We start from the raw sequence: 121,896 nt of genomic DNA on the forward strand, positions 1-121,896 counted from the left end.
TCGTGTCAGGGCAATTATTTCTGCTCGTTGGGCTGAAGTTCCCGGAGGTAGGGAATTTGCCTCAATCACTACCTTTGATGTAGTTACTGCGTATCCTGCGTAACTAGTCGCATTTTCCACAAAGCTGCTTCCATCCGTGAAAAGTTCCCAATCCGGTCTCCCCAGAGGCTGATCCTTTAAGTCTGTTCTGCTGGCATAGGTATGTTCGATGATCTCCACGCAATCATGACTGAGGTCTCCTTCCTCTGTAGTTGTTCCTAGAAACACTGCTGGGTTCAATAAGTTAGTAGTTCTTAAGATTACATCATCTTGCTCAGTTAGTATAGCTTGATATTTCATCATTCGGCTGGGTGATAGCCAATGGCCCCCCTTCGCTCCAATACCGTAGTCACCATATGTGGCGCGAACACCTCAATTCGTTTCCCTAATGTGAGCTTCCTGGCTTCCTGTATTAAAAGGACTATGGCTGCCACGGCCCTTAAACACGAGGGCCATCCAGCGCTTACCGCATCCAATTGTTTAGAAAAATACCCCACAGGTCTTTTCCAGCTCCCAAGTCGCTGGGTCAGTACTCCTAATGCCAATCGTTGTCTCTCATGCACAAACAGCTGCAAGTCCTTTGATAAGTCCGGCAAGCCCAAGGCAGGCACCTTTATCAGGGCTTCCTTTAATTTCTTGAAGGCCTCTTGTTGTGGCTTTCCCCAGGTAAATGTACAGGCCTTTTGGGTTTCATAGAGGGGCTTTGCTATGAGTCCATAGTCCATTACCCACAGTCTGCACCACCCAGCCATACCTAGGAAAGCCCGTAGTTCATGCAAATTTCACGGCTCGGGGATTTCACAAATAGCTTGTATTCGGTTAACTCCCAACTTTCTTTGTCCTTGAGAAATTTCACATCCCAAATAAATTACTGTTGTGCACGCGATTTGTGCCTTTTGTTGAGAAACCTTGTACCCATTTAGTCCCAATTGATTCAAAATATCAATAGTTACCTGAATACATTCTGACTCTCCTTCGGTAGCTATTAATATATCGTCCACACATTGTAACAGCAGGTATCGATCCTTTGGTACCTGAATCTGTCCTTGGTTAATCCAATCTTCTATTTCTTTAGCTAGTTGACCGCCGAAGAGGGTCGGGCTATTCTTGAATCCTTGAGGCAATCTTGTCCAGGTCAGATGCATCTTTCGTCCGTTCCGTGGATTTTCCCATTCAAAAGCAAAGAGTTTTCTACTATCCTTGTCAATGGGTATGCAGAAGGCATCTTTTAAATCAATTACTGTAAACTACTTATATTTCTCTTTTACAGATGTTAACAATGTATAAGGGTTAGCCACCACTGGGTGAATATCTTTTGTTATTTCGTTTATTGCCTTAAGGTCCTGCACTAGCCTGTATTCCCCATTAGGTTTCTTTACTGGGAAAATTGGGGTGTTATATTCGGATTTGCATTCTTACAGAATGTGGTAGCTAAGAAATTTATCTATAATCTTTACTATTCTTAGCCTAGCTTCTAGCTTCAACGGGTACTGTTTAATCCGTACCGGTCGGGCCCCTTCCTTAAGTTCAATTTTTACTGGCTGGGCTACTTTCGATTTTCCGGGTACGTCTGTTTCCCAAATCGTAGGCATTACTGCATTTTCTACCTCTTTTGGTATATGAGGAACATATATGTTTGGTATATGAGGAACATATTAATCATTAATATTTGTCCCACTTTTGATTCCGGGATTCTCATAATCAATTCTCCATCTTCAAACGTTATGGTAGCGTTTAGTTTCGTTAACAAATCCCGTCCCAAAAGAGGAATAGGGCATTCTGGTACATATAAAAATTCATGCGTAATTTCTTTACCTTCAAACCGTAAATCAAGGGGTTGTAAGAACGGCCGTATTTCCTCCTTCCCGGTGGCACCTACAATAGTAGTTTTCCTTTCCCCTATCTTACCACTCAATCTATTGAGTACTGAATATGTGGCCCCTGTATCAATTAAAAATTTTACTTCCTTATTTCCTATTTGAATTTTTACTAAGGGCTCTTTAGTTTCTGCTACCGGATCTCCTAGTCAGCTATTATATTCCCCCAGAACCATCGCCTTGGCCGCTTCTTGGTTTCGCAACGAATTTCCCCCACCAACGATCAGCTGTCCACGGAGAGGGCACTCATTTTTCCAACGACCCTCCCCCTTACAATGGGCACATTGGTTAAGACCCAGCCGGTTTCCCCCTGAGCTCGGGTAGCCTCTCCCTGTTCCTCTACCTCGACCATTAATATTTCCTCTTCCCCTGCCCCTTAATCCTGCATGTTCTCTCCCTCGAATTACTGCTAATAAGTTCTGTTGTTGCCTTTTTGTCGTTTCCTTTTCTCTGTTATTATACACTTTCCAGGCTATTTCCAACAGCCTATCCAAATTTCTCAAATCTGCACCTTCCAACTTTTGCAATTTCTTCCTAATATCCTCTTGGGCTTGTCCCAGGAAAATGAGTGCTAATTGAGCTTTAGCTTGCTCAGTCTCTACATCTAAATCCGTATATTTCTTAGCAGCTTCTTTCAATCTCTCTAAAAAGGCGGAAGGTGATTCCGCTTTTTCTTGCCTGACATTATACAATTTTGACCAATTTATGGTCCGGGGCATGGCATTCTGTACCCCGACTTGTACCCAATCTTGATATCTCTTCAGCCTCCTTATTCCATCCCCTGTGTTATAATCCCATTGGGGATCCTCAGTGGGGAAGTTTTGATCTAGATTTCCAAGCACTAATCCATTTCATACATCCTCTCGGGCTCTCTCTAGCTGCCCGCAATACCATGTCTTTTTCTGTCGAGTCCATCAAAGTATCCAGGATCACCTGGAGATCATCCCAATCGGGATTTTGGGTTTTAATTATCATTTTCATTACCCTGGCTACTTTATCTGGGTTTTCCCTGTAGGTGCCGGCTGCTTGTTTCCATATCATTAAATCCCCAGCTGAAAAAGGCACCTTAACATATACCGGTCCTTCTGTCCCCACTCCTTGCCTGAGGGGAGCGATTATCTTCCCTCTCTGTTCATTTATAGTTTCTCCTGCCCTTCGCTGTTGCCGAGTCCTATGTGACACAGGGGAGACTAAAGTCGGGGATTCTCCATCACTACTGCTATCTTCATTCTCCCTTTTCCCTCCCTGTCCTGGCTCTTCCGGCGGAGCCGACGGCGAAACTTCCAAATCAATATTTCCATTATTCATTTCCCCATGATACTTATTCTCTATTGCCTGATGCTGTATACAGCGTCCCTCCTTAGTACATGCACAACAACGTTCCTCAGTTGAAACTTCAAGCACCATTATTCCACAAGCATGCTGCCATTCAGGCTTTCGGCGCAAATAAAAGAATAATTCCACATACGGCAGTTCATCATATTTTCCTTCCCGCTTGCAAAATAGCATTAATTGTAAAATTGTGTTATATTGCAATGTTCCATTCTCAGGCCAAGTTTCTTGGTCCTCTAGTTTATACTGTGGCCACCAAATATTACAATAATCAATCAGCTTTCCTTTCCGCATTTCTTGACCAAAACCTCCCTCTTTCCAATGCGCTAGCAAACACCCCAGTGGGGATGTTCGCGGGATAGGTACATCTTTTCCCAAAATTCCTTTAATCTTTTTCATTTTGAACTTATGATACAAACCCAAAAGCTGCCGGAGCAGCAGCAGCACACTCCCCCAGAAGCTGCCGGAGCAGCAGCACACTCCCCCAGAAGCTGCCGGAGCAGCAGCGTGCTTACCACATACCAATAATACCAGGTGCTGACCCTTCAGCACGAACCAATACAATTACCAATACCAAACCACCAATGCCGAACCTGCAGAGCTTTCGCTCTGTCTAACGGACAGCGCCTAGGCTTACCCCGGGAGCTCCCTGCCCAACCGAGTGTGGCTTTCGCCGCGTCTGACCGGCAGGCTTTCCCAACCAAATCGGTACCGAATACCCAAAGTCGAAAGCACCTTTGCTTACCGCTCCAGTGGTACGTCGTGAGCAGCGGAGGTCGGTCACGGTCAACTGCTCCCCAAGAATCCCTCGGTGCCCGCTGGAGCAAAACCGAGACACGATCTGCCTCAGCAGTGCCAACGCCGTCCCATCTGGGTCGCCAAAATGTTAGCGTAGCAACCACATAACCACCAAGTGATTATATGAAGGTGCTTTATTCAGCGCTGGAAGCCGGGGCAGGTGCCCAAATCTGGCTTCAAGTCCCGTTACTTCCCAGCCATTATTTATACTTTCAACATTACGTAAGGCATACATATTCATTACAGGTGGTAACATCAGCCTCGCATTCCATTCTAATTAGCTCCCCTCCCCTTTGCACATGCGTGGCGCTCTCTGGCAGTCGTCCAGGTGGTCGTCCAGATGAAGTAAGGAGTCTTCCTCTCCGCTAAACTTTTCACCTTTCTCACTCGACGCATGCTCCCTCCGCTCCTTGGTTCTGCTTCAACTCATTTCAGCATTTCCAGGCCCTTATCCAAGGTCAGGTTGTACCTGTTCCCTCCCAGGGTTCCCCTTCAAAGATTCATTTGACTGTTCAGTATACTCCCTAAGTTTCCCAGTATACATAGATTAATTGATAATATACTCCCTAAACTTCCCAGTATACATAAATTAATTGATAATATAAGTACATTTGGCAATGCTTAATTATACTTTATGACCCATCACCTAAGAGACATTAATAAAACATCCGTTCAATTATCCCTAACACTAACAGGGTGGGCAACTGAGCTCCACCACAATAACTCTCTCACTCCCCCTCCTCAAAGAATAACAGGGAAAAAATATGATGAAAAGGGCTCAAGGGTTGAGATAAGGACGAGGAGATTACACAGTAAATATAGTGACAGGCAAAACACACTCAGCATAGGAAGACAGAAAGATTTATTGCTTATTACTACACGATGTAGAGAAGCGAGATACGAAGGAAAGCAACCAAGAGCACCTTCCCCCCCCCCCCCAACCACCCTCTTCCACCTTCTCCCCCCCAGCGGTGCAGGTGACCGGTGTTTATGGTCAGTCTATAGCGCTTCTTCGCCGCCACTCCTTCTCGGACGTCCTTGTCCCCTGTGCTGTGGGGTTCCTCCCACAGGATGCAGTCCTTGGTGAACTGATCTGGCATGGCCTTCCCACAGGCAGCAGCTTTTCAAGAACTGCTCCAGACGTAGGTCCATTCCACGGGGTCCATCCCTCAAGGAGCAAACTGCTCCAACCTGGGTCCCCCACGGGCAGCAGTTCCTGCCAGCTTGCCAGCTCACCTGCTCCTGCAGGGTCTCCTCTCCACGGTCTACAGGTCCGGCCCGGAATCTGCTCCGGCAAGGGTCTTCCACAGGCCGCAGCCTCCGTCAGTGCAGGTCCACCTTCTGCACCGTGGTCTCCTCCACCAGCTGCAGCGTGGAACCCTGCTCCACCGTGGTACTCCATGGCCTGCAGGGGGACAGCCTGCTTCACCCTGGTCCTCACCACAGGCCGCAGGGGACTTCTGCTCCGGCACCTGGAGTACCTCTCGCCCTCCTTCTTCACTGACCTTGGCGCCTGCAAGGCTGTTCCTCACTCCTCTTGCTCTCCCAGCTGATGCGTGGCACAGCGTGTTTTCATTTTTTTTTTTTTCCTGTCTTAAATATGCTCTCACAGACGCGCAAACAACATCGCTTATTGGCTCCGCTCAGCAGCGGGGCCCTTACCTAACGTGGGACAGCTTCTAGATTCTTCTCACAGAAGCCACCCCTAGAGCCACCTGCTACCAAAACCTTGCCACATAAACTACATCCCTTCACTTCGGTTAAGGGACGACCAGGCTGACAACATGCTCACCTTCCCTCACTGCTCCGTGACACGGGCATTTCCCTGTCCAACACTGCACGAAGCACCTGCAGAGACGAGAGAAAAAGCACACCCTGAGGCACCTCACAGCCACAGCGTACCTGCTGCAATACCTCCCTGGTCCCAGCTCCTTTACCTCAGCTGCTCGTTAGCTCGATCTGAGATAAAAGAGCCCGGGCGGCGCCGCGCCAAAAAGAGCCCGGGCGGCGCCGCGCCAAAAAGAGCCCGGGCGGCGCCGCGCCAAAAAGAGCCCGGGCGGCGCCGCGCCAAAAAGAGCCCGGGCGGCGCCGCGCCAAAAAGAGCCCGGGCGGCGCCGCGCCAAAAAGAGCCCGGGCGGCGCCGCGCCAAAAAGAGCCCGGGCGGCGCCGCGCCAAAAAGAGCCCGGGCGGCGCCGCGCCAAAAAGAGCCCGGGCGGCGCCGCGCCAAAAAGAGCCCGGGCGGCGCCGCGCCAAAAAGAGCCCGGGCGGCGCCGCGCCAAAAAGAGCCCGGGCGGCGCCGCGCCAAAAAGAGCCCGGGCGGCGCCGCGCCAAAAAGAGCCCGGGCGGCGCCGCGCCAAAAAGAGCCCGGGCGGCGCCGCGCCAAAAAGAGCCCGGGCGGCGCCGCGCCAAAAAGAGCCCGGGCGGCGCCGCGCCAAAAAGAGCCCGGGCGGCGCCGCGCCAAAAAGAGCCCGGGCGGCGCCGCGCCAAAAAGAGCCCGGGCGGCGCCGCGCCAAAAAGAGCCCGGGCGGCGCCGCGCCAAAAAGAGCCCGGGCGGCGCCGCGCCAAAAAGAGCCCGGGCGGCGCCGCGCCAAAAAGAGCCCGGGCGGCGCCGCGCCAAAAAGAGCCCGGGCGGCGCCGCGCCAAAAAGAGCCCGGGCGGCGCCGCGCCAAAAAGAGCCCGGGCGGCGCCGCGCCAAAAAGAGCCCGGGCGGCGCCGCGCCAAAAAGAGCCCGGGCGGCGCCGCGCCAAAAAGAGCCCGGGCGGCGCCGCGCCAAAAAGAGCCCGGGCGGCGCCGCGCCAAAAAGAGCCCGGGCGGCGCCGCGCCAAAAAGAGCCCGGGCGGCGCCGCGCCAAAAAGAGCCCGGGCGGCGCCGCGCCAAAAAGAGCCCGGGCGGCGCCGCGCCAAAAAGAGCCCGGGCGGCGCCGCGCCAAAAAGAGCCCGGGCGGCGCCGCGCCAAAAAGAGCCCGGGCGGCGCCGCGCCAAAAAGAGCCCGGGCGGCGCCGCGCCAAAAAGAGCCCGGGCGGCGCCGCGCCAAAAAGAGCCCGGGCGGCGCCGCGCCAAAAAGAGCCCGGGCGGCGCCGCGCCAAAAAGAGCCCGGGCGGCGCCGCGCCAAAAAGAGCCCGGGCGGCGCCGCGCCAAAAAGAGCCCGGGCGGCGCCGCGCAATTAATTCGTTCTCCATCTCACTGGAAAGAGCTTTTCTCTTATCTGTGACAAAGGAGAAAAATTTTATGATCGTGGGAGTCATTATACAAAGCCACACTCAGTGAATTCACTGTTACAGTTAAGATCGTTTTTAATCAAAAACACCTCAGCCGCAATGTTACCACTGCAAACATAGCGCTGCACAAAAATTCAACTCAAGATAAAGGAACAATCATTAGCTTGAGTAACAATCAAACCACTTGAGTAACAATCATTAGCTACGCCTACACTTAAAGCCAGGACTACACTTATCTACTTAGCATTTCCCCTTATTATGACTACACGACTACCTTGGAATACAGAAAATTGTATTTTTATGTATCTCGGGGAAAGACCGGCCGCGCACCCCGGAGCCCACGTGGCCTCCCGGCACCGCAGAACTACAGCTCCCAGCATGCCTTGGAATGGAGCAGTCCATCGAACCCAGAGGGGAGTCGGCCAAGCGCACACAACCGCCCCTTCCCCCCCGGCGCTCCAAACCCAAAAATTCAGACCATGTGACTAAGTGAACAGTCCAAACGCTTCTTAAACTCCGACAGGCGTGGTGCAGTGACTACTTCCTTGGGGAAGTGCATGCTCCAGTGCACGTAACCCTCTCGGTGAAGAACCTCTTCCTGACCTAACCCTAGACCCAAAAAAAAAAAAAAAAAAAACACACACTACCCCTAACACTATCCCCAACCCTACCCCCAATCCAAAAAAAAATAAAAAACCCTAACCCTAAACCTAACCCAAAAACAAAAAAACCTAACCCTGAACCCTAACCCTATCCCTAACCCTAACCAAAAAAAAAAAAAGACTCTAATCCTAACCCTAACACTAACCCAAAAACAAAAAAAATACCCTAACCCTAACTGTAAACCTAACACTAAAACCTACCCATACCCCTAACCCTACCTCTACCCTAGCGCTAACCCTAAACCCTAACCCAAAACTCCTAACCCCTAACCTAACAGTAACACTAACCCAACCCTAACCCAAAATCTAACCCTAAATCTAAGCCTACACATAACCGTAACCCTAACGCCGAACACTAACCCTAAACCTAACATAACACTAACCTTAATACTTAACCCTAATAGCTAACCCTAAACATAACCATAATCCTAACAGCCTACCAACCCTAACCCTAAACCTAACCATAACGCTAACCCTATTCCTAACCCTAAAAATAACAGTAACACTAACCCTAACCTAAACCCTAACCATAACGTAGCTACCCCTAACCCTAACAGGTAACACTAACCCACACCCTAACCATAACCCTAACCCATACCGTAATGCTAACCCTAACTGAGCTAACCCTAATTAGGGCCCTAGGAAACACATATGGCACCACTTTCTCCCATCAAAAAGTACTCCCAACAGAAGCCTTTGGGTACAACTGAACTCCCTTGGGGAGCCTTTATGCAACCCCACACACAACAGGACTCTGCACCTTCTCTCTTTCCAAACCCTAATTGTATCCATTCCTGTAACACTAACCCTAACCGAAAATCCACAAGACAGTATATATCCTGTCCTGGTTCCAGTTAGGACAGAGTTAAGTAGCTCATAGTAGCTGGTAGGGTGCTATGTTTTGGATTAGGATGAGAAGAGCGCTGATAACATGCTGATGTTTTAATTGTTGCAGAGCAGTGTTTACACCAGGCCAAGGACTTTTTGGCTTCTTGCTCTGTCCTGCCAGCGAGCAGGCTGGGGGTGCAGCAGGAGCTGGGAGGGGACAGACCCAGGACAGCTGACCCAAACTGGCCAAAGGGGTATTCCATACCATCTGACGTCATGCTAAACAATATATAGGGGTGGCTGGCCGGGGTGGGGGGGCCGGCTGCTCGGGAATAGGCTGGGCATCGGTCAGCGGGTGGTGAGCAATTGCATTGTGCATCACTTGTTTTCTTACACATTATTATTGTTAATACTATTACCATTATCACTATTATTATTATTATTGTTGTTATTATTATTTTCCTGTCTTAATAAACTGTCTTTATCTCAACTCACAGGCTTCACTTTCCCGTTTCTCTCCCCCATCCCAGAGAGGGAGGGGGGAGGGTGAGCGAACGGCTGTGTGGTGTTTAGCTGCCAGCCGGGTTAAACCACAACAATCCTCTCCCCTTCTTTCCTTCCCTACCCCAACAGCCAAGCCCCAGAGCCACCATGTCCCCCAGCCCAGCACCACTGCTTTGCTCACCTAATGTCCCAAAGAGATCCATCACACTCCTTGCTCCTGCACTCTGAGCATCTCCAACACCTCAGGAACTGGAACTGCTGACATCTGGTGTACCTCAGGAATGTGGCATGAGATGCACACTACTGTCATGCGGTGCTTGCCAAGACTGCCCAAATAACTCAAACACAGATACCGGAACCCAAAAAAAAAAAAAAAAAAAAAAAAGCAGATCCACAAATGCACAAAAGCCATGCATACACAGCAGCCCTGGCAGGGGTAATCACAGACTTAACCTTTATAGGTGAAAAAGGTAACTCTGCTATGACCCTGCTCAGTCTTTTGGTATTACCACACCTATGAGGTCAAGCCCCTCACGGTGTGTACTGAAGCTCTTTTGAGTCCTCTGGAGAGTTACTCAAGTGGTCTGATATATCTAGAGATTAAAACATAACCTAAAAACAGAAGTATACCCCACCATGTCCCAGAAACAATCTGGCCAGCAACCTCTACCAAATATCCACTTATTAACTGAATTCTAAGCACTTAAAATCTAGAAGGCTACAAGGTCTAAAGACTCAACAGCCAGCAAAACAGCAGGCAAAAGTTCCAGAATTATAATCAACTACTGCTAACCCTGAAAAAGATTACTCCTTATGTGCTTACTGCTGCTGTTTTCAGATATATAGTTGCACATAGATCTTAGATGATACATTGACCCTAAACCCTGCTCCATCATTTCACCATCCAGGTTATATCTTTGGTAATATTTGACAGAACAGGTGAAGACATAAGGTCACATTCACAGTAAGCCCTATAATTGTGCAAAAATCAAACAGGGCCTAGAATTACAAAGCAAACACAAAGTAATGTCATCTTTCTAACCATAGATGCCATAAAAATTACTCACCTGAAGAAGAGCTGTAGGCAATAAATGCACCTACTACTATATAGATTGTTTTACTTTAAATGATCCTACTAGTTGTTACCTCAAAAAGATGTGTTTACCTCTCTCAGTGTGGAAACACATCAGCACACAGACTCTGACCCACACTAAAAAAGAAAAAAAAAAAAACTGCAACTGACTGAGGAAAAAACAAAGCACTTACCCCCCAAAAAAGCAGCTCAGGCAGAATGAACTCTGATGGGATGCCTGTGGCTCATATACCATTGGGCCCCGCCTGGCACCCCGCCCCAATCACCTGGGAAAGGGGAGGGGCAAAGCTCAAGAAGGGATGAAGAGAAAAGGAGGAGCAGCAGCCCTGTTTTTTGGCTGGCTTAGGTCAACAGTGTGCAGAGCACAACAAAGAGAACTGGGCTGTTTCTAGAGGCAACAATTCCCATGCTTTTGCTTCAGCTTTCAGTACTGAAAGGACAATACGACCAAGCAAGTAACTGAAACTATTTCAACTGAAATTAGCTTAAACCTTTCTTTACATAGGTAAAAATAATCTAGGAGTGTAACAGACTACACATGCACACACACTCACTCGCTCACTCTCAACGTAATAACATTACTAAGAGGAGAAATCACAGACGAGTAGGATATCTGAAAAAACATAAGGCTGTGCTGATAGGTCAAAACAGGACACAGGATACTGGTCCTCTGCTGCGCCAACTTAAACCCCATTGCCACAAGGTGGGATGAGAGAGCAATGTGCCATTACAGCATGTGAGCGACACCTGCTCGGGGATAGGCTGGGCATCGGTCAGCGGGTGGTGAGCAATTGCATTGTGCATCGCTTGTTTCGTACACATTATTATTAGTTGTACTATTATCATTATTATTATTATTATTCTCTGCCTAAATAAACTGTCTCTATCTCAACCCACAGGCTTTATTTTCCTGTTTCTCTCCCCCATCCCAGAGAGGGAGGGGGGAGGGTGAGTGGAACAGCTGTGTGGTGCTTAGCTGCTGGCCACAATAAGTGGAAACAGTGGGGAAACGTGGAAAGTCACACGTGAAAACAGCAGAAAAATGCACCCCACGCTCTCGGGGAGGAAATAACTATCCTGAGCAACGTGCTGCTCTCGGCATGGAAGCCAAACGGCAACGTAAAACTACATTTTCCGGCATGCCCCAGTGTTCCAGTTCCAGCTCCTGCAGATTTGGGATTTGACGACGTCCATTTTGCCATTTCATTCCTAAAAACTGGATCTCTTGTGCAGGTCCTTTACCTTTATTTTGTTTTATGGCAAAACCAGCCTTCAGAAGGATTTGGACTATTTTCTTCCCTTTCTCGAAAACTTCCTCTGCAGTGTCACCCCACACAATGATGTCATCGATGTACTGCAGGTGTTCAGGAGCTTCCCCCTGCTCCAGCGCAGACTGGATCAGTCCATGGCAAATGGTAGGGCTGTGTTTCCACCCCTGGGGCAGCCGATTCCAAGTATATTGGACTCCCCTCCAAGTGAAAGCGAACTGCACTCTGCTGCTAGAGGGATGGAGAAAAATGCATTAGCGATATCGATTGTGGCATACCACTTGGCTGCCTTTGATTCCAGTTCATACTGGAGTTCTAGCATGTCCAGCACTGCAGCACTCAGTGGTGGCGTGACTTCGTTCAGGCCACGATAGTCCACTGTTAGTCTCCACTCACCATTAGACTTTCGCACTGGCCATATAGGACTATTAAAAGGTGAATGAGTCTTGCTGATCACTCCTTGGCTCTCCAGTTGACGAATTAGCTTATGGATGGGACTCAGGGAGTCTCGGTTGGTGCGATATTGCCGCCGGTGCACAGTTGTGGTAGCGATCGGCACTTGCTGTTCTTCAACCCTCAGCAACCCCACAACAGAAGGGTCCTCTGAGAGACCGGGCAAGGTAGACAACTGTTTAATGTCCTCTGTCTCTAAGGCAGCTATGCTAAAAGCCCAGCGGAACCCTTTTGGGTCCTTGAAATATCCTCTTCTAAGATAGTCTATGCCAAGGATGCACGGAGCATCCGGGCCAGTCACAATACGGTGCTTTTGCCACGCATTACCAGTTAGACTCACTACAGCCTCCAATACAATTAACTGCTGGGATCCCCCCGTCACACCATAAATACAGATGGGCTCTGGCCCTTTATAGCTTGATGGCATTAGAGTACATTGTGCACCGATGTCTACTAAAGCCTTATACTTCTGTGCGTCTGACGTGCCAGGCCATCGAATCCACACAGTCCAATAAACTCGATTGTCCCTTTCCTCCCCCTGGCTGGAGGCAGGGCCCCTCTAGTCCTGGTCAGAATCTTCATTTCTGTGTTTAAAGGACTGCCTGCTGGAAGTTGGAGCAGCAAACTTTTCAGAGAACCCCTTTTTCCCAATTGTTTTCTTTTGCAACTCACGTACCCGTGCCTCTAGGGTCGCAGGAGATTTTCCATCCCGTTTTCTCATGTCCTCTCCATGGTCACGTAGGTAAAACCACAGGGTGGCGTGGGGTGTGTGCCCACCATATTGTCTTCCTTGCACAGATGAACGTTTACCCCTAATAGCTGAGACACTGGTTTGTACAGGTGGGGAGGAACATAAACTCTCTTTAAGTTGGTGGACCTCTTCAGAAAGTTTCTCCAAAGTATTCTCTTTTAGCTGGTGGACACTGGTTCGTTCAGGTGGAGGGGAAGATAAATTCTCTTTCAGTTGGTAGAACTCTTCAGAGAGTTTCTCCACAGCCGAGACGCAGGCCTGTAGGAAAGAGGAGAGACTTTCTTCGTACTGCCGGAGTTGTTTAGCCACTTCATCCACTGTGGGTTCCTCTTCCTCTTTCCAGGCTATTATTGCCAATGAGCTGGCATATGATGATGGTGCACTCTGTACAAACTTCCGCCACATGGGTCGTGTACACTGGACTTCATCTGGATCTGTGGATATTTGTGCGTCGTCTAGGTTCTTATAAATTACTTCCCGTACGGCTAATTCCCTCAGGTACTGAATTCCCTTCTCCATGGTGGTCCACTTGCCTGGTAGACATACAAGTTCTTCCTTGAAGGGATACCTTTCCTGCACAGCTGACAGGAGACGCCTCCAGAGGCTGTGAGATTGTGCTCCATCTCCAATTGCTTTGTCAATGCCTGCGTCTCTAGCAAGGGATCCCAGCCGCCTGGCTTCCCTGCCCTCTAATTCCACACAATTGGCTCTGGTGTCCCAGCACCGGAGCAGCCAGGTGACAAGCTGCTCACCTATACAGCGACCAAAATCTTTTTGCACATCTCATAGCTCACGCTGGTATAGGGTTCAGGTAGTTACTGTTGATTTTTCGACATCCTCATCCTCATCTTCATCCTCCTGCACATTTGATGGCCCAGCCTCATCTTCTCTATACCTAGACCTAGCAGAAGACTGTCTGCGTTCTAAACGACCTGAGTCTCTATACCATTTTTTCACCTTGTCTACAGGGGCAACTTGCACTGCTACAGCTCGTTTCTCTGACCCAGCCACAGGGTCTGCCACAGGGCTTGGAATACCCTCTGCAGGGGCAACTTGCACTGCTACAGCTCGTTTCTCTGACCCAGCCACAGGGTCTGCCACAGGGCTTGGAATACCCTCTGCAGGGGCAACTTGCACTGCTACAGCTTGCTTCTCTGACCCAGCCACAGGGTCTGCCACAGGGCTTGGAATACCCTCTGCAGGGGCAACTTGCACTGCTACAGCTCGTTTCTCTGACCCAGCCACAGGGTCTGCCACAGGGTTTGGAATACCCTCTGCAGGGGCAACTTGCACTGCTACAGCTTGCTTCTCTGACCCAGCCACAGGGTCTGCCACAGGGCTTGGAATACCCTCTGCAGGGGCAACTTGCACTGCTACAGCTCGCTTCTCTGACCCAGCCACAGGAGTGGGAGCGGCTGCAGGAGCTGGAGCTGCTGCAGGGGCTGGAGTGGCTGCGGGAGCTGGAACTGGAATGGCTGCAGGAGCTGGAACTGGGATGGCTGCAGGAGCTGGAGCGGCTGCAGGAGCTGGAGCTGGAGCGGCTGCAGGAGCTGGAACTGGAATGGCTGCAGGAGCTGGAACTGGGATGGCTGCAGGAGCTGGAGCGGCTGCAGGAGCTGGAACTGGAACGGCTGCAGGAGCTGGAACTGGAACGGCTGCAGGAGCTGGAACTGGAACGGCTGCAGGAGCTGGAACTGGAACGGCTGCAGGAGCTGTCGCTAGGTTGCTAGTAGCATCAATTGCAGCTCGATAGGCACAAGCCAGACCCCAGCACGCTACAGTGATTTGTGTCACTTTGGAACTGCCAGAGTCATGACACCTTTTTTCAAGCATTCTGCCAGCTTTTTAGGATTTTGCAGTTGTTCAGGGATGAATGTCCAAAACACTGGAGGTGACCACTGCTCTAGAAACCTGCCCATATCCTCCCACACTCCCTGCCACTCGCAACTATCCCGCCTCAAGACAGATATCCAGATGAAATTCCTAAGTAGTTGTTTAACCTTAAACAAAACCTGAAGCGCATTCAGGAGACATAACAACAAGAACATGCTGGTCTGAGTATCCCAAGGATATTCAACATCTTGGAGATCTACCGTAACTAGCTCGGGGGATAAGAGGGTGGTGAAGGAGAAAGAGAGAGTGCACAGGTAGGGAAACATGTCTTCCCCTGTCCCCTCCACAGATTGGCTCCCTGATGAAAAAAGGCAATAGGTGTAATTGCTAATAGTTTCCGAGATATGGTTTCCAAAGTATAGAGTCGATGACAGTGCTGAGTACAAGTACCAGGTTAGAGTCATGACCAGAAATCTCATCATTTCACAAGCCATTGTTACACCGCACAGTACCACAACAATCTTAAACCAGGGCCCGGAAAGGATAAACAGTGCAACAGGGAGCACATACAGAAAGTAACGTGCTATAAAACTCAATTTGGAAAACAGGCACAGCAGACTGGAGATTAAGGCAATCAACATCGCGACTAGCAACTATTAAGCAGGTCCAATACTTATACCAATTTCAGTTTAACACACTCCGATCAAATCTGCCGATATCTCAATCCTTTGAGCCCCACGTTGGGCGCCAAAAGGACTGTTGTGGTTTAACCCGGCTGGCAGCTAAACACCACACAGCCGTTCGCTCACCCTCCCCCCTCCCTCTCTGGGATGGGGGAGAGAAACGGGAAAGTGAAGCCTGTGAGTTGAGATAAAGACAGTTTATTAAGACAGGAAAATAATAATAGCAATAATAATAATAATGATAATAGTATTAATAATAATAATGTGTATGAAACAAGTGATGCACAATGCAATTGCTCACCACCTGTTGACCGATGCCCAGCCTATCCCCGAGCAGCCGGCCCCCCCACCCCGGCCAGCCACCCCTATATATTGTTTAGCATGACGTCAGATGGTATGGAATACCCCTTTGGCCGGTTTGGGTCAGCTGTCCTGGGTCTGTCCCCTCCCAGCTCCTGCTGCACCCCCAGCCCGCTCGCCGGCAGGACAGAGCGAGAAGCTGAAAAGTCCTTGGCTTGGTGCAAGCACCGCTCTGCAACAATTAAAACATCAGCATGTTATCAGCGCTCTTCTCATCCTAATCCAAAACATAGCACCCTACCAGCTACTAGGAGGAAAATTAACTCTGTCCTAACTGGAACCAGGACACCCGGGAACCAACACGGCCGACCGGAAGCCTGGAGCGCAAAGACCACAACTCCCGGCATGCTGCGGGGCACGACGCCTGGCCACAGCTACAGCGCATGCGCGGTACATCTCTGCCTGCAGTACCAAATCTTCGCCAGCAGGTGGGAGAAGAGTGCAACGCGCCACGACTCCGCATGCGCTGCGCATGTCCGCCTGCAGTACTCATTTTTCTCCAGCAGGTGGGAGCAGAGAGCGAGTCGCCGCTGTGGTGCCTCTCCGCCTGCAGTACCGCTCTTCGGCCAGGAGGTGGCGGCAGAGTGCGGCAGTTGCACGTGCCAAGAACGGCAGGCACGGCTTCACAAACTGTTTTCTCGTTAACGGAAGCAGTGGGATCCTCACGGAAAGTTAGACATGAAAAGAGCAGAAAGAAATGCACACCACACTGTCGAGGGGAGGAAATAACTGCCCTGAGCAACGTGCCGCTCCTGGTTTGGAAGCCGAGCAGTAACGGAACACTACATTTCCCGACATGCCCCAGAAACCAACATGGCCGACCGGAAGTCCGGAGCACCGGAGCCTAAAGACCACAACTCCCGGCATTCTGCGGGGGGCGAGGCCTGGCCACAGCTATAGCGCATGCGCAAAGCCTCTCCTCCTGCAGTACCGATTCTTCACCAGCAGGTGGGAGCAGAGTGCCACGTGACGCTACTGCGCATGTGCTGCGCATCTCCGTCTGCAATACCGATTTTTGTCCAGCAGGTGGGAGCAGAGAGCGAGTCGCCGCTGTGACGCCTCTCCGCCTGCAGTACCGCTGTTCGGCCAGCAGGTGTCACCCGACACCGCCCCGGCGCCCGTGCCGACTCATCCTTCTCTCATGCGCGGAAGCAGAACTGCAGGCACGGCTTCCAAAACCGTCTGCTCGTAAAGGGAAGCAGCGGGAACCAGGCGGAACACCGCACGAAAACGGCAAGAAAAGTCACCCCGCTTCACTGACGCGGAGGAAGGAACTGCCGTTCCAAACTGCCCACGTGACACTCCGGGATTGGAAGCTGAGTGGCAACGTGAAACTACATTTCCCGGCGTGCCCCAGAAAGCAGCTTGGCCGACCGGAAGCCTGGAGCCCAAAGACCACAACTCCCGGCATGCTGCAGGGCAGGGTGCTCACAGCCACCTGACCGTGTGGACGCCCCAGAGCCAGCCCCGAGCTTTCTGACCTGCTCCCCCGCCCCGCAGTTTCGCCCCCCCGCCAAAGGCTTTGCCTGTCCCAGGAATTGAGGAGCGTGAAGAATGACACTGGGGCGGGGAGAGAATCTAATGAAACCTAGGGGGAAATTTACTGTTTTGTGAGGGAAATTCTGTGATAGCATTAGAGGATAAGAAACTACATTTATGGATTAAAATCTGAGATAACTTGAAGGGGACAAATGGAGCATTTTGTGAGGGAAATTCTGTGGTAACGTTTGGGGATATGAAATAATATGTTGGGGATAAAATCTGAGGTAACTTCAGAGGGCAGAGAATGACACCGTTAGGGGGTGGAATCTAATGAAACCTAGAGGGGAGAATTATCATTTTTGCAGGGAAAACCTGTGGTAACATTAGAGGATATAAAACTGCAAATACATTTATGGGTTAAAATCGGGGGTACCTAGAAGGGGACAAATGGAGCATTTTGTGAGGGAAAATCTGTGGTAACATAAGAGGATATAAAACTACATTTATGGATTAAAATCTCAGGTAAGTTGAAGGGGACAAGTGAAGCATTTTGTGAGGGAAAATCTACAGTAACGTTAGAGGATATGAAATTACAATTATGGGTTAAAATCTGAGGTACCTTGAAGGGGACAAACTAAGCATTTTTGCAGGGAAAAACTGTGGTAACAAGAGGACGAATGGACGCAGCGGGCATCCCCATATCCTTCAGCTGCAGGAGCTGGCTCTTGTCCTGTCTCACGGCATCATCCTTCCTTTTTGCAGCGTCCGATGGTGCAGGAGGAAGAAAGAAGAGTCCTGGTGTGGAGCTGTGAGGCAAGAGGAGCGGAGGACTGATGAGGTGGCAAGAGAAAGGCAGCCAGGGCAAAGGGAACCCCCTGTCACTGGGGCTGCGGTCATGGGAGAGCATGGCTGGTTTGTGCTGGGCGCCCTCCCTGTAAGCAGGGCTGGGTCTTTGCACTCTTTTTGGCCTTTTGGCCCGTTGCTCCTCTGGCTGCCCAGAGAGTGCAGCCCCCCTGTAGGCAGGGCGAGAGGCAGCATCTCCGCACCCACGGGGGAGATGGAGCTCGCCAGACCCCGAGGCCTCCCTGTAAGCAGGGGCGGTCTGTTTCCCTGCTCCTGCGGCCACAGTGGCTTTCTGCCTGCCGTTGGCCCAGCCAGCGTGACCCCCTGTCATCGGGGTGTGTCACGGCTCTTGGCCTTTGCCTCCTGAGAAGCCCCTGTTGGCATGTTGAGGTCTGTGGCCTCCATGGAGCCCTTCGGGGCTGGCCTGAGGCTCTCCCATCCTGCTGGCGGGGAGGGAGAGGCTGCTCCCCAGGCGCTGGCTGCACGGAGCTCTCTTTCTCTTCTGGAATGCTAACTTTACCCCACAAGGAATGGAGGAGGAAAAACAGTGATGGGTGGCAGGACAGATGGAGGAAGGAAAAACAGGGACAGGGAGCAGGACAGAGGTATGAAGAGCAAAACGGGAACAGGGAACAGGACATAGGAAGGAATAGAGAGCAAGGAGAAAGGCCAGAGAATCAAAGAGAAACAGGGACACAGATTGGGACAGAGGAATCAAGAGAACAAGAAATGAGTGGGAAGAAAGACAGGGACAGTGGCCTACAGAAAACCAAACCAGGGACAGTGAGCAGGACAGAGGGAAAGAGAGAGAAAGAACAGGAAGAAGGAAAGAAGAATAGAGAAAGAATGGCACAGGGAGCAGGACATACAGAGAGAGAGAAAAACAAAGAGGACAAGACAGACATGCTTGGCCTGGCAGTATGGAATTTTGATTATCGGGTCACAGAAGAGAGCTCGGTAGTGCTACAGTTTTCCTCCTCATATGTGCTTGTATTTCTTAAAACTGAGGGTTCAGTGTCTTTCAATTATCGTTTACAGTGGTCGTAGTTGAGGGTTTCTTACTCAGGGGTTATAGTTTATTAATTTATTGGGTGGGACTTAGTATTTGTCTGGGTTTATAGTTTATTCATTTACTGATCAGGCATCAGGGTTTACAATCTAACATCATCCACAAACTTTAAATCCCTGACAATAATTTGTTGGCCCCAGGTCTCTGCAAAGCTCCCAGCTGTGACACTCCTTCAACTGTTAGGGTACACCTCAGCATCTGCAAAAGACTGAACAGTTAACAAATGGCCAGGCACAACCCCCACAGAACTATGCCCTAGTCTGTGGTTGCCACAATTAAGGCTGACTCTATGCTACTTTGGTCACCTTCTCTGGCTCTGTTTCATTACCAGGATGTCAAGTAGCCCTGAAGGTCTGACAGTTCACTTAGGTGCCCAGCTAACTCCAGCCCTCTGTTGATGACAGTCCTCAGAAACTGCAGCACAAACTGAGACTGCAATGCTAAGTGTCTCCCCTACTTGGCCTGACAATGCACACACCCAACACAGAAAGGAGGAACAAGCAGTCTCCTCACTTAACCACCCTCTCACTCATCACAGGCAGAAGGAAAGTGAAGCAACCAGCTGTCACAGTGCCTGAGCAGTGTGTTCAGCATACCGTCATCAGAAAAGTGCCTCTCATCCGAGAGCCAGGAAGACAGCCCACCGCAGCTGTCTGTACCCAGCTGTCTGTCACTCCTTCTCCACTAATGCTTCTGCATTAGGTGCAGCCCTAGTCCTTCCTTCAAAGAGAACACTGCCACAGCATGCAAAATTTGTGGTCACCTTCAGACCGCTCATAAAGCTGTGTCCAGCCAAAACAGGATGAGAACGACGGTCTCTTAAAAACAAGAGACACTGGAGGGACTGAGCTACTGAGGCACTGACCCTGGCCTGGACAATGACCGAAGCAGGGCTCCGCGTCCCTCGCTCGAGCAGCCTAGTAAACAACGCCGGCGCCCTCCCTGCGGCCCGCGCGGTGGACCCGCGGGCTCTAGGACCCGGGCTCCGCGGCCTGCGCCATGGCGTGCGGCGGAGGGGACACGGGCTGCCGCGGCGCCGGGCCGCAGCGCAACCCTCGCCGGCGGCCTCCGCCCCCGTGCGCTCGCCTGGTCTGCGTTAGCAGGGCAGATCCGAAACCGAGGGGAGCGCGGGGGCGCCGCGGCGGGAAGCGTCCTGATGCCCTTCTCAGGTGCGCCGGACAGCTTCACCTCCAGCTGCTGCTGGTGCCCGGCGCCTCTGAGAGTTCTCTGGTAACTACCTGGCTCGGGAGCGTCCGAGAACTGCGGGCTCTCGGCCGGCGGGGTGGTGCCGGGAAGCGCCGCCGCTCCGGCAGCGCGGGCGGTGGGCGGGCCCCGGGCGCGGCGGTGCCGGGCCCTACAGCCGGGCTTTCCGAGGGCAGCGGCGCCGGCTGGTGCTGGCACCGCCAGCCTGGGAGGGGCGGGCGAGCCGCACGTTCTCTCCGTTGTTCGGCGGTGGCCTGCCCGGCTTGGTGGCGACTCTGAAACATGGGAAAACAGACAAAACGCCTTCAGAGATCTGTCTAAAATAAACCGAGAAACAGAAGATCTATGAAGAACTCATCCGAATGAGGTCTGTGGGTGAACCTGCCGGCCCTTGATAAGGCAATGTTTTCTTTGGTATGGGTTCTATACGTGTATTCAATGGTATTTATGTCTTTGTGTATGTATAGGTAGGCACACACATATTCTCAGAGACATAAGAATGTCTTGCCTATAGGAAAAGAAATTCTTGTCCTTTTATTTTGCTTTACAGATCATTCAAAACTGTCCCTAGAAATGTATAGATGAATTTTTCATGTGGGAAATTTAGAATGTTTTTAAAAGGAAGTGTTATCTTGTTTTCTTTAAAACTTTTATTTTTTTCTTTATCCACTGCTTTGCTGAAGTATTTAAAACATTTTAATTACTGAGAATAATTTATATATAGAGAGAGAGAGAAACATCCAGCTTTACCAGCTGTCTGCAAAAATAGCTAGAGTTGAGTCAATCTTGAAAAGTTTTCAGTACATTTTAGAAGATAATTACCTTAGTTCGACCTGTGCAAGATACCATTTTTTCCTAGAAGAAAATACAGCATAATGGCCTTTTTTTCCACTACAAGTTACACATTTTGTGCATTAGCCTGCTTAAAAATTTTCATCAGTTGTACTTTTTTTTTTTTTTTTTTTTAACAGCTCATGTTCTGTTTTGGGATTTATCAGATTAACTGGGTTTCGTTTGGATTTTCATCATTTTTTGCACCAGCTGTGTAATTGCAAGACACCCCCCTCCTTTTTTTTTCTAGAACTTTTTGGTCTAGAATACCAAATATTCCATTTCCTGCTGAGATTCTGCCTGCCTGTGTGGTGCCATATACGCTTTAGAGAATGTTATTGTGGTTCTTCTGGTTCTTTACTTCTAAGTATTTTAAGTGCGCCTGCAGTATTAGTATTTTATCTGTTCTCTCTTATTGCTCTCTCCACAAACTGTGATGACTGGCTTTTTCTCAGTGTTCAGTATGATGCTATCTAGCTTCCTTATAAATTCCATTGCTTTCAGGGAAGTTGCCATGCATGCCCAGTATTTTAATATAATAGTGTGAAGGGTGTCTTGAATCAGGAGCAGCAAAACTTTCATGTCTCCTTGGCTAACTTGGAACTGGCTGGTTTCTGCTACTTGTAGGCATACTGAATACTCTCCACAGAAAACTCTCTGTAGGCAACTGAAATTATGTGATAACTTTACAATCCCATAAATGATCAACATACAGCAGGGTACTAGGAAGCAGATGAGTCTGCTCCTCTGGATCCATTGCCATGTATGCATATATATATATATATATATATGCATATATAGATATATAAGTTTGGAGATATAGCTAGTTCAGGAGCTTAACTGAAGTACTTTGACTCTCATGTTATATGGTTGGTTTGCATGCATGCTGGGTGAGCCTTCAGAGACAGGGATTATAGAAGAGTGTAGAATCTCAAACTTGCCCAGGTCAACTTCTGCCACTTCAGGTCTGCACAGGTCCATTGAATAGACAGTGTGAAGGGGCAAGCTTGGAAGTAGTAATAGTGAGTAAAGTTTGGCTGTGCGCTAAGAATGTTTATGGCTGGAAGCCAATGCAAACCTTCTGGTCAAGATCCAAGTGGTCTGATTTCTACCTGTCATTATGACTGCTGTTCCTAGTTGGCTAACTGCATTTGAAGGTTCAAAATGGATGACACAGAAAATGCTGGTTATGTGGACTTAATTATATTTTGAGCCACCTTACTCTAGCCCAGAGTTTTCAAGACCTCATTATTTATTTTGCAAACATTTAAAAATAAATAAATAAAACACCAAAACTTCAGTATTTGCGGCTTAGCCTGCTTTTCAGAACTTTGCTTCTAGATGTCTTCGTACCAATTTGGTTGTGGAAAAGATGAGTGATTTTGATTTCATCTAATAAAAGGAAATGGAACATCAGTTCTCTTCCTGGATCCTTTATATTATGTAAGTATTTTGTTCTGCTTGCTTCAGAAGATGTGAGGTGCATCACCAGCAGAGAGTTACTAAGTGGTGTGGCTATAAAGGGAACGTTCATCCTTTAAAGGTGTCACTAAAAGCGTATTTATGCTCTTTGTGGAAAGCCAAGGAGATAAAATGGACTGATAGAGTTGTTTTGAAATCCTGCTAGTATCATTACTTGTCAGGTTGAGATGTACCAGCTATATTCCTATATAAGAGTCTGCAATCCCTTCCAAAGTATTTTCCGTGTCTGCAAAATGCTGAGGATCTCATCTGTCCTAAAGTTGGTTAAAGAGTAAGATTTGTTTCACAAGGCTATAACAAAAGTAATGAAGACTGTGTTTGTGGTGGTTTTACCTTGCTAGGCAGCTGAACTCCACCACAACTGCGCTCTCACTCCCCCTCCTCTTCTTAGGAGGGGGAAGAAGAAAAGGAAAAAAAAAAACAGCTCATGGGTTGAGATAAGGATAATTTAATTAAAGGAAAAATAATTATTAAGGGGAAATTATTATTAATTAAATAATTTAACTAAAGAGTAAAGGAAAAGGGGGAAAGGGAAAAAAAAAGAAAAAGAAAAGGCTGTGTGGAAGCACAGAGGAAAAAAATAGCTCTCTACTTCCCGCCAATGAGCAATGTTTGACCACTATGTCCTTGAAGCAGGGCCTCAATGTGCCTAGGATTGTTGTTCGGGAGGACAGACATTTTCACGAGAGCCCACCTCTCCCCTCCCCTTCCTTTTTTCACCTTTTATTACTGACTGTGACATCATATGGCATGGAATATACCTTTGGTTGGTTTAGGTCAGCTGCCCTGGTGATGTTCCCGCCCCACCTCTTGCCCACCTGCAGCCTGCTGGCTCTTGGGGGGTTAGAGGGAGTCCTGATTCTGTGCCAGTATTGCTCAGCAGTAGACACCACACTGGTGTGATACCAATTCTGTTCTAGCTACACATGCAGAGCACAGCACTGTATGGGCTGCTGCAGGGAAAGTTAACTCTATCCCAGCCAGAACCAGTACAGTGTTTTAGGAGAAGTATAGCACTATTTGAAATTGCTGACAGTACAGATACCACAAGTCTGGTGAATTAAGCCCTTCATTTATCGTTATATAAATCATACAAAATGGAATGCTGTTATAAAGGCAGAAGCAGATTAAAGGAGATGTAACTCTGGAAATTAAACAGAAAAAGTAGGGGGTCATTTTGATTTATACTTTTCTTCAGGTTTATTACCATGCCATATAAAGTAAATCACTTCTTTTTCCTAATATGCCCATAATTCTATTTCTCAGACTTTCTTCTTTAAATCATACATTGTGGGTCTTCTTTAAATCATACATTGTGGGCTCATTTGTCTGGCCTGTTTTAAAATATTCTCTCTCTGTTTATCACTACATGTGCTTAGAAAATCCATTTCTGTGTGTATAAATATTTCTTTTTGAGGGAGTATAGGGAGAAACTTGGCAAACAGTCAGCAGCAATTACAAATAAAGCAAAAGCAGTTCTTTGTGTCTCTGCCAGCCTGTTACTGCAGAGACATGCTGCATCCTGCAACAGAATAAGAAGCATCTATCGTTGCTATAAGCTGCCAACAGGAATCCCACATCTTATTAGGCAGCATCCAAGTAACCTTTCCTAGTTCCACCTCTGTGTGCTTATTGTTTAAAAAATAGGAAAAGAATTACTGACAGCGTGTTGTAAGGGAGGAAGCCCTTTGTGCAAAGAATATTGTGTTTTTATCATGTTTAAGATTTATTACAGCATTGAAATGATAGCATGCTACAGAAATCTGATGTGCTGTTCTTTCTCATGCAGAGGGTCTGTGTTTGCATTCCACTCTGGCTGGAATTTTGGCATGCTTTTGGACTTCAGTGTGGTGTAACGCAGGCCCAGAACTTACTCAGGCTTTTCATTTCAGAAGACCTTCTTAGGAAGGAGTTGATTGAGGAAAAAGCTCAGTCTGAAAAACTGAAGTGAGAATCTTCAGCCTTGTTGTAGTTTCTAAGGTCTGTGCAAAAGTAGGTGTTGTTTCTTTTCTGTTTGAAAGAGAGGTGGTCGTGTTTTGGTATTACTTTTTCAGGATGACAGTGGGGCACTGCAAAGCAAATACTTACATTTGAATGCATGCATGTGTTCTTTTTTACTCTGTTTTATACCTAGTGCTTAGAAGGGAAGAGGAATAGGGTAAATGACAACTGCGTCAAAGTGAAAATTAAATACATTAAGTAGTAGGTTCTTTCTGTTTCATTACTTCCATAGAAGTAGGTTCTTCTGAAGGAGCAAGAGAAATGAAGCTTCACTTACGGCAAGCTTCTAAAGCAGTCCACGTATTCATAGAGAACGAATATTTTGTGGTTTAGTACAAAATGCTGAGGAGGGGTAATAGTTTTTTGTTGTTGTTTGTTTGTTTGCTTGTTTGTTTTTCTCCAGTAAATATTTTTGCTTCTCTAACATGGAAGATCCCTTGAAGCTGTTTTACTGGGTATGCCTTTTCTTGTCTATTAGGGTGTTTCTCAGTATACAGGCAGTCAGTCTTAAGTTTCCTGTTATATTAGGTGAAAATTACTTTCAGCTGGCATGTGGAATATATTAATTTAGGTTTGCAATAAACTTGTTTGTGGTAAGTGGTTGGATTTGTGTTCTGACATTGAAGTTACGATGTAATGGACTCTATACACATAGTCTGCAAACAAGTGAATTATTCTTTACAATGTTTAACGTTACAAGACTAGTATCAATTATTTCCATTGATGTTCAAAACTGGAAGATCTTTTCAATACATGGGGGGTAATCCTTTAATAACAAAAGCAACTTTTACAGTTAACTAGTATGAAGACTTGTTTGCAGTACTTAACCAGTTATCTTGTAGTTTCTTGCCTGTAGACATAAGTTTTAGATGCACTTTTTTAAAAGAAAGTTGTAGTTGGTAAGGTGCAGATTTCTGTCTCCTGTTAGCTTTGAAGGTTTGTCAAGGTGCTGCTGTCATGTTTATACATTTAATATTGAGTAAAATCACAATAGTATAGATAGTGAGGGGAGATTACTCTCCAAATTATTAAATGTTACTGATTTAAATTTGATAGCATTATGTCTATCTGAAAGAATTATGACATGCTATAATTACATATATGAGGAAAAAAGTGTGCAGGAGAAAGCATGAAGAGATGTTACTCCAAGAGTGCTCCATGCATGGAATTCTTGCTCTGTTTTAGCATTGGGGATCAAAACAAAGAAAATAAAAAGTATGTAAGTATATTTAAATTTTATTCACCGAGCATCATGTTCCAGACTTAGATGCAGCCATCAACTGCCTGCAGTTTGCCCTTTCTACATTGACTTTCAGAGGTTGAAAACTACCTTGGCACTGATACATGCTTCTCTAGTAATAACAGCCAGTTTTGTGTGAGGAGATGGATGAGTGGATGCAATTTTATTTTATTTTTTATTTGGACCTCAGGAGCCACCTGCCAAACTGAGCAGCTGTTGGACATGTAACTTGTAGGTGGTCCTACATGATGATGTGAGGTTCAGAATAAAGGCAAGCTGGGTTCCAATTGCATTTTATCACTTTATTCATGCTTGCAGTTTGCTCGTATTAATCTACCATTAAACTCACAGTCCAACTGTGTTCCATTAATTCCTTGTATAACAAAAGAGTCTCTCTACCTTTTTTTGGAAGGCTTCCTCCCCCTTCCTCCCCCTTTTATTGAGTAGCTGGTAGTGTGGCTCCTTAAACACACCTTATCAGAATTAATAGTGAGGGGTAATGCTGTGACATAGAAGGAAGAGTAAGTTACTGGTGGAGGATGCAGACTTACTTAGACAGCATTGCTGCCAGAAGCTTGTATTATGAAGCTATCCTCAGGTGTCAAAATGTTGTAAACTTTGCTTATAGAAGATCCAAATTAATTTTCTGGTGGCTGACACAGTAAGCAGAGAGACTCAGAACAATATGAATTCTGGAAATTGAATTTCTTAACACTAGGGTAGCTTTTCATTAAAATCAAACCTCAAAGTTTTAGTATGTTACCTGAAGTTGCAATTTCATGGTAATGGTTGTAAAGAAAGCTAAGAATATACACACGATTACATCATGTAATAATTCATTACAGTTTACTACCTGGATGGCTGTGGTATTTCATAATACACAGTAGTGCACTTAAGTTTGTTACAAAACATGCGAGCCATTGAAATTATTGAAGGAGTTGGTGTAAACAGAGTACAGCCATGGAAGTTAAATTACTTGAGATACAAGTTGTTACTCTAGCAAAGAACTGTTTCATCTTTAGTCATAATGGTTGATTTCAATACTGGTTTCAACTCCTACTGAAAAGTTTTAAAATAAGTCTTCACATGGTCAAAGTACTTTATGTCACGTTGTCATGCGTAGATTCGTGATGTGAAGGTGATAAGCATTGACTATGTTTACCTCTTGGAAAGATAGAGAACAATAGCATGTATCTACATTAAAGGAGAAAGCAGGGAGAAGAGCTTCACACGCTTGAAAGTGTTTCCCATTTGGTTTGTGTTAGACTCTTAAAGGCGTGCAGGGCTTGTTGAAGGCTCAATTGCAATGAAGTGGTCTGGTGCCAGCTAGCAAAACCAAAGATTCTGTGCATGTGCTGTCTGAATTTTCAACTTTGTGAATGAAGTAATACTGGATAGAGCTGCCATTCTGTCCCCAGTAAGGTTTTGCCCTGATGGCTGGCTGGTTGTGTTTGAACATGACAGAATAGTCTGTGAGATGACTGCACTTCTGAAGTGTTTGAGCTGTAGCCAGGCAGGCTGAGAAGACCTTTTTATGTGCCTTTACTGATATAACAGTAGCCAGATTAAGCCTGGCTTCTAGGATGCAGCAGAAACCAGAAGCAGACAGTGAGCTGGCTAAAGAGTATTGCTGTGCGGAATGTTTTCCTCGGTGTTTTGCTCCTATTAAATAGCAACCAGCTCTGAGAAAACGACTCTACAGGAGCCTGCTTCTCTACGTCCCGCGTTTACCAAGACAGAGTTCGCACGGAGTGCTGCCGCGAGCCTGGCCCCTGTCTGTGTGTGGAGGGGCCGCAGGAGGCCCCCGTCTGTGGAGGAGCCCGGTGACCCGCGGGGCCCGTTTGTTCCCCTCGTGTAGCCAGCTCCCGGCTGCGGAGGACGGGCCGCTCGCTCTTGGGACTACAGCTCCCGGCGTGCCTCGCGGCGGCGCGGCAGCTGAGCGGCTGGCGCGCCGTGCCTGCGCGCCAGGGCAGCGGGATGTGTGAGGGGAGCTCTCGTCGTCTCTCCCGAGCGGGACGAAACCGCGGAAGCGACGCAGGAGCGGTGAGGCCTCCGCACGCATGGAACTGAGAAGCGCAGAGGCGGTCTCCAGTCGGCTCCTCGGCCTCACTCAGCGGTACCGGGGCCAGGGAGGCGGGGGCTGATCTCGGGTGGGGCGCGGCGTGGGCCTGCGCTGTCGATGGCGGTCGGACGGTACCGTAATTGCACCGGCTGGGACCCTGCGTGTGGGGGCCGGAGGGGCGGTGCCGGGCCGGCCCCCGGGCGGCGGAGCGGTGTGAGTCCCGGAGCGGCGGCCGCCTCCCTCAGGGACCGTCGCCGCTGGCGTGAGCAGGGCCAGATGTGGTGTCCCCGGGGTGGATTTCTCAGCCTGTTCAGCGTCGTGCTCGTGCAGGCAGGTATCACTGGGAAAGTAACTGTGCGATTACTCGTCTGCCTAGCGTGTTTGTACCCGTGCCTACCTGTTCAATGAAAATAGATTAACAGCTACGATATGTCAAAGGGCTAACAAGTAATGATCTAGATGGTATGGAAATAGGAGAGCTGAAGAGGCGTGCAGGCCTTGTAATCAAACAGGTGCAGTGTGCAAGCTCACCCCTTTCTGCCGCTGTTCTCCCCCCACCTCTCCCTGGTGAATTGCTCTCAGGTGTCAAAGTCCTAAACCACAAAACTTTTGACGTGACACTAGGATACTAAAATCACGTGCTTAAGTTTAGATTATCCGATATGTGGAAACTTGCTTTGCCATTTGACTTTCAGGACTGTTGAAGTTTGTAGGAACCTGTGTTCCCAAATAAATGGGTGAGGGAAATGGAATATATCCTGCTAGTGTACAAATGGGTTTAAACTGGTTTGTTTGTTTGTTTTCCATTGGAATAAGGGCTTGTCTGTATTAAAGCACTTTACAATAAAAGTAAATTCTAACTTATTAAACAGATATGAGCCACTGGTAAACTAACATTACTATTTCAGTGCTGGCAATTCATCTTAATGCCATGAAAACTATTTTTTAAATTGTCATAACTGGAACACTAGTGTTTTTGTAGTGTAGGTCAGGTCAGGACTGAGGAAGGATGTGATCCGGTGAAGAAAATTAAAAAGAAAAGCTTTTATGTATAATTCTGATTTCAAAAGGACTGATAGTGTGTGGAAGTTAGGTATATTTTGGGTATTTTGATTCAGGATGCAGAAGGACAAGACTATTAATACTAAAACACTAGTGGAAACTGTCGCTGAGCTGTGCACTTATGTATGTAGTGGTGAGCATGGGGAGTTCTTTTTTATTTATGTTTTGATCCTATTCTCTCTGGAAGTTGTTTGGGAAAAAAATCGGTCTTGTTTGCACAGATTGTTAAAGAACTTATTTGCCATTCATAGAATAAGTATGTTGAGCAAACTGTCACTACAGTAACAGATCTGTTTAACATTTTTAGCAATGGTCTAGATGCAGGAGTTGAATGCATACTTAGCAAGTTTGCTGACAGTACTAAACTGGGAGATGCTGTTGACTCTGGAAAGGCGAGAAGCAGAGGGATCTAGGTAGATCGGAGCAATGGCATGAAATTCAACAAAGGTGAAAGCTAGATGCTGCACCAGGAATGGAGTAATGCTGATCAGAAGTACACAATGGGAGATGAATGGCTGTAGAGCAGCTCAGCAGAAAGAGATCTGGGGGTGCTGGTCGACAGCAGGTTCAACATGAGTCAGCAGTGTGCCCTGGCAGCCAAGAGGGCAAACTGCATTTTGGGATGCATTAAACACAGCATAGCCAGCTGGTCAAAAGAAGTGATGCTCCTACTATATTTAGCATCGGTGCAGCTTCATCTTGAATATTGTGTGCAGTTCTGTGCTCCACAATAAAAAAAGAATATTAAGATACTTGAATGCATCCAGAGGAGGGCAACAAAGCTAGTAAAAGGGCTGGAAGGCTTGTCTTGTGAGGAGAGGCTGCGGATACTTGGTTTGTCTTGTCTGGAGAAAAAAAGACAGAGGCGATCTCATTGCTCTCCTGAGGAAGGGACTCTCCCGGAGGAGGGAACATGCAGAGAGAGGTGCCTGTCTCTGCTCCCTGATAACTGATGGCAGGACGTGGGGCAGCAGCACAAAGCTGTGCTGGGGAGGTTCACACTGGATGTTAGGAAAAAAGTCTTTAGCCTGAGGGTGATCAAAAACTGGAACAGGCTTCCTAGAGAGGTGGTTGATGCCCCATTCCTGTCAGTGTTCGAGGCATTTGGACAATGCCCTCAATAATATGCTTTAACTTTTGGGTAGCCCTGAAGTGGTCAGGCAGTTGGACTTGGTGGTCTTTGTAGGTCCCTTCCAAATGAACTACTCTGTTCTACTGTTTGCAGCTTATATTGTACATGCATTTGAACATGGAATGCATGATTGTGTTTATACGCCTATTTTCAAAAATGTTGTGCTACATTAATTTTAATTTCTACATTTTTTATGGGTGGAAAAAATAATCTCTGTTCATTATTGTGAGTATATGTAAGACTGATGAATTGAAACTATTGATGCTTAATTTCTTACCCTTCTTCAGCAGCAGAAATTCCTCAGTGAAAGAAAAAGCATCAGAGAAATGTCTTTGGTATTGAAAGGTGTCATTTGTGGTGGGACAATGTATTTTCTTAAATTATGTGACAATAGTTTGTGGAGGGGATAGGAGCGTGAACATTTTTGGTGTATAAGCTGTTCTTTGTTTTTTCTAAGCTTGTCTGTGTTTTCCATCCGTATCTCATGGTCTGAGAAAATAGATTTTTTTCTCCCATTAAACACACTTGCTCTTGGGGTTCTCCTCTGCATAATTTGATGAATATGCCCACCACTCTCACTGCATCTGGGAGTCTCTACTATACCCTTAGTAGGGTTAGATCTTAGGTATTCGGGTTAGAATGCCTCACAAGGCATGCATGCATATCAGTTCCTTTTTTTTCACCTGTATTGACATGCATCTCTGTGACCATGGGGTTGCGTTGGAGGTTGGCAGTGGTATTGCAGTAACTCTTACCAAGATCCAATGATGAGTGGTGCAAAGCCTCTGCCGATGTTCTTGCAGAAAGCAACAGTGCTAACTCTTCATTGTTTTATATATACTGCTGCTGGCTGTTTTCTGCTTATCATTGTGTCTATCATGCAGTGACAGAACTCTAACGCAGCACTGCTCCCTGTCATTCTGTGGCAAGCAAAACTGATATAACATGAGATGTACCCAGTACTTTACAGTGCCTCCTAAAGGTAGCTATTTTATTGCTTGTCATTATGGAAATGCTTAAAAAAAAAATCAAATAACTGTACTGGGATTGTCTAGATTGTGTTTTTCTTTGTTTGTTTGTTTTTGAGAATCTGGAGTAAAGAATCACACCAGCCATGAAGAGCTTTTGTATTTGCAAGTGCAGGTAAAATGTAAGTTTATGTATCAGCTGGTCTCCTTCAACATCTACTCTGTCATGGAAATCAGGGAGTCTTCATGGTGAACCGTTCTTTGGGCTAGTTGACCTCCAGAATATTGCTAGAAGCGGTGTTGCATGCAGCTGATCATATGGAGGACAATCACCTATTCCATGTTGGAAAAAAAAAAATTTACATTTGAATTTACTCTGCACCTCACTTTGTTTTGTTGTGACTTTCTAGTTGGGAAATGTTAGTGCAGTATTTGTTGTTGAAGTGTAGTCTGATCTGGTCTCCGTATTTTGGACGTTACTTCCCAGGCTCTTTACCTGGGTTGCCAGGCATATAGGCATATACATTAATATATGCATTACATTTTTATATTCAGTTTTGCTTTCAATTTTGCCCTCCTTTACCTTGACAACCTGTACCCTTGTTACATTAGTGCACTTGTGTTGTATATGTATACCATTTCTTAGTTATATAATGTTTATTTTTTGAATTTCCGATTATCAATGCAGACAAACTCAATAAAGAGGTTAGGATTGGAGGCAGTCTGGGATGCAGAGACCGTGCCCTGGTTGAGCTTGTGATCTTGAGGAATATGGGCCTGGCAAAGAGAAAAGTCAGGACCCTGAACTTCTAAAGAGCAAACTTTAGGCTATTTAAAGACCTAGTGGATTAGATCCCCTGGAACGCTGTCCTGAAGGATAAAGTAGCTGAATAGAGCTGGCAACTCTTTAAGGATGTAAGGAAGAACTCTCTATCGCCCTGTGTAAGAAAGTGAACAAGGAGGGCAGAAAACCAGGATGGCTGTGCAAGGACCTGCTGGTCAAACTGAGGTGCTAGAAGGAAATGCACAGTCAGTGGAAGCAGGGACATGTGGCCTGGGAAGAGTACAGGCATGCTATCCAGATGTACAGGGATGGGATGAAGAAAGCCAAGGTACAGATAGAATCGAGCTTGGCAAGGGATGTAAAAAATAACAAGAGGGGATTCTGTAGGTATGTTGGTCAGAAAAGAAAGGCCAAGGAGAGTGTACCCCCTCTGATGGATGAGAAGTGAGGACTGGTAACAACAGACGTGGAGAAGGCTGAGGTATTCAACAACTTCACTTCAGTCTTCACTGCTAGTCAGACTTCCCATGTCTCTTGTTTCCCTGAACCTCTGGGTGACAGCTGAGGGAGCAAAGACCCTCCCACTGTAAGCGAAGAGCAGGTTCAAGACCACCTGATGAAACTGAACAAGTACAAGTCTATAGGGCCTGATGACATGCATCCCAGGGTCTGGAGTGAACTGGCTGATGAAGTTGACAAGCCTCTTTCCATCATATTTGAAAAGTCCTGGCATTCAGGTGAAGTCCCTGGTGACTGGAGAAACATCCAAACTGGAAACATCACCCCCATTTTTAAAAAGGGTAGGAAGGAGGACTCGAGGAACTACAGACCAGTGAGCCTCACTTCTGTGCCTGGAAAGATCATGGAAAAGATCCTTCTGGAAGCAATGTCAAGGTACATGCAAGACAAAGAGTTGACCTGAGAGAGCCAGCATGGCTTCACCAAGCGTAAATCATGCCTGACCAATCTGGTGGCCTTCTACAATGGAGTGACTGCATCAGCTGACAAGGGAAGACCAACTGATGTCATCTGCCTGGACTTCTGTAAGGCCTTTGACGCGGTCCCACATGACATCCTGATCTTCAGCTTGGAGAGATACAGATTTGAAAGGTGGACCATTCAGTGGATAAGGAATTGGCTTGGAGGTCGCACCCAGAGAGTGGTGGTCAATGGCTCCATGTCCAGGTGGAGTCTGTTGATGAGTGATGTCCCTCAATGGTCCGTTCTAGGACTGGTACTGTTTACTATCTTTATCAACAACATAGACAGAAGGATCGAGTACACCCTCGACAAATTTGCAATGACACCAAGCTGAGTGGTGCAGTTGATACCAAAGAGGGAACGGATGCCATCCAAAGGGACCTGGATGAGCTAAGTCTAAGTGCAAAGTGCTGCACCTGGGTCAGGGCAATCCCAGACACGAGGACAGACTGGAAGAAGAACTCATTGAGAGCAGCCTTGCAGAGAAGGACTCGGGAGTTCTAGTGGACAAAAAGTTTGACATGAGCCAGCAGTGTGTGCTTGCAGGCCAGAAGGCCAACTGCATCCTGGGCTGCATCAACAGCGGAGTGGCCAGCCGGTTACGGGAGGGGATTGTCCCCCTCTACTCTGCCCTTGTGAGACCCCACTTGGCGTACTGCATCTATATCTGGGGCCCGCAGCACGGGAAGGATGTGGACCTGTTACAGTGAGTCCAGAGGAGGGCCAGAAAGCTGATCAGAGGGCTGGAGCACCTCTCCTGTGAAGAAAAGCTGAGAGAGCTGGGGATGTTGAGCCTAAAGAAGAGAAGGCTCTGGGATGACCTTTTTGCAGCTTTTCTGTACTTAAAGGGGACTTATTTAAAAAAAAAAAAAAAAAAAAGAGCAAGTTTTTGCTTTGTCAAATAATGACAGGACAAGGGGGAATGGCTTTAAACTAAAAGAGGGGAGATTTAGATCAGAGGTTAGAAGGAAATTCTTTACTTGGAGGGTGGTGAGGCACTGGAACAGGTTGCCCAGAGAAGTTGTGGATGCCTTATCTCTGGAGGTGCTCAAGACCAGGTTGGACGAGGCCCTGGGCAACTGATCGAGTGGGTGGCATCCGTGACCATTACATGGGGGTTGGAACGGGATGATCTTAAAGGTCCTTTCCAACCCAAGATGTTCTTTGAATGCTCTTTTTATATTTTATTTTTGAAGCTTTTTTTTAGCAATTGATTTTGTTATCTCTGCAGCATTAATATGTAGCATCCTGAAGTAGTCTTACTCATTGGAACTGACTCCTGTTGTGGCTCATTTGTAATTTATGTAAATCTTATTATTACTCTTATTACCCTTTCTTATACACCAATAGCAAGCACTTGAATTATTTTCGTGAGTTTTAAAGTTTTGTTAGATATGTCTTGTTTGTATTGTTCTTCCTTGTTTGAAGACATGGAATCCAAATAAACAGAACTAAGAATTAATGAATCATGTTTAATAAATTCTGAGTACCTATAAGTACAAATCCAAATGGAAAAGCTGTTTAAATCAAGATATTTCAGGGTTCCAGTGTCACAGTATCTCTTACACTCAAGAACCAAGTATGAGGGTGTTGAATTAAAATTCAAGTATTTCTTTTTGTACTGATGTAATGTTACAACTTACGGTACTTATCATTCTCAGAAAATTTAATCCCTTATTGCTGGTTGGTGGGTTACTGCCATTTAATTTTAATGTGAAAAAAAGGCGTTATCTTCATTAGGGCTGACATAGTGGTGAACTGTGAGTTTGGAATATGATGGAGTTACTTAGTTGATAGCCTTCTCAGCTGCTAGATGAGGTAATAAAGGTTTATTTTATATTTGCATCTAAATCTTTATTTAGCTTGTATTTGTAACATCTACCGCTAAGCCTTCCATTACAAATTTGAGAGGCTTGGTGTTTATAGCTAGCAGAGGTATTTGCCGTCTGTTTTGAGCTCATGAAACACATGCTGATGTGCTTAATGGGACATGATGGTATAAAATTATAAGCAATAATGCATGTAGATTTTGAACGTGGTGTTCGAGGCTTCCCTTTGCTTACCTGACAATTTTATTTTTGTCAGTGTTATGGGAGGGGGAAATCTATGAAATACCGTTCCTTCTTTCTGCTTTTGAATTGAAATAATTGTTTAATTTAATTGTGTGTAGTCTAAAGAGAGACTTTCTGGAGAAAAAAAACACACAGCAACATACTAAGCAAAGTTTATTAAGCGTAGACATTTGGAACTCTCTGTTGGTTCCATCATGACTAGATATTTAATCGTAGTTTTTGCTTTCAGTCAAGACACAGACATTTCTTTTCCTTTGGCTGGTAGTACGAACACCAGACTGCAATGGCTAGATTGAGCACATTGTAAGGAGTGTTCATTGCAGTAACGAGCTTATGCACTGCAAACCTCGTTCAGCAGGAATGATATTTGTTAATGGCAGCATATAGTGTTGCAGGAGTTCCAAGGCTAATTGACTGTGTATACTGATGAAGTGTTTCTATTCCAGCTCTGTCTCTGAAGATCTGGGTTGCAGACGTGGAGAGTTTAGCAGAAAGCACTATGGATCTGTGGAGCTTGTAAGTTTACTTTGCCCATCCTTTAATTTAAACACCTTATAACGCAAAGTGCAAATCCTTTTCATTTCCAGGTAAAAATTCGAATTTAGTTTGGAAGATGTGCTTTCTAAGCGGGACTTGAAAATTTTAGAGTAATAAAAAGAGGCTGCCAATTACCTGAATTAGATGTGTGCTAGGAAATCTTTTTACAACCTTATTTATGAATCTTTCATCTTAATGTGACAGAAAATATTATATAAATACCCTGTTTACCCCAGTTGATTCAGGAAGATGGAAATTGAGCATTTTTTCCCCTCTATAAGCTGAAGATTGTGAAATATTAGGGCTATATTTGATGAAGCATTTGTGGTGATCAGAGTTAAAAACTGTATCCGTGCTCATGTGTTGGCGTGTGTATGTCATTTTATGTGTACTTGCCCCTGAGTAGTGGGAAAGGGTGTAAAATTAAAAGAACTAGGCAACATAAGAATATTGAAAAATCTGTTTCCTGAAATCTGCTAGTTTTTCTGAATTTTCTTCAAAGATTAGCTCAGCACTTTTTTTTTTTCTCTCATGTAGAAATTCTTTCTGTGAATTATTTATTCTATGTCAGGAGTTAAAATAGTATCACTGTATACGAAGTCATAATAAAATCTACGTAAGCGTGGAGGGGCACAAAAAGTAAACTTCAGCTCTGTTGCTACAGGAAGAAATCATTAATGTTCTGTTAACTAAGGTTGTACTTTCAAGATCTTGGCTTGTGTATTTATAAATATAAATGCTTTCAGTTGGTGGCTTAGTTTCTGGAATTTTCATTGCAAGAACACCAGGTACCTATCTTCACTTTCCATACATTCCATGTATTAGAGATGGTATTTTAATCAAACAGGCAAGTGAAACACTTTGTGCTAAGAGGCACTTTCATTCCTAGTATTTTGGTTCTTTAGCTGGAAAAGAGAAATATATTGGTAATTATAAATTCACATTAACCTCGTACAAGTAGTCTTGTCTTGTGATTGGTTTTCTTAAAATTCTGCTAGTATTTTATGAAAGCATGGGTGGTAGTTTAACGAGGGATGAGTTAAACCACGCTGCCCTCACACTCCACCTCCTCAGAAGGACAGAGAAAGAAAATATGATGAAGAAAGAAAAGCTCTTGGGTTGAGATAAGGATAGGGAGAGATCACTCGCCAATTACTGTCACAGGCAAAACAGACTCAGTATAAGGGAGATTAATGTAATTTATTACCTATTGATAACATACTGGAGCAGTGAGAACTAAAAGCAAGCACAGGCATCTTCCCCCTCTCCCCCCCCAGCCTCTTCTGTGTCCTCCCATTGAGTGGTTCAGGTGAATAGGGTTTGTGATCAGTCCATAATGCTTCATCTCTGCTGGTCCCTCAGGGTCCTTCCCCTGGTCCAGTGTAGCATCTGTCCTGTGGGATGCAGTTCTTCTGAACTGATCCTACATGGGCTTCCCACAGACTACAGTTCTTCAAGAACTGTTCCCATGTGGGTCTGTACCATCGGGTGCAGTCCTTCAGGGCCGGACTGTTCCGGCATGGGTCCCCCACAGGCGGCAGCTATGGCTCCTGCATGGGCTCCTTCATGGGCTGCAGCATGGAGATCTGCTCCACTGTGATATACCACAGGCTGCAGGGTGACAGCCTGCTCCACTGTGTTCCTTACCACAAGCTTCAGGGGAACTTCTGCCCTGGTGCCTGGAGCACTTCCTCCCCTCCTTCTTCACTGACCTTGGTGTCTTCAGGATTCTTTCTTTCCTGGTGGCTCACTACTCTCTCCCAGCTGCTGTTGCGCAGCAGTTTTTTCCCTTTCTCTAATATGTTTTCCCAGAGGCGCAACCTGCATCACTCATGGCTTGGCTCTGACCAGTGGTGGGTCCCTTTTGGAGCTGGCTGGAACTGGCCCTTTTCTAACACAGGGCAGCAGCTGAACTCCTCACAAAGGCTACCCCCGCAGCCCCCCTGCCCCTGCTACCAAAACCTTGCCATGTAAGCCAAATACTCTCTTTATCTTTTGAAATAAAAATGTAAAAAGGTGTTTGCCCTTTTAAGTTTCTAAATATTTAATTCCTTAGTATTTTCCTCAACGGCATCCCTATTGCTCAATGATTTTTATCTTTTATTTATTATAACACATTTGTTTTGTCTCAGCACCTAAACAGTTTCTCCTATGTCCTTCCTACTGGTCTGCTATGACCAGTTGTCCCTACGGTTTTTCTTGCAGTTCATACTGGGTCTGTTGCAGTTCTTGCCTTGTTAGCTTATTCCTGACATAGTCTCAGACCCCTTCAAAGGAAGGGGCAAAGAGAACAAAACATTCTGATAACTCTTCCACCAAGCAAAGAGAGAAAGTATTATCATGTAATAACATGGATTGCTGGAGGGAAGTGAAAAAGGGTTAACTAATGCATTATTGTTGTTCAGATCCTATTTCCTAAGTTTGGTATAATATGTGACAATCTCTTTTTTACAGTTTTTAGAGGAGCAACATGCAGTGTTATTTACAGCTGATCTTTGAGGGGAAAAAAAACATTCTCCTCTTCTCTGCTGCTTCCTTTTATGGATCGAAAAACTTCTGAAAACTTACATAAATATGTAATAAATGCAATAAAAGACTGCTAGTCACAGTGACACTACCAACAAGTAGAGTTTTAAACATAGCAAAGCTGAGAGGACTAGAATCAACATGTCTGTAAGAGCCATTGTTTGGAAAGGAGTGAACTTCAAGATCAGTTTCTGGAAGGTGGCATGTACCTCTGTATGCATTGTGCATGTTGGTGTAGCCAAAACCTGAGACAGGAGAATTTCTGAATAGCACTGGATATACCAGAAGAAAGTACAGCTTTCCCACTCACGCATTCTTAGAGTTATAATTGGGTCATTCCAAATCTGTAGTCAAGTTGGTAATGGATAACACCTGGGAGAAGGAGAAACCAAGTAAGATTTGTTTGCTGATCATATTGGTGTCTTTGGAACTAGAACATTTATCTTAAGCTCTTTCATAGCTTATATCTAGTGATGCTGATGGAGCCATCCAAAGAGCTGGAAGATTCCGTGTGGAAAATGGCTCCTCTGATGAGGTAAGTGGCTACATATACTCATAGAAAACAAAAAATAGATCAGTTTCAGTTACTCTTCACAACTGAAAGGTGGATTTACAGTCAATTACTAGGGGACTGGTCTTAAAAATGTTAGATAATATGAGAATATAAGAGTCTGAGAGTAGGGAGATGGTGGGCTTTTACCCTCAAGTCTAGGGTTTTATTTCAAGAGTACAAAATCTTGACAATTTACTTTTTAAGGACAGAGATGATATTTATTTTAGTTTTGGTGATATTTTGCTCATTTGATCAGGTTAGAAGAAAAAAAAAGTCTTATTCTCTGAATAACACTTTGCAGACTTTAGTTCACTTTGTTACAATGGTGTCTTGATGATACTATAGTGTTCAAGCTAACCTTTGTGATTTTAAGTTTGTTCATGAGTGTGATGAGTTTATAGCTTTTTTTTTTTCCTCTTATATGTGTTTAGGCAGCTATGCTCATCTTTTAAATGAGAGATGAAGAAGCTGAATGGTGTCTGAAAGAGTCATTCCTTCCAGATTCCTGTGCTATTAATCTCATGGTGTTCCCCCTTAACCACTCCAGTGATATTTAGATTTCTCCTTAAATGGAGGACGGGAGTTATCTTCCTTTGTAAAACATTTTTAGCTATAAATATCAACTTAATACTTGAAGAAATAAAACTTCATAGTCTAGAAATGTGCATGAGGTCTTGGTAAACTTGTATTGAACTAATATTAACCATAAACTGTTACAGATCATCTGTTTGCATCTGCACTGGGTGCAGCATTAAAGCAAACGTTTCTGCATTTACTCCCTGTGAGGTCATGTTCTGTACACTGTTTTTTCAGTTTAGTTTCATGCATTTCAAAAGCTGATTAACTTGTATCACAGAGAGATCCTCTGGGTGACTGATTATGCAACATGGAGAATGGACCTGGAGAATGGCTTTTTCTTTGCATATGCTCTTAGTAGAAAGGGAGTGAGGCATGCTGGAGAACTTATTTTAACTAGTCAATCCAGAAAGAATGCTGAAAAACTTCCACAGCATGATTGGCTTTAATGAGGAGTCCTTGAGGAAGAACTGAGAAAATGAAACTTGTGGGACAGGAATCTGTTCATCTATTGATTTTTAGGTTTTAAAAATCCAGGTCTTCAAACTCCACATTAAAATATCTGCTTGTTAGTGGAATACTAAGTTATTACCTATAATGGTGGTACAAAGGGAAAAGTTATTTTAAAAATATGTAGAGAGAGATACATTTTAATTTCATCTGCACAACAACTGACTTCAGGATAATTCTTTGCTTTTTATAAAAAAAAAAAAAGTATACAACTAAAATTCTTCTGGTGAATTGGCCATGCTTGCTTGACTTTTCCCTCTATTATGTTCTCAATTTTTTTCTTCAGCATTTGATCTGCAGTCTTCCAATTCTGTTTCAGAATACAGACTACACTCCAGGAACATGGCACAGAACGGATGTGCATTTGGAAAATCCAGAATATTATACAAGATGGTATTTCAAATATTTTTTAGGAAAAGGTATTAATGTTTTTGTGAATGTATTTGAAGTTTTGTTCAATGCAAAAGCACTGTAGCTTTGAATTGCAAGTATTTAAATATGGGGAAAAAATGACGTTAATGTAATACTAACACATTTTTGCCCTGTACTCAAAGCAAGTTCTTGTTTGATGTATTTTTAACTTGAAGACAGAATGGTGTTCTGTAAGCAGCGGAACCCATGCTACCAAACAGAAAACAAACAGAAACCCCTCTAGGCCTCGAAGTCTATACCTGTCTCTTGTCTTTTATACGTATCTACATAACTATGTATTTATATATAGATAAGTATATATTTCCACATGTAAACCTGTGTGTGTGTGTTTTCTTTAAAATACGTAACACTTATTTTTCTCTAACAGTTCATCAAAATTACATAGGTACAGATGCAGAGAAGAACCCTTTCTTTCTGTCCGTTGTACTCTCTGACCAAAATAATCAGCGTGTTCCCCAATACCATTCAATTCTTTGGAGAAAAACAGTAAGAAAAAAGTACTTAATTGCTGCTTTTTTTTTTGTTTGCTTGCTTGTTTGCTTTGTGTGCATTCACCACAGACTTTTTTGCTTCTACAGAATTTCAGTATTTAATATATGGAGATTTCATTTTTATATGAGAACATATAATTCTATCCTAGTAGATAAAACTAAGCTAGCTTAGTAGATAACAGTAAACTAAACTTTATGACAGAAATGTATGATGCAAGATATTTCTAATTGTTCTTACATGCAGCTCGGCATTGTTTTTAAAAATGTTGCCTAAATTGTTCTTGATTTATATCCTGTGATGAGTTTAAGCTGTGATATACTACTGATTTACTGATATTTTTATACAATGTTAAGAAAATAGCCAAATGTGATACTGGTTTTACTAGTATCTTCTTAGGATTTTCTTTTCACTTAGCTCTCCATAATGACCTTTATCTAAGCAATTAATTTAATATTGTTTAGTACGCATGCATAGTTCATAGTTTTTTAGAAGAAGAGAAATAGTTAGTTATGTCTACTAGTTTCAACATTCTTCCTAACGCCCAGTATTGTACTGTGAGTTTCCTCCTAAGTTCCTACATGGCAGAGTAGTAAAAGCTAATTAAAAAATATTTTTGCACCATCCTATGCCTTTTCATGTTCGTTTTTTCTTTTTTTTTTAATTCAGTAGTAAATATGACTAAGTAAAACTAGCATGGTCTTGATCTTTGTTTTTTACTTAATTGTTTTTATCAGCATTCCTATTTTAACGTATAGAGAATGTCAATAAGTCCTGTAACGTCTTCTATTTTTTTGTAATTTTTCCCCCTTTATAGGGTACTCAGAAAATATGTCTCCCTTACAGTCCCACAAAAACATTATCAGTGAAATCTATATTGAGGTATGTATTTACAAATAAATTATGGGTTAAGAGACTTGTGTGTATCTTTTCTTCCTGTAATTCAGAGCTTGTGTTGAATGATCTTCATGATTTTAAAAACAGTAAAAACAGGTTTACAAATCTTAATCACTGAGGACAGGAAAAAGTGCTTTTAATGCCTGTCCTGGAGTAGAAAAAGTGACAATTTAGAATGGACAAAGATTCTCAGACCATTTCTTTGGCAGAGGGACTATTTTCAAATTAATTGTAAAACGTGTATAAATTTAATCCTGACATCCATGCAGGGTTTTAATGATTTCTTTACTTAAAATGCAGAAGTTTGGGAAGTCTTGGAGATTAGCATTGTGGAAAAGAAATGATGATTCTGGCAATGTACACTTACAGCCCAGAAAGCCAGCCATATCCTGCTCTGCACCAAAATAAGCGTGGCCAGCAGGTCGAGGGAGGTGATTCTCCCCCATCTACTTTACTCTTGTGAGACCCCACCTGGAGCAGTGCATTCAGCTCTGGGGCCCCCAGCACAAGAAGGACATGGAAGTATTTAGAACGAGTCCAGAGGAGGGCCACAAAGATGATTAAGGGGCTGGAGCACCTCTCCTACAAAGAGAGGCCGAGAGAGTTGGGGTTGTTCAGCCTGGAGAAGAGAAGGCTCCAGGGAGACCTTATAGCAATCTTCCAGTACCAAAGGGGGCCTGCAGGAAAGCTGGAGAGGGGCTCTTTGTCAGTGAGTATAGTGATAGGACAAGGGGTAATGGCTTTAAATTAAAAGAGGGTAGATTTAGATTAGATATTAGGAAGAAATTCTTTACTCAGAGAGTGGTGAGGCACTGGAACAGGCTGCCCAGAAAAGTTGTGGATACCCCATCCCTGGAAGTGTTAAAGGCCAGGTTGGATGGGGATTTGAGCAACCTGGTCTAGTGGAAGGTGTCCCTGCCTAAGGCGTGGGGGTTGGAATTAGATGATATTTAAGGTCCCTTCCAACCAAAACCATTCTTTGTTTCCACAATACATTCTATGTAAGACGGGGCCTGTGAACAATTCCTTTTGTAAGCAGTTCTAACTGCAACTATTAGTGCTTTCATGTTGAAATGTATGCTTGCCTTTCTATTACACAGTATTTCATTTACATTTCAGTGCTATGAGTCTTGAGAAATTTGAGAAGAGCCCAAGGGAAATTTTTCATCCTGAGATACAAAAGGTAAGTGGTCATTTCTTCTTTTGCTTAGTTGTTTTTCTTTATTATTTTCTGGAAAATAAATCATTAAGCATAAATATTACTAGTTTGTTTGTTTCAGCAGAATAACAATGAGGATTAGGGGTTTTAAAAAGTAAACTTTGTTTATCAGTTGAACTGGCCACTTCAAAGCAAAACTTAAATACACAGGGATGTAATCATTTTATTTGTGTTGCCTTTAATGCCAGAGTGCTAAACAAACTGTTTTATTTGCAGGATTTATTGGTTCTTGAAGAGCAAGAGGTAAATGTAAGCTTACCACTCCTAGCTCATAGACTTATTCAAAGAATATAGCTGTATTTGTTATATTTGTACTGACATCTTTGTGACAACTTCCCAGTCGATTGCTTATTGCAATAAAAAATGGAGTATTAGTTTTCAATATATGAAATCAAAAATCATTTTAAACACCAGTGTAAAAAATATATCATACAATTCATAATCAAAGGTAAAATATTAGGTGCTTGTTATTTGTGCATGTAATGGAGTTGGTATGAGATATATATTCACATGTGCAGGATGTATACAAAGTTACACATTTAAAATTCCTTAGAGAAAGCATTAGTTTAGGTCTTTTGCCTGTTTAGCTTATAATCTTTAGTTTTATTTCTTAGGGATCTGTGAATTTTAAATTTGGAGTCCTTTATGCTAAGGATGGGCAGCTTACAGATGATGAAATGTTCAGCAATGGTGAGTTTTTTACCTTTTCCTTAATTTTTTATTAAAAATATAGGATACTGCCCATATACCGAGCATGTGGAAGCCAGACAGTGGATAATGATTATGTTAACAGTAGTTTTGTAAGGTTTTCGTGTTCATATTGGGTGGAAAAACTGTAGCAAAGAATATTCTATTTCTATGAAAGTTTGCTATAGGAAACCTAATGTTACAGCTTGGAAAATGATGAAATTTTCTTTCTAGAAATAGACTATACAAAGTAAGATTTAAAAAAAAAAAAGAAGCAGTTGAAGGAGGTGACTCTTGTTACCTGCAAGAAGTCACTGTTTCTAGTTCTTTCATTCTTAAGGTTTTGTGATCTCATTCTTCTATGCACTTGAACAGTGTTGTGGAGTTAGCAAAAGAGATCGTTGTTTAATGTCGCATGGTGATCCTTTTTCTGCCATTCTGCAAGGCTGGGATGCTCTTTCTGTAAGGGTAGAAACCCTGGATGACATGAGAAGAAACTAATGCAGCTTAAACTCTGGTCTTTGTGTCCTAAAGGCAGGATCTGTTCCTGTATTTTAATCAATCTTTGGTAGGTGTTCTATTACTACATGTGCTTTGTTTTTGTAACATTTCTCCCTTCCATGTATAGAAACTGGAAGTGAGAGCTTTCAAAGATTTTTGCATCTCTTGGGCGACACAATTACTTTGAAAGGCTGGACAGGCTACAGAGGAGGACTGGACACAAAAAGTAAGAACTCAGCTGAGGCAAAGAAGCAGGGGCTACAATATGAATGATATTGCTTACTGCATGTGCATAATATTTGTTGAAGAAATAATACGATTCCAAAAACTTTTTCACATGCATGCTAAATGCTGTGCTTTATGAGGAAACAGTTAAGCAGGTTAGCTTAAATCACTGGTATGTAATGCAGTGGAAGAGAAGATATATAACTTGTATTTTAAGGTGAACGTTTCATTTTATATTGTAAGGGAGTAGAGAATAACCTGAGACATTAGTTGTTTCATAACAGTAAAGCATCATGGTTTGAATGCCCATATGTGGTTTCAGGAGGTTAGGTGAAGGACGTCATAGGTTTTAGCTGTGGGAATATGCAGACTAGGCTGCAAACTCAGATTTAGACATCTACGCAAAAACATGCAGCGTGGACATGTTCTAAAATTGGTCAGAAAAAGGGATGACTAAAGAAGGTTTCGTAGAAAGACCTGAAATATCTTTTAATCTTTAAAAATCTTAAAGGATACATTCCTACTAGGAATCTTGTCTTCCTTTGCAGATGATACAACAGGAACCTGTTCCATCTATACAGTTTACCAAGGGCATGAAATTATGTTCCATGTTTCAACCATGCTGCCATATTCTAGAGAGAACAAGCAGCAGGTACACGGTTCTCCCTTTCCCTTTCCCTTTCCCTTTCCCTTTCCCTTTCCCTTTCCCTTTCCCTTTCCCTTTCCCTTTCCCTTTCCCTTTCCCTTTCCCTTTCCCTTTCCCTTTCCCTTTCCCTTTCCCTTTCCCTTTCCCTTTCCCTTTCCCTTTCCCTTTCCCTTTCCCTTTCCCTTTCCCTTTCCCTTTCCCTTTCCCTTTCCCTTTCCCTTTCCCTTTCCCTTTCCCTTTCCCTTTCCCTTTCCCTTTCCCTTTCCCTTTCCCTTTCCCTTTCCCTTTCCCTTTCCCTTTCCCTTTCCCTTTCCCTTTCCCTTTCCCTTTCCCTTTCCCTTTCCCTTTCCCTTTCCCTTTCCCTTTCCCTTTCCCTTTCCCTTTCCCTTTCCCTTTCCCTTTCCCTTTCCCTTTCCCTTTCCCTTTCCCTTTCCCTTTCCCTTTCCCTTTCCCTTTCCCTTTCCCTTTCCCTTTCCCTTTCCCTTTCCCTTTCCCTTTCCCTTTCCCTTTCCCTTTCCCTTTCCCTTTCCCTTTCCCTTTCCCTTTCCCTTTCCCTTTCCCTTTCCCTTTCCCTTTCCCTTTCCCTTTCCCTTTCCCTTTCCCTTTCCCTTTCCCTTTCCCTTTCCCTTTCCCTTTCCCTTTCCCTTTCCCTTTTTTTTTTAACGAAGTTAATCATAAACTCCAAAACATCTTAAAATAAAATAGGGGATCTTCTTGCGTGTTAATATTTTAGAAATACAAGTCCTAAGACTTTTGTGAAGAATTTCAAATTTAATTAATTTAAAAATTACTAAATAGTCTGGTACTGAGGTGACTTGCAGAACTTCACTGCTGCAGTTGTCACTGCCTTCAAAGAATTTATGAAGGCTGGAAATTAGACTTAATTCTGAATTATCAGAATATGCACATGCATAATGTACAACTCATACTCAGGTAGTACTTAATGTAGCTTGAAAGAATCTCTGCTTGTGAACGTGTTAATGACCAGTTCTGTGCATTTGCTGTAAAGCACTGCTGTTCCCCTCTCATAGGCGGACTAGGTGGATTCTTAGGGTGCTTGTTCAAATACGCTCTCATCCATCGCTTGAACCTTTATGAAGGAAAAAAAAAAACACAACACTTTATAAGCATGTCCATAATGATTTATCTAAAATTACTCACAAATTGTTTTATTAATCTTTTAGAAAACTATTATAATCATATAATTAGATTATATAATGTCTTTTTTTTTATTTCCATGTCAGTTTTCTCATGTTTTTGCCTTGGATGACAAGATCATAGCAGAAATCAGAGGACCTTTATTGTTTTTAAAGAATAATAGGATTGGTGTTTTTCTCCTTTTATTTCAAGTGATGGATTTTCTTTTTTGGAATATTATGTGTTCCATACTCTATTAGTGATTATTAATATTTGGAAATTCTGAGAGCTTTTCTAACTTAAAAAAAAAAAAAAAGGAAAGGAAAGAAAAAAATAGCTGCACTTTTAGCAGCTGCCTTGTATGTGCAACATGACATTGCTAAGTGTACTTAATTGTAGTTAGTAATTTATATTGTCTTCAATCATATTTATGATACTTTTTCTTAAGACTGGCATTTCCTGAGCTGCTTACGGATTAGGAGTTGTTGTTTCAGGGTTCTGTCACAGAACTGTTGAAGCATTGATATCCTTTAAATCCTTGTGTCTGTCTTTTCCTTCCTATTTTTCTTTTTGCTTTTTTTTCTCTCCTTCTTTATTTTTCTTTCAGGTAGAAAGGAAGCGGCATATTGGAAATGACATTGTCACTATCGTATTTCAGGAAGGAGAAGAATCTTCTACAGCATTCAAACCGTCCATGATTCGCTCTCATTTTACACGTATCTTTTTTCTTATATATGTATTTTTTTTTGACTAATATTATTATTTCTAATTCTACCCTAATCCCTCTTACATGCTGTTTAGAGAAGGGAAAACTATTTTATGGTTGGCTTTCTGGGCTACAAGCGCACATTTTGAGCTTGTCATCAACCGACACCCCCAAGTCCTTCTTATCAAGGCTGCCCTCAATCCATTCTCCACCCAGCCCATATTTGTTTTGGGATTGCCCCAGCCCAGATGCAGGACCTTGCACTTGGCCTTGTTCAACTTTACAATGTTCACACGGGCCCACTTCTCAAGCCTGTCCAGGTCCCTCTGGATAGCATCCCTTCCCTCCAGCATGTCGACTGCACCACACAGCGTGGTGTCATCAGCAAACTTGCTGATGGTGCACTCGATTCCACTGCCCATTTTGCTGACAATGATGTTAAACATCTTGAAGATGGTGTGGAATAAATGAGCTGATGAATGGAAAACACTGATCAGAATACTCCAGTGCTGAGGTGTTACTCAGCACCAGAAAAATGGTCCTGGAAAACATTTTGAAAGGTCTGGCGTGTAAAGGGATTTCTCTTTCCCTGAGGTACATGATTCTCCTATTGAGTGGCCTTATTGAGAAATGTACCTAACATCTGCCATTTCAGGATGTGTCCTATATCCATACGGACTTGTTTAGGTCATTGTAAGTAATACGCAGGTGGTCCACAGAGTCATATCACCTTCCTGATGTTTTCAGTTAAGAGCAGCCAGGGATAAAGGTGTCCATAAAAAATACAGGGGCTGGTCTGTGTGAAATGTGTAAATCTCAAAACTTATTTAATATGCTCTGTCACTTCCTACTCACCCTCTTGCATACTATAGCATCCCCTTTTTGTTATCTCTGCAATGGGAAAAGTTAAATATGCAGATATTTCAGTGTGCTGTCCTATATAGCAATGACACAGGTAGATTAGGATTGAGTTAATCAAATAAAGGCAGCCAGTGTTAGTTCAGATGTCCCAACGTACCTGAAATGTCTGTGCAAGTCTGGCTTATATGACTTAGGGCTTACAGAAGATCTTTACTCTTTTGGAGTGCCAGCTAAAGTCTAGAGAGTATGCTCTCAAGCATCTTAAATATATTTTTGTGTATTCCCAGTTTACATCTTTCTCTTTATTTTCTTACAACTCTGATAGCAAAATTATTTCGTGGGATTATTTTTCCTCAGTTGGAGTTTTGGCATAAGAGAAGCTAGGAATCATTTTTTTTTTTTTTTCTGGTCACCTAAAAGAATTTTTAATCTCAAGTTTATAAAATATGAACATGAAAGACAGAACTATATAGCACACTTTATGCTTCATATAACAGCAACAAGTATGTATTTGTGGTAGTAGCTCAATTTTTTAAATTGACCCCTTTTATAATAGTAAAATGTACGGTCTGGAATATTTTGTCTTTACATTTATTATTATGCTTGACTACTATTAAATCTGTTGCAGGAACAGATTAAAATTAAAATACATGTGAGCTTTATTAGTACTGGATTAATTTCCTTAACTGAATGACAGATATTTTTGCCTTAGTGAGATATAATAAGCAGAATGATAGTTACAGGTAGGTTGTGATTGTAACTAATCATTTCATACTTAATTTCTGATCGTTTAGAGGTAATGGGAAAACATTTTGTGTTGTCCACCTGTCTATATGCCTGGAAGCCGAATGAAGTTTTAAAGTTGAAAGACAGTATGGATCTAGATGCAGAGAACTGTAAATTGGTTCTAAGCTATGTGTTTCTAACAATCAGAATAATGAAATTCTGGAACAGTCATAAGCTAAGGGGGCAAAACAAAACTACTTTTTAGATGAAATGTGAAAAATGATGGAAGATATGTCTGCAAGATTCTGATCTGATGAGATCAATGACATAGTGAACTACCTGTATGATGGAAGTTAAATAGACATGATGTTGTGATAGCTGTGTAGCGGATCTTTACTGGTCCGGTTTCGGTTGTAGCTAAGCAAACCAGCTCATTTTTAGGGATCTTCAGAATACTTAAGAGATGTACATTTGGTCGTCACATACTTAAAACCTAGGGAAATTTTGTGGGCAAACAGTATATCTTTCAGTTAGCTGTGGGACCCTCACACATAGAGTCCTGTGCTGTCCAAGTCTGAGTCTGTTAGCTGTCAGCAGAATCTCAAGAGCAAGCGTTCTGGCATTCTAGCATTTTGTAGGCTTTAATGATGTGGTGGTTTTACTCAGGTGGGCAGCTGAGCTCCACCACAGCTGCTCTCTCACTGCTCCTCCTCAAAGGGAAAGGGGGAGAAAATATGATGCAAAGGGCTCAAGGGTTGAGATAAGGACAGGGAGATCGCTCAACAATTATCGTGATGGGCAAAACAGACTCGGTATAGGGAGATAGAGGAGTTTATTGCCTATTACTAGCAAGATGGAGAAATGGGAAACAAAGGAAACAAACTAAAAACACCTTCCCCCCATCCACCCTCTTCCACCACCTCCCCTCAAATGGCACAGGGGAACGGCGGTCAGTCTATATATAGCACTTTGCCTCTGCCACTCCTTCACGGTCACTCTCTTCGCCTGCTCCAACCTGGGATCCCTCCCGTGGGATGCAGTCCTTCCCGAACTGATCCTGTATGGGCTTCCCGCAGGAAGCAGCTCTTCAAGAACTGCTCCAAATATGGGTCCGTACCACAGGGTCCATCCATCAGGAAAAAACTGCTCAGACATGGGTCCCCCACAGGCAGCAGTTCCTGCCAGGTCACCTGCTCCTGTGTTGTCCCCTCTCCATGGGCTGCAGCCCATGTAACATGTAAACATGTTACAAATGAACAAAGTGGCTTTTACCACATAAACCATTCCAGCTATTGTCCTGAGGTTAATGGTGAGATGCCAGAGATATCTGTCAGTCTTGAAAAAGCAGAATTGCAGAGGGATATCATTGTCTGAGCTCATGGGAGGGTTTCAGTTTGGGCTTGAACAGAATAAGCAGTAAAGACAAATAAAAGAGCTGCCCTTTGACTTAAATTGTTGTGTACTGCATTTCTCAGCATAGGTTACAGATTTGGCACTGTTATTTCTCCTTTACAAAGTAGTAGCAATGTCTGTACTAATCCCTCTTCTATTGAAACTGTGCTACATCATTTACTATTTAGACTAGGTCAATAAAAAAAAGAGAGGATTGCATTCACTTTCAGATATGTCTGAGGACAGGACACTGTAAGCTCAGATGCTGAAGTCTCTTATGGCTAAAGAATTTATATTAGGAAATCAAAATATTTGGTTTATCTAGCACTAGACAGGAGATTTTGGGGCATGAAACTAAAATTATGCCTCAAACTGGAATGCATGTGTGCATCTATAACAGTAATTCAGAGCTACAAACTTTGCAAGATGGAAGGGGGAACTCAGTGTGTTAGACTGTGAATGCAGACTCCTAATGATGGTGTGACCGTGCATGACTTCAATAGTTAATTAGCATAATTTTAAACTGTTTGCTTGTAAATCATTATACCCCACATTTGCAAGACCAAGAGGAGGATTGACCATGCTGGGTCTGTTACTTTGTGTGAAGTATCAGGTAGCTTGTAGGGGAAAGAAAGAAGCTGTGTACAGGGTAGACTTAGAAATGGCTTCCGGGAATCAACAGGGTCATTAGGTGGATTGGTTTTGCTTCCTCCTTTCCTGAAAATTCCATAACTATAAGGATTCAGGCAGGTTGAGAAAGAGACCAACAATATGCCTTATACTGATCACCTGGCAGTAGTCCTTTTTTGAACAACCAATCTCATTCTGACAGCTAAGAAATAAAGTGTTGAAGGAAGGCATTCTTTTAGCCTCTTCTTCCATGCACGGTATAGACCACAGATACCAACCATGGTCCATGGTTTCAGAAGCTGCTGCTCAGATCTGATCACGTTATTCTAACGTAATAATTTCCGGCTTGCTTTGGAAAGTTTTTTAATTCTTAATAGGCTGAGCTATCTTTATAGTCATCTATGAATCCATTTTTTTGTTCGTTTGCTGGTTTTTTTTCTGCAACACAAGTTACCTGAACCTTTTTTATTTTAAAGATACTGCATTAATTAAACCATACTGCCTAGCTCCAAAAGTTGATAATTATCAGTGGAAGTTTGGTGTTCCTGATGTTACTCAGAAAGAATCGCATCTTTCATAAGTGTGGTTAATGCACAGGTAAGGTAGAAATCTATAAGGAGAATATGTTTTGTAGGTGAAGAACTGTTCTTTTACAGCTTTTTGGAAAAGGACTAGATTTTGCCAATACCATTAACAGCATTATTCTATGAGTAGAATTGCAAAGTTTTGCTGTAATTGTTATTGTCCCAATGTTTATGTAAAAGATTCAGAATTTTGGGTCAAGCAATTCATTCCAAATGAATGCCCGTTTATGAGTGAGTTTGCTTGCTTGTTTGTTTGTTTGCTTTTTTTTTGTTAGACCTGTGGAAATTCTTACCTTAGACATACTCAGATAATTGTTTCCAGTTCTTTCTCCTGTCTGTAAAAATGGTGGGTTTTGAACATGGCTTTGAACACAGATAAATACTTGTTCTTTCACTAGGCTGAAAATATTTTCAGAAGAAAGTGTTCCTCTCTTTGGGCCTCCACTTCCATCCCCCCCTGTGTTTACAAATCACCAGGAATTCAGGGATTTTTTGTTAGTGAAATGTAAGTCAGTTTTTTCTTTTGCTAGAAACACTTTTTAAATAATTACTTTACTAAATTGAAATTCATGATGCTTAAAACGTAAATACATTTTATTGTGTGTGCTGCTCTTCTGTACAATTTTTTTTTCCAAATCTGTAAAGTAGATGGGATGCCAGGTCCAGTCAGATGAACACAAAAATTATTTTCTATGCAGTTATGCTTCTCAGACTACTAGATCTAAACTGACCTTTACATATGTAGAATGTGCAGCCACATATATTTTCATGTTTTCTTATAGGAACCTGAGATCTCACATAATTTATAGTGCTGCTCGATACTTAGTAATAAAAGGTGTTAGGTTAGCATCTCTGAAAATATAAGTATTTCTGAATGCATGCTGAATAGTTGCCTTTCTGCACCTTTAAGACCTTTTTAATTCTGTAGTGATTCAGTTCCAGGTTTCCTTGACCCTTACTTACGCTTCTAAATGAGCCATAAAGAGATATTTGGGAGCTGATCATAGAATCATAAAATAACCCATGTTAGAAGGGATCTCAAAAGATCATCTGGTCCAAAAGGAAGCTGAGATTATCTAGCAACCTCTCCAATTGCATCTTGAAAACCTCCAATGATGGGAATTTTACCACATCCCCAGAGAGATTGTTCCAGTGATTGATCTCACTATAAAACAAACAAACAAACAAACAACAAAAAAAAAACACACAAAAAAACACTTTCTTATATCAAGACAAAACCTCTTCTGGTACAACTTGTACCCATTGCCCCTTCTCTTCTCCATGTGGATCCTTGTGAAGGCAGAGCTTCCATTCTCTTTGTAGCCACCCTTTAACTATTGGAATACTGTGATGAGGTGACCCCAGAGCCTTCTCCAGGGTGAAAAGACCTCATTCCTTCAGTCTTTCCTCATATGGCAGATTCTCCAGCTTTTTGATCCTCTTCGTCTCACTCCTTTGGACCCTCTTCAGTCTGACCCCATCTCTTTCAAATTGTCGGAACCGGAATTGGACAGTACTTCTCCTGTTTTCAGCTGTGATAGAGCTAAGTTTCTCCATAGTAACTGGTGTGGTGCTGTGTTTTGGATTTAGGATGAAAATAATGTTGATAACATGCACGTTATAGTTGTTGCTCAGCAGTGCTTATACTGGACAAAGACTTTTAGACTTCTCATGCTGCAGGGAGGTTGGGAAAGCACTAGAAGCAGTGAGGGGACACAAACAGGGCAGCTGACCTAAACTAACCAAAGGAGTATTCCATACCACATGATGTCATGCTGAACAATAAAACTAGGGGGGCGTTGGCTATGGGGGGTGCTACTGTTGCTCGGGGACTGGCTGGGCATTGATTGGCTGGTGGTGAGTAGTTGAGTTGTGCATCACTTCTTCTATTTTCTTTGCCCTTTTTCTTCTGTATTAAACTGTCTTTATCTCTACCACACGAGTTTTACTTTTTTTTTCCCCAGTTCTCTCCCTGATCCCAGTGGGGAGGGGGTGTGAGCAAATGGCTGTGTGGTGCTTAGCTGCCTGCCAGGTTAAACTGCAACAGTGCTCCAGGTGTGGCCTGACAACCACTGAGTAGGGTGAGATGATCACATCTCTCTCTCTCTCTCCTAGTAATGCCTCTGTGGATGGAGCCCATGATTTGATTTGTCTTCGTTGCAGCACTAGTGCACTGCTGAATAATATTCATCTTGTCTACCAGGACCTAAAAATCCCTTTCAGCAATGCTGCACCCCCGGCACAGATCCTAGCCTGTGCTGGGCTCTTTTGTAATGCCATCCCAGGTGCACTTGGCTTTGTTAAACTTCATAGAGTTCTTGCTTGCTCACTCTTCTGGCCTCTCTAGGTCTGTCTGTAAGATGACTCTGCCGTCTGATGTGTCCACCTCACCACTCAGTGTAGTATCATCAGAAAACTTAGTGATGGTGCTTTCAACCACACGATCCAGATCATTTATGAAGATGTTGAACAGCATGTTTCCTAGTGTCAGTCCCTGGGGGACCCCACTTGTGGCAGGATGCCAGCTTGAGTAAAAAACATTGATCACCACTTTGTGCCATCTTAACACACGGGTGGATTCCATCCAGGCCCATAGATTTGTATGAGTGCATGCCCTGCATAATGTCTGCAGACCAGCCCTTCCACCACTGTTGGTGTGTCAACACAGGTGTTGTTGGAGCTACTTGATACTGTGATCTGGATTGTGAGCTACACTGGTAAAGAAAGAGGAAAAGAAGGTATTGAGAGCCTCTGCCTGTTCAGCACTATTAGTAACTGGTATCCTTGCCCTGTTCAGCAATGTCTTCTCTGTGCTGCTGCTTGTTGCTCATATATCTGAAGAGTACTTCCTTGTTCTTGACATTTTGGGCCAATTTCATATCTACCTGAGCCTTAGCCTTCCTGTCTGCATCTCTGCATAGGTCTTGGCAAGGTTCTTGTAGTCCTCAGTGTACTCATTGAAGCCTTTTTTCCATAGCTGATATGATTCTTTTTTGCTTCTATGCATACCCAAAAGCTCATTGTTATGCCAGGGTGATCTCTTGTTCTGCCTTCATCCTTTCTCTTTGTAGGGGATGGACTGTTCTTGTGCTTCCAGGAGGTTGTTCTCAAATAAATCCCAGCGCTCACAAGCTCCTTTGCCCTCCTTGCATGTTTCCCATGAAATCCCTCAAAGCTGGGCTCTGAGCATATTGAATTTGGCTCTTCTAAAATCCAGAATCTTTGTCTTATTGCTGGTCTTCGGTGTGCTCAGCAGGCTCTTAAACTTCAGTGTTAGGATTTCTGTATCCAAGTCTATCATTGGTAGTTGTGTTGTCAAGTTCACAGTTTGCGGGCAGTAAACCTAGTGCACCTTTGGCATGTCCAGCACAGGTAGCAGGAAGCAGTCCTTAATGCATTCCAGGGACCTGATGGAGGATCTGTGCACTGCTGTGTTGTGTTCCCAACAAGTGTCCAGGTAATTGAAGTTACCCTTGAAGGTCAGGTTTTGTTGGCCTGAGACATTTTTGAGCAGCTGAAGTAAGGCTTCATTGGCCTCGTTGTCCTGACTGGGAGGTCAATAACAGACATCTAACGTAATCATAAGGATTACAATTACCCACTTACCTGACAGGAACTTTACTAGTAACTTATTTTGCACACATTGCTAAGAAATATTTAAGTTGGTTTAGCACTTAAATTGATTAGTAGTTTGTCTTTAATTTTTATATCAGGAGGTTATTGGGGTGCCTTGTAGAATACTGCTATTAGTCTTTATTTCCTTTTAAGCTTGAGGGATTGTCACTTACTAAAAAACATGCAAAAAGTGGTGAAACTAAATTACTACGGGAAAACTGGTTATATTTATATAGAGGCAAAATAGAGTCAGTGGAAAATAGCAAAGCACATTAAAGTAACATATCTTCTTTTCCATATTTTAGTAATAAATGGTGAAAAAGCCACCTTGGAAACCCCAACATTTTCTCAGAAACGTCAGCGCACTCTAGACATGCTGATCCGCTCTTTATACCAGGACCTGATGCCTGATCTACACAAGGTAAATGTAAGTCAGAAAGTCAAAAGCGATCTCTGTGCCTCTCATGTTCTCTCCTGCTTTCACTAGTACGTTGAATGTTCTGTTGCTTTAAAAGGCTTTAATGCTGATGAGCACTGGATTGTGTACACTAGGCTAGATACTAATAGTGACATAGTTTGTTTTACAGTTATATGAAAATTGACAGACTGTCCTTTCAGGATAGGAGGTGGTGCTTAGGAACATGGTTTAATGGGTAATATTGGTGGTAGGAGGATGGTTGGACCAGATGATCTTGGAGGCCTTTTCTAACCTTTATGATTCTATGTCTGCAGCCTTTGTTGTAATTGTGTAGTATGAAAGTGGTAAAGGATGACAAGTAGGAAAGTAAAGAAGTCAATGATTGGAAAAATAGTGATTACTGTTCTCTGAAAAGCAATACAGTTAGATTCATCATGACAGGAAACTATATTAAAAAAAACAGACAATGTAAATGGTATTGTATTAAATTGACTAAAATTAAAAAAAATATGAAAACTTTTGATTTAATTTTAAAACAAAAACAATTTTTTCTGTTTTAGAACATGCTCAATAGAAGGTCTTTCAGTGATGTGTTGCCAGAGTCCCCGAAATCAACACGGAAAAAAGAAGAAGCTCGGCAAGCAGAATTTGTCCGACTTGGTCAGGTGGGATCAATTTAGCAAGTATGCATCTATGTTTACAAAGACTGTGTCATCACTTTATAGGCATACTGGATTTTGGTGTGCTGTAAATACTAGCAATGAAGATATATAAGATACCTTAAACAGCTTTATTCTCTATCTGAGGGGAACTATGTTTATATGGTATTTCGCTAGAGTGTTTAGCCCTTTTAGAATCAGAACACTTTCAGTTATACGTAGCTGAAGAATTCATGATACTGTGACCATGTGTCTTTTGGCACCACCCCTGTAGCAGTGTGTATCTATATAGTTTGATTTAGTGGTTTGCTAAATGCTTTTGCAAGTGAAAGGCCAGCTTATGTAACTGGTAAAAGGTTCCTCTGATCAGCTGACCTACAGAATGAATTGTGTAGATGTGTCAGAGGCTCTATGTCCAAGTGGAAGCCAGTGACGAGTGGTGTACCTCAGGGATCTGTCTTGGGACGGGTACTGTTTAATATTCATATCAGTGACATAGACAGTGGGATTGAGTGCACCCTTAGCAAATTTGCAGATGACACCAAGCTGACATGAAGCTCATTTATATTTATATATATAAAATGCCTATCACCATATTGATAAACACTCTTTGGGACCACTCTGATGGCAGGGGTAAGAACAAGAGTTGGCCTTTTAGTACCTCAGCACTTCTGTTTCCAACCAGTTTAAAAAAAAAAAGGCTACAAGACTTTGCTGTAGAAGGAAAGGATGCCAGCCAGAGGGACCTGGACAGGCTGGAGAAGTGGGCCCACATGAACCTAATGAGGTTCAACAAGTCCATGTGCAAGGTGCTGCACCTGGGTTGGGGCAATCCCAGACATGAGGACAGACTAGGAGAAGCACTCATTGAGAGCAGTCCTGCAGAGAAGGACTTGGGGGTTCTGGTGGATGAAAAGCTTGACATGAGCCAGGAGTGCATGCTTGCAGGCCAGAAGGCCAACTGAATCCTGGGCTGCATCAACAGAGGAGTTGCCAGCAGGTTAAGGGAGGGGATTGTCCCTCTCTATTCTGTCCTTGTGAGGCCCCACTTGGAGTACTGCATCCAGGTCTGGGGTCCCCAGAACAAGAAGGAAACTTATCTTTTAAGAGCGGGTCCAGAGGGGGGGCTACAAAAGTGCTCAAGGGGCTGGAATACTTCTCCGATGAAGAAAGGCTGAGAGAGCTGGGGCTTTTCAACCTACAGAAGAGAAGGCTCCGGGGTGACCTCATGGCAACCTTGCAGCGCTTAAAGGGGATGTAAAAAAAAGATGGGGAACAACTATGCTCAATCAGATGAAGACAGGATGAGGGAGAATGGCTTTAAACTAAAAGAGGGGAGATTTAGATTAGAGGTTAGGAGGAAATTCTTCACTTGGAGGGTGGTGAGGCACTGGAACAGGTTGCTGAGAGAAGTTCTGGATGCCTCATCATTGGAGGTGTTCAAGACCAGATTGGACGAGGCCCTGAGCAACCTGATCTAGTGAGTGGTGTCCCTGCCTATGGCAGGGTGGTTGGAACTGGATGATTCAGGTGGCCAAGAAGGCCAACGGCATCCTGGCCTGTATAAGAAGCAGTGTGGCCAGCAGGTCGAGGGAAGTGATTGTGCCCCTGTACTCGGCTCTGGTGAGGCCGCACCTCGAGTACTGTGTTCAGTTTTGGGCCCCTCGCTACAGGAAGGACATGGATGTGCTCGAGCGAGTCCAGAGAAGGGCGACCAAGCTTGTGAGGGGTCTGGAGAACAAGTCTTACGAGGAGCGGCTGAGGGAGCTGGGCTTGTTCAGCCTGGAGAAGAGGAGGCTCAGGGGCGACCTCATCGCTCTCTACAGTTACCTGAAAGGAGGCTGTAGAGAGGTGGGGGTTGGTCTATTCTCCCACGTGCCTGGTGACAGGACGAGGGGGAATGGGCTAAAGTTGCGACAGGGGAGTTTTAGGTTGGATGTTAGGAAGTACTTCTTTACGGAAAGGGTTATTAAGCATTGGAACGGGCTGCCCAGGGAGGTGGTGGAGTCACCATCCCTGGAGGTCTTTAAAAGACGTTTAGATGTAGAGCTTAGAGTACTTAGTGTTAGGTCGGAGGTTGGACTCGATGATCTTGAGGTCTCTTCCAACCTAGAGAAATCTGTGAATCTGTGAATCTTTGAGGTCCCTTCCAACCAAAGCCATTCTATGATTTCATTCTGTCGTTCTGTTCATTACTATGTTGAACACTTCATATTTTGAGCTTCCTTTTTTTTTATAAGCTATGGCTTATGGCTAGGCTTTGGCTGCAGCTCCATAGTGATTAGTGCATTCTTTCTTCAGGGTATAGATAATTCCCCTTCTTTCTTAATAACTGTAATAGCAATTCCAAGCTGTAAACTACTTTGTCATCCTAAGCTGTCCTTTCTTTTTAGGCTTTAGGTTATATATTAGTGACAAAAGCTTTAGTATTTAGTTAAAATACCTGTTTGTATTAGGCGCTGAAATTGAAAACCACTGTGAGAGGGGATACACCAGCTACCCTAGCAACCGCCAGCTTTTGTAAAAAGGAGGTGAGTGAACCCATTTGTGTAAGGAGAGTTCAAAAAAAAAAAAAAACTAAATGCAATTGAGTATGGTATTGTATATCAGTTCTATATATTGTTTATTTACTTTCGTGATTAGATACTATAGCAGCAAAGTTGTAATGTATAGTGTTAAAGTGATTCTTCAGCCCGTAGCAAATGAATAAAGGATGAGCCTGAAGGTAGTAGTACTTCTCATGTTAATGCAAGTCTGGATATTTTTATATCTGAGCATATTTCATGAAAAAAAAACATAATGTTTTCCATAAGCAATCATCTTTTGATTATTTTAACATCTTTATCAAGTTTAAAGCAAAATTTAGTTGTGTTTTTTTTTCCTGTAACTACTCTTTTTTTTTACAAGGCATAGGAGTGAAAAATGTAAACCACACTTTTCTATGTGCATCTTATATATAGAAGCTTCAGAAGTGCTCGTAGAATTTCAGACTTCAGCTTAATACTTAATATTGGGGAAGAGGGCGGGGAGGGGACAGAATTTAGGAGGTAAGTACAGAGAACACATGACAAAAGAACAATTTGGGGGAAAGGTAGTTTTAGCAGTACCATGTCTAAATATCACAAACTGAACCATGAAATGATATCAAACTGTATATGCATGGTGGTACTGAATATCAGCTGCTTGGGTTTTAATTCCAGTGTTCCAAGAGTGTATCTTATACTTATTAGTCTCCAAATCCAATTGGTAGGGAGAGTATTTCTCTGCAAGAAAATTAACTAGATTTTGATATTTCAAATTCAAAAAATATACTTTTAAGAAATGTATCCTGCCAAAAGTATTTAAGTGTTCTTACATGTCATTGTCTTATCTCATTCGTGTCTATATGGTCAGTATTTCTTAGTATAATTAATATGTATCCCTTATGTTACATCATAGCCTTGGGAGTCCCAATCTTTCTGCAGTAATTTTCCTCATGAGGTTGTCTGTGCAGATTCCTGGGGCCAGTCCTTGTTGGTTTCTACAGATGCTGGCATCTTGTTAATTGATGGTTAGTAAATGATGCTGTGTTCTTGTGTCAATTATTTATGTATCTGACCATTTTCTTCAAAATAAATGTTCATAAGCTCTGTTTAGGTAATTGGTAAGTCCTCACCTGCAAGGATAGTACCAATCCAAGTGAATCTATTACATTTATGTAATCTAGTTGCAGATTTTTTCTCTGCATGAGAATCCTTATTTGGAGCCAATTTTCATGCAGATTTCTGAATATTTTGTTATTTCAGGTGCTGTTATCTTGACCATCTGAAAAGATTTATGAAGTCAAATCCAAACTCAAGGAGTGTCTGGATTTTTTAGCCCTTGATAATACTAATGAACATGAAGCACAAGGCTTATGTGATGTTGAAAGCCTGTTTCTTCCATAGCAGTGCTTTTACTAGTTTAACCTCTTATCTTCTGTGTGCCACATAAGGCCATTGGGAATAAGGGAATGAAGTTAGTTCTCAGTGAAAATTTTCAAACTTTCCAAAGAAAGGTCCCTCTTAGGCTTCAGTTGCATAATTTCATCCATGGCAATGATAAAACACTCCCATAGGGAAGTACTGGTTATGATGCTGCAGCATACATACGAGCTTTGTGCAGGATGTTTCATTTTCATGAGAAAAAACAAGACTTATTTTATTAGAAAGAAATAGTTCAGAACCATTGACTACCAAATTTTAGCAGAATTGTAAAGAAATATGTGTGTTTTCTTTTTAGATGGTCAGCCATCAGTTCAAGTATTTGATAAAACGCTCCAAATAAAGCAGATGCATGTGTTGGAAGCTCTGGATCTTTTGATTGCCCGAACAGACAAAGGTAGGAGAGGTCCTTGTTATTTGGTTCTCATATGAATATGTTTGTTTAACTTTTTATTTGGCAGACATAAAAAGGGAATAGAAGGGAATGCCTTAGCTCCTCTTCTTTAAGAGTTGTTTTTGTTTTTTAACTGGGAAACATGCTGTAGAATTTTAATTCCCACAGCACTAGATTTACATAATTGCCTTTTGTCACATCACATAGCTATTCTTAAATTGTTGTTGTTAGGTTTTTGAGCTCTGAGTTTATTGGTTCTCCTTTTCAGATCCTTCCACCCCTTTCCCTGTGCTGATTTCCTCTGGGCTGCTCACATGATGCTAACTTACGTTAGCCCTAAGGCTTTAGGGTTTGTAAGTGTCATGAGGCAATCATGTTCTTATCAGTGGCAAGTACATTAGATGCCTCATTTAGAATAAGGGAGAGCATACAACAACTACTGTTGTTTGTTGTTTGTTTGTTTGTTTCTAAAAAGTGTGGAAAAAAATCTCTAGATGCTAAGAATCATGCTTCAGAGCAAACCTGAAACTGGCCATATCATCAAATGGTTTTGGTTGTAAACAACTTTTCAAGACCTTTTAGTCGGACCTCCCTGCTATGGTCAGGTACATCTTTCAGTAGATGAGGTTGCCCAAAGCCTCATCCAGCCTGACCTTGAACACTTCCACATCCTCTCTGGGCAACCTGTTCCAGTGCCTCACCACTCTCATAGCGAAGAATTTCTTCCTTATATCTTATCTAAATCTACTGTCTTTCAATTTGAAACTATTATGCCTTGTGCTGTCACTACGTGCCCTTGTAAAAAGTCTCTGTCTTTCTTATAAGCCCCCTTTAAGTATTGAAAGGCCACAATAATGTCTCCCCAGAGCCTTTTCTTATCCAGGCTAAAAGAACACAGCTTTCTCAGCCTTTCTTGTAGGTGTTCCAGCCCTCTGATCATTTTTGTGACCCTTCTCTGGATCCACTTTATCAGGTCCATGTCCTTCTTGTGCTGGGGGCACCAGAGCTGAACACAGTACTCCAGGTTGTATCTCACAGGGGCAGTGTGGAGTGGGGGAGTATCACTTCCCTCGACCTGCTGGGCTACACTCCACACTTCTTTTTGTGCAGCACAGGATATGATTAACTTTCTGGGCTGAAGGTAGACATTACTGGCTCATGTCAGATTTGTCATCCACCAGTATGTAGTTGGTCTCCAGCTACTGTTAGAACTCAACACTCTTTGGAAATCTCCCTAGCTGAATAATGTGTTTGTTCAGTTGTACAAAAACGTGGAGGAAATTACTTATGCTGTCACTGTTCTACCAAATGCGTTACTGGTTTTTGTTCTGTGATGTGTAACCACATTTTAGTGCTATAGATTATATTTTCTTGAGTGTTCTGGTGTAAAAAAAAAAAAAAAAAAAGGCAACTTAAAACCTGTCAGTCCAAACAACTTTTTTTTTTATCCTCATTTCAAAAGGATTAAATGTCCCTAAAAGATGCACTTTTTCAATTAGGTACTTTTTACTCAGAAGTCTGCGATTGAATTTCACGAAGTGAATATGCACAGTGCAAGAACAGGATCTGTATGTGTAACACAGATAAAAGAATTACAAATATGGTTGTTTTATTGTTTTTTACCACATTATGTCTGTTTGCTCAATATTAGCTGAAGTTACATTTACCTAAACTAAGGGTAAAATGTGGTTCCTTTTGTATCATTGGGAGTTGCCCATTTTGGCTGGACCTGATGAAGTTCATCCTGGAACCCTTGCAGAACCAGCTGAGATTACCCGAGAGGCATTTGCAGTCATCTCTGAAGACACCTGGTGGGTGGGTGACATTTTTGAAGATCTGAAAAGGGTAGTTGTATCTGAGGCTTAGTTTATGAAGCTTCTAGAATAGATAATTGCATTTAATAGTCAAAACGCTGTAATGATTGGTTAAACCTGAAGAGAGAGATGTTACAAGCCATTTTGAGGTAACACGATTAGGCATTACTGGCATCAATTCATGATGCTTCAAGCATATGTTGATAAAGACTTTTTGTGTAAAAAGTTGCGGAGATTTTTGACTGCTGTTGTGGGTGCTTTCTGAATCATTTAGAAGAGAGAAAGTTCTTTTGTTCTTGCTAGCATCCTTGCCTCTTATTTTGCATTTGTATGCCATAGTGAAATTGAAATCTGGAGTGGAAGAAAAGTTATCGTTGCCCGTTATTTTCAGACTATGCCTTAGTCTAGTTTTCAATATGGTCTTCTGGAGACCCTCTTCCTATCCCCATGGTGACTGATTTTGGCTGATAAAGGAAAATTAGAAAAATAATGAGTTAGATGGGTAAAAGCAATCTTATATTGGGTGCACAAATTGGTATTAAAGACTGTATGGGTTTTTAGGATATAATAATATGTTTCAAGGTTAACTTTGTATGTACTTTAAATGCATCCTTCTGATGTACTTCAAGTGCATCGAGGTAAAAGTGATATTTTAAGACTCAAGCAGAAAGACTGATGTTTGTGTTATGAAAATGTTCATATAGAATGTGGTATTACCAGCACTCAGTTGTAACAGCCAGGGTTGAGATCACTTTAAGGCGGCAGCTCATTTAAGAAGAAAATCCTGTTTCTACTGCTTTCTAGTACCCTGTGCATTTCCAGGAGAGAGGAAATGTTAACAGTGAAACTAGAACTGAAGATAATGATATCACTGACATTTTTCAGGTCAGCATACCGAGAGAAGGGGGCATTGTAGGCACCAACAATACATCTGGTATTAATGACAGATGCAGAAATTGCTTTGGTAGCAGTGCTCTCTTTTCTAATGTTGATTAAATTTGTCTTAGTAATGAGAGATGAGTTATAGAAGTGGATCCACTTTGTCCTCCAAACATGTTTGTTTATTTTTTTGCTACAACTTATTTTGTGAAACACCTAGATATGGTGAGGGGGAAGGAGGAAGAGCTCCTTCACTTGGAATAATCAAGTCTGTAGGAGGTGAAGAAAAACTCTCTTAAAAAAACCGACACCAAAAAAAGCTTGGATAATGGTCAGTTTCATGAGCAGCCACAGATAGATGTAACACTGCAGTGGGGTTGTTTGGGACATCTGCAAAACAACTAGTATCCTGAAAGACGAATGCACTGAGGAGTGCAATCTCTAGGATGCATCCTATAGGACATACCTGACAAAGAGACAAAGCTGAATTAATGAGTAGTAACGCGGTTCTTGAACATTTGATTTAGCTTATGTTTTCTGGCCTTCCTTTCAAAAGGGTGAATTTTGCTTGCCATTCTTCCTCCATGAGCTCATTCACAGAAGCACACATTCTTGTGTGTACATTCTTGAAAAGAGAGATTGCATATATTTTATTTTCCTTTTATCGGTGTTAACAGTAAGAATTTGCTGGTTGCTCAGTGTTTCAAGTTGTGGTGGACTTAAGGAAACATTGCATCTTCTTTACTCTTACACCTTCTATGGGAAAAGAAGGTCATAAAGGTTCCACAAGCTGCCCTGATTCATGTTTATCTATTATCAGAATTGAAGGCAGCAACTGTGATCTTGCTTTTGTATTTACGGTAGGATCCACACTGACTATATATTAAAAAAGTGTGCTTATGTTTCCAGCTCTACCAGTTAGACTAGTAAAAGAGTACCCCTTTGTCAGAAAATCTTGCTTTGCTTGCATTTTAAGAAACTTGGCTTTTAGGTAAGAAACTATTCTTAACAATAGCTTATTTCCAACTGTAAATAGTAGTGTATCGTTTATTTATTTATTTATTTATTTTAAATTTAGGAGTTGTGTATTCTACTCATGTCTATCTTTGTGGAAAATACATTTAGCCATGGTGGTGGATGCTATAGTATTTTTGCAGTTGGAATATGCCTTGAACCTAACTTGCCTAATTTTGAAGAACTGATAAGCAAAACCAGTCCGCATCTAAAAGGTTTTCAGACTCTGTTAAAGATCCAGGTATCAGCTGCTAGGCTGGATGGTTGCAGGATTTAAAGTTAACCCTTCTTCTCTTGCCTTTAGTTTGTATCTATCGTATTTTCACTGCCTTCCAGCTGTGTAGGTTTCACTGTTCTGAGGCTCCTATCATTCGTTGCTGCAGCACCATCTGATGGGAAACTCTGCTAGTGAACTGAAAGGGTTGCTTACTGGAATTGTAGAGTCTAGACAGAGTTCACAAGCAGTCTTTCCTTCCTGTCACATTGCTGCATACCCTCAGAGAAGCAAAATTGTTTATCTTTGCTTTCATGGCAATGCTCTGTCTGTTAGGTGCTTCATCTCTTTGGAAGTATTAATTTCAAACCACCACTGTCTTTTTCTAATTTGCTGTTTCCTGGCTTTCTCCATCTTCAGGGAAAGACTCTCGTCTCCTTGTCTTCAGATTGAGTGCTGTCCAAAAAGATATAGAAACAAAGCAGATGATAAGAAGCAAATATGACTGCAGAGAAAATAAATTGGAGAGAACAAAAGGTGGCTTTATTATCTTGTGTTAAAAGCGTCCACTGTGGTATTGTGCCAGTAGTTGCCAGGGTTTATTAGCTCCCTTGAGGCTGTTGTAGGTATTCACCTTTAGTTTTATCTCTGGACAGTTAATTCAAACTTTGTTAAGCTTATATGTGAAAATAACGAAGGGTACAGTCCAGCCCACCATTTGAGAACTTGGTAAAAAATACCATGTTACTTGGCAATCACTGCTGATGAAAAGCTCTGGAGAAAACAGGTATGTTGCTTTCAGGATTGAGGTGTATAAGAAAAATTATGCATGGATGTAAGACTGAAATAAAGGTCACTATGAGGTAGAGGAACAATGGCAAATCTTTTTAAATTAGTAGTGCTTAGAATAGTTTGGGTATTGCAGATTATTTTAGTAGATGTAAACGTTTTCCGATCTTCAGCATCAAGCTTCCTTGGAAAGCTGGAAACTACAGAATAGAAAAAAAAAAAAAAAAAAAACATATTTACTCTTTTACTTGCAAACGGAGTAAGGGGGAAAATAGATTTCAAAAGAGTTATAGCCTTTTGTCTTTTTCTAGAATTTAATATTGTCCTGTTGGGATGTTTGTAATTCTGTGGTGCTCAGGCATCAGATACCCATTGTGCTAACCATCATACAAATACAGAACAAAAAAAAAAACAGTCCTTACCCCAAATACTTACAATCTAAATTGTTTTTTTTTCTTAGGTTGCCATTTGTATGCCATTAATACTCACCATGGCAGTGAACTGAGGATTGTTGTGGCTATTCGGAACAAACTACTACTCATCACAAAGAAATACAATCCATACAACAGTTTAACCAGCAGCTCTCTGCTATCATTACCTGAATCTCCAGTAGACGAGTTCCAGTACATCCGAGTATGTGTAATCTAATCACTAATTACTTTTACAGACTGGGCAGCGCTCAGCTAGTGGGGGAAAAAGGCAAAGAGCATACATTTTATCTTCTGGAACCTCCATACAGATGTAAGTGAGAAGCGATATGATGGAGATCCCTTATTTATATGCCAAAGAAATATTTCAGACTTCTTAAATTGTCATCTTGTTCTGTATCATATTTCTCTGCTTAGAGTACGTTCCTGTAAATTCATGGAGTAATGCAGTATTCACACTAAGAGCCTGAAAAAGAGAGTAATACTATTATTTATCTTATAGGAAATATGCCTTTCTGACCCTCCAGTGGTTATGACACTGGTGGATGGACCTACTGGAGACAGTGACAATATGATATGTGTGGCATATCGGCATCAGTTTGATTTAGTTAATGAAAGTACTGGGGAGTCCTATAGACTGCATCATGTTGAAGCAAACAAAGTAAGTTTCTAGCATTGAAACTGTTTTCTTGCAGAATGGGTCCATGCTGTGCTGTATGTTTCTAGCATTGAAACTATTTTATTGCAGAATTGGTCCATGCTGTGCTGACCTCCTGGGAGCAGCATTTATGGAGATCCTCATGTCTCCTTTACTTTTCACTTCTGTAACTTCTACTTTAGGGTACTCTGAGGCTTTTTTTGCTTTTGGGAAGTGTGATGATAATCACTCCTAGGAGAGATAGTTATAAGGTGTGACACATTAGGAAAGAGCCTGTGTTTCAAGCTCTGGAATATTGCTGTTGATACAAATGCAAAGCCGTTTTTCTCCTTTCTTAGTCAATATTTTGATTTTTGTCTTTTCTTCATGGTCTCAGTGTTTTATTCTTTTGGAGGTTGCAGAAAAATAATTTCAGGTTTTGGCCACCATTATCTCATTCAGATTTGCCTATTTGCATGTACTAAAGCTGAAATATTTGTGTATATCTTTTAGTTCTAAACTCCTGCCCAGCCAAGTAATACATTAACTGTATCTTACTAACTAGGACATAGGGTTGGGATTTAAGTAAACATCCTGATTTTTGGAAAAGAGTTCAAATGTTTCCTGCTGCTGGGAAGATAATGATCTTCAGCATGTTAGAAAATCAGATAATTTTAACAATTTCTTAATACGGATGTGGATGTATAACTTTAAACGTAGTTTAAAAAAAAAAAAAGGAACCTTTTACAGGGTTACTCTTTTGTGTTCTGTTGACTTCTCTGCTCATAACGATATAAGGGACGTCTCTTTTCATTTGATGCTTCTTGTTGATTTTTTTTTGTTGTTTTTTGTTTGTTTTTTTTAAATCATCTGTATTTCTATTCAGATTTGATGATGAAGAGGGTTGGTACTCCTAGCATTGGCAATGCAGCGTTAAGCTTCTCCACAGCGATGGGAATCTATTTTAATCTGGATGAGAAGGAAATACAATTAAAGAATGTGGACAGACGAGAACCGCCCCCCTCTGTTCTCCGCAGTAACCCTTATTTCCTTTGAGAACACAGACAAAGCAGGAAGTTAATTAGAGCTGTGCCAGTGATTTTTGTGTTGCTGAAATTGGTCACCAAATTATTTCCACAGGTCACAAAGCAGAAATGTCTTTCAGTTGCTACAAAGGATGGATCAAAATGTGTTTTGTATAGATATATATAAGCTTCCAGGTCTGTTCAACAGTTCTTGCCCTATATTTGTCTTAAATCAAGAGAACACCTACTTTATTGCACAAAGGAAAGCCAAAGAACTGCTGTTCGTGTAGTCAATCTCCAGCCCTGCCCAAGTAGCAAATAGTGTGGTCTAGGAGACATTTGTCTAATCCAATCTTAAGTATTTCATCAGGGAGGTCTCATTTTCTGAATGTATATACTACTTCTTATTGGTGTCTTGTGTTTTTTTTTTTTTAATTTAACTGTAAAAGACAAATGCAGGATTGAAGTATGAGAATGTAAGTAGCCTATGCTATGCAAAAAACAGTTTATCCAGCAGTGGTTCTCAGTTTCTAAATTCAGCTTATTCAGTAATTCTTGAAGTACATCCACGTCAATCAATGTACCTGTTAGTGGTTTTGATCCAATAATTGGCACTTTCGATCTTACTGCTAGTCATGATTTTCAGTGGAGCTTTTTAGATTTCACTTTTTGGAAAGAATTGCTATTTTTAGCATAGCGTGTTAATTCAATGCTATCCTGAAATAACTCCATTTCCCAAAATTTATATTGTCAAGTAAGTTAGGTATGTTTGTATCACTTTATACTGTAGGTATATATTTATACTGAAGGTACAGAATTGAATATGCATTACTGAAATACAGCATTGAATACAAAAGAAATTGATTTCCATCCTATCAGCATCCTGAAAATGAATCACAAAAGAGAAATAGTATTTTTTTTTTTCTTTTGTCTGTAATTGTGCACCAACTGATTTGATTGCTTCTTAGTCAAAACCTGGTCATAGTAACATCAGTATCCCATCTGCCTGATCATTACCCTTTCCCATTATCATTGCAGGTTAATTTTGTTGCAGCTATTGATGTATATGAAGATGGTGAAGCTGGCCTACTGTTATGTTATAACTGTAAGTAGTTAGGGAAGACTGGAAATGATAATATCTCAGTATGTAATTCTTTCTTCATTGGAGTTTAGATCTGTATTTTAAAATGTCAGTGTTTAATGGAAAGTATTTCAAAATACATTTTTTTCAATTTAAGTGCATATTAGAAGGACTAGAAATGGAAGTACTGTTTTATTGCAGTGTGTGTAATTGGACAGACATTACCACCTTACTCACAAAAGTCCTATTTCTTCAGATCTATCTTACTCTTTACCTGGTCACACACTAGGTGTTTCCAAGACATGTACAATTTAGTATTCCACCCCTTTTCTTCTTTGTGTTTTCCCATTCTGTCATTGTGCTTTCTTTCCTTCTGCACACTTCTTTGTGCTGTCACATTTTTTGGTTGTAATTCTCTTAACCTCTTTTTATAAAACGGCCTTAGATTTAACATGCGTATGCTTTTCTGTGCAGTACATGTAGTTTTGCTTTCAGTCCTCAGGAAAATCAAAGTTATGAGTATGAAACATCCTTTATGAGGTGATGCTGAAGGACAAAGCACAACTTTCTGTTTCAGATGGCGTGTCCTATTTGCCTTTCCAAAGTGAGCGTTGATGGAAACAGGATAAATACATCTACGTATTCTAGCATTGGCTGTTAGATTGGTACCACAGGGAAAAAGTCTCTAAAGTGTATCTTTCTATGCTCTGTGAGGCCTCATTGGTTCTGGTAGTTTAACAGATCCTACCTAGTTCTGGTTCACTCAGCACTGCTTCAGAACTAAAAAGTCTGCAACAGAGTAGCGTGAATTCCCAAACCTGTATTTCTGTGCAGAATCAGTTCTACTCTAATAGGCTCATCACAGAGCCAGAGCTAACAAACTTGGTTGATCCTAAGGTCCTAAAGCCTGTTGCACAGGGTTGCAGCAACTTGAATCCCTATTTGTAGGGCCCTGTCACAGGGAAACCTCCGTTGGTCTTGTGACAGTTTTACAATTATGAAAGTATCATCATGGAACAAGTATGAAAACACATGATTTGACAGTGTTCCAAGTTTGGATTTCAAACAAGACCTTTTTTTACAGTTGTGGATATAAAGTTAGTTTAAGTTTAAGGACACCAATTACAGAAAAAAAAGGATTTTACCTAAAAATAGAGAAGAATAGAGAAGAAGTAGATTCACAAGTTATATGATTAATGAAATCTTGGTATCTGTAGTATCCCATGTGTATTACAATCCTCAAAGAACACAAACTGTGCTAGTATGTGGCTGCTTGAAGGGTAGTTCTTACAGTCAGAGGGGTACAGCTCTGCTTACATAACTTTCAGAAATGTTCTTACCTGTTCCTCTATCCATAGACAAAGTAAGGAGCTGATGATTATTGAAACAGAATAATACTTTGTGAAATCTGACAAGTTATTAAAATGTAGCTCTTATTTTTATCTTGTAAACGTATTCACAAAGGAAGCACATTTCCCTTATGATCTGTTTAGATATAGAGGGACTTCTACATAAGTGTTTGATATTTATCTGTGTATTATCCACACTTCTGTAAAATCTACCTATAATGTTGGTGTTCGTCATTTGCACTCTAAGATATTGGAGGCTTCTTTTTTCCTTTTGTTGTTACAGATGTTTGCCAATATAGAAAGGTGTGTCCTTTTAATGGAGGTTCTCCACTCATCCAGTCATCGGCTTATGACTTTCACTTTAGCTGGAATCAAGTTCCTTACGCTGTTGGTAAGAACATACCTCTTTTTACCCTTTTTTTCATTACTGTTTAGGCTTGCACTTGGCCATTGGTAGAATTGCAGCATGTGTGCTAGGAATATATAAGAACAAATATAAATTTAAAAATAATTTAACATACATAAATCTATATTTAATATATTAAAATTTAATAAATATGGATTAATTAATTCTTATAAATAAGAATTTCTTCATGGAGAGGGTGGTTAACCATTAGAATGGACTGCTCAGAGAAGTGGTGGAATCCCTATCCCTGGAGATATTTGAGGGAGGTGTTGACATAGCACCAAGGGACATGGTTTAGTGATGGAACTTTTGGTAGGTCAGGTTGATTGTATTTCATTTACTTGAAGGTTTTTTCCAAGCTAGATGATTCTGTGATTCTCTAGGCGTGTTGCATTCATGATGCCACTTCAGCTAAGATTCTGCATATGATATCTTTAGTAAGTGGAGCCTTGGGGCCAAGTTTTTCCTCTGATAAACTTTTTTTTTTCCTTTCTCTTTTTTCTGTTTTTCATTCTCCGTTGAGTTTACATTCTGCCAGGCATGGAGAGTGAAGTTTTCTTCAGGCTTGTTGTATCTGAATGTCCATCAGTACAGTAGACAAACCTTGTCATAGGAAAGGGAGATACCAGAGTAGGTCAGATACTCAAGAATTGTTTTCAGGGAGCATCTGAGAAACATTTACATTAATCATTCTTCCTTGCCAAATAATTTTTGTTTCATTGCAGTCTGTGCTTTCCCTTATATCCTTGCCTTCACTACTGATTCCATTGAGATCCGATTAGTGGTGAATGGAAACTTAGTCCACACAGCAGTTGTGCCTGAGCTTCAACTTGTAGCATCAAGGGTAAGACACAAGAAAAGCATGTTTGACTATTTGTGAGGTGTTGGGACCTAATTCACATAAAGAGTTGCTGAAGCCAAACCAAACCAAAACTGACATGTTTTCTGATTTGCATTAACTGTTAATCTGTGTGCTCTTAGCTTGTAGTGAGTACAATGAGAATCAGAATTGATCTAACTGTCCTTTATTGCTTGCAGTAATGCAGAGCTGAAGTATTTGATTATTTATGGGGCAAATGCTCTTCTGAACATCACAGAAGTTCTCCCCATTTACAGTGAGATAGCCTTTCTGTGGCCAGCTCTAGTTGACTTAGCAGCAATACAGCAACAGTGGCAATAGAACATAGTGGACAAACATTTGAGCTCTTATTCAGCAAATGTTTAAGAAAGTTTTGCTATACTAATGATGAGTTCTTTGTGATTTCAGTCAGATATTTATTTTAAAGCTACTGCTGCAGTAAGGGGATCGTCTCATAGCAGTTCTAAGGAAATGAGTTCAAGGAGTTCTCCTCAAACACCGACGGCTTGTGAAATGGCAGAATGTCCTCTTTCTTCTTCAGAAGGTAACATGGTTTCCAGGCAGCTTGAAGCTTCAGTTATTATCTTTAGTAAAATGAAATTGATCAGGTAAAAGATTTTGTTTTCATGGCTGAGAGTCTGGAAGATGGAAACCTTTTTATCCACAGATCTGAAGCACCTGGCTGAGCTTTTGCCCCATAGTATCTCTTCTGAATGCATAGCAGCACTGTTTTGAAGAAATCATTTCTGTAGGTGGGGAAGAATTAAGCTTCACTAGCTTAATGAGTCTTTGGCAATGTGGCCAAGACTATAAGGCAAAAAGAGGTATAAAATTGTGGGAAAACTTTCAGACTTCATGTATGCCAATCCTTTAATTTATGAACAGCTAAGCTATCAATGGCTAATTAAACTAATGCAAACTAAGGGCAAGAAGTATTTCTAGTCTCAAAAGAGTTAATAAATTTAAAGTTAATAAATGGACAGTAAATTTGGTGTAACATGATCTGTGAACAATCGATCTACAAGGGAAAAATAGTGGAGAAACAAGGGAACACCAACTAGATAATGTAAGATATATGTGGATCTAGTTCATTTAGATGTATTTAAATCTGCTGCTGCACTGTTGACAGAAGGGGAAAAGAGAAGGGAATTGGAATTTCAGTTTTTAAGACAGTCAATATGATTTTTCTCAGTAAGCCAAATTGTCTGTCTGCAAAATGTGGTCGTATTTCTTCATCTTCCTAGCCTATTTATATTGAAAGATACAGTACAAGGAAGATCTTTGTTACTTGGGTTAAAAAGCACCCCACATAATGTTTATAACTTTTCTGTATAACTTTTCATTGGAAGTATTTAGAACTGATACTGGTATGAAAGTGTAACGTTCTTTTTTCCTTCTGCATTTCAGGTGAAATTTCAGGCAAAAACCTGTACAAAATTCCTCTCAGTAATCTAGTTGGGCGAAGCATTGAACGACCTCTGAAGTCACCTTTGACTCCCAAAGTCATCACTACTCCAACATCTAGTGGTGTTACCTCTCTTCCTGTTACTCACTCACTATCCTTATCTCGTATGGAAATTAAAGAAATTGCAAGCAGAACACGTAAAGAATTGCTAGGTAAACTTCCCTTGTTCTTCTGTACATATATCAATTACCAAGTACGTAATTTCTATTTTTTGGACAGTCACAGTCAGATTAGTGATAGGCAACCAGTGTTCATAAATAATTAGTACAAAGAAACAAATAAATCAGTGTGAAATGTTATTTGCAAATACTCTAGATAGTGTCTGGTTGAATTATTTCCACGTGGAGGCCAGTGACGATTGGTGTCCCTCGGGGGGGGGGGGGTCTGTCTTGGAACCAGTACTGTTTAATATCTATATCAATGACATAGAGAATGGGATTGAGTGCACCCTTAGCAAAATTGCAGATGACGCCAAGCTGAGTGGTGCAGTTGATACCAAAGAAGGAAGAGATGCCATTCAAAGGGACCTGGACAGGCTGGAGAAGTGGGCCCACATGAACCTAATGAGGTTCAGCAAGTCCAAGTGCAAGGTGCTGCACCTGGGTTGGGGCAATCCCAGACATGAGGACAGACTAGGAGAAGCACTCATTGAGAGCAGTCCTGCAGAGAAGGACTTAGGGGTTCTGGTGGACAAAAGGCTCGACATGAGCCAGCAGTGTGCGCTTGCAGGCCAGAAGGCCAACTGAATCCTGGGCTGCATCAACAGAGGAGTGGCCAGCAGGTTAAGGGAGGGGATTGTCCCCCCTCTACTCTGCCCGTGTGAGGCCCCACTTGGAGTACTGCATCCAGGTCTGGACCCCCAACGCAAGAAAGATTTGTACCTGTTAGTGCGAGTACAGAGGGGGGCTACAGAGATGCTCAGAGGACTGGAGCACCTTTCCAGTGAAGAAAGGCTGAGAGAGCTGGGGCTGTTCAGCCTGGAGGAGAGAAGGTTCCAGGGAGGACCTCACTGTGACCTTTCAATAATTAAAGGGGTCTTGTAAAAAAAGATGGAGAAGGACTCTCTACTCGGGTAGATAACGATAGGATGCGGGGAATGGTCTTAAACTAGAAGATGATAGATTTAGACTAGACATTAGGAGGAAGTGCTTCACTGTAAGGATAGTGAGGCACTGGAACCATGTTGCCAAGAGAAGCCGATGCCCCATCCCTGGAGGTGTTCAAGGCAAGGCTGGATGGGGCCTTGGCCAACCTGATCTAATGGGTGGTGTCCCTGTCTATGGCAGGGGGGTTGGAGTTAGATGATCTTTAAGATCCCTTCCAACACAAGCCATTCTATGATGATTCTATGATAAGGTAACCATATTCTAAGCCAGCTAGGAACTGTTTAGTTAGTAATGAAAACCATCAAGAGAGATCAGAATGTTTTTGTGAATGTCTTATTTCCTTTTGAGAGTATTAAGACTTTTATTCCTTTATTGAGGCCTTTTGGATGAACCTATTCCCAAGATGGAAGGTGCACAGAAGCAAAAAAAGGCTCCTCGAAGACAGTCAGATCCCAAGCAGGGAGCGGTAAGATCAACTAGTAGTGACAGGTAAATATATGGGCTTTAGAAAATAACCTAAGTTAGACTGTAAGTATTTTGGGAACTAATTGTTTCTCAACCTTTCTACTCTAATCTTAGTTCGGTGTAGACTGACTGAGGCCCTTGTATACTAATGTGAATTTCATCCTACTGTGTATGAGAGTATCTGAATACTATCAGTACTGAAATGGTTATACCTCTTGCTAAAGATATGTTATGAGCAAAGCAAGACTAAATGGGACTTCGTGGGGACCTGGTGCAGTTGAGACGGTCATTAGGCCTACTACATCTGCACTGTGCAGACTCACTTGCTGTTTTCTTCATATTCTTGTGTCTCATTATCTCTAAAATAAATTTTGCAGATAAACGCTATTGCATATGTCTGTCTCTGCTTACCAGACCCCCTGCCATTCTGTTTTTTTCATTGGTTTTATAACCTGCATTTGTGATAAGTAGCAGCAGAATTTAGCCAAGATATAGTAGACTGAGATTATTTTTTTTTTCAATCTGCTGCAGTGTAAAACTGTATTTTATTTGTTTCACTATTTGAAAATTATATGGAGGGGAGCATTCATTAACGTTACCTTTGGGCAATAATCTGGTGTATGTAATCTTTGTTTTAATATGAGTTGTTATCAAGGCTCTGGTTCAGTGCTAGCCTGGTGTTGAAGCAGAGTAAAACAGAGAGAAATTCAGTTTTAATGGTGTGTCTCCTCCTTTGGGATAACTTGATTGTATGCAGAAATAGCCACTGACCCTGCTTGCCCTTACCTGTGTATTGTTTCTCAGTAACTTTTGTCTTCATCTTTGCAGATTAATCTCAACCTCTTTTGAAAGCTTTTCTGAGAGTCGTCATCTTTCCACTAGTTCAGATCCTGATACTGTAGCAAACAGAGAGGAGAGCTCACCATCTAGCTATCCATTCCATCTGACTTCTTTATACGATGAGGACATCATTGACTTGAAGTGAAGACCAACAGACTGTTCCTTACTTCACCTTTTCTTACAGATCTGTGAGCTCTGTAGGAATGTCACAAACACTGCTTCTAGTGGTAAAATGTGGCTGGAAGTATTGGTGATTAATCTTTATAGATCCCATGTTGTTCTGGCTTGCTTAGCCTGATTTGGTGATGCTTACATCTTTGACGTATGTATGTTTTCTTATCTCAGTTAATGAAACATTACTTTTTGTGGCATTCTAAAGGTAGGTAATCAATGAGAGCTTCAGGCTGAAAATGAAGTAGAAAGTATTATTTATTCTGAGCTTCTTATATTTGAAGTACCTGAGTGAAAGTGGCATTCAGTTAATTGCCGTTACTAATGTCATGAGCTGTTTTACAAGTGTGTACCGTGTAGAAAGAAGAATTTGATAATGTAAATCACTCATTTTGTTTCTTCATTCTTAAAAAAAAAAATGCTTGTAGACAAGGTCTTTCCAGACAGTACAAGCGCAGTCTGTCCTTGAAATGATGGAGCTGTGTTTTATTCACTGAGGAGTGATGGTTATTCTATAAAGATCAGGTAACACAAACGTGCTGTTTTCTTTTCTCTGACCTGTCCTTACACATTTTTTTTTTTAAGAGAAACTTGAAAACTGTTTTGGCATTAAGAATCTTTGAGTAGGAGGACTTTTTATAAGAAAATACAAGCTTTCAAATCTTCCATAAAATTGAAAGTCAAACATACAGTGTATTTCTCCACTACTGGAATGCTGTTTCTGTAGTGCACCTGCAGATTTCCTCATGAGAGGCAGAAGCCTGTGCCCTGATTTTCTTTCTGACTACACAAAGATTCCTGTGCTGGCATCAGAATTAACTGTTGTCTGCTTTTACACCAACAATAGAATTCATTGCTCCAAGTAAACATATTTTTCTAAATGGACTGGGCTGAAGTTTTACTGCCAAGAAGCTAGTTTTCTATGATGAAATAGTCATATTAGATCTTTTGTTTTGTTAAAGGACGGTATTTAATCATTAAAGCTTGATTTTTTTAACCCTTTCCTCTATGCCAAAAATCAATTTTAGACAATTTTTTGAAGGGGTTTGCTGTTTTTCATGAAAAAGTGATGCTTCCAGGCTTTTTATATATGAAGATTTGGGCTTTATTAGGGTATTTCTTGCTCTTTATGTGGAAATATTTCTGTATCCTTGATTTATTTTGTAATACCATTTATGTGTCATGATTTCCCCTGTCCAAGCATGACATCTGGTGATTTGTGCCTTTTGCTTCAGTCTGTCTGATTATAAAACTTTTTTTTTTTTTGCAAAGTTTCATGGTATATGATGACTTTATTTCTCCGCCTAAGAAAATATGCAAGGCCTTAACTGAAAGGATTACTTCTTATTCTCAGTCAGAGTAGCTGATCAAGAATAGAAGCAATATTTTAAACATTAATTAGTGCAGAAGCAGTATTAACCAGTGGCTACTTGTACTTTAGTATTTTTGCACCTAAATACGTATGGGGTGAACCTTAGTAAACACCTGGAAGTGCCACCTCAGAGTCTTTGCAAGAACTTGTAATTCTTTTTGAGAATGTCTCGGGGGGGGGGGGGGGGAAACCAGTATCCATTTACTCTGTTCTACTTATCTGGTTAGCTATTGTTTAAAAAAAAGTCAGTCTCAAAGTATCATGTAGTCCTTATTCTGCTGCAAGTTGTAACCACTTGTGTGGACTCATTGAATCAATTTTAGGGGAAGCACTGTTTGGGCTTGGATATTTTTAGAAAGCAGAAGCATCACCTTTTTCCATAAACAGGTTTCTCAGTGTAGTATTTTTATTTCTGTTGTGTGGGTGTTTTTGAAGACTGTACCAGTGTGCTGCAAAACTCAGGCTTTAATTAAAATAAAATTTTAACTGGAAAGTTTGCTTTGAACTTTTAGAATATCAGATTTTAAATGTATTGCAGAGGTTCACCTCTGCTATTCTAGCATGATTTAACATGATTAAATGATAGCTTGATAGTAGTTGAATATACATGTGTATACATATGTTGATTAGAAAACTTGTTTGAAGAACCTGAACAAACACACATTTAGGTATCCTGAAAGACATAGAAAGACCTTATAGATGGAGCAGTAGAGAGATCAAGAAGAATGGAGGAAGCTTGACTATAACTGAGCTAGGGTGATAGTCAGGATGCAAAACCACAGCAGTGGCAATAAAGTATTGCTATGAAGTGTGTGTGTGGAGTTCTGCCTGTAATAGCAGCATTGATGACATGTAGCAAATACTAACAAGCAGCAAAAGTACTGTAAGGAATACAGCAAAAGTCTGACTGCTTAAGCTAGACAAAAAAAAGAAAAAAAAAGGATCAGACTAGCTTCATGGTATTTATTTTATCTGGAAGAGGATGTTGGAATAATTTTAGGAGGGAGGAAGCATAGATCCCGTATCAATTGGCTTCTCTCTCCCCTCCAGTCTGAATTTTATGGTATAGTTTAATGTGTCAGATGCAAACTGTTATACAGGTCACATTGGGAACTACCGGACCTAAAATAATATTACTCGTACAGGACAGGCAGGATCTAAACACTGGAAAAAATGACCTGTCTTCATTCCTTAGGTATGCAGTAAGTGCCTTAACAGTACTGTCACTTCTTGAGTATTTACTTCTGTGGTCAACCAGCATGTCATGCAGGCACGTAGGAATAATATTGGATCTAGCAAAAAGAGGTGAAGGAGGGATCAGGCAAAATTATTTTGCTTTATATGACTCTTAGGTATGGTAACTGAGGCTTTAGGTTCACATACGTGTAGTTTACTCTCTACTTACCGTACAAGAGCAGCCTGGAGCGTAGGTAGAAGGCAGGGAACATGGTAGTTATGCTTGAATTTTGTTTGACACAAGCCACCTGAACCAAAGTGTGTGAAGTTCTTTTTCACATTTGTCGTATCTAAAAGACAAAGTATCACACAATAATGTGAAACTGCTGGGAAAACTGGACAAATAGCCAGTATACGAGTAGTCTTGTCAGACTGTGGCATGAATTACATGCATCTTAGTGTGATGAGACGTTGTTCTCTGAACTAGCTTCTAGCCATTGGCTGTCTTAAAGTAGTGTCTTAGATCCATCCTATTCAGGCTCTTGATCTAAACAAAAGCCAACTGGTGGTATTGATGGATAGGTTCTTGTTCATCATTTCTAAAGGCCACATTTTTCATACATCTTTGTAATCTCTTTTCAAACCAGTGTCAGGTGATCAGGAAACATGAAATGGCTTATTGGAAGGCTACTGCGATAGACAGGTATACTGTTCGTTACTACAGCCCCTTGGAATCATGTTATTTCTCTTCCTCTTTGTAACATGCGTCTACTCATTAAAGCTTAGAAAGAAGCCTTGGACACAAATAGCAGCCCTGTCCACCCTAAGCACAACCATTCCCACTTTCACATCTTGTGTTAAAACTGCTATTAGTAGCCTGTGTTCTTAGTGTTGGCTAATCATCATATGCATGAGGAAAAAGAAAATCTCTAAAACTACAGCTATGATGGGTAGATGCTTTTTCTAATAATGAAGAATACTGAATAAAGCTTGCTACCACCTTCAACAGAAGGGTAAAAAAATTCCTTCCACTAAGGAAGAATTGTTACCAGCTTGAACAGTTGCTATCAAGCTAAGCTAAACTGAAGGCCAGTTATGAACTCTTATTACAGATACGTTTCTGTAGGAAATGTTTCCTGCTTCACTTGATGGATGTGTTGGAGGAGGTGGGCTTTTAACCTCTTCTGTACAGTAGGATTGTCATCACTTCAGTATCGTGTGTTAGTCTGACTAAATTATAGGAATGTAATTTACTTGGTTCAAGCAGTGGGACTGAACAGGCAGCTAACTTAGAATGGACATGTACCTCCTCAACACCATGGGACACAACACATGGAATCACAGATTAGGTGAGGTTAGAAGGGATCACTGCAGATCATCCAGTCCAGTAGCTGCCCCCATGCACCTCCATTCAAAACAATGAAAACTGGAGCAGCTTGTTCAGTATGGTGTCATTCGATGTTGATTATGTTCAAGAATAGAGATGCAAAATTTTGAGCAACTCATCATCCTTGCATTGCATTTGTACAGCATGCAGATAAACCATCACAGCTTTGAAGTGTAAGTAGGACTTGAGAGCCCTGAGACATTAGTTAAATCCTTCCCATGTGCATAATATGTCACTCAAGGCTGATGAGCCCTTTCCAAGGTCTGTACCAGTTTGACATTTAGGAACTTTGAAGAGAGATAAACCTACCTGTGTTCCAGACTAACAGTCATTTCTTTCTAACTCTTTCCTCAAGTGGCAATGGAGTACACATAAATTTTAAAAATGTTTGAAACTGAAAGCAATGGAATGTTTCATTCTGAGGAGATAAAGACCCAAGCACAACTTTGGAAGGGCTGGGTGCTCTCATGATGGCAAAAGATGCAGACTCTAGATTGAATGGACATGTGAATAATAACTCCAGTTGATTGGTTTGCCAGGAACAAGTGGGGCCTCTTCTGATTACAGTTGTTTCCTAGACTGGGGAAATGAGGAATTTTCATTTGTTCTGGCCTTTTTTTCTTTTTTTCAGTCCGTGACAGGATGTGAAGTGTCACTCGGAATGAGTAGCAGTTTTGTTGTCTGCATTCATGTATCTGTCCCTATACATGTGCAAGCATTTGTAATTGATTGGTAGATTAAAATTAAAATATTTTTGGAGTACTGCGCCAGTCAACTGCATATATATTTAAACAGTTCTTAGTAGGGCAGGTAATAGGTTAGGTTGCACCCACAGGAAGTGTAGCATTGTTACATATGGCCAAGGCTGCTGTGCCTGCCATTTCCTCTCTGCTGTTCTAGGCGTATTTGGACAAGCGAGTTTCAAGCTCTTGCAGGCTTTCCTGATTTGCATTTATGGCTTGTGCTTGCACAGATGCAGGAGCGTCCCCAGAGCTGTGTCTGAGTCTGCATTTGAGACGTAGTCCTTGGATTTGGATTTATTTTTTTTAATGTGTTTATATATATATGTGTGTGTGTGTGTGTATATATATATATATACACGTGTGTGTGTGATACTGACTGGTGTCATTATTAACAATTATTAACAATTTTGATGTCATGGTTCATTGCCCAGTGCTTGCTAATTCTGTTAAAGCAGTTTTCTCAGATACTTAGGCATAGTCTGAATTTGTGGAGAAATAAATTATACCCAGAGAACTAAATAATACTAATAATACAAGGAAGCTCTTATGCCAATAGACAGTAAACATCTGTACTAGCATGCAGGGTAGAAAGTATGTGCATTATTACAGTTGAGCACAGCCACTTCACCAGGCTGTTTAATGCCTAGCTGCTTCACTTTGTTGTTGCTGACCTGCAACTGACTGACACCCTGTTTGCTACTGAAACCATATTAGCCTATAATTTCAGGAAAAAAAAAAAGTTATTTTTGTGTGTGTACTTATAACTCTACTAGATATATATCCGATTGGATGGAAGGTTTATGCAGACAGTATTATCAACCTGCAGTGTCAATTTTAACAAAGTCTTTGAATGTTGGCAGACTGTTTTTGTCATTTAATGACTGATATTGCTAAATTGCTGAGTTTGTGATCAAAACCTCTTTAATACCACTTGTCTTAAGTATGTATTATCATTGTTTTTATGTCATGTGATAGTGCGTACGGTTTGTGTTTTAGATGTAGCATCCAAATAGAAACATTCCTATCACAGCTGGAACTGTTTTAAGTGCAATTTATTGTTTTTGTGAAGGAGGAAGAGCAGATTTATTCCTTCATATGTAATAAACTTTACATCGATTCTTTCTTTCACAGTTGCAGGACTAATGGCTTCTCTAAATTTGGTTCATCAGTCGAGAAATTAAAAAGAAAAGAGGTAGTAGTATGGCTGCCAACAGTGCTGGATTACTACTTCTAGCTGAGTTCTGTACAAAGTGTTTCAGACATGTCATTCATTCAAGTGCTGTCACAGCTGCTGAGATTGGTGCTTGTATCTTAAGTATTACCCATCTTTGACAAGAGCTATAATTCAGCGTTGGTTTGTGTTTCTGGGCCATTAAGTCTTTCGGGAATCTCCAGTTACAGATCTTTACCCCTTAACTTAAGGCTACAAAAGACAGATTTCCTCCATTTTTCTGGCTATATATAGGTATATTGTCTCAGTCTATAAGATCTATTGATTCCTTTTGAAAAGCAGACTCCAAAAAACATTCTGCTGAGAGTTACAACCCATCTTGTGATTTAAATGCATTTCTAGCCAACCTGACAGCACTAAGACAGGTAATGCCACCTTAACACTACCACCCACTAAAGCCAAACCTTCATCTCTGTTTGGGATCTAGACTTACTTCCTTGGTCAGGTATCCCAGATACTGAAGTAGTAACACACACAAAGGAAAAGTCACAGTCTGAAATTAACGTTATCCAGGCTCTATCACTAGTTTCTCCATATGCCATCAGGAAAAGGTACAGAAGAACAAGGAATTGTTTTTATTATTATTTATAAAATTAGATCTCGATTTACCTATTAGAAAAAAAGATACCAGCCAATACATTAAACATGCTTTCTTGTCCATTACAGTCTGCACAAGGTAGGGGAAAATAAACAAAAAAACATGGCAATTTAAGAAAGAGTATGTTTAAGACTTTTACAAGGAAGATATGCTACAGTGAACATACAGAGATAATCAAGTTGCAAGTGGGGGGAGAAGGGAAAAACATCTTACAAAAATTCATTAAAACAATTTGATAGGAAGTTGTGTAACTATCTGCCAAGTGAGAGTCAGTTTTAGCAACAGCACCATAATTCATGATATAAAGGTTTCATATCAATAACAGCCTCCGACTTAAGATCTTCTGAAGTGGGCTTCAATCTGTTCCAGGGTCTGGCCTTTTGTTTCAGGCACATAAAAGGCTGTAAAAGTCACACTGAGGCAGCAGAAGGCAGAGAAGAGCCAGAATGTGCCATAGGATATTAAAGCCTGAGGGAAGGGAAACAACAGCAAAATATTATGATAAATTGTTACTGTGCAACTACAGTCTGGGCCACCAGAGAAGACTGGCCCAATGCTCTCTCAGAATCATCTTAAATAAATTTCCTTATGAAAAGAAATACTGGATTGTAATTTATGATGCTTACTATCAAATCATGAAATTCCTTAGTTACCAAGAACGCCATAACCCAGTTTGTTAACACACAGACACCACTAGATATGCCCCTAGCTTTAAGTGGGAAAATTTCAGACATCACCAGCCATGGAACAGGGCCCCAGCCAAGGGCAAAACCTGAAATTACAAACAGAAGAGATTAAATGCAAGTTAAGTATATTTCAAAGGGAAAACTGAATGATGGTCAAGTTAGGCAAGTAACTCCACATTCTAGGATGATTCTGCAAAAAACTGCCTCTAGCAAAAGCCTGGAGTTACTTACTTGAGGGTGGCCCACTATATGCTATTGCACTCTATGTCAAATTTCTTACAACGATAGTCTTAACAAGCAAAATTTCTTACTGAGAAGTTTCTGAAGCTACTTAAAAATTAACCTTGTTTCTTACTGCTGCTTCCTTGTACTGTCACAGAATTCAGTATGGCTCAAATACTACCAAAGACTCTTCTTTCCATTAATGACTACAAAGTAATTCAAACTGAGCGATTACTACTTAGTATTACAAGAAGGAGGTATAAATTGATTTTCCAGGACATAGGCTTAATTACTTTACTTCTGGCTTGATCAGCAGGGTTGTGAATGCCCAGCCTAACTTTGTCTCATACACTAAAAAAGCTCTGTCAAACAGAACTCCATTTATCAATAATGTGACAAGATGGAACAAATTTGTCACGTTCAACAGCAATTATGAGTGTCTTATAATGTCTGCTTAGAAGCTTGTTCCACTCACCAGCAACAAAGAGCCCTAGGCTTACTACTGCAAGCCAGGATAGGCTGTTTTCTGTTCCTGGGGATACTGAATTTAGAGTGAAACACAGATCAGCATTTGATGAGTTGTTCCCATGTGGAAGGACCATTTTAAAGTAAAGCCCAAACAATGCAGTACTGACAGCCATGATGATCCCTGAAAAGTAAGCAATAACCATGTTGTCACTGATCGCTGCTTAAGTACTCTTCTTTCTGAGAGCTAAAACACAGGTGCTCAGCCAAATACAAGATATGCTGGTCCTAGCAGAAGCATTTCTAAAAAGATAGTGTTCTTGGAAACAAACACTGGCTTAGACAAGACTGAAAGATACCAGACAATCATTCCATGCATTAGTCAAACAAAAGTCCTTAAAGCAGTCATTGCTACTGAGTGTGCAATGCAACAACTATATCAAACATTTAGGGGGGGTTGGCACATTTATTTGTAAAGTTAAATTTTTTTAAACTACATGCGGCCTTGCGTAGCTAAACAGCACAACACTCCGTGAATGTAGCTGCAGCTATGGAGAAGCTACTTTGAAATTACCACTTTTAGACACCTTAGGTAGGAAAATGTATTGTGTCTTCATGACCTAGCTACTCCGAAGTAAAAACTGGCCTGGTAAAATGACAAAAAGGATAGCCATACACAGGTTTAAGGGGTTCCACCTACAATGAGTTCTGACGAATAATCAGAAATTGTGTCCAAAGAATACATTAGGTTAAATACCATAAACTATAAACACTAGTATTAGGTTTTAGTTAGCTATTAGGAAGAACTTCTTTACTGAAAGGGTTGTTAGGCATTGGAATAGGCTGCCCAGGGATGTGGTTGAGTCACCATCCCTGGAGGTCTTTAAAAGACATTTAGATTTAGAGCTTAGTGATATGGTTTAGTGGAGGACTTGTTAGTGTTAGGTCAGAGGCTGGACTAGATGATCTTGGAGGTCTGTTCCAACCTAGATGATTCTGTGATTTGGCTATGGCCAATCCAAGTCAAACAATCAAATTATGTACATATAATGTGACAATTTCCTCTTATGAATTAAGAGTTTAAGTCCATAGTTAAACTATAAAGCAAACCACTTAAGATACATAAATTGTAATACTTAATTCTCCCAACAGTTACAAGACTTTCTGGTACTCTATATGGTTCTTTTTCTAACTGAAGTCAGTAGTATGTTTTACCAGATATGTAAAGCAGCACTTTCCGTCCAGTTTTATCTATGATAAGTGCAGCCACAGCAGTGAAACATACTTGTACGGCACCCACAACAACAGAAGCCATTCTGCTGTTCTGAAATAAAGTAAGAGGCAGGGAGAAGAATTTGCTTTTTCAGGCTGATAACAGGATCACTTATTAAGCGTTAAAGATGCATTTGTTTCTTGACTCTGGAGGAAGAAAAGCTATCCCACAGAAATTGGGGGGTGGGGGGGAGAACCCTAAATAAATAATTAAAAATAAATGCCAACATAAAGATTAATTAACATAACATACTGGTCTCTTAATAAACTTTAAAACAAGTCACAGCTTCTCACAAGAGTTTGACTTTCTCTGAAGCATTGGATTTGTAACTGTACTAAAAAAAAAAAGTTACGAATTAAGATGACTGTAACAAGAATTTCTATCAGTAGCAAAGTTTCACGCACAACATACTTCCCCCAAAAAAGTCATGTTCAGATATGCCAGAGTAACACAGTCAAGAGGGTATCTATAACCCAAAACCCAAACTGTTATTTATGATGCGGGCAGGATCAGCATCAAGTCAGTTTGCTACATGTTTTAGACTTACTCAGTACCTACTAAACTGAAACAACAGACATTTACCAACCTGGCAACACAAACTGATTACCTTGAAGTTTGCATCTTCAAAGATAATTTCTGCATAAAACATAACTGCATTAATGCCTGTTACTTGCTGAAGGAACATCAGAGCCACACCAATAAGAAGCGGCCTGTAGATTGAAGGATTCTTAAATTCAGAGAGATTTAGTCCCTGTTAAAAAGATGAAGTAATGATTCCATGAAAAGTTCAATATTTTAAATTAGAGACCACCAACAAATGACGCGTTTGGAGAGGTGCAAGAGGAAATGCTTTCATATAACACAAACAATACGAAATCAGTGTTAGAGATGTTGAACAATTCTCCAAAACTGCTAGATAAAGAAAAACTAGATATCAATCAGCACAGATAATTACCAAGATCATGAGCTTGACTGCTACTCAGGCATACCAATGGCAGGCAACAGTGATAGTTGCAGCTGAAAGGAAGTGGAAAAAAAGACTCTAAATCTCACTGATTCTTAAATTTCATTTGTATGAGGAAACAGGTTTGGACTGATGTTTGTAGAAAAGGCTACTAAGCAAGCAATGGTAAAAAACCCTTTTAATTATACTGTATGCTTTCAGATAGTATTCAAAAAAATTTTTAATGTAAATCAGATTCTCATCACCTCCTCCTCAACATTAGCTTTGATCTGCCTGCATTCCCATTCATGGTCCACATATGGTCCCCGCAGAAACTGTAAAGAAGCTATGGCTTCTGCATGTTTGTTTTGATTCAGCAGAAATCTTGGTGTTTCAGGCATGAAGGACATCAACAAAAGCATTATGCAGGGTGGAAAAGAACACAACACTGCCAGCCAGTGCCATTTTAGTGTTATTCCTGGGGAAAAAAAAAAAAAAAAACTGTGAACATTAGCTAGTTTTGATTCCTTAGTGTAGTTCTTTCATTACATGTACTAACTCTTTATTGTCATTTTAGAGCCCTAATCCCAATACCTGCAATGTAGGCTCCAAGTATGCCAGTTACCACCATCAGCTGAACACAAGAGCCAAGCATACCACGGACTTTTGTATGAGATATTTCAGATATATACACCTAAAACATAGGGAGAAAAATCTATTTACTTCTATCCAATTTTGGATCATGAATTTGTGAAGTAATTCATTTCTGAAATACAGATATACTTTCTAGTAACTCCCCTCTCTAAAAAAAAGCCTTAAATAAAATGGCGTGAGTAGAAAAGTACCATCTCAGAAATGCACATTAGCATTATGGAAAAACCATGGAAAAAGGGGAGGCCCTAAAACAGAAAAATGCTCATGTATCAGCATCCCACAGATGACTAAACTTGCATTAGTAAGGGCTTCTTTTGTTAGCCATATCAACAACAAATGCATCACTGAAAAGCACTCTGGTGCCTGGGACAGTCTTTGCATGAACACATGGCCCACACCACACATAAAACTCTTTGCAAATGAAGGTTGAAAATTTTTCATTCACAGTAAAGACTGTGTATTATGGCATTCTCCACGAAGTCCTCAACTGACAGCTCATCTTAACATACATGAACAGCAAACATATCTCCTCCAAAATTTGGGAACAACTTGAATTTTTTAGTTCTTTAAAAAAAAAAAAATGCTGATCCTAAGTCAACAGCTACATAGAAACATAGAAGAGGAATCCCTCACATTTACAGATGCAGTTTTTTTTCCAAAGTTACAAGTTTAAGTTTTTCAAGAGGAAAAATAAGTAATCCTTAGCTCAGGAATAGTTTACAGCTACAAAACCATGGTATTACAGATAACATTTTCCTCCCTCATCACTGCAGTCATATAGATCTTTTACTGTTGGCTGTGGATGAATGCCTTTGCAAATGGGAACTTAAAGCTCAGCTCCAGGAAACAAAAAGCAAGCAGTCGTTGGTAAAGAAAACAGAGTTCCTTCATAGGCATTAGCACAACAGATTGCATAACCAAGCTTTTAGCAATGGAGAAAGTTGTACAAGATTATAATTTAGATCCCACTGCTGAAATCTTTTGTTTGTTTGTTTTTATAACTATCCGGATTGATAATTGAACATTTATTCTGTACTTCACCATGACTTCTTTCCCTTTTATTTTCAGTTAGCCTTTTACTTCAAAAAATGCTGGAACCACCAGAAAGGAAACAATCTTGAATAATGAAATTCTAGATAGCTTATATCATGCTGCCACTAGATCCAATAGGCAAATTATACCGAAAAAAGAAGACAACAAGAGAATGAATTCTTTCCATTAACCTACTGCACAGATATTTCTCAATGCATGTGAAAAGTTAATGTTCCAAAGACAGCAGTTAAATGGAAGGAGTAGTCACTGCTTGGTGTTGCGCTAGAATGAGTGAGTGAGCATAGTTTATTTGAAAACCTAAGAAGTTTGGTGAAATACAAGACTACTAGAAGCAGATGGCAATAGCAAAAACAAACAAAAATCCAACTTCAAGAGATATAGCTACACAATATTAAAACAAACAGAAGCAATCAGATAGTAAGGACAGACTAAAAATCTGAAGGATCATATCACTGTACTAAGAATGCATAATGCAGAAGTGCTATTAGAATAGCACAAATTTTTGTATTTGTATTTTCTTCATGACTAAAAATAAGCAAAATACGATCCTATAAAAATCAGTTTATTTTAAATCCACAAACTGCCTTGGCTAGAGTTAGTTACTGCATCCAAGCCACCTATGATAATACTATGAAATAACAAACATTCTCCTAGAAAAGCTTTAAAAACAAATGAAACAAACAAACCACTCACCAACAGAAATAATGCCTTACTTACCGGAACAACAAGTGAAGTAATTCCACTGGCTAAGCCAGTCAGTATTCGTCCAAAATAAAGCATCCAGACATTCTGAGCTGAAATAATAACTACATATCCAGAGACATATGGTATTGAGCACAGCATTAGACTCAGCTTTCTCCCAACTTTATCCACAAGATAGCCTCCCAGTATTCCTCCAGCAGCAGCTCCTAATGTTACTACAGACTTCAAAAAAAAGTTTAAAAATACGTATGCATATATTTATACATATATGCATATAAATAAAAACATTTTTGTTGTTGTTTTTGTTTGCTTTTAAAGTAAATAGCCGCCTCTGAAAAAAAAATTGTGCAAGAACATGCAGGTGTTTTGAAAACCAAAATAAACACTAAATTCCTAATCAAACCATGGCCAAGAAGCACTACTCACCACAATTGAACAGCAACTAATTTTCAGATCACATACAAAGCTCTTTCAATGAAAAAGGGAAAACAGCAGTAACCTTTTTAATCTGTCTATAAAGCCATCCATTCACAAACAGGCCTTCAAACTGTTTTAAAGCCCTGAATAATGTTATCTTGAATAACCTGAAGTCCAACCTGTATCCAAAAAGCAAATATTCCCTATGTTGACAGATTACACCTAATTTACTAAAGAGTCGATTTTCTGTGATCCCCTGACAGGCTCAATTGAGAAAGCTGAGAATTCTCACAAGATATTTTGTCATCAAAAGTAAGTTCAAATAACATGGGCATTTACTAATATATGCTAATTTAGGGTCATCAGAGCACAACAGCACTGTCATTCAGGAAAAATCTGAATCAATCACTGATTTCACAAAAAAAATCTCATTAACAAGATCCACATTTATCCTTGTTCTTACGAGGAGTAAGACCCCCTCATGTAAACAGTATCTTCTTTACCTACACTTTAAATCGAAATCACATAATGGTAACACTTTATCATACAGAGACTTACCCCAAACCACGATGCTTGACTGCTGTCTAATCTTAATGTAGGATCATTGATTTTCCTCAGCTCTGGTATAACAGGTGAGCTATAGCCTAGCACGAAGCCAAAGCTAAGTGGTCCTAGGACAGCAGCAAACGTGGCCAGGTACAGCTTCCTGTTTTGCACTCTGAGGCAGAAGAGACGGATGAGAAGGATCGCGCCGCCTGCGACCCCTCTCACAAGGGCCGGTAACGCCCATACGGGCCTGACAGAGGTCCCGACCCCGAGCTCGCATCCGTCACGCTCCCCCTCCCGCCCTGCCCCGATACCGGCCGCGGACGATCTCCAGTGCAGCGAGCGCTGTCCCCGAGCCAGCCAAGGCGGCAGGGCCGCAGCGCCCGCGCTCACCTCTGGTAAGCGTCCGAAGCCGGGTAACCCAGCAGGTACTGCGACTCCTCTGCCGCCATGCCCCTACCGCGGGGAGCGCCTCAGCGCGGCCAGCCCCACACACTTCTGCACGAGCAGCCGGCCGCGCTCCAGGGCAGGCACCGGCCCTCAGGACAAGGCCGACCCCAGGGGGACACCGCGCCTCTCGCAAGCTCTAGTTCAGACGGAAGCGGCCAGGCTGCGGCAGCGGGGCGCGATGACGTTTGGAGGATGCGCCGGAAGCTGCCCGACCACGGAGAGCCGTGGGCTCCGGCCGAGTGCCTTCCCTCCGGGTGCCGGCCGGTTCGCCCGGCGCAGCTGCCACGGCGCGGGGCTCGCCTTCTCTCCGCGCCCTCCCCCTCAGCCCCCTCCCGCGTCGGGCGTGGCTGAGGCGCACAGCAGTGTCCGAGGGCGGCCGCTCCAGCGGGTGCCTGCAGGTTGTGGTGCGGGCTGCGGAAGTGGCGGGAGCCTGTCCTTTGCTGCAGGAGCGATGGCTGCGGGGAAGCCCCAGTCCCTGCCGGGCCCCGGGGGACCGCGCGAGCCGTGGCGGCTGCCTGCCGAGGGACGCCCCGCGCCTGGCCGCTACCTGAGGTGAGAGGGAGTTGTTCAGGCGGCTGCTGTTGGCTGCAGCTGCGCTAAAAGTCTCCGGTCCTCGCCGTGCTTTTTGCGTGTGGAGGGAAATGGGAACGGGTGGGGGAGTGGCGCGGTTGTCGGATAACGCCTAGGAAAGAGCCCTGTGTACGCAGCACCGGTTTCGGGCCCTCACGGCTGCTGTTGGTTTCAGCAGTAGCGTCATGTGCTGAATGCAACACACGCCTTAGAGCTCACGTATTTTTTACCGTTAGGGAGACTGTTAGAAAATTGTGTTTGTTCTAAAGAGAACGTGTGCCTGTTAGAGCAGCAGATATGCTTTCTGCCATATGTGCTGAGGAAAGCCCTTACGTGCTGTCAACAGTAACAGTTACCGCATGAACTTGTGACTCGACAGAAGCAGCTGGTTTTGTGCATTTAATGCCAAGTGCCTTCCTGTGTTTTTATCAAGAATCGATACTTCTATGCAGGCCACGTGCAGCCTCTCATAGTGAAGACTCTACTTTTCAGTGCTACTATGCCATGTTAAGAGGTGTACTTTAAGGTCTTATTCTGTGAAGGTAAACAGAAATACATTTCTGTACAGAAATAAACATATTATTGACTCCCATTCAGATTCCTCAATTGTTTTAGATTTGGGAGCTTCTATTAATTAAATTTGGTTAGTTATCTAATGAGTGGAATGAGTTCTTCCAGAGAAAATACATATAAATAAAGCTTTTTAACTGTTTGCCTGATGTTTCAAACATATTGTAGGAACCTGAGAATGTTACAGCATAGTATAAGTGCATACAGATCACAGAGTTCAAGAAGTAGCATTTGAAGCCTTCAGTTTCATGGTTAATTCTGTTCATTGGAAATAAACTGGGAAATAGGGAAAAAAATTAAAGAGGTCAGAGAGATACAAAAGATGACTAACATCCTTCAATACAATTCTCCAGACATATCTTTGTATCTTCTTTAAACACAAAGCAGCTAACTTTTTTTTTCTTTTTCCCATAAAGTGGTTCAGGACGAAAGTCTGAATAAATTCTGTCAGTAACTAGCTTCTTATCACTCTGTATGCTTTGTTCTCTTCCCTTTTTCAGCTTAACCACGAGTAAACTGTAAGACAGTGTTTATATGCTGTAGTAGGTTTAAAACTTGAATCAACCCTTACTGGATTGAGAACTTGAAAATGTTAACCTGTAACAAGAAAGATGTAAATAATTCATAATGAATGCTAACATGCACTTGCTCTGTACAACTCACTTTTAAGTCTTATACAGGTCAGACAATAGTTCAAAGTTTGTGCAAATGCTCATTACTAGCCTCATGAATATTTTACGATGTGTTTAGTCACTTCTGTCTATGCTTTAACCGACGGAATACTGATGTACCAGTAATAAAGATGTGATGCTTACCTTGTTTTCTGAATAGAACTAATACAGTATTTTGATGTATCACAGGTAAATTTTTCCATAACCTTATGGAGAAAAAGGACTTTGAAGCATGGCTTGATAACATTTCTATTACATTTCTTTCTCTGACGGACTTGCAGAAAAATGAAACTCTGGATCACCTGATTAGCTTGAGTGGAGCAGTCCAGCTCAGGCACCTCTCCAATAATCTAGAGATTCTTCTCAAGAGGGACTTCCTCAAACTTCTTCCATTGGAACTGAGTTTTTATCTGTTAAAATGGCTTGATCCTCAGACCTTACTCACATGTTGCCTCGTCTCTAAGCAATGGAATAAGGTTATAAGTGCCTGTACAGAGGTCTGGCAGACTGCATGTAAGAATTTGGGTTGGCAAATAGATGACTCTGTTCAGGATCCTCTACACTGGAAGAAGGTTTACCTAAAGGCTATTTCAAGGATGAAGCAACTGAAGGACCATGAAGCCTTTGAGACATCCTCTTTAATTGGACACAGTGCCAGAGTATATGCACTTTACTATAAAGATGGTCTTCTGTGCACAGGTAGGAAGTTCAGAAAACTTGTAGTCTTACAATTTTGTTATCTTCTACACAGCCTCATTTGATTAATTACAAGTTGATTTTCCTTGACCAGATAGGTTATTTTCATAATGCTAACTCAATCCAGTGTGATTCAAAAAAAAATTTGTTTTGCAGTTTCTGAAGCTTCTGGCTCTAGTAAGCTCACTAGTCACTTTAATAGAAAAAAAAATACACAAAAAATACACGAGGACACCAATTTCTTTACTGGTCAAAAAAAAGAAGATGGTAACCTTGTTGCATATCATTCTTCATATTAGCAAGCACATTTGAGAAGTACAGTTATGTTAGTTATCCTTTAGAAGATATGTTAGTCAGGTTAAAGGGACCTTGACTGGGCTGACCGTATGTATGGTCACTGCAGTCTCTCAAGCTGTATGAGGCAAAGTGTCTTCCTTGTGACAAGACAATTTCTCTGATATATTCATAGGCACTTTCAGTTCTTAACATAATCTAAGCTCTTGTATAAAGACCTATAAACTAGATTTAACCTTGCTACTAATCTGACTTGCATATTGTAATGGTGGTTTCAGCTTCGTTCCTGAAGAGTGCAGACTTCAAGATTTCAGTTTGAACTCAGAAATACAGCCAGAACAAATATGAAACATTAAGTACGAAAGAATGGTAACTACTGTCAGAGCATATTCCAAGGATTTCCCAATGACTTGAAATCACAGTGTTATAGAATAAGTTGGAAATAGTGGCTAAGTACCCCCACATCAGCTGGTACATTAGGGTGTTTACTAGAAACTAGCAACTAGACGCTGGCCTGTCTTTTACTTTCCTAGTCAGCAGGGAAGGAAAATCCACACGAAGCAGCATTATCAAACGTTACTGAAAAGTGGCACATTTATGTGCTGAAACCACAGGAGAAAAAAAGAGATGGAATGGTCTGGGCTCTTTTTCCCACTCTCTAAAACCAGGGGACTTGAGTTACTGTTTTAAGTTTATTTGTTTTAAAAAACAAAAACAACAACAAAAAAAAACATCCAGGGGGAGAAAGGAAGATGGCAGGTGAGGGGGTCTGGTATTCATCTGCTGTCTTTCCATCTTTCTCAATGCAGAGATTTAATGGACTCCTTTCCTACCTGAAAGAAACTAAAACACAGTATAGTCAGTGACTACCCAAACCTGAGCGTGATCTATCTTATAAAGCTTCCAGGCATTTGTTTCAGTAGATACTATCAATCAGAGTGGGTGCTGGAATCTATGGAAGGGAAAAATGGAAGGCAGACATCTAGCAGCATAATTAAGATTGTTAATTCTTTCCTATGAGGAAAAGATGAGAGAGCTGGGACTATTTTCTCTAGAGAAGAGAAGGCCTGGGAGAATCTTAACAATATACATAAATACCTAAAGGGAGGGTAGAACCAGTTTCATCAAAGGTGCCCAGTGACAGGACAAGAGGCAGTTGGCAGAAACTGAAACACCAGAGGTTCCATCTGAACGTCAGGAAACCCTTGTGTGGATATTTTTTTTTTTTTTTTAACTGTGCAGGTGATGGAGCACTGACACAGGTTGCCCAGAGAGGTTGTGGAGTCTGCCTCCTTGGAGATACTCAAAAGCCATCTGGTCATGATCCTGGGCAACTGGCTCTACATGGCCCTGCTTGAGTCATGGGGGTTGACCTCCAGAGGTCCATTCCAGCCTCAACTGTTCTGTGATTCTGTGAAAATGCTATGTTTAAGACAAAAATGAAATACTAGTGAAGGGTTGAAAATTGTATATATTATTTGCTTGCGATTATCCTGTTATTTTATATTCCAGGATCAGATGACTTGTCTGCAAAACTGTGGGATGTAAGCACAGGTCAGTGCATCTATGGTATCCAGACACACACTTGTGCTACAGTGAAGTTTGATGAACAAAAGCTTGTAACAGGATCTTTTGATAACACAGTAGCCTGTTGGGAGTGGAGCTCTGGGGCAAAGACACAGCATTTCAGAGGACACACTGGTGCAGGTATGTTGAACTTCTCAGTTTTTAATTTCACCAGTCAAGTAATATACATCACATATAATAGAACACATTATAATTTAGGTTAGCTTTCTGTACAATAGCATATTGTTTTAAAGCTCTGTCCCTAATCGCTTTTTGGGAGGGAAGTGGCCAGAGCAGATCTAGATCTGTCTGTCCTTGGATAATGCCAAGGCATAGTAATATAGTTTTTTGCAGGAAAATAATACTAGATGCAGTAGTGATGTAGTGCTCTAGAGTTTAGAAAAAAAGAGGCAAGCCATATATAACAGGGAGCACGTGTCAATAGGACATGTTTATATCCCCAAACTGGAGATGGTCTTACAGGAAAGAGCACAATAGATCCTGGGAATCTCTATTTGCATTTCTGTCTTAATTATCTGTCCTCTACCACAAAATATCCTCAACTCAGCTGTAGGTCTGTTCTTGTATGACATACCAGTCGTACTAATCCTGCTGAAATTGACTTCTTAGAACTATTATCTTAGGAACTACAGTGATGTTACACTTCACTGTAATCCAGTCATAATGGAACCACTGATTTACATGCTTTTAATTTGAACAAATGGTACTTTTGTAGTGTATGTTTGGGGATGCATTGATAATTCATGTATACAGTTCAAGAACAACAGTTAAAACTGTAGTAGCTTATGCATTTTGACCCAGTTAGTGTCTCTCATAAAAACACATGCACAGAGACGGTATTCCTTATTTAAAACCCACTCTGTTTGTAGTTTTTAGTGTGGATTACAATGATGAACTTGACATTCTGGTCAGTGGCTCTGCAGACTTCACTGTGAAAGTGTGGGCCTTATCAACAGGAACATGCCTGAATACCCTTACTGGACACACGGAATGGGTCACTAAGGTGGGAATATTGATTTTTTAATTAAAAACACTTGCAAAAGACTTCCTTGCATGAAGTTTTTAGCATGTTCTGAATTTCTGTTTCCTAATCCCAACCTTGTCCCTAGGTGCAGAACCGGAAAATATCAAGAAATGTAGATATTGCAAAATAACATTTCAAAAGAAAAAATACTTAAGCTGTAACTAAACCTTTCAGAACACTGAAGAGATTTCTGTTCCAAAGCAGCTGGAATAATACTAGGAATTGGTGTTCAATTCAAAGACCAAATGAATACAGTAGTTCTGAAAGAAAGCTACTCTAAAAATTATGTAGAAAAAGTAATGATCTTGATAACCAAAGTGTAAGCATGACAGAAGTGTTCTGAAGTTGAGAAACAGTATTTTCCTTGCGAGCATTTCAGAACTTGGAATGTGTGCTGGGGGGAGAATTGTAGAGAAGTACATATAGTAGTGTATTAGTACAATAAGTTCTCACTAGTAGGAGCAAAAAAAGTGTAAACAGCAGTTTCCCTTCAGTTGCTAAAAGTATCTGTATTGCCTTTAACAATCTCTGTAGCATACTCCTGTATAATGAAATGGAAAATACAAATGAATGCGTGGTTAACAGCATCAGAATAAGTCATTACATCCTTCAATTACAGGTAGTTTTGCAGAAGTGCAAAGTCAAATCTCTTATGCATAGTCCCGGGGATTATATTCTTCTAAGTGCAGATAAGTATGAAATCAAGGTATGTACCATATGTCACGAACACATCATTGTTCTTCCTAGGGAAATAGAATACTTGAGTGCTCTGCTGATTTACAATTAATATAGGACTTTTTCTCTCATAGTCCTTACTTGTAAAGTTGTGTACAAGACAAGAAACTCTTTGGAAGCTAACTTTTCAATACTTTCTGTCACGTTTAGAATCAAATGGTAGCTCAACATGAATGGTAATTTAAAAAAATAAGTTTTTTTTTCATGCCTAATGTGCTAATGTGACAGTGAAACACTTGGGCAAATACTGCTGTTTTTAGAAGATAAGATAAAGAAGATAAGTATTTCTGAAAAACATTTGCACATTTACCTGCTGTTTAACAAGAGACTGAGCCTATTTGAGTAATGGTTTATAACTTGAATGTTTTGTGGTCTTAAAATGTTTTTTGTTTGTTTTTTAATTCTAGATTTGGCCTATTGGAAGGGAAATAAATTGCAAATGTTTGAAAACACTGTCTGTTTCTGAAGATCGCAGCATATCCCTGCAGCCCAGGCTGCACTTCGATGGTAAATACATAGTGTGCAGTTCAGCACTAGGATTATACCAGTGGGACTTTGCCAGCTATGACATTCTCAGGTAAATCTTTCATCTTAAGGTGTGTAGAACTTATTCCAGTGGTGTACATTGAAGAAAATATAAAGTATTCTGTGGAAGTATTATATGAAATGTATTGGTTTTAATAACTTTCTTTAGATGTAATTCAAAAGGATCTTGATAAAAAATCTTTAAACATCTTTCTTCACACATTCATAGAACTATAGAATGGCTTGGGTTGGAAGGGACCTTTAAGATCATCCCGTTCCAACCCCCATGCAATGGGCACGGATGCCACCCACTAGATCAAGTTGCCCAGGGCCTTGTCCAACCTAGTCTTGAACTCCTCCAGGGATGAGGCATCCACAAGTTCTCTGGGCAACCTGTTCCAATGCTTCACCACCCTCTGAGTGAAGAATTTCCTCCTAACCTCTAATCTACATCTCCCCTCTTTTAGTTTAAAGCCATTCCCCCTTGTCCTGTCATAATCTGACAAAGCAGAAAGTTTACTCCATCTTTTTTAAGCCCCCTTTAAGTACTGCAAGGTTGCAATGAGGTCACCCCGGAGCCTTCTCTTCTTTAGGCTGAACAGCCCCAGCTCTCTCAGCCTTTCTTCACAGGAGAGGTGCTCCAGCCCTCTGATCAGCTTCGTGGCCTTCCACTGGACCCGATCTAACAGATCCACATCCCTGTGCTTGGGGCCCCAGACCTGGATGCAGTACTACAAGTGGGGCAGAGTAGAGGGGGACAATCCCCTCCCGTAACCGGCTGGCCACTCCGCTGTTGATGCAGCCCAGGATGCAGTTGGCCTTCTGGCCTGCAAGCACACACTGCTGGCTCATGTCAAACTTTTTGTCCACTAGAACTCCCGAGTCCTTCTCTGCAAGGCTGCTCTCAATGAGTTCTTCTTCCAGTCTGTCCTCGTGTCTGGGATTGCCCTGACCCAGGTGCAGCACTTTGCACTTAGACTTAGCTCATCCAGGTCCCTTTGGATGGCATCCGTTCCCTCTTTGGTATCAACTGCACCACTCAGCTTGGTGTCATTGCAAATTTGTCGAGGGTGTACTCGATCCTTCTGTCTATGTTGTTGATAAAGATAGTAAACAGTACCAGTCCTAGAACGGACCATTGAGGGACATCACTCATCAACAGACTCCACCTGGACATGGAGCCATTGACCACCACTCTCTGGGTGCGACCTCCAAGCCAATTCCTTATCCACTGAATGGTCCACCTTTCAAATCTGTATCTCTCCAAGCTGAAGATCAGGATGTCATGTGGGACCGCGTCAAAGGCCTTACAGAAGTCCAGGCAGATGACATCAGTTGGTCTTCCCTTGTCAGCTGATGCAGTCACTCCATTGTAGAAGGCCACCAGATTGGTCAGGCATGATTTACGCTTGGTGAAGCCATGCTGGCTCTCTCAGGTCAACTCTTTGTCTTGCATGTACCTTGACATTGCTTCCAGGAGGACCTTTTCCATGATCTTCCCAGGCACAGAAGTGAGGCTCACTGGTCTGTAGTTCCCCGAGTCCTCCTTACTACCCTTTTTAAAAATGGGAGTGACGTTTCCTTTTTTCCAGTCACCAGAGACTTCACCTAACTGCCAGGACTTCAAATATGGAGGAAGGCTTGGGTTGGCTTGGTTTCATTCTGTTTATATTGACCAGATTTTATTCTAATGTATCACCAACCATTTGATTGCTGTTTTGCTTTCTGGCCACACACTACTCCTCTTATTTTCAAAACATGTGCTGTAGATTTTCAAAAGACTTAAATCAGACTTCAGTGCTCTAGTTGTGAACATAAAACTGTAGTGACTGGAAGCTAGTGTTGCTACCCAAATTGCTCTGCAGCAAACCAGAAGACCATTTCTGCAGGTCATTTGACAGTACAAGGTATTAAAAAGACATTTCTCCCTTGTATAGCACTACTCAACTGAAATCTGTTATTCTCAATAACAGTGTGGAATGACAGTAAAATCTATCGGACTGCAAAAAAAGGGTCAAGTATTCTGTTTCAAAAAACAGAATGAGGTTCTGTCTGTTGGAAATGGTGTCATCAAAGATTGTAACTTATCAAAAAAGTGCATTCTAGAACTGTTAGCAGACTCTTAATTGAAATGTCACGAATATTTGAAGAGTGCCTACTGTAGGAAGATCTACTTCAGAAGAAGTGCTTCTTCGAAAGAGAAAGATGTTCTCTCACTGCTGAGAACAGTTTTTCATCGCCATAGGTTTTTGTGCCTTAGTTCTGTGCTTTATGTAATGCTATAATCAAACAGTCAGCTGTGGAAAACATTCTCTTTAATTTCTGTTCAAGTTTTGTTTATTAAGGCAACAAAATCCCAAAGGTTTAGTGGAACTAATATATTCAGTTATTTCTCCCTAAAGTAAAAATATTTAACTTATGCTAAGGGTCAGTAAAGCAACATTCTTTTAAGGACTAATGCTGAATGATTTATTGTATTGTCACAAAAAGACATTTCTATGCTTTATTTCCAGCTTTTTTTTTAAAAGAGTGGTCAAAAGAATAGTAACAGATCTTGTACCTTTTTAAAGACATTTAGGTGTGAAATCCCTATGAAAATTTACTGTAAAATACAAGTACATCTTTTGTGTATATCTGGAAATTGATTTCTTTTTTCCTCTTCTGCTGTGCACAATCCCTTTCAAACTTTAACATTTATTTATCTTTAGAAGGGTCTGTCCTGAATGCAGAAAGCCTGCACTGAAACCACTGGCCTGACTTGAGGGCTCACTTCCTTGATTTGAAAAATTTTCATATAGTTCTTCTTGAATAATTTAGAAAAGATGAGTTTAGACACTTATTCTCTATAGACACATAAGAATTTGTTTTAGTAATGCTGGTTCATGACTGTGTAGTGACAGAGTTTCTAACAACACTGTTTTATCTTCCAGGGTTATCAAGCCTCCTGACTTCTCAAATGTGTCCTTGCTGGGCTTTGGAGAGATATTTGCTCTACTATTTGATAACAGATACCTGTATATAATGGACTTGAGGACAGAAAAATTGATAAGCCGCTGGCCTCTACCAGAGTACAGAAAATCAAAGAGAGGTTCAAGTTTTTTAGCTGGTGAAATGTCTTGGTTAAATGGACTAAATGGCCAAAATGATATGGGCTTGGTTTTTGCCACCAGTATGCCAGACCACAGTATCCATTTGGTGTTATGGAAAGAACATGGCTGAAAAGATCACATATGCAGAATCTTCAGGACTATCAGCAGCGTGTCCATAAAATGAAACTTTGCATGAACCAAAGTTGCACACCTAGTGGTATCATCATGCAGTGCACAATCATTTACTTTTATTTGGGCATTTGGGAATGAGTTGTTTTTGACATAATGCAACACAGCATGCTAACAGTATTCGCCACTAAATTTGTCTTTTACTCATGTTTAAGCATACCTTTTTGGGCTCTGAAGCATAGCTTGTAATGTTTAAACCATTCAAATCCACCATTAAGTCTAAAATGAAATAATGCTTGTACCTGACTTCTGCCCTGTTTTTTTTTTTTTCGGCTGTTGGAACAGAAGGTGAAGCTACTATTTTAGAGTAGGCTTTTGTGTTTGTTTTTTTTTTATATGTATCAGCAAATACTGGTTACAGTGCATGGCTGCTTTTTTAAATTGAATGAGAACATAGACCCTTTCTCTCCCTAGAATTGATTTTTGTCAAAATGTTTTTTCCTTGAGATAGCTTTAAGCGCTTCATCTTTGAAATTGAGGAATCAACACAGTCCTTTAACTAGGATCAGATGTTAACAATAATAATTTGTTTAAGTTTAGGAATATGTCGATATGAGCTTTCCTCAGACAGAATGAACCAACTTTTCATCTATCTGATAGAGCTTGCCACAGCAATTAACCTTAGAGAACATCTGACAGCATTATCATATTTATTGGTGGTTATCTCACTCAGAATGATTTGATCAGTATTTTATAGTTGACGTTTCCTATGGTTTGTGTGGGAACGTAATTTAGTTCACAGATAGTTAGAAATAAAATGAATCAGAAGATGATGTTCAATCCCTACACCAAGAATCACACTTACATTAAGTGATGTCTAGCAGCCATACACTTTTCCCAGAAAGTTGAAGTTAATATAATTACACACTTAAAGTAGTTGCTGCATCTAGATTTAGAAAGCAGGGGCATATGTGAACGGTACATTTCTGAAAAGAAAAAAAAAATCAAAATTTTGAAAAAAAAAAAAGGCATAGGAGTAAAAAAACATCTACTTTAATCAGCTGTAAGAGACCTGATGAACACGAGTTAACTATCGAGTAGCAATACTCTACATATTTTTGTGCTGTATGACTTGTACTTAAAAGCTGTATCAATGCCATCTCAACTCCTGTGCTTTAGAAATACTTTGAGGTGGTTTCTTTCGTTTGTTTATTTTGTTTTTGTTTTCCTTACAATAAAATCTCCCCTTAGTGTCTATTTTTACACACGCTGAAAACAGGAGTTTTCATGAAGATTGGCTCAGGTCCTTAAAAAGATGAATTTGCCTAGCACTAGTGTTTTAAGTGTGATGTTTTTTCTTTCCAGTATCTATCTGTGGAGACCTAGTTCCTTGGGTAGTAATGAACAAAAGTATATAGTATGAATTGCACCAATGGAAGGAGAATTTTTATAGGCAAGAATCAATACTGGAGTGATGCGGTAGGAATTGCATGAATTCACAGTGGAGCAGCATCTCTTGAATACAAGGCTGGAGTCTTTAGCTACCCAGTTTTCCATCTTTATTCATGCCAATTTACTTTGAAATTATGCTTGTAGTTAAGGATTTTATCAGGTAGAAGCCAAATTCACAACACTTTATTTAAACTATGCCAAGTGGGGCACACATGATGATCTCTTACAGCTTTTGCTATCTCACTCAAAAGTGAAAAACAAAACCAAAACCAACATGAAACAGAAAGCTTGCAATAACCTGTCTGGAAATGCAGTTCTCATTGTTCTTAAGGTGAGCATAACTATGCTGTGCTTGATGTGTGCAGTAACTCATGTTAAAGAAGCTGTGTGAAGATGGGACACCTATAAAACATTGCATTAACCTTGAAAGTTTAATTAAGATTCCTTCACAAGAGGAGTTTAGGCAGGAACATGCCAAAAATGGCATTATACTCAAGCTGATGAAATATGGATTAAATATTTGGACTGCAAGATGAATGAAAAGCTTGAAGAGTGGTCATTAGTGATATGAAATCCAACTGGTATCCAGTTAATAATACTCTTCAAGGGCCAGAATTGGTTAATCTTTTTATTAGCGACCCTGATGATGCAGAGTGCCCTCTCAGCACGTTTATAACAATTCTAAATTGGAGGTGCAAGGGGGGGACCTGTCAGAAGGGGAAGAGTCAATATGCAAGGGAATTGGGAATGCTGTTCTGAGGGACTAGCAAACTGGACAAATGGGCTGGCAGAAATCTTGAGTTGACCAAAGTAAATGCACCATTCTGCATCTGAGAATCATCCCTCACAATGGGATAGTTGGAGACAACTCAATGGAAAGTGGCTTTACAGGAATGGACCTGGGAGTGCTACTGTACAGCAAATTGAACATGAATCAGTAGTATGCCCTTATAACACAGAAGGCTAACTGTACACTAACATGTTCTACCAAGTACATAGCTGGTAGTTCAAGGGAAGAGATTCTTAAATTATGTTCAACATTCAAGAGAACATCCGCAACCACATTCAGTGTTGAGTTCCCCAGTACAAAATAGACAATTATGCAGTGGAACAGGTCCAGTGAGAAGCTGCAGAGATGGACAGGGAGCTGAAGCACAAGATGTCTGAAAAACCTGTGAAAACTGAATTCAACCTTCCAGACAGAATAGGCGCGAAGGGACGGCTGGGGGTGGGAAAGTTGGTATGCACTATTACAGTCACCAGCTACCTATTAATATGGTGTAGAGAAGACAAAAAACAGACATTCCAGCATCTTGCAGCAAGATAAGGGCCAATGGTCATAAACTGTGCAATAGGAGTTCTGGCTAGCTTTAATGAAAATATGTTCTCCACTGTGAGGGCAGTTTAACACTACAACAGGTAGCCTAGAGAGGCTCTGTGTGTCTACCTAACCTAAACAAAAACCTAAAGAACACCTGCTTCCTTACCCTCCTTTGAGCAGGGCGTTGGAATGGAGACTTCCAGCTGACCCTTCTAAATTATGAATGGACCTCTTGCCAAGTGCTAAATTCTTTTTAGCATTGTGACAGAGTATGCAAGCAAAAAAGCATGATGAGAAGTATCCAGTACACAGTATACTGCTGTTCTACCCTTCTAGTCTTAGTCAAAAGAAAAGAAAAGGAAAAAAAAAAAAAAAAGCTTTTAGCCTTTACAAGGCAGATGAAGTTTACTTTAAACACAATTAGCAAGCAGACATTTATTCACACACTGACTCTTGAAGACTTCCAAGGAAAAGTTCCACCTGAACCTAACCAATACTACTAAGCAACTCATGACAGCGTGCGTTCAGGACATAGGTATGTGCCACCACAAAACTGATGAAAGAATGAAAACATGATTTTGGCATAGAAGATAAATAAATGAAAGCCTACTCCCACACATACCTCCTGCTCTCTCCCACATCAGACTAATACTTCTGCCCCTTCACAGGAAAGTTCCAGTATATTGCTACATCAGTAGATGCAGTACAATGCGCTTACTGGGGTTTAGCAAAAATGAAAAATGACTGAAATTGTAAAAGTACAGTGAACATACTTCACTCATCTCACTACGCCTCAGCTCTTCCATCTAAGAAGGTTGCAGCACAGACTTCATCTGAGGAACCCAACTCTTCATCAGCACTCAGCCAATTTTTACAAGGTACCATGTTTCATTTCACAGCTAAAACGCCTTTACATTTGGATGGTACATAAAAGGGCTGGTCTCCCAAAGCTTTACAGGATGTAATCTTCAGGTGCAAGAGATTTTTAATGTGATCTTTGAATGATATCCTATGTCTCCCTGGGACATAGACAACTCTCCACTTTCCCCTCCTTATAGACAAAGTTTCGCTTTTGAGCTTACAGTACTGTTTGCTGTAGCACTTTGTTAACATTCGTGATTAACGATGAGTTATATTTCCACAGTGTTGTATCCCTGATGAGGGAGTCTCTGGGAAGATTTTCTTGAAGGGGCACCCGACAGTGATAAATGAGGGCCACATCCATTGGAACATTCACACTGGTCCCATAAGCGCGTAGGACAGAGTGGACAGAAGTCTGAATCACCCTTCTTGGATCAATTATCATTTTCTTGGGATTGATCACCTCTTTCCTGTCAGGTTCTCTGTGCACATGCTGTAGTATGTTAACACCTGGCACGGTATTCCAAGATGAAACGTTGAACACAGGAGTGGATATGGTTTCTGGGAAGATATGGTTCTCAAAGAGGAAAATGCCAGTGCCTGGATTTTGCTCCTGAAGACTGCTCATCATCGTTTTCCAGTCTGGGTGCTTAAGGGGAAGAATTATTTCATCAGCATCATTAAGAACCACAAACTTGCTCCTCCGCATGTTACGGTATATACAGTCATTTAGAGCTGTGATTTGCCCATAGTAGCCAATGTGTGTTCCATCCTGCATGAAGTGCCATTTAGAGGAAACCTTGAGGTATGAGTTTATTGGCCAAGGAATTATCTCCACAGTTCCTTCTTCCATATAAAACTTCAAGACTTTCTCCATCAGCTCGCTGCAGCTGTTCTTATAGACTACCACTTTCTGTGCCCCAAGAATCTTGTACATTTCCATACTCTGTATAAACTGTAAGACATTGTTGTAATTTCCAAACATGGCAGAGATGCATACAGTGAAGTCAACAGAGAAGGTCTCAGCCTTCCGGTTTTTAATTTCAAACCTTGGCAGCTGGTCAATATTTCCATGTGGAGACTGATGAATTGATACATGTGTTGGATCGCAGATTTCAGGTTCCAGACAAACTATATCTGCTGCACCATAAGGGAATCCAAATCTATCTGAGTGAACATCAATTTTTGCTTTTGATACGTATATCTGTCCATGGGGCTGACAGCAAAACCAGCAGTATAGTTCTTTTACATCTTCATGGTGAACAATCCCAATCACACGAGTGACTTTGCTTTCTCTGTCATCAAAGTATGGAGATATAATAAAAGTTCTTTTATCCTTTAATGGAGTTATTGTGTTATTTGTAATTTCCCCTCTACATCTTCTACCTTCCTGTATTATTTTTGGCAGGTGATCAATTCTCTGTAATCTAAGATATGAAAATGCGACCATTGAAGTTAGAGTAATAATGCACACAGTGGCAACAAAGTATGATTTTTTCCCACCACAAAACATTTTGAATGTATCTAAATGTAGATGCAAATTTCTTTGTCCTTGCAGTTTATGCTGCTGCATCTGCAGGAAAGAAAATATTTAGTATAAGATAATATTGACTCATGTTCATTGCTGAAGAATTTCAGAAACAATCTTGGGGCAGGGGACATATCTCTGTCACTGTGCAGAAAAAGAAAAAAACATAGAACAAACCTTTAAACGAATGGCTGGTACTGTCTGTGACACTCTGAATGCACCTATATTTCAGATGTTTGGAATAATTTTTGTTAATGCAGGGTTCTTTGGGTACTGAATGTGAAAAAATATGACAGAGGTCTGTATACAAGAGAACAGGGAGCCATTAAGCATTATTTTTTTTATAATGAAAACTTCAGAACGTTAAATAGAAAATAATTTTTAAAGCAAAACAAAAAAATATCTACATAGTGTACATGCAAATGATACACAAACTAAACTCAGTTGGACTTCTCACAAAGTTAGGAGCAGACATAAATGAAATATATGCAGAATTAATCAAGCTCAGAGAAGAAATATATCAATCAGGGATTATTACACACGATGGTCCAGATATAGTCTATAATGTGTAAATTACCTAACTTGCGTTTCACCACAAATGAAACAATACATACAGAGGAAGATCAGTTTGTACAATTCAGCAGAAGTGAATGTTTAGCTGGGGGGTGATATAAATCTTAGCTTCTCAGTTATCAGCTCTACACTACTTAGCACTGCGCAAGGCTGAGCTTGCAGGGAAAGCTGCCTCATATTATTTTTTTTACCAGAGATCTGTGTCTTCTGACACTGCATTAATGCTGGTACTGTTCCTGGCATGGCTGGGGAGGGGTCAGCTCTTGAACTTCTGCTGCTACAGGGACAGAGGCATCTCTGAGCATCTAGCTGGCCAAAGTCCCTTGCAGCACTCTACTGTGAGCAAGTGTTAACATATGACTGGGAGCCCATGGCACTCTCAATCAGTAATTTCTGCAAATGGAGATAAAATTACATTTTTCCTTATAAATTCACCTTTAGCCATCCACATGTGATCCACAAGTAGTACGGTGACAGCAAGTCTCTTCAAAGGCCCGCTTGTGCTGCAATGATTCTTGGAAGAAGCATGACACAGAGTAATCAAATTAATGTTAGGCCAGAAAACTAGACTGGTAGAAAAAAAAATCCCTGAATTCCAGCAAGAAGAGGGGGGTTAAAATGCCAAGATGGAATAAACCAATCCTATTGCACAAGATGAAGAAAATGTATCTACAGGCCAAGTTATTACTGCAAAAAGCCAGCTGCTCATAAACAAACAAACAAACAAATAAATAAAAGAGCCAGATTTCCATGTGTATAATTTATAGAAAAAATAAGTAGCAATGTCATAGATTTAGTAGATATTGGAAGACTCTCCTATTTCTTATCCTTCCATTTTCTTCTCAAGGATCTGAATAAAAATCACTTGCATTTTTGGAGGGATCTGGCATCTTCTGAAAGTATGCACGTGCTAGATCTCTAACAATACTTTTTCCATAGCATATTACTCAGTCTATTGTAAAATAATAATTACACCTATTATTCCACACTTTTTTTTTTTTCACATTTCACATATTGCCTAGATCTATTTTGAGAGCATCTAGCTCAATATTGTTTTGTGATAGAACAAAATACTAGCATGTTTAAAGAAAAGCAAGAAAGAGAACTAGAAAGTACCTAAACACCTAAATCCATAGTTTTGATACAGGTACCACACTCGGCAGCTTCACAGTTTTGGAAGTCCCTAAATTCTCTAGCAACTTTACTGTTTGGCTTGAAAAATTCCCCTATGGTCTGGTTTTCTGCTTAAAGACAGTACCTTCCAAGCAGAGGGGAAAAAAAATAAATAATAATAATAATAAAAAAATCTAGCTTATTAATACAGCAATCTAGCTTCTGCATCTCCAAGAAAAAAAATAATTGCCCAAGCCTTCAGAATTGTGTGCAGAATTTTCCCAATCGTCCTTTCCTCAAAAAGCACAGGAGAGTTATATTCACAATAAAACCCTTAAAGTGCCCTATTTGCCAAGGCTGATATTTTTTATATTATATTTTTATAGCTATCAAGAAATTTCTTTGCAGAGCAGAACTGTCACAGGGCATCAAAAGGCTCACTGCCTTTCACTATTCAGAAAGCAGAACAGCAGCAGCAGACAATACTGACTCTGTTCTGAATCTGAGGTGGAGAATCCCCCCCAGAAGTCCTTATAATTTAGAGCAGAACTGCAATAAAATACATGGTTAAGAGCCTGCTACAGTTATGCAATTTAGTGCTGAAGACTTGGGACTGAGAAAACTCAAATTTTGTGTGTCTCTTTATCAAACATTTTGAAGTCAGCCAAGAAGTTTCCCTGGAGCATTTAGTGTTCTTATTCCCAGACTGTTATATATTAAAATATATACAGTCTTACAATACAGATTTACTTTTCGTCAATCTTATTTATTTCTTAAAATATTGTTCACTCTTATAGGCTAATAGTTTTTAATAAAGAAATGTCCCAACATATCATCATTAAAAATATACAAGCAATTTCTTACCTGTTATTTCTTCTTCTTTTGCTGGCTATAAATGGACAACAAAAAGTTATCATTTCAATTTTGTTTTGAATAGTGAACATCTGAAAGAAAAAGTACCCTTTTAAAGCAGACAGCTGAGTGAAGTTTTTTCAGTTCAACTGATTTTTTTTTTGCTAAGATGTATCTACTAATTGTTTATTCTAATCAGATAAAAGCTTTTTTTTTTTTTTTTTTAAGATAATCTGCAAGAAATGCTCAATACAGAACAACACTGAGGAGAAAAAAAAAGTTGGTACAATACCTAAGACACATGCCAACACATTCTACTTCAAATGACTAGTGTTCTTTTATGTGCGTAATAGCTGCCACACCTACCAGAAAAACAAGTTTTCCTTCTCTTGAGCAAAGCATACAGTTGCCTCCCAAGAGCTTCATTTACATTACAAACTTGAATATGGAGTTGTCCAAGCAAATCAAACCTAGGCACATGGATATTTTAAACCCAATTGGTTTCCTTCTGGAAATTAATCATGCATGTTGATATATCTGCGGTTCACATGCATGCTTAAAGAGAACTTTAAAAATATACTCTATATTTGGTTTTGTTTGTTTTTTTCTGTAATGTACATTTTTCAGTAAAGTACTATAGGCTTAATTAAGATAGACAAAGACAGATTCAGATGAGGAAGTGTGAGAGAGATCCAAAACAATAGGAGTTTCTAGAAGCAGACACAAAGAGCAAAATATAAAAGTCAAGACACACCAGAGAACTGAATCTTAAAGAAAATAAATATTTGGGAGTTAAATTCACAGTTTTCCTGACATGTGACTCATGAATTTTTATCTCCTGAGATTAATAGCACAGAAATCTAGTCAGGAAATACATAAACTCAGATTAATGAGGAATGGTACATTTTTTATGTTCTCTCACTACTGAGAGTACATGGTAAATTTTAACTTAAAAAATACGTTTCCAGCATATTTTAAAGAGCTTATTTTCTTTTAATAATAATAATTAATTCAGGTTTTGTATTTTAATTCCAATTAGTATTCAAGTAGAATATGATACAAATCATGCAGATTTGCTTTAATACTAAATTAAGCTAATGGTATCAATGACTACTTCACACCAGTTTGTTCTTTTTCAGTATTCCCATTAAGAGCAAAAAGCCTTTCTTCCTCCCTGCATTTATGGACTGCAGTCATATCCCCTCCTAATCTTCACTTTTAATACTTTTTCATTAAACCAGGCAGGATGATCTAGTATCTTCTTATAAGAAGCGTTCTTCCCTGATCGGTTGCTTTTGCACAGTTAGTCCAGTTTCAGTTCATCTCTAGCACAGGTGATCAGAAATACATTTGTAAATGAGAATTGCAAGCCCTCACATACTGGACATATTATTTCTTAACATGTGCTAAGATTACTTTTTTTGCACATGCATCACATTGGACAGGTACATCTGAGCTTGTCATGAGACCAACGTTAATACACTGGCTCAGTTTTCCAGCCAACTGCAGTTACACAACATGCTTTCTTCTGCTGCAAAGTTGTAATAAAGAACATCTGTCCCAGCTGACTGAATTAATTACATTTCTCTTTATCTCTTTACTTACTGTCCTTAAAAAAATAAATAAAAATAAAAATAAAAATGCTCTAAAACCCTGTACGTGATCAGATTGCACTTAGAAACTTCCACACACTTAAATCGTCTTTTTTTTTTTTTTCCCCAAAAAAGGGAACTACTTGTGCTTTCTTTGCCACATTGTACCAATATGATCACGACATATTTATTAAACACCTGTCACTGGTTCTTCAGTAACTTATCTATCTTAGAATTTTGTAATGGAAATTATTCAATACTGGCCTCTAAATGGAGTGTTGTTTTCACCTTTGCAATACAACTTCTATTTTCAGACCTTCTTTTCCTGAACTCTCCACTATTAGCATTATCCTTACTAAAAGGTGGAGCAAAGAGCTAATTTAGTTCAAAAGCCCTTCACAGATCATTATTAATCTCACCAACATCTTCCCTGTGTTGTGTCCTTCCTCCTTAATTTATTTTCTTTGTATTGAGACAGCTGAAGATCTTTCATCCTGCTCATTTCAGTATCTTCACAAAGACATCTACATTAAGGGTGGTTGTTTGTTTGTTTGTTTGTTTTTATAATTCTCACCTTACTCTTCTACCTCTCAAAATGGGGTGGGGCAGAGGTGGAGGGTGGCAAAATAAACTTATTTCAGGGGTCAGTTAACAGATGTGATTACAAAATTTCAGTCACTAATAAACAGTCTTAGCATCAGTAGTACAGGAACACTACACAGCCTAAAACTTGGCTTCTTTGGGGTTTAACTGAAAGCAAGCTACTATTAATGGATAGCATTATTAATTTATTGTTTTTCATAAGTTTTATTCCCTCTTCTTTGCTTTATGGTTTTGCCAAAAGCAACCACACAAACCACCAGTGCTTAAATAAAAATTCTAAAGACTAACAATCATTTTGCCATCTTAATCTGGATTCTGTCACTGAACTTTTGATAGTTTAGCTTCTTCTCTTTGAAATGCCAGTGTTCTGGCATTCCATGATCTTACATGATCCAAAGTCAGAAGTATAATTTTTGAAGGGTTAAACTGAGGACAGTATTATTTCACTGTTGACAGAATATTGCTCTTGAAGGATTAAACTGGCAATTTCTATTCTAAATGCAGTGAAGGTAAACCAGAGAGTAATTCCATTAACTTAGTTTGAGCCATGAGACTTGCCAAGCACACATGTCCCTGTACACACAAAAAAGATCTGCCATACACCCATAAACCCATTGTAAACAATTAGACTTTGTATCCTTTGAACAGAAATAGGTCAGGTAAAATAAAAGTTGCATGACAATATTTAGAAGAGTGTTATTTCAACTTATTGTCCTTATCACTGTATTGGTTTTGGCTGGGAGAGAGTTAATTTTCTTATTTGTATCTCATATGGTGCTATGTTTTGGATTTGTGACCAAAACAGTGTTGATAACACACAATGTTTTAGCTACTGCTGAACAGTGCTTACACAGGGTCAAGGCATTTTCTGCTTCACGCATTGAGTCCCTGTGAGTAGTCTGAGGGTACACAAGAAGCTTGGAGTGGACACAGATGAGAAAGCTGAACCAAACCAACGAAAGGAAAAAAGTAGGGGAAAGAAGGAGGGGGAGAACACTTAGGGTTATGGTTTTCATCTTCTCAACTCTTACATGTGAAGAGGCCCTGCTTTTCCAGAAATGGCTGAACACCTGTCTGCTGATAGGAAATAGCGAATGAATTCCTTGTTTTGTTTTGCTTGTTCATGCAGCTTTGCATTATCCATTAAACTGTCTTTAATGCAACCCATGTGTTTTCTCATTTTTGCCCTTCTGCTTCATTTCCCCATCCTGCTGGGGGTGGTGGGAGGACTAAGAAGTGGCTGTGTGGGGCTCTCCTGCCTACCAGGTTGTGGTGGTTTTACCCTGTTGGGCAGCTGAACTCCACCACAGCCACTCTCTCACTCCCCCTCCTCAAAGAAAAAGGGTGAGAAAATATGATGGAAGAGGCACAAGGGTTGAGATAAGGACAGGAAGATCCCTCACCAATTATTGTCATGGGCAAAATAAACTCAGCATAGGGAGATTGCCTATCACTAGCAGACTAGAACAGTGAGAAACTAAAAGCAAACTAAAACCATTTCCCCCCCCCACCATCCACCCTCTTCTATGTCCTCCCCTCAAGTGGTGCAGGGGACCGGGGAACTGGGGCTACAGTCAGTCCACAACACGTGCCCCCTGCTCCTTCATGTTCACTCTTCCCCTGCTCCATAATGGGGTCCCTCCCACAGGATGCCATCCTTCCTGAACTGATCCTATGTGGGATTCCCACAGACAGCAGCTCTTCAAGAACTGCCCCATATGAGTCTGTACCACGGGATCCATCTTTCAGGAGCAAACCCCTCCAACATGGATTCCGCAGGAGTGTCAGCTCCCGCCAGATCACCTGCTACTACGTCAACTCCTCTCCACCTGCTACAGGTCCAGCCTGGAATCTGCTCCGGCGGGGGCTCTCTGTGGGCTGCTGCCTCCTTCAGGACATATTCACCAGCTCCACCTTGGGCTCCTCCATGGGCTGCAGTGTGGAGATTGGCTCCACCGTGATACCCATGGGCTGCAGGGGGACAATCAGCTCCACCATGGTCCTCTCCCCAGGCTGCAGGGGAACTTCTGCTCTGGAGCCTGGAGCAGCTCCTGCCCTCCTTTTTCACTGATGTTGGTGTCTGCAGGGCTGTTTCTCACTCCTCTCTCCGCCAGCTGCTGTTGTGCAGCAGTTTTTTTTTTTTGTTTTTCCCTTTCTTAAATATGCTCTCACAGAGGCACAACCAGCATTGCTCACTGGCTCAGCTCAGGCCAGTGGTGGGTCCCTTTTGATGCCAACTGGAGCTGGCTCTTAACTGACATGGGGCAGCTTCTGGGCTCTGCTCAGAGAGGCCACCCTTGCAGACCTCTCCACCACCACCACCCCCGAAGCCCCTGCCATGTAAACCCAATGCACAGGGTTAACCCACAACACACACTGAAACCGTTCCTTCAAGAAGTTATGCATTCTTTAAATCTAAAATTAAACTCCCACGCTTGTAGTGTATTCAGAGAGAGACTTCAAAAATTGTCTTTTACAATTAATAAACACCTTAAACTTACCATTCAGGGGTCAACATCAGTACCCCAAAATAATGCTATAGCTGACCAATATCTTATTTGCTATTTCATGGGCGGCGAGCATGGCGAGCCTCTCTTGCAAGTGATGCCAGTTACAGGATCCCAAGCGGGCGCTGCAGCCTGACACCCTCACTGTGCCCAGCAGTTTACCAGTTATCCGACAGCAACACGCCCCTCTCCCTGCTGCCTCCGGTCCTCGTCCCGTGGGTTCGCCTTTCCCAGCGCAGGCTGACGCCGGAGCGCCGCTGCCCGCACGACTGTAAACGCAGCACGGCGCGAAGCTGAACCGCGGCAGGGCGCCGGCGCTAGGGGAGCTCTCGCCGTCCGTCCCCCGCCCCCGTCACCGAAACCAGCAGCGATTACCTCCGTGGCGGCTACGCCAGAGCCTCCGTCTCTGCAGCCCCAGGAAAGGCGGGGCCGGCCGGCCCCATCACCTCCCACCTGGGAAGGTGCGGCGGCTGCGGGCGGGGCAGCCCCGGCCCCGCGGGACGCCCCGTGAGCGGCTGCGGCACTAGACACTCGACCGTACGAGCCGCCGGCAGTGCCCCCGCCGCGCTCGCTCCCGTTATGGCGCCCCCACCCCCGCCGACCCGCGTGGAGCGGACCCCGCACTCCACAGCACCGCTCGCGCGGGGCTGGGTCGCGGGGCGCCGGCCCGTTCTGGCGCCGCCGGTATCGGCGGGCCGCCAGGGCCACCGGGCAGTCGCTCCAGTGGAGCGGGGCCCCAGGCAGCCGGCCAGACCACTGCGGCGAGCGCCGCACCGCGCGTGCCTCTGGCCGGTCCGGGCGAAATGCCTTCGTTCCCGCCACCTCCGGAGGTTCGCCGGGGCGTTCACCGGGGCGGCTCCCTGCAAGGCCGCGAGGCTGGGTGACGCGGCGGCCAGGCCCAGGACGCTGACACGGGCGGGGCCGTGTCTGGGCCAGCGCCGGTCCCGGGAGCAGCACGGCGCTGCCGGTCTGCCCCAGCGTCTGGAGAAGTGCCGGGCCGAACAGGGCTTGCCCATCCCGCGCCAGACCCGTCCCCGCAGCGCAGTCCGCCCCGGTCCAGATGCCGTGCACCGGGACATGCTCCCACACCAGCATCCCGGGAATGAACAGCAAAGAGAGCACAACTGCAAACGAGGGACCACAACAGTACTATACCTTGTTGGAGTGGGATCAGGGCTCTACCCCAAATTTAACTGACAGATCATGTAATTAACGTGTGAAATACAAACACAAACAAGCCATTATACTTTCAAAAAGACAATCAATTACAAAAAAAAAAACACCCTTCTTGAATCAAATACATTTTTTCAGTTTTGAATATTGCTTCCCTGGATACTTCGCTTCATTTCACAGCTAAAATGCCTTTACATTTGGATGGTACATAAAAGGGCTGGTCTCCCAAAGCTTTACAGGATGTAATCTTCAGGTGCAAGAGATTTTTAATGTGATCTTTGAATGATATCCTATGTCTCCCTGGGACATAGACAACTCTCCACTTTCCCCTCCTTATAGACAAAGTTTCGCTTTTGAGCTTACAGTACTGTTTGCTGTAGCACTTTGTTAACATTCGTGATTAACGATGAGTTATATTTCCACAGTGTTGTATCCCTGATGAGGGAGTCTCTGGGAAGATTTTCTTGATGGGGCATCCGACAGTGATAAATGAGGGCCACATCCATTGGAACATTCACACTGGTCCCATAAGCGCGTAGGACAGAGTGGACAGAAGTCTGAATCACCCTTCTTGGATCAATTATCATTTTCTTGGCATTAAAAACCTCTTTCCTGTCAGGTTCTCTGTGCACATGCTGTAGTATGTTAACACCTGGCACGGTATTCCAAGATGAAACGTTGAACACAGGAGTGGATATGGTTTCTGGGAAGATATGGTTCTCAAAGAGGAAAATGCCAGTGCCTGGATTTTGCTCCTGAAGACTGCTCATCATCGTTTTCCAGTCTGGGTGCTTAAGGGGAAGAATTATTTCATCAGCATCATTAAGAACCACAAACTTGCTCCTCCGCATGTTACGGTATATACAGTCATTTAGAGCTGTGATTTGCCCATAGTAGCCAATGTCTTTTGCATCCATAGAAAAGTGCCATTTAGAGGAAACCTTGAGGTATGAGTTTATTGGCCAAGGAATTATCTCCACAGTTCCTTCTTCCATATAAAACTTCAAGACTTTCTCCATCAGCTCGCTGCAGCTGTTCTTATAGACTACCACTTTCTGTGCCCCAAGAATCTTGTACATTTCCATACTCTGTATAAACTGTAAGACATTGTTGTAATTTCCAAACATGGCAGAGATGCATACAGTGAAGTCAACAGAGAAGGTCTCAGCCTTCCGGTTTTTAATTTCAAACCTTGGCAGCTGGTCAATATTTCCATGTGGAGACTGATGAATTGATACATGTGTTGGATCGCAGATTTCAGGTTCCAGACAAACTATATCTGCTGCACCATAAGGGAATCCAAATCTATCTGAGTGAACATCAATTTTTGCTTTTGATACGTATATCTGTCCATGGGGCTGACAGCAAAACCAGCAGTATAGTTCTTTTACATCTTCATGGTGAACAATCCCAATCACACGAGTGACTTTGCTTTCTCTGTCATCAAAGTATGGAGATATAATAAAAGTTCTGTTATCTTTTAATGGTGTTATTGAATTTTGGGCAGGTTTTCCCCTACAGAGCTGACTTGCTGGACTGGCAGATTTTGCTGGTGGGAAGATTTTCCTGGATATATTATTTTGTAGCTGATGACTTTTCCAGGAGTAGATGAAAATAGTTCCAAAAATAAGAATACACACAACAATAGTACAAATATTTTTTTTTCCACTGTGTATCATTGCTGAACTTCACAGTTTGGAAATCAACACACCTTTACACACAGTGTTCTATTTACTTTCTCTAAAAAAAAAAAATAAAAAAAAAATCTTTCAGTGTCTTGCCAAAATAAAATAAAATAAAAAAGATGTTTTGCACTGAGCTGTATTCTCCTAAAGACATTAGCTATATTTTTGATACTTTAAACTTTAGTATTAAGACCTTTCATATAGACTTGGCGTTTTGAAAAAATGAAGCAATTTTATTTAACTCTACAATTGAACAGTTTCAGCTTTTTCACTATACAGTAATGGTAATATTGTGTGATTTTTAGTCATTTTGAAGCCTGGAAGAAATTTTGTGTTAGCGAAGATCCATAATCTTTATCTTCTGTTATTCTGAGAACTAAAACTATGGAGTTATTCTTTCCATTCTCCTTCTTAAAAGAGATGATGTGAACACAAATTGAAATTGCTTTCTTTTGTATTGAGTAGGAATAATCTTGTCCTATTCTTTCTGTGTCCTGAGTCCCAAGCCACAAAGAAAATGGTTTCAGAGCCTGCTGTGTTCAGAGTCTGGTGGGATCCTATGTCTAGTGGGCTCCTATGGTGTTCAACATTATCTAAGAAAAGAGCTTTGTAAAGAATTGCCTTTTAACTTGCACAGGTTGATATAATTATTTTAAAAGTAAATTGCTTTTACCACTAAAGATGAAATCTCAGATCACAATTCTAAATTGGCAGAAGATTTCAGAATAACTTTGTGTGAATATTGTGACCCTTCATTAGGACTACATGCAGTACTAAGCTTTTTAACCTTGCCATGGAAAGTTCTCTAATATGTTACCAAATCCAGACTACAAAGTGAAGATTTTTCAATACACATTCACAGCTTCGTATTTACACCTACTTAAACCCTGCTTAGACCATCAAGCAGAAGGATGGCAAATTAAAATAAAAATCAACCTTGCCTTAGTCTCTGAGTGGCCATAAAGGCATGATAATGTGACACATCACAACAACACATTAGAACCATTAACAATGGAAATCTATCATTTGTACGTGCTCTGTTCTCTTGTGTATACATTCAGTCACATCTGAATGACTGCTTTCAAATTGCTTACAAAATCGTCACTTTAGTTACATTTCTATTCTGACTTCACAGTTCTAGCTTTAAAGAACTTACCGAAAGCACTGCTGCCTGGTGTAATTTGTAAATTCAAGATGTTGTTCAACTGTTTTTTTTCATTTTTTATTTTATTTTTTAAAAAAGGTAAGAATTATTTTAAAACACATATAACGATACCACAATATGTTAACAATATACTGCTAGCTGGCAACTTCCAGGAAGAATGTTTGGAACTGACAATTAACCTATTTCCTTGCACTCAGTGGGTATCCAGCGTCAAAGAAGAAGGCTCAAATTGCACAAGAAATTGTAACATATTTAGGTTTTGAAATCTTAAAGGGACAGAGACAAGTAATGAAAGGAAGGAAGCTATTTGCCAACTCCCAGAACCTCAAAATGTTCATGAATTAGAAACTTTCTTGGGAACGGTGGGATGAATTGTTGAAGTTATCCGAGGGCTCCCTTCAGTGGACCAATGAAAGGCAGAGTCAACTTAAAAGAGCCTGGATGAAAGCCCTGGCTTTAGGGCTACCTAATTTAGAAAAACCCTTTGAACTGTTCACCTATGAAAGGCTGGCTGTAGCTCTCAGTTTCTTTACCCAGCACTTGGGGGAACATAAGAGAGCCGTGGCATACTTTTCCAAGCAATTGGATCTAGTAAGTCAGTTATGACCTGGATGCTTAAAAGTAGTGGCTGCTATAGTATTTTTAGCACAAGAGGCCCGGAAGCTCACCATGGGACAGAAAATACATGTTTATGTTCTGCACATGGTAACTACAGTATTGGATCAGAAGGGTAGACAGACATTGGCTCTCCCCTAGCAGAATGTTAAAGTTTCAGGTGGTACTGATAGAACCAGATGACGTGACAACAGCAGTGGTCAACCCTGCCATGTTTCTCTCACCTCAGTATGAAGAAAGTAAACCTGAGCATGATTGCTTACAGACAATTGAGGAGGTCTATTCGAGTAGACCCAATATGAAGTATACTCCTTTGCAAGACACAGATTGGGAATTGTATCAGTTTTATGAAGGCTGGATATGCAGTCAGTACTGTTGAGATGGTAGTGGAAGCTCAAACATTACCTGCCAGCACATATCAGCCCAGAAGTCTGAATTAATTGCCCTCACTCAAGCTTTGCAGTTAAGCAAAGACAAATGCATAAACATCTGGACTGATTCAAAATATGCCTTTGGAACAGTCCATGTACATGGAGCCATTTGGAAAGGGAGAGGATGACTGTCTACAAAAGGGACAGAGATAGAGCATAAGGAAGAAATTTTGAGTTTACATGCAAGTATACAAATTCCTGTTGCTGTAGCTATTATGCATTGTAAAGCTCACCAATTGGGGTGAACCCCCCAAGAAAGAGGAAATAAGCTGTCTGATTTAGCCACAGAATGGGCTGCAGAAAAAGGCATGGAAAAAGAAGTACTAGCTATAGTGCCAGAGGAGAGACTCTTCAAAAGAACCCTATTTATGATAAGCAAGATTTAAGATTAACTGAAACATCAAAAGTGGAAAAATAGGAGAATGGATGGGCAGTTACACCCTCACGTCTAGTAGTAGTACCCTATTCCCTTATGAATACTTTAGTGAAGAAAGAGCATAATTCTGTGCACTGGGGAACAGAAAATTTGTTAAAACATTTACAAATATCAGTTATTAGCAGGAATATGGTAGAGGCTGTTACAGGCCAGTCACCAAGAGGTGTGAAATATGTTGTAGGAATAATCCAAAAACACAGAATAAAATTCAAATTGGAAGGATAAAAACAAACAAACAAACAAACAAACAAAAAACTCTCCACACTACTGAGGGCAGGCACCTGGAGAGTATTGACAAATAGACTTTACCAAATTGCCAAGAAAAGGGGTGGGGGGGGGTAAAGTATTTGTTAGCCCTCGTGGACATATATACAGGTTGGCCCTGAGGCTTTTCTGTAATACCAATAAGGCAAGAGAAGTAGTAAAAGATTTGCTAGAAGAAATAATTCCAAGATTTAGGATACCTTTGGGAATGTCATCAGGTAGAATTCCACATTTTATAGCCAAGATAATTACTGAAATAAGCAGACTGTTAGGTATTAGTTGGGATCTGCCCTAGTCTAGTGGCAGAGTAGAAAAAATGAATTTTACTCTCAAGACTCAGTTAGGCCAGCTATGTGTATGTGGATCAGACTGGAAGAATTATGACAGACTTGAATGAAATCTAGAAGCAGACCAAAATTTTACACAAGGTTCAACGGGACAACATGTAATATGGAGTTGATTATGGATTTCCATAAAGCTTTCGATACCGTCTCTCACAGTATCTTTCTGGACAAAATGACCAGAACACAGTTAGAAAAAAGCATGATAAGATGGGTGAACAACTAGCTGATGGGTCAGGGAGAGTCCTTGTAACTGGGGTTACATCAGGCTGGTGACCTCTCACTAGTGGGGTTCCCCAGAGCTTCATTTTAAGACCAGTCCTCTTCAATGTTTTTATAAATGATTTGGATGAAGGACTTGAAGGTTTTTTGAGCAACTTCACGGATGATACCAAATTGGGTGGAGCTGTTGACTCCATCGAGGGTGGTGAGGCCTTTGCAGAGCGATCTGGACAGATTAGAGAGCTGGGCAGTTACCAACAATATGAAGTTTAACAAATGCAAGTGTCAGAATTCTGAACCTGGGAAGGGGCAACCCTAGTACAGACTGGGGGATGAGATGCTGAAGAGCAGCCCCGCAGAAAGGGATCTGGGGGTTTTGATTAACAGCAAGCTGAACACAAGCCAGCAGTGTGCCTTGGTGGCCAGGAGGGCCAACTGTATCTTGGTGTGCATCAGCAATGGCTTTGCTAGTTTGCAAGGGAACTGATTGTCCCACTCTGCTTGGCACTGGCGCAGCCTCACCTTGAGTGCTGTGTGCAGTTTGCGGCACCACAGAATAAGAAAGATATGTTAAAGAGAGTCCAAAGGAAGGCAATAAATATGGTAAAGGGTCTAGAGGCGAAGACGTATGAGGAGCAGCTGAAGTCACTTGGATTGTTCAGCCTGAAAAGGAGTCTGAGGGGAGACCTCATCATTGTCTACAACTTCCTCATGAGGGGAGAAGAGGGGCAGGTGCTGATCTCTTCTCTCTGGTGACCAGCAATAAGACCTGAGGGAATGGGCTTGAAGCTGTGACAGGAGAGGTTCAGACTGGATATTAGGAAAAAGTTATTCACTGAGAGGGTGGTCGAGCACTGGAACAGGCTCCCCAGGAAATGGTCACAGCACCGAGCCTGCTGGAGTTTAAGAAGCATTTGGACAACACTCTCAGACACATGGTCTGATTTTTTGGGTGGTCCTTTGGGGACCCAGAAGTTGGACTTGATGATCCTTGTGGGTCCCCTTCCAACTTGGATATTCTATGATTCTAGGAGTTTTTGAAATGTGGAATTCTATGATACCCTGGTTGTCTGATTTAAAGTTATGGATGGAGAGAATTTTAGCTGTAGTAATTACACTTGATTTTTGTTTGTTTGTTTTATGTAGGTATTACTTCAATTTATCTTCAACTGCTGCTCAAAATTAAGGGTCTGGAAAAGACAATCATTTTGGAAACAGGAATTATCTGTTAATCATTTTTGTTATGGTTGTATATATAATCGCCTGTGTAATGATACAATGTTATGTTGTAATTGTTGCTACAACCTCTGTTGGAGCTTACAGTAAACTAATATGATGAGAGTTGTAGCTTGCTCACTACAAACTCTCAAAAGAAAAGGATGGATTGATATAGAGTCAGAAGGACATATGGTTCTCCCCCTGATAGAATAATAGAACCAAATCTGAAATGTTTTATGAACAGATAGGCCAAACCTTCACTATGTCTATAAGTCTATAAAGGAAGGGGGAAGTCTATAAACTTGATATCCCTGAAGCTACCTTACTCACTAGTTAGTCAGTCTTATCTGTAAGACCATACAGAATTGTATCTAAGGACAGGGGAGGGGAGTAAGATAACTTGGGCCTGAAGGAGGTGTCTGAAAAGAATAGGTGAGGAACTCATGGTAGGCATGTGTCCTTGGACGTGTACATAACTTAGCTTAGTATGCATGCCTAAGTTGAAACTATAAGATAAAAAAGAAGGAAATGGCCTAAGCATGCACAAGAACTGAGTTCCAACAGCGAACATAGTGAGGAAGACTACTGACGACCAGAAGACCCCCAAAGACCAACTGACACAAATGTGCATGTGTCAGGGACATTTCCATATTTTAGTGAGTTACGGGAAATATTATGAATATGTTAATTATTTATTGGAAATCTAATGAATATGCATACTCTGGTTGCATATAACCCCTCTAACCTGAAGAATTAAGCATGCACACTAGGTAGAGTGATCCCGTGTGTCTGGCACCTCAATTAAAGAATGCCTGCTGTCCTAAAACTCCAAACTGAGTCTTAGGAGAGTTTCATTGACTGACTTTTACGGTAACACATGGTTCTACAGGAAATATCTCTTTATCTGCTGTAATATAATTCAGACTAAGAGTTCTATCTGTATCAGCATAATCAGCTGTTAATTAACTTGCACAAAAGTTCTTCAAATACTTATTGTTATTTCTATTTTTGGATTGTAAACCATTTACAATTACTAATATGCTGTCAGAAATCTAAGAGAGAATATTTTAGATTGAAGTTTTTTCTTAATTGAGAAGTGGAATTGAAAAATAGTTACAGAAAAATTCATAAAAAAAAAGCTAACAACAACACAAAAAAGTGTCAGTCCAAGTTTTTTTTTTTTTTTAATAAACAATTGCCTTTTTTTTTTTTTAACACTATGGAGGATTTAACTGTCAGTGTTGTCTTGTAATCAACAACAGATGGGACCAAGATGCATTTAACAACAACTTTAATATATGTAACAACTACAGTAACTTCTGTTAATTTCTAAAAGTAGAATAGTTTATGGGTACAATCTTTTCTTTCCATCCAAGAGAACAATAATGTGATTGAGGAAGGTAGAGAAGATCACAGAACCCTAATATAAATTTCATTACTCTTCTGGAGGGATGATTTACTGCATTAGTGTTACACCAGGCAGTTCTATGCCTTAAAAATTTCCTGTTAAATCAGGCTTGGGAAATTTACATGGAAAAGGCTTTTTTTTTTTTTAATTGAAGACATATTAGTAGTCTCTTCCTGCAATAGAGCCCCAGTGTTAAAATCCACTATGGGCAAACACTCGTTTACCCTTACTTCCTTTTGGAACACAACTACTTTCTAGACAACGTAAAAGAGCAATTCCTGTACATCCCCCCAGCACAGAAGCCGCCATTTTAGTTTTACATGCGAATTACACAAAGCAGGAAGTTCACTTACATGTTACCTTGTACCTCACATCTTCTAAGCACAGCAATCTTTTGTCTATTTTTAACTATGTGCAAACAAACTTTTGATATAGTTTCTTTTCAAAAATGTTGTATGCATATATTACTAAATTAGTGCGACCTAAAATTCATCCCCGTAGTGCATTTTTAGACAAACAACAGGCCTATGAGGAATAGAAGCATCTGGTCTGCCACTTCAGATTAGTAGTTTTAGCATACCAGAAGTATTATCATCTACTTGATTTGTAAAAAAAGTAAAATAACACTTGTATTAGAAAACAGAGGCCTCCTAGGACATGAAGAGTGACTGTGAATAAAACTATATAGTTAGGGAACATACATAAACAAGTAAGCCCCTTCTCTTACATGGTGTCCATAAGAGCTGTAGAGACACATACAGATATATATAAAATCTGTTTAAATAACCTATTGTTTTCCCATCAAAGACTTGTTTAGCTTCTGGAAACTTCTAGTGATAGCTGACCCTGGTCATTTTGGTCTTTAATTTTGACCTGTTCTCAGGAAGACTAGTTGATACAACAATTTTCTGAGAAAGACGTGGCACCAATTCCTAAATACGAAATATGATTTTGTGTTCAAGCGTGTGACGGTTCTTTCGGAGTCCACAGGCTAAAACCATTACCTGGTGTCCACTGAACTAGGTGGCTAAAAATGTAGTTTCTCTTTTTCTAGCTGGGACAGGATCATTAAAAAAATATTTTCCTCAGCTGTTGTTAGAGCAAACATTTGAACAAGAGTAGCCACTGTCATTCCGAAAAAAGACTCTACATGCAGGCTCCTTAAGAGATACTTATTGTTGTGCTTGGTATTGTCTTTTTTTTTTTCAAATGAGCATATGTTGGCAAAGCCTCACTTCATATCAGATGACATTTTAATGTCGAGAAAATGACCACTATTTTACTGTGTCTGATATCACTACAGTCTGTTTTAGTTACTGAAAAAATTATTTTGTATGCTCTGAAAATGAAAAATATCCCTCCTGTCTAAAAGAGAAGTTTTAAAATACATTAGCAAATCTGGACCATCTCTGCCTGTTTAGATTAATACTACTTGTGTTACAGAGCAGAAACCAGAAGATAATGTTTTACAGCAAGGTATATCGACAAAGTAAAAGCAACTTCTTCAAACAAAACAATAAGAGCCTTGCTTGTATAGCTGCTTTAGATAAGCTTTCTAAAACATTGTCACCCATTTTGCCTGGAATAGTTAGACAAAACCTCAGTATTTTTCAGTTGTTACAAAAGGAGAAAATAATTGGTAATGGAATCAATGGTTGTTAGGTGCAGTCTTGGCACTTCACCAGAACGTGCAAAATTATGCCCTCCTGAACATATGAGGAATCAAATGATAATGTATTTACTCACAGTTTCTAGCCTCCTTGTCTAGCACTTCATGCTTTCCAGTGCTTCAGCCCAGCCTGATTTGCGCATTGAAATGCAACCCCGCTTGTCCCCCAACATCTGCTTCCTCCGCAATTACGCTAGTACTTTGACCATCTGTGGGAAATCCCGTGACTTGGTTAGCTTCCTGTATTGCAAATTGGTTTACTTTCTGTTCTTTTTTTTTTTTTTTCCCCAGATTAACAACTTTGACTTAACTCAATGACATTTTCTTCAGTTGATGCTTATACCACCTCAGGCTCTCAAACAGTTGTATTAACTGGGAAAATGATAGATGAACATTTTCCTCTATAATGGTGTCTGCGTATCTGTTCGTGTAGATCTTCTTATCTAGATCAGGATATTTTCCATTAGATCAAATGTAACCTAGTGTGTTTCAATGATCAATCTTAAATAATCCATTGTATTTTTCAGAAAAATTTCAGGAAAACTTAGTTTTCTGTTAAGAATGGTCTCTTGCACTTTATAACGACATAAAAATCAAGCACAACAATTATGTGCATGGTTGTTAGACCAGAAAATAAAGCTCAGTATTTAATCATACCATATCTTAATGTATCATAGCTGTCTGAAATTGCAGGTGGATATAACTTCAGTCAACACTTGATTGGC

At 41.4% G+C, this 121,896-nt stretch overlaps 4 protein-coding genes across 20 annotated transcripts; 2 read left to right on the top strand and 2 right to left on the bottom strand.

Moving 5' to 3' along the window:
- The first annotated feature begins 17,895 nt into the window (after positions 1 to 17,895).
- On the top strand, positions 17,896 to 80,142 carry GARNL3 (GTPase activating Rap/RanGAP domain like 3). Of its 15 annotated transcripts, none has more exons than XM_048050950.2 (30): positions 17,896 to 18,018; positions 19,233 to 20,322; positions 35,357 to 35,426; positions 38,434 to 38,508; positions 39,932 to 40,031; positions 40,430 to 40,530; positions 41,351 to 41,415; positions 42,550 to 42,613; positions 42,866 to 42,898; positions 43,264 to 43,339; positions 43,965 to 44,063; positions 44,611 to 44,714; positions 46,453 to 46,561; positions 48,110 to 48,155; positions 51,143 to 51,249; positions 54,665 to 54,786; positions 55,338 to 55,442; positions 57,893 to 57,967; positions 58,875 to 58,986; positions 59,697 to 59,795; positions 64,134 to 64,250; positions 64,963 to 65,135; positions 65,433 to 65,591; positions 67,631 to 67,697; positions 69,306 to 69,413; positions 70,154 to 70,272; positions 70,696 to 70,831; positions 71,695 to 71,904; positions 73,236 to 73,347; positions 74,152 to 80,142. In XM_048050950.2, exons 2-30 carry the CDS (start codon positions 20,249 to 20,251, stop codon positions 74,306 to 74,308), a joined length of 2,994 nt encoding a protein of 997 aa, XP_047906907.2. In that variant the 5' UTR covers positions 17,896 to 18,018; positions 19,233 to 20,248; the 3' UTR covers positions 74,309 to 80,142. The 15 variants fall into 15 exon arrangements, 14 of the variants coding, with proteins under 14 accessions (XP_047906907.2, XP_047906881.2, XP_047906889.2 ...); XM_048050924.2 differs by having other exon boundaries at positions 40,412 to 40,530; positions 74,152 to 75,331; XM_048050932.2 differs by having other exon boundaries at positions 40,412 to 40,530; positions 54,665 to 54,780; positions 74,152 to 75,331.
- Positions 80,143 to 80,803: 661 nt separating this feature from the next.
- On the bottom strand, positions 80,804 to 88,405 carry SLC2A8 (solute carrier family 2 member 8). Of its 3 annotated transcripts, XM_013188738.3 has the most exons (10): positions 88,196 to 88,405; positions 87,815 to 87,974; positions 86,855 to 87,061; positions 85,025 to 85,124; positions 84,697 to 84,908; positions 84,095 to 84,238; positions 83,430 to 83,538; positions 82,225 to 82,398; positions 81,468 to 81,613; positions 80,804 to 81,309 (listed from the first exon to the last, which is right to left on the bottom strand). In XM_013188738.3, exons 1-10 carry the CDS (start codon positions 88,252 to 88,254, stop codon positions 81,175 to 81,177), a joined length of 1,446 nt encoding a protein of 481 aa, XP_013044192.2. In that variant the 5' UTR covers positions 88,255 to 88,405; the 3' UTR covers positions 80,804 to 81,174. The 3 variants fall into 3 exon arrangements, with proteins under 3 accessions (XP_013044192.2, XP_066836584.1, XP_066836583.1); XM_066980483.1 differs by lacking the exon at positions 86,855 to 87,061; XM_066980482.1 differs by lacking the exon at positions 84,095 to 84,238.
- Positions 88,406 to 90,272: 1,867 nt separating this feature from the next.
- Positions 90,273 to 99,405, top strand: FBXW2 (F-box and WD repeat domain containing 2). Its single transcript, XM_013188741.3, has 6 exons — positions 90,273 to 90,762; positions 92,566 to 92,760; positions 93,510 to 93,643; positions 94,284 to 94,370; positions 94,807 to 94,976; positions 97,855 to 99,405. Exons 1-6 carry the CDS (start codon positions 90,273 to 90,275, stop codon positions 98,141 to 98,143), a joined length of 1,365 nt encoding a protein of 454 aa, XP_013044195.1. The 3' UTR covers positions 98,144 to 99,405.
- A 12,277-nt stretch (positions 99,406 to 111,682) lies between these two features.
- Positions 111,683 to 121,328, bottom strand: LOC106040672 (uncharacterized). Its single transcript, XM_066980484.1, has 2 exons — positions 121,245 to 121,328; positions 111,683 to 113,457 (listed from the first exon to the last, which is right to left on the bottom strand). Exon 2 carries the CDS (start codon positions 113,394 to 113,396, stop codon positions 112,077 to 112,079), a length of 1,320 nt encoding a protein of 439 aa, XP_066836585.1. The 5' UTR covers positions 113,397 to 113,457; positions 121,245 to 121,328; the 3' UTR covers positions 111,683 to 112,076.
- Positions 121,329 to 121,896: the final 568 nt, after the last annotated feature.

Source organism: Anser cygnoides, chromosome 20, assembly GCF_040182565.1.
Source record: "Anser cygnoides isolate HZ-2024a breed goose chromosome 20, Taihu_goose_T2T_genome, whole genome shotgun sequence".
Classification (NCBI taxonomy): Eukaryota; Metazoa; Chordata; class Aves; order Anseriformes; family Anatidae; genus Anser; species Anser cygnoides.

Coding starts and splice junctions, on each gene's coding strand:
- GARNL3 (XM_048050924.2), top strand. CDS start 20,249: ATGCCCTTCTCAGGTGCGCCGGACAGCTTCACCTCCAGCTGCTGCTGG. Junction 65,136..65,432: donor ACGAGTTCCAGTACATCCGA/GTATGTGTAATC, acceptor TTTATCTTATAG/GAAATATGCCTTTCTGACCC. Junction 70,832..71,694: donor TCCTCTTTCTTCTTCAGAAG/GTAACATGGTTT, acceptor TCTGCATTTCAG/GTGAAATTTCAGGCAAAAAC.
- SLC2A8 (XM_013188738.3), bottom strand. CDS start 88,254: ATGGCGGCAGAGGAGTCGCAGTACCTGCTGGGTTACCCGGCTTCGGAC. Junction 84,909..85,024: donor ACTTGGAGCCTACATTGCAG/GTATTGGGATTA, acceptor TTTTTTCCCCAG/GAATAACACTAAAATGGCAC. Junction 83,539..84,094: donor TTGAAGATGCAAACTTCAAG/GTAATCAGTTTG, acceptor ACTTTATTTCAG/AACAGCAGAATGGCTTCTGT.
- FBXW2 (XM_013188741.3), top strand. CDS start 90,273: ATGGAGAAAAAGGACTTTGAAGCATGGCTTGATAACATTTCTATTACA. Junction 90,763..92,565: donor AGATGGTCTTCTGTGCACAG/GTAGGAAGTTCA, acceptor TTTATATTCCAG/GATCAGATGACTTGTCTGCA. Junction 92,761..93,509: donor CAGAGGACACACTGGTGCAG/GTATGTTGAACT, acceptor CTCTGTTTGTAG/TTTTTAGTGTGGATTACAAT.
- LOC106040672 (XM_066980484.1), bottom strand. CDS start 113,396: ATGATACACAGTGGAAAAAAAAATATTTGTACTATTGTTGTGTGTATT.